Source organism: Oncorhynchus clarkii, chromosome 19 (genome assembly GCF_045791955.1).
Source record: "Oncorhynchus clarkii lewisi isolate Uvic-CL-2024 chromosome 19, UVic_Ocla_1.0, whole genome shotgun sequence".
NCBI classification, from domain to species: domain Eukaryota; kingdom Metazoa; phylum Chordata; class Actinopteri; order Salmoniformes; family Salmonidae; genus Oncorhynchus; species Oncorhynchus clarkii.
Window position 1 is genome coordinate 15,358,781 of NC_092165.1, and position 124,608 is coordinate 15,483,388.

The 124,608-nt window shown below is 42.0% G+C and overlaps 7 protein-coding genes and 1 long non-coding RNA gene across 11 annotated transcripts in view; 3 read left to right on the forward strand and 5 right to left on the reverse strand.

Moving 5' to 3' along the window:
* Positions 1-16,187, reverse strand: part of LOC139374761 (uncharacterized) — a 20,689-nt gene extending 4,502 nt beyond the window's left edge. Inside the window, exons 1-6 of one of the 2 annotated variants that reach the window (XM_071115891.1) lie at positions 15,551-16,187; positions 12,858-12,988; positions 10,386-10,577; positions 2,401-2,553; positions 1,906-2,017; positions 1,548-1,675 (exon numbers count right to left, since the gene is read on the reverse strand). In XM_071115891.1, coding sequence (XP_070971992.1) covers positions 1,548-1,675; positions 1,906-2,017; positions 2,401-2,553; positions 10,386-10,577; positions 12,858-12,988; positions 15,551-15,833 — 999 coding nt within the window. In that variant the 5' untranslated portion in view covers positions 15,834-16,187. Of the gene's footprint in view, positions 1-1,547; positions 1,676-1,905; positions 2,018-2,400; positions 2,554-6,916; positions 7,673-8,752; positions 10,578-12,857; positions 12,989-15,550 lie in introns of those variants that run through there. The other variant, XR_011627728.1, reaches the window with a different exon arrangement.
* A 7,421-nt stretch (positions 16,188-23,608) lies between these two features.
* On the reverse strand, positions 23,609-32,959 carry LOC139374788 (zinc finger protein 583-like). Its single transcript, XM_071115928.1, has 3 exons — positions 32,534-32,959; positions 31,313-31,437; positions 23,609-27,566 (listed from the first exon to the last, which is right to left on the reverse strand). The coding sequence occupies exons 1-3, from the start codon at positions 32,796-32,798 to the stop codon at positions 26,271-26,273; spliced, it is 1,686 nt and encodes a 561-aa protein (XP_070972029.1). The 5' UTR covers positions 32,799-32,959; the 3' UTR covers positions 23,609-26,270.
* Positions 32,960-33,060: 101 nt separating this feature from the next.
* LOC139374764 (uncharacterized) lies at positions 33,061-44,363 on the reverse strand. 2 transcript variants are annotated; one of them, XM_071115894.1, is made up of 7 exons: positions 43,834-44,334; positions 43,510-43,640; positions 43,134-43,307; positions 38,140-38,304; positions 37,634-37,745; positions 37,267-37,394; positions 33,061-35,816 (listed from the first exon to the last, which is right to left on the reverse strand). In XM_071115894.1, exons 1-7 carry the CDS (start codon positions 44,114-44,116, stop codon positions 34,875-34,877), a joined length of 1,935 nt encoding a protein of 644 aa, XP_070971995.1. In that variant the 5' UTR covers positions 44,117-44,334; the 3' UTR covers positions 33,061-34,874. The 2 variants fall into 2 exon arrangements, with proteins under 2 accessions (XP_070971995.1, XP_070971996.1); XM_071115895.1 differs by lacking the exon at positions 33,061-35,816 and having other exon boundaries at positions 36,088-37,394; positions 43,834-44,363.
* Positions 44,364-48,175: 3,812 nt separating this feature from the next.
* On the reverse strand, positions 48,176-62,349 carry LOC139374789 (uncharacterized). The gene is made up of 6 exons (XM_071115929.1): positions 61,844-62,349; positions 55,871-55,998; positions 55,490-55,663; positions 51,600-51,761; positions 51,228-51,339; positions 48,176-51,029 (listed from the first exon to the last, which is right to left on the reverse strand). The coding sequence occupies exons 1-6, from the start codon at positions 62,130-62,132 to the stop codon at positions 50,173-50,175; spliced, it is 1,722 nt and encodes a 573-aa protein (XP_070972030.1). The 5' UTR covers positions 62,133-62,349; the 3' UTR covers positions 48,176-50,172.
* A 1,145-nt stretch (positions 62,350-63,494) lies between these two features.
* LOC139374822 (uncharacterized) lies at positions 63,495-67,931 on the reverse strand. The gene is made up of 3 exons (XR_011627731.1): positions 67,643-67,931; positions 65,636-65,749; positions 63,495-65,264 (listed from the first exon to the last, which is right to left on the reverse strand). It is a non-coding gene; the product is annotated as an uncharacterized lncRNA (long non-coding RNA).
* LOC139374780 (uncharacterized) lies at positions 67,511-88,042 on the forward strand. 2 transcript variants are annotated; one of them, XM_071115917.1, is made up of 7 exons: positions 67,511-68,014; positions 68,410-68,540; positions 68,670-68,834; positions 71,570-71,734; positions 82,768-82,879; positions 83,587-83,714; positions 85,231-88,042. In XM_071115917.1, exons 1-7 carry the CDS (start codon positions 67,726-67,728, stop codon positions 85,903-85,905), a joined length of 1,665 nt encoding a protein of 554 aa, XP_070972018.1. In that variant the 5' UTR covers positions 67,511-67,725; the 3' UTR covers positions 85,906-88,042. The 2 variants fall into 2 exon arrangements, with proteins under 2 accessions (XP_070972018.1, XP_070972017.1); XM_071115916.1 differs by lacking the exon at positions 85,231-88,042 and having other exon boundaries at positions 83,587-84,900.
* An 8,464-nt stretch (positions 88,043-96,506) lies between these two features.
* Positions 96,507-118,063, forward strand: LOC139374765 (uncharacterized). Its single transcript, XM_071115897.1, has 7 exons — positions 96,507-96,981; positions 97,356-97,486; positions 97,652-97,825; positions 103,883-104,038; positions 110,614-110,725; positions 110,956-111,077; positions 114,347-118,063. Exons 1-7 carry the CDS (start codon positions 96,723-96,725, stop codon positions 115,280-115,282), a joined length of 1,890 nt encoding a protein of 629 aa, XP_070971998.1. The 5' UTR covers positions 96,507-96,722; the 3' UTR covers positions 115,283-118,063.
* Positions 117,324-120,515, forward strand: LOC139374793 (uncharacterized). The gene is made up of 3 exons (XM_071115934.1): positions 117,324-117,787; positions 118,212-118,339; positions 118,519-120,515. The coding sequence occupies exons 1-3, from the start codon at positions 117,532-117,534 to the stop codon at positions 119,791-119,793; spliced, it is 1,659 nt and encodes a 552-aa protein (XP_070972035.1). The 5' UTR covers positions 117,324-117,531; the 3' UTR covers positions 119,794-120,515.
* The last annotated feature ends 4,093 nt before the right edge of the window (positions 120,516-124,608 follow it).

The window sequence follows — 124,608 nt, forward strand, 5'->3', positions numbered from 1 at the left end:
GGACTTGCTACCATTCAACCACAAGAGCATTAGTGAGGTCAGGCACTGATGTTGGGCGATTAGGCCTGGCTCGCAGTCAGCGTTCCAATTCATCCCAAAGGTGTTCGCTGGGGTTGAGGTCATGGCTCTGTGCAGGCCAGTCAAGTTCTTCCATACCGATCGACAAAACATTTCTGTATGGACCTCGCTTTGTGCACGGGGGCACTGTCCTGCTGGGACAGGAAAGGGCCCCAAACTGTTGCCGCAAAGTCTAGAATGTCATCATTGTATGCTGTAGCGTTAAGATTTCCCTTCACTGGAACTAAGGGGCCTAGCCCGAACCATGAAAAACAGCTCCAGACCATTATTCCTCCTCCACCAAACTTTACAGTTGCCACTATGCATTGGTGCAGGAAGCTTTCTCCTGGCATCCACCAAACCCAGATTCGTCCATCGGACTGCCAGATGGTAAGTGTGATTCATCACTGCAGAGAACGCGTTTCCACTGCTCCAGAGTCCAATGGCGGCAAGCTTTACACGACTCCAGCAGACGTTTGGCATTGTGCATGGTGATCTTAGAATTGTGTGCGGCTGCTCGGAAATGGAAACCCATTTCATCAAGCCCTCGATGGAACAGTTCTTGTGCTGACGTTGCTTCCAGAGGCAGTTTGAAACTCGGTAGTGAGTGTTGCAACTGAGGACAGATGATTTTTATGCGCTTCAGCACTCGATGGCCTCGTTCTGTGAACTTGTGTGGCCTACTACTACTTCGCTGCTGAGCCTAGACGTTTACACTTCACAATAACAGGGCTTACAGTTTACTGGGGCAGCTCTAGCAGGGCAGACATTTGACGAATTGACATTTTGGAAAGGTGGCATCTTATGACAGTGCCACGTTGAAAGTCACTGAGCTCTTACGTAAGGCCATTCTACTGCCAATGTTTGTCTATGGAGGTTGAATGGCTGTGTGCTTGATTTTATACACCTGTCATAACGGATGTGGCTGAAATAGCCTAATCCACTAATTTGAATAGGTGTCCACATACTTTTGTATATATAGTGAGGCTCCTCTGAAAACGTGCAGTACCTACAAGCGAACGGCCTCTCTCTTGTGTGGACCTTCAGGTGCATTTTCAGCTGGTCGTGCTGATGGGAAAACCATTCCTCACACTGGGGCAGCCTAAGGGTTTCTCTTGTGTGGACTTCCAGGTGCCTCTTCAGGTTGGACGAGTGTGAAAAACTGGCCTGGCATAGTTGGCAGCCTAACCAGGGAGTGTCTGTGTTGTTGCAGGGTCCATGTTCCAGTTGATAGATCCTATAGAAGGCAGACTTAAGGCAGCACCTGTTAGGGGGTTAACCTGAGGCGCCATCAGTCTCTCAATCACAACTATAAGAGCAGGACGGAGAATCGCTAGCTGAGTCTGTGTCTGTTCTCTCCCGCCGCATACCAACACCTCCTTGTCCCCACAGGCCAAATCTATGCCTCACTCTGGTCTCAGCCAGTCTGTTGTCATGGAGACTAAATTGTTCCCCAGCCCAGAGTTGAGGATGCTGTCCCATCCACTGACCTCCACTATGTCACCTCTGGTTCTGCCCTGCTCAGTGATGTCATCCCCCGGGCCCTTGGCTGCACCCGTCTGGGTCTGGGAATTCAAGATGACTGCCCAGTCCCCTCTGTTAGCCTCTGGCCAACCATCTAGAGGAAGAGGTTAGAAAATAGACTAAAAACATGGAAAATAACTCTACATCAATTGTCTGTCAATTACCTGGTCAAGTTCATACATTATAATGTGTGTTTTTCTATGTACACATAAGTTGTATTGATTTCATTTTATGAATGAAGACAAGAATAATAGCCAGGTGCATCACTATTCCTAGATCACTAGATCTATTACTGTATGGAGGCTATATGTATTTCTCCCTTACCTTGCTCCCCCATCTTTAGTCCACTCAGCAGGTCAATGCTCTCTGGTTCGTCTTCTATTGTCTCCTCTTTGACCAGCAGCAGATCAGGCTTCCCATCCTCCATGTCTACTGACTGTAAGAGATACAGAGTGAGAGGATGTTGGATCCAGAATCTGATATGAGCACCCTGCTATGGAGCATCTTCTGATTGGGCAATGAGGGATTGCTATGAATACTATGCAAACTTGTTAGTTGATTTGATACTATGTGCTAATAACTTGATTATTTAACACAATGGTTTGGTCATTCAAAGGCATGGTCCCACACTTAAGACAAAATTAAGAGCCTTAAAGTAAGAGTACCTATCAAGGATCAGGTCCCCACCTGTCTATAGTCTTACTCATTATTATCTAAAGGGTTTAAACTGATCCTAGATCAGCACTCCTACTCTGAGAGGCTTTGTGGATACGGGACCTGACCTAATACCATTCAGACAGTAGTTCACAGTGGGCTCACCTCAGTGAGACTGTGTGTGGTCCTGTGCTGCTCAGCTGGTTCCTCTGTGGGTTCAGGAGGAGGTGTAGTCTGGTTGTCGTCCATGACCATGTTCCCCTCAGGGATCCCCAGACCCTCCTCCTTCACCAGCAGCACCTCTGGACCCTCCTCCTCCTGGAAGAGAGAGGTGATACAGATTACACAGACATACACTCCCTCAGGTACACACACACACAGATAATTAACACATTTTCAACATGGAGTGTTTACCCATCCCCACTATGTTTGAGTCTTATAATGTAGTTAGAGAATGACTTCATTGTTGTTAAACCCATCATGGTGGACATGAATATGTTGTGGGTAAAAACAAGTCAGCTATGATCAGCTAAGTCAAAAGTCATCAGACAAACCTGACTAAACTATTTTGACGTGTACAGTAGGTGTTTGTTAGTGTGTGGGTATATTTAGTAAGTGTATGATGGTTATAAAGCCCTGTCAGGTTTATGCAGAATAGGTCGAGATCAGAGGTGATGTATACTAAAGAGAGTCTCAATGAAAGTCAGAATGAACAGTCCCATTTTGTGTTTATTAAACAGAAACAAGTTCTAAATACACCATACACGTTTCTCTGCGTGCCTGGCAGACATCTTATCTTGGATGTCGGCCCACCCCCTCAAGTTCAACCTCGACAAGACGGAGCTGCTTATACTCCAGGGGAAGGCCTGCCAGCTCCAATACCTCTCCATCACGGTTGACAACTCCACGGTGTCCCTCTCTCAGAGTGCAAAGAATATCAAAGCAATGACTCGCTCCTGCAGGTTCATGCTCTACAACATCTGTAAAGTACGACCCAACACAAAGGAAGCTGCGCAGGTCCTAATCCAGGCTGTGGTCATCTCCTGTTTACACGACTGCAAATCTCTGTTGGATGGGCTCCCCTCCTGTGCCATCAAACCCCTGCAACTTATCTAGAACGCCGCAACTTCCCAAGTTCTCCCATGTCACCCCGCTCCTCCGCACACTCCACTGGCTTTCAGTCGAAGCTCGCATCCACTAAAATACCATGGTACTTGCCTACGGAGCAGCAAGGCAAATTGCCCCTCCCTACCTTCAGGCTATGCTCAAACCCTACACCCCGACCCGAGCACTCCACCACCTCTGGTCTCTTGGCCATCCCACCCCGATGGGGGGGGGGGGGGGGGTCAGCTGCCGTTCAGCCCAGTCAAAACTCTTCTCTGTCCTGGCACCCTATTGGTGGAATAAGCTTCCCCCTGAAGCTAGGACAGAAGAGGACATGCTCCTCTTTCGAAAACGTCTAAAACCCTTCCTCTTCAAAGAATGTTAAGTGAATCCCCTGGCACTGATCCACAATGTTTTAGCCCTCCACCGTTAAAATATAAATAAGAAATAAGTGAAAGAAAAAGGACAGAGCTCTCCACACGACCTCGCCAATCAGTCTTGAGAGAGAGAGCAAGCGCTTGGTGACTTCTTGGTGAGTAAGTTCTGTCTCGTATGACTGCTGGGTGTATGTCAAACAGATCAAGAGATACGGTGCTTTCAGAAAGTATTCATACCTCTTGACTTATTCCACATTTTGTTGTGTTACAACGGATTAAATAGATTCTCTCACACATCATACCCCATAATGAGTGCGAAAGAGAAAAGTGAAAACATGTATTTAGACATTTTTGCATATTTATTGAAAATTACATCTCATTTACATAGCTATTCACACCCCTGAGTCAATACATGTTAGAAGCACCTTTGGCAGAGATTACAGCTGAGTCTTTCTGGGTAAGTCTCTAAGAGCTTTCCACATCTGGATTTTGCAACATTTGCCCATTATTCTTTTCAAAATTCTTTAAGCTCCGTCAAATTGATTGTTGATCACTGCAAGACAACCATTTTCAGGTCATGCCCTATTATTAAGTCAAAACTACAGTAACTCGGCCACTGAGAAACATTCACAGTCTTCTTGGTAAGCAACCCCAGTGTAGATTTGGCCTTGTGTTTCAGGTTATTGTCCTGCTGAAAGGTGAATTCTTCTCCCAGGGGCTGGTGGAAAGCAGACTGAACCAGGTTTTACTCTAGGATTGTGCCTGTGGTTAGCTCCATTCCGTTTCTTTTTATTCCGAAACTCCCCAGTCCTTCACGATTACAAGCATCCCCATAACAGTGATACTCAGTAATGTGTTGATTTTCCTCAAACACAACACTTTGTATTCAGGACAAAAAGTTAATTGCTTTAGCAATTTTTTTTGCAGGGTTACTTTAGTGCCTTGTTGCAAACAAGATGCATGATTTGGAATATTTTTAGTCTGTACAGGCTTCCTTCTTTTCACTCTGTCAATTAGGTTAGTATTGTGGAGTAACTACAATGGTGTTGATCCATCCCCAGTTTTCCATTGATCGCAGCCATTAAACTCTGTAATTGGCCTGATGGTGAAATCCCTGAGTGTTTTCCTTCCTCTCCGGCAACTGAGTTCGGAAGGATGCCTGTATCTTTGTAGTAACTGGATGTACTGGGTGTACACCATCCAAAGTGTAATTAATAACATCATGCTCAAAGCGATATTCAATGTCTGCTTTTTATTTTTTACCCATCTACCAATAGGTGCCCTTCTTTGCGAGGTATTGGTAAACATCCCTGGTCTTTGTGGTTGAGTCGGTGTTTGAAATTCACTGCTCAACTGAGGGACCTTGATGATAATTCTATCTGTGGGGTACAGCGATGAGGTAGTCATGTTAAACACTGTCATTGTACACAGAGTGAGTCCATGCAATTTATTATGTGACTTTATTATGTACTCATGAACTTATTTAGGCTTGCCATAACAAAGGAATTAAATACTTATTTGCTCACGACATTCAGCACTGATCCAATTCAGATCGGAGTAGTTGTTTGATTCTTTGATTTGTGTGTGATTGTTTTGTTTACTTGTCCATTTGGACATCTTAAATCTATATTCTATTATATTCTGTTTCTTTTACTTTTCCCAGATGAGAACAAGCGTTAAAGAGCAACTGCCCCTAAAAAGCAACTAATCCCTTTGAAAACAGCCTGTGTGGTATTGATATGAGTCAGAAACATTTATTATTGTGTCAAAATTGACTACAGTGGAAGTAGGATCATTTTGATCATAAAGTCAGTCTCGTCTAAAACGGAGTTTGGAACCTCATCTTAAAAATTAATTTAAAATGTTAAATCTTTTCCCTGTTTGTTCTTAATTTAAGATTATGGTTAGGCAATAGTTTAGCATTGTGGTAAAGGTAAATTGTAGAAATAGGCTGGGTTTCTGACTGTGGCAACGACCTAGAATTAGCTTGACCCAAGTTAACTACCCTTGTGACACAGACAGCTTCATCAACAAGTGGTAATGTGTGTTATATAAAAAGTTGTAAACCAAAAATACCCGGTTTGATAAACTAGTAATTACCCAGCCAAGCAAATACAAGTAGTAGATCATTTTGGTTGTGAAGTGAATGATCAAAAGCATTCTCATTTCTTTATAAGAAAATGCAATTGTCTATCGTATCACCCTGTCACAGGCCCTCCCGGTCAACACCACCTCATAACATGAGGAAGTAAACTGTTTATAAAGATCGCCTGCTGCAGTTGTTTGAGAAATGTCCAGTTTGCAGCCGAACATCCAACACAGAGAAGACCAGCAAGGGGACCCTCAGCATCACGCAGACATTCCCTCGCTGTGAGCATTCCTATAAAAACGGAACAGGGAGGACACTTGAATCAGGTTGGTCAAATTTAACCTGGTCAAAAAGGTCAACAGTTTTGAGATCCCCCCAATTCACCATCACAACCTAGCATGGTGGAACCAGCCTGATCGCTGCGTTTACCTTTCTATCTCACTTCACATATCATGATATCTGAAGTGAAATAGAAAGGTGAACACAGCGATCGGGTTGGTTCCACCGTGCTAATCATAACCTCCATTGATAATGCAATCAGTGCTCTGCGTGTGTTTGTGTCAGTGGAGGCTGCTGAGTGGAGGACAACTCAAAATAATGGCTGGAACGGCGCAAATGGAATTGCATCAAACGCATGGATGTATTTGATACCATTCCACTGATTCCGCTCCAGCTGTTACCATGAACACGTCCTCTCCAATTAAGGTGCCACCAAACTCCTGTGGTTTGTATGTGACCGACCAGTATTTTGATGAGGGTCCAGGAGCTGATCTACGCTGGCAAAGACCACACCTCCAGCCTCACCTCGTTTGCTCAACAACGATTGTCGACGGGTAGACAAGAATTAGGTATTTTAGTCTGACCTGTTCAAACTTCGACGTAGTACCTGTGTGTGTCAGATATCACCTATCCTAACGGCCATTGGTAATAGAACAGTGACTGTGTATATGTTCACAGATGCATCTATGGAGCCAGCACTTGGAGACTTGCAAGATGATGTGCTGGAGTCCTGACCTACAGACAGGCTTGATACTGACATCTCTGAATGGAGAGAAACATGGCACTCGGCATAAAAATGTTACTAGACAACTTTTACTTGTATAGTCTTTTTTTAATTATTGAATTAAATGGTATGAGTCAATATGGGGAGGGAGAGAGCCTCTGTATTCTGCACAAGGATCAGGGAACTCCTGTTGTATACGGGACACCACACAGAAAGGTATGACCACTGATATGTTTGCCAAGGCAGCCCCATTACCACCAGACAAAATGCAGATAGGCAGAGTATCAGTATTGGCTGGGAATGACAATGAAAAAGGTCAAAGGTTCACACTGTTATATTAGCAGAACACTGCTTCTACGGTATTATGTAAAGGATTGGTTATTCAACATGGACCCGTTACTACATTTGAAAGTTATCAAGATACTTAGTTTAGAATATTTGCATAAGTTTAGCAATCACATTATTGTCGTGTTGTTATTTTTTATTTTTTACACTGTAGGCTACTGACCTATTCAAAGCTTCCGTCGGCATCCCACTATACACCTGCCATCTGCCTGTAGTTATTGAACTCAACAAGCAGGAGATTGGTTTGTTTGTTGTGACTGAGAGGGAGGGGACCTGCAGGCAAGGTTCTGACAGATTGATGTGTCGTGGTTGTAGCAAGGACACACCCAAGAAACACCCACATAAATATACACCCCAAGCCAACTTACATTCGGCTTCTGTCATGGCCGCCAGCATTTCTTGGGGAGCAAGCCAAAGAGCGAGGCGAAATCTGCGGGTGCAATTCCCCCTTAATGTCGAGCTCTGATTTACTACGACTTTGATATGTGGTTCTCACCCAGCCATCTTAAGATGAATTAACTAAATCAAATCAAATCAAATCAATCAAATTTTATTTGTCACATACACATGGTTAGCAGATGTTAATGCGAGTGTAGCGAAATGCTTGTGCTTCTAGTTCCGACAATGCAGTAATAACAAGTAATCTAACTAACAATTCCAAAACTACTGTCTTGTACACAGTGTAAGGGGATAAAGAATATGTACATAAGGATATATGAATGAGTGATGGTACAGAGCAGCATAGGCAAGATACAGTAGATGGTATCGGGTACAGTATGTACAAATGAGATGAGTATGTAAACAAAGTGGCATAGTATAGTATAAAGTGGCTAGTGATACATGTATTACATAAGGATACCGTCGATGATATAGAGTACAGTATATACGTATGCGTATGAGATGAATAATGTAGGGTAAGTAACATTTATATAAGGTAGCATTGTTTAAAGTGGCTAGTGATATATTTACATCATTTCCCATCAATTCCCATTATTAAAGTGGCTGGAGTTGAGTCAGTGTCAGTGTGTTGGCAGCAGCCACTCAGTGTTAGTGGTGGCTGTTTAACAGTCTGATGGCCTTGAGATAGAAGCTGTTTTTCAGTCTCTCGGTCCCAGCTTTGATGCACCTGTACTGACCTCGCCTTCTGGATGATAGCGGGGTGAACAGGCAGTGGCTCGGGTGGTTGATGTCCTTGATGATCTTTATGGCCTTCCTGTGACATCGGGTGGTGTAGGTGTCCTGGAGGGCAGGTAGTTTGCCCCCGGTGATGCGTTGTGCAGACCTCACTACCCTCTGGAGAGCCTTACGGTTGAGGGCGGTGCAGTTGCCATACCAGGCGGTGATACAGCCCGCCAGGATGCTCTCGATTGTGCATCTGTAGAAGTTTGTGAGTGCTTTTGGTGACAAGCCGAATTTCTTCAGCCTCCTGAGGTTGAAGAGGCGCTGCTGGGCCTTCTTCACGATGCTGTCTGTGTGAGTGGACCAATTCAGTTTGTCTGTGATGTGTATGCCGAGGAACTTAAAACTTGCTACCCTCTCCACTACTGTTCCATCGATGTGGATAGGGGGGTGTTCCCTCTGCTGTTTCCTGAAGTCCACAATCAATTCTAAGTCGCTCTGGATAAGAGCATCTGCTAAATTACGTAAATGTAATGTCTCAGCTAACTTGATACACTCCACTCATTTTGTCATTAAAAGTATCTGGGGGGGGGGATTAAGTAGTTGAACGGTAGTAATGAAAGAGGCATTTGTGAACATCATGTAGCAGAGTACAAACACAGAGTACAAATATGTAACAGTCTTTTTAAGCTTATATACTATGTACAAAACATTACGAATACTCATTCTTTCCTTGACCGACTGACCAGGTGAAAGATATGACTCCTTACTTGTTAAATACACATCAATCAGTGTTGATGAAGGGGAGGAGACAGGTCAAAGAAGGATTTTTAAGCCTTGAGACATGGATTGTGTATGTGTGCCATTGAGGGTCAATGGGAAAAGTGAATTGAGGCTGTTCCTAATGTTTCGTACACTCAGTGTATGCCTTATACATCACACAACGTCTGTATGCAATATTCTACCCAGGAATAGTAAACACTGAAATCTGTTACTCTCGTTATTCCAATTGCATCTGTGGATCTTTAAAAACAAATATCTTTGTCTTTATGCAGGGTTTGATCTAAATGTCAGAAGCTATCGAGTGGAATGGTTACTTTCTATGTTATAGAGTAGAATGTTTTTTCTGCTGGTGTAGCCTGAGGTAGCTCCTCTCTGAGAACCTCTTCCCGCAGTGTGTACAGGCAAACGGTCTCTCTCCCTTGTGGACCTTCAGGTGCATCTTCAGGTTGCCAGCCAGAGAGAACCTCTTCTCACACTGGGGGCAGCTGAAGGGTTTCTCCCCCGTGTGGACCCTCTGATGTCTCTTCAGGTCACCAGACTGGGAAAACCTCTTCTCACATTGGGGGCAGCTGAAGGGTTTCACCCCTGTGTGGACCCTCTGGTGGATCTCCACCTTCTGGGGGCAGCTGAAGCCTTTGTTACAGAACATGCAGAGGAACCGTTTATCTTTACTATTGACTGAAGTTGGTCCCCCTCCCCACGCCTTGGCCCTTTGGTCCTCTGAGTTCAATACCTGATCGAAAAGGACACAGCCATGTGAATCGGAAGGTGCCATTGATGTGGACACTGGGTCGTGATCCCTGAAAGCGTGTAAAGGGGAGTTGGTGGCGACAATTTGATTTGTCTCTAAGATTCCTCTGTAATCTAAGAAATCTCTGCCTTGTGAGTGTCCTTCTACATTCCATGTCAGAGGTGCGTCGTCCTCCACTTTCACAGTCACCTCATCTGCCACTGTAACCTCCCCTTTCTTATCTAGGCACCCTTCAGAGTATACACTACTATTGTACCCATTCCAGTACCCTCTAGACAGATCAGTCTGTGTCTCTAAACCCAAGGATATGTTGCCTGGGTCCATCTCTGTAGCGTAAGAACAAGACGGATCATCACCGCCAGAGTGTAACGCGTCACTATCACCACGGGAATGAACCATCCTCTGGCTCTGGTGAAATACCGGTAAATACTCTGAGCCAGGAGCAGGAGGACAGCCCAGTTTCCGCAGCCCCAGTCTGTCTGATCTGTGGTCAGATCTTGTGTATAATGGCCTGTGTGTTACAGTTAAAGTCTCGGTGTCTGTCTCTGACTTGAGGACGGCGTTCGGCGCTCCACTGACCTCCGTGATGCTGCTTCCGGTCCTGGGCTGGGGCGAGGCGGCAGTCGTGAGGTCCTCCGTGGCTACAGGAGGTGCCACTGTAACCACTACTCCAGTCTGGATGTCTCCGCTGTGCAGTGGGTCCTCTCCTTCAGTCCTCTCCTTCTTGACCAGAGACGATCCTTCAGGACCTGCAGCCTCTGCATCTGCAGACTGACACAAGAAAGGAGGTTATTATTGCTACATCAGTTGAATCGGATAACAATGTCGTGGAGAAGTCTCACAAGCTCCCCTATGGCTGATAAATTAGGATGTATATGTAAGCAAATTGGGATATTGGATATGTACATGTGGAATATGTTCCTGAGTTCATCTGATAGCCTTCAGGAGTCGTCTCCACAGTGGCCATACAAACGTATCCAAACCAAAAAAAACATGGATTACATACAATATCTGCGCTGGGATAAAGGCTTGCGCTACTGCTTACATGGATGGGATACGGACACATACAAGAAAGCCCGCTATGTGCGTGGATGAGACATTAAACATGCAAAAGGAAAATGTAGGAGGAAGGTGGAATCCTATTACACCGGTTCCGGTGCTCGTCGTATGTGGCAGGGGTCGCAGATGATTATGGATTACAAAGGGAAACCCAGCTGTGAGACACCCAGTGGTGCAGAACTTCCAAAAGAGCTAAATACCTTTCATGCTCGCGTCGAGGAATACAACACCTTCTCAGTCTGTAATCCCAACATGTTTCAAACAGACCACCATTGTCTCTTTTCCCAAGAACTCCAAGGTTACATGCCTAAATAACTACCGCCCTGTAGCGCTCACATCTGTAATTATGAAGTGCTTTAAAAGACTGGCCATGACACACATAAACACCATCATCCCAGACCACCTGGACCCACTATAATTCACATACCGCCCCAACAGATCCACAGATGAGAGAATCTCAATTGCACTTCACACTGACGTTTCCCACCTGAACAAGATGGGAAATAACTATGTGAGGATGTGGTTCATAGACTACAGCTCAGCGTTCAACAACATAGTCCCCTCCAAAATAATCCCCAAGCTGGGGTCCCTGGGACTAGAGACCTTCATGGGTCTAAAAAGTTGGACCCTTTCCGAATTGGACCTGGGGCTTTTCCATCCTGATATGCATAAAATTTGTTTTAATATAAATACCCGTTCCGAACTAATAGCTAGCATAGCTAGGTTATTTATCTTTCATTAGGATTTCATAGTGGCTACCTGCATCAAACCGGGAGAAGCTAGTTAGGCTAGCTAGCTAGGCTGCATGCGCTCTCTCATCCTACAGTTACAAACAAAACCAACTCCATTCAGAGTATAAATTACAGCCTACCCGTTGGCTCTTGGTCGTTGTAGCCTATCCTTGTCCTTCAATGTTTAATTCCAGCATTTTAATTCCATCTTCTATTGATTAGATAACTCCTAACTTGCCCCACACAGAGAGACTATTACTGTAACCTACTGCCGCTTTGATGACTTATGTTTGACCAACAAGTTACATGCGCCACCTTTGCGAAAAGCAAAGAGCAGATGCATACATTTCTCTCCCTCTCTCTCTCTACTGCAGCAGTCACGTTTAGATTCTTCTGGACAAGTCAGTCAATATTTTTTTCTTAAAAATGTAGGGGTTAAAATTAACACCCCTAAAGATTCATAGAAATAAAGTAGTCACAAGTTTAGTATTTAGTCCCATATTCCTAGCAAACAATTACTACATCAAGCTTGTGACCCTACATACTTGCTTGCTGGAGGCATTTTCTGTTTGTTTTGGTTGTTTCAGATTATTTTGTGCCCAATAGAAATTAATGGTAAATAATGTATTGTCATTATGGAGTCACATTCATTGTAAATAAGATTATAATATGTTTATAAACACTTCTACATTTATGTGGATGCTACCTGGATTCTCTGAGCAAATGTATTAGTATAAAATAATATAATTTCCCCCCCAAAAAATGTTGCAGACAATACAGCTCAGTATTTTTTTATTTTTATTTTTATAGAGCCATTGTTGCTCATCTTTATCAAGGGTGTCAATCATTTCAGACCCCACTGTAAATACACACACTCAAACTAAAACTGACACTCACACACACAAACACCAAGTTAACGACAACATTTTACACTTATCATATGCCGCTGCTACTCTGTTCTCTTATTATTATTATTATCATCTCTCCTGATGCTGTGTCACTTCACCCCACCTTCATGTACATACTACACCTCAAATATCTTGTACCTGCACACTGATCTGATACTGGTACTCCCTGTATATAACTCCATGCTAGCATATTGTACTCTCTTGTGTTAGTATTTTCATGGTAAAGCCTACACCCGTTGTATTCGGCGCATGTAAAATGTTATTTGATTTTAATAGCTGAGTGGACCCTTTCTGAAATAAACAGGTCACATTTGATGTACTGTAATTTCTAAATGTGGCACTATGACACTAACCTCTATCACGATAACATGCTGGGTTGAGGTTCCACTCCCCTCATCTACAGCTATGGGTTGGTCATCTCTCCATGTATTGTGTCCCGCCGGCTTTACAAAGCTCCTGTGGCCTCCGGTGAGATGTCCTTCACCTGAAAGAGTTATTGGGGGAAAAGAGGTGGTTAGGTACTGTCAATATTCAACAATATATTGTAGTCTATTGACACTGTCTTTCAATTGGCAAGGATGCAAGATAACACTTCTCATAACTTCTTGATATACTATTTATTGATTATATTCCATGCATCACATTCTTTTTATTTAGTATGACAATAGGAAAATCTGTAAATCAAGAATCTGGTTAGAATTTGATACTGGCCATCCCCAAATCTGGCTTGCCTACTTCTTACTTAAACTGCATACTGTATACTAAATCATACTATTTAGAAGAATGTACTGTTTAGTCTAAATGAATGCCCTAAACAACAAATACCAATTTACTAGGTTCATCCATTCTATCAATGCTTCATCTAATGCTCTGTTCTCCGCCATTCATTCATTTTGGTAGTACATCCCATATGTGATTATCAGCTATTTTTGCCTGCAAAAAATGCCTACTATTTATAGGATGTTATGTGACGAGACAAACAATGGACGCTATGTGAAAGGTCTATACTGAACAGAAATATAAAAACGCAAAATGCAACAATTTCAAAGATTTTACTGAATTACAGTTCATATAAGGAAAGCAGTACATTGAAATGAATTCATTAGGCCCTAATCTATGGATTTCACATGACTGTGAATACAGATATGCATCTGTTGGTCTCTGCTGTGCCGAGTCTGTATTGTGCAAGCCGGGAATTTTGTGATTGATGTTTATTTTTTAAATATTTTTTAAAAGTGTAAACTACCAGAATTCAGTGGCTACAGGCATACAATCGATAAAAGCTAAATACCTGTGAATTTAAAATGTGTCCCATCCATCTTGCTAGGCAGGTGGCTAGCAGGAAGCTCACTGTCTCAGCCTAGGCTAATTATTTGCTGGAAACGGTGCAGTTGAACCTCCCATCACTAGAGTAACTCATCAAGACCAAACATAACATTACAATGTAACCCAACTCAGGTGTAGCCCTACCTTAGAAGTAAGCTGTGTAGACTTGTAGGGCAACCTTCTGCGTTACAATTCAGACTTAGTGAGAAATGTGTGTCTGTGTGTGTGTGTTGGTGGGGAAGTTTGTGTCTGTGTGGGCTGTGTGTGTGGTGTGTGTGTGTAGGTGGCACGGCACAGGTTTGGGCATATTATTTGACACTCTAGGCCTAATCAGTTAGACCTAATCAGTTAGGCTACTGAATAGAACATAACTGTTCTATATAGACTAACTCTTACTAATTGGTAAATAGTTAACCTGATTTTTGTTCAGGATTATGTAATCCCAATTATGTGTACTCTTATTACCCCTGGTGTGCGTGGCATCTTACTCCGTAATGTAAACATTCTTAAATACTAATGCATTCAGCACTGTACACTACATATTCTATGTATATAACCTGTTACCAATGCTGCTACTGCTCATCATGTTTGCACTGTTACTGTACACTTATGACCATATAAGTCACCCTTGCTGCACTATGTACCATATTAATGCACCTATATACTGATATTTGATGAGAGAGCGAGATGTGTATATTATGTATAAACTGAAGGTAGAAGCCTAAGTGCTATTGTTTATTAGTTTACTCCAATTGGGGGAAAGGTGGTAGGGTTTGCAGGAACTAATAAAAGGTATATCCTAAAAAAGTGTGCATATGAATGTGTATGTATGCACATATATATATTTACCCAAAAAATATATGGGGGATTGGAAATTATGCAGACAATTACATTGATGGAAGCAACAATCTATCCTCAATATTAAGGCTGATCCATCCCTTAAAAATATATAATATACACCGTGTTTACAAAACATTAAGAACACCTTCATAATATTGAGTTGCACACACCCGATCTTGAGATAATAGACTAAATGTGTTGAAATTAAGAACCCAGACAAGTGATTTGGTGTCAGTATTGACTAGGGCACAGGTGTCAAACTCATTCCATGGAGTGCAGAGTGTCTGCGGTATTTTCGCTACTCCCTTGTAAATAATTGATTAATTAATTTCACTAATTAGCATGGAATTCCCCACACCTGGTTGTTTTGGTCTTAATTGAAACCCCTGGACTAGGGATTAACCTTGACCAGTCCGCAACCTTTGACCTTGGAAAATCACTTGGAAAATAAGATATTTTAGCAATAATAAGTCCTATCCTCATGAAATAAAGTGTTGTGTTCCTGAGAAGCATTTCGCTACACTCGCATTAACATCTGCTAACTATGTGTATGTGACAAATAACATTTGATTTGATTAGCTTCTCTATAACATGTAATACAAAGTATAACACCAGAAACTGTTTAATTTTGACCCTTAACACCCTACTATTTACAAGTATGGGTATTCAGGAAAAATGGCCAGCGTGTCTCTGTGCAAAAGTATATTTTTCTTTATTGACCTACTTGGTCAAATGAAGGTAAACATGAATAAAATATTGCAAGATAGCTTAATAATCAGGGTAAGTATTGTATATTATCCAAAAACTGACCAAGACCCAATTCTGCGTAACACATCAGAACACATGTCCAGAAGGTAACCGGGCGTTCAACAAAATGTACCTCTTGCCATTCCTCTGTATCGGTCGAGGATCTTGACACTACTGGGACGACTGGCGAGGACGCGATCTCGTATTGTCCTCTCTGCGCGCTCCCGTGACACCTTCAGTTCCAGTAGCTGTAGTTTCCTCCGCAATCCTCTGTTTTCTTTCTGGCTTTGAGTTATTTCCAAACGAAACACTGCATAGTCGTCGTCTACGAGTTTACAGATCTCTGCCACGGCTGCATTCGCTAGCACCTCCATAATCGAGGCTATTTGAGTGTGAAAAACCATACAGTTAGCCATTGTTAACTAACGTTAGCAGCTAGCTAGCGTTACCTAGATAACATCTATCAACCAAGTCCTGTCTTCAACGCGAATTAAAGACTACCCGAGTTAAATATATTATGTTTGCAGTTAAAATGAATCGCATTGAGTTCCAGAGTGTTAATTATTGTCTAAATAACAAAACAAAAACGCTAACGTGAAAATTGTTCTTGATCACTATTCACTTCCGTTTACTACTTATTTACATTTGTATTTTCGGATCGCAACTAACTGAAAGGTGCATACACCGCCACCTACTGTACTGGAGTGTGAGACCACCCTCCAATTATTATCTTCACTTAACCTTAGCTGAATACTCTGCTACTAACCGCACTATTTGTGACGGGATTTGAGTATATAGTATACTGGTCATAGTATGGATATAGTTAGTATGTCAAAAGTTCCCGAAACTCGTGCTAAATTCGCCAAAATACGAAGTACACATGCAGTGGACTCTTTCCGTGCTTTTAGGACCCATAATGCAGTTCTTCCGAAAATGGGCGTGGCTTCACCTTTTCAGATTTGAAGGGAATGGCGGAAAATTTGCAGCCGAAGTCGAAAACAAATGAATTGTTTTAACTAATTATGACAAATTGTAAAAAATGTTGAGCAATGTAATCACTTTTAAAATAACTTACGTTACACGCTATGTTGGCTGACAATTGATTAGCTACATCCTTACAAACCGCATAGCATTAGAGCAGTAGGTACTGATATGTTAGCTATCTACCCAACTTTAGTTGTTCACTAATACATCGAACTTGCCAGACAGTATTATTAACTACTACTCCGATTTCAGAGCATTCTCGCGCAGAATAACTGATGAATTTACGAATGCTAAACACTGGATGAATATGGTCGGTGTCACCAACGCTCGATATAAAATGAAAATGGCCTAACCAGCTCTACTAGGGCGAGTAAAATGGTCAGAGTGAGGTGTTCTCTAGCTAGCCCCCCCCAACTTCCGGTGGACAGGTGAAGCTCTAGTACGTTCAACTAGTTTAGTATACAGCATTTTAGTATGGGTATTCGAAAACATATCTGGATTTCTAATCAAATAAATCCCTACAAACCTCACTGCTCCAAAAACCCCCCACCCAATCCCACCCTAATCAAATAAACTCTCCCTTTCTACATCATACATTCCACAAAATATTAATACATGTTAAACCGTTTCGTCTACCATACACACATTCCAGTACCATCTTACCCTATCAATTTCAAAGAGGAATTAAATCCTGTATGCCCCAATCTCATCCTATACAACATAACTTCCTCCCTTCTGTTCCCATTACAACACTGTCTCCGTACAGCTTTCTTTGTATAAATGTCTCTCCTTAAGACTTTTCATCCCCTTGCCTCTGCCAGCAATATTTAAATTTATCCTCTAACTAACTGCACCTGTATATCCACAATATGTTGCTTTTTTTGCCATTATATCTACTATATCATTTAAGTAACTGGGCGGCAGGGTAGCCTAGTGGTTAGAGCATTGGACTAGTAACCGAAGCTGACAAGGTACAAATCTGTTGTTCTGCCCCTGGACAAGTCAGTTAACCCACTGTTCCTAGGTCATCATTGAAAATTAGAATTTGATCTTAACTGACTTGCCTAGGAAAATAAATTAAACTTCTGTATGGGTAGGAATCCAACAAAACTGAATTTCAATACCGTTTTTTCTCTCTCTTTGTAACCCCAACAACAGCGTCATTACTTCTACCCATGAATCCTCTCGTTCTGATTTTCCAGATCTTAAACTACACAAAACTGATGCAGAGTCCCAACGTATTACTAGTCTTCTTGGTTGCACCTCCTCTATCTATTGCAATCCAACAATTATCACAACCATTTCTGTTGAAAATACAGATAAATTACTTAATTTTCTTCAATCAGGCTAAGATCAACATATAGTCTTGTATAAAACCAAGGTGGCACATTTCCTATTGCCACAGATAGCCCTATAACAAAGGTCCCAGAGTCTATATTTATCAACCCTTTTCCCAATCTCTGGGGCTCCCTCTTTTGAAATTGTTCATATTCAAAGCAGTCTTCCAATACTGCCAGCATAGTATCTATCAGGCTATCTTAACTCATCTAAGGCATAGTGGCATTTCTCAAGAATGTACTTGTAAAGCCTCAACCAATGTAGTTTTAAAAGGCACCATTGCACCTCGCTTGCCCTCGCTTGCATCAAAGCGCAACAGCAATGTAATTGCCGCTGAATCATATACAAAGCACCCATAGTCAATGGACGATCTTATCAAAGTATGATAAATACTCACTAAAGATTAGCGTTAGCGCAATGACTGGAAGTCTATGGGTATCTACTAGCATTCTAGCAGATATAGATACCCATAGACTTCCAGTTATTGCGGTAATCCTAATTTGCATTGGCTCGCGAAACTACCTCCAACTTCCATCATACTGAACAGAGATATAGAAATGGTATCCAAAAGTTCATCTGATGCTGGGGAAGTAGATAAAGCGCCTCATAGCTAAAATCCCGAAGTATCCCTTTAACCTTTAAAGGAAAACTCCACCCAAAAATAATATTTTGCTTGTCAGCAATCAAATTATAAAATGTTGTAACTTTCAAAATACAGAAATCATCCTTGTATGATGCATTTTGCAAAGGTAAGAATCTTTGGATTAACTATCAATGTTAGCTAAATGTGGAAATTAATAAATTATCTACATTTCTTTAAATTGACAATTCTGTGACCTGTCATTTGCAAGTTTTGAATTGACACAATACCTGTTAGCAATGGTGTCAGCTAGAGATGACGTGCATGAGCTTGCGGGCATTTGTAGTTTTGTATGATGTCTACTTTGATGCTAATTAGCATTTTAGAATCAGTAAATAGAGCCGAAATATATTGATAAACGTTTTTTATTTATTTAACTAGGCAAGTCAGTTAAGTCAGTTAAGAACAAGTTCTTATTTATAATGACGGCCTAGGAACAGTGGGTTAACTGCCTTGTTCAGGGGCAGAACGACAGATTTTTACCTTGTCAACTCAGGGATTCGATCTAGCAACCTTTCGGTTACCGGCCCAACGCTCTAACCTATTACCACAAAAGTTACCTTGTCTGAGAGAGATTTACATGGTTATCAAATGTCATGCCAGGGTAAGCCTCCACGAAACATAGCCCTTAAAAAATCCCCTATGGGAAAAATGGTGGAAAAACAGCTGTTTGACTGCTAAGTTTTATGGGTATTATGACACTTCCACTGGGGCTCTATAGCCTCAAGGCTTAAAAATCCTTATTTAACCTGTCTACTCCCCATCATCTACACTGATTCAAGTGGATTTAACAAGTGACATCAATAAGCTTTCACTTGGTCAGTCTCGTGGAATGAGCAGGTGTTCCCAATGTTTTGTACACTGTGTGCATGGGCCGTGTGCTATTTCTGCTGGTGTATCCTAAGGTATCATAGTATCCTAAGGTATCTCCTAGCTTTCTCCCATGTGGACCTTCAGCTGGTGCTGGCGGGAGAACCTCTTCTCACTCTGGGGGCAGCTGTAGGAATTCGCCCATGTGGACCCTTTAATTACTTTTCAGGATGCCAGCCTCGCATCAAACTGTATTTGTCACATGCGCCAAATACAAAAGGTGTAGACCTTACCGTGAAATGCTTACTTACAAGCCCTTATTAACCAACAATGTAGTTAAGAAAAATAAGAGTTACGAAAAGATTTACTAAATAAACTGTTACATTACAGCCTTATTCTAAAAATTATTAAAAATATATTTTCCCCCCCTCAGTCTATATACAATAACCCACAATGAGAAATGTACATAAGTATTCAAAACCCTTTACTCAGTACTTTGTTTAAGCACCTTTGGCAGCGATTCCAGCCTTGGCTTTTCTTGGGTATGACGCCACAAGCTTGGCACACCTGTATTTGGGGAGTTTCTCCCATTCTTCTCTGCAGATCCTCTCAAGCTTTGTCAGGTTGTATGAGCAGCATCGCTGCACAGCTATTTTCAGGTCTCTCCAGAGATGTTTGATTGGGTTCAAGTCCGGGCTCTGGCTGGGCCACTCAAGGACATTTAGAGACTTGTCCCGAAGCAACTCCTGCATTGTCTTGGCTGTGCTTAGGGTTGTTCTGTTGGAAGGAAAACATTCAGAGTCTGAGGTCCTGAGCACTCTGGAGCAGGTTTTCATCAAGGATCTCTCTCTGTACTTTGCTCTGTTCATATTTGCCTTGATCCTGACTAGTCTCCCAGTCCCTGCAGCTGAAAAACATCCCCACAGCATGATGCTGCTACCAACCTTGATTCACCGTAAAGATGGTGACAGATTTCCTCCAGAGGTGACGCTTGGCATTCAGGCCAAAGAGTTCAATCTTGGTTTCATCAGGCCAGAGAGTCCTCTAGGTGCCTGTTGGAAAACTCCAAGCGGGCTGTCATGTGCCTTTTACAGAGGAGTGGCTTCCATCTGGCCGCTCTACCATAAAGTCCTGATTAGTGGAGTGCTGCAGAGATGGTTGTCCTTCTAGAAGTTTCTCCCATCTCCACAGAGGAACTCTAGAGCTCTGTTAGTGTGACCATCTGGTTCTTGGTCACCTCCCAGACCAAGGCCCTTCTCCCCGAGTGCTCAGTTTGGCTCGGCGGCCAGCTCTAGGAAGAGTCTTGGTGGTTCCAAACTTCTTCCATTTAAGAATGATGGAGACCACTGTGTTCTTGGGACATTCAATGCTGCAAAAATGTTTTGGTACCCTTCCTCAGATCTGTGCCGACACAATTCTGTCTCGGTGCTCTATGGACAATTCCTTCGAACCTCATGGCTTGGTTTTTGCTCTGACATGCACTGTCAACTGTGGGACCTTTTATAGACAGGTGTGTGTCTTTCCAAATCATGTCCAATCAATTGAATTTACCACAGGTGGACTCCAATCAAGTTGTAGAAACATCTCAAGCATGATCAATGGAAACAGGATGCGCTTGAGCTCAATTTTGAGTCTCATAGCAAAGGGTCTGAATACTTATATAAATAAGGTATGTTTTTATTTTTTATTAATTTGCAAAACATTCTACAAAACCTGTTTTCACTTTGTCATTATGGGGTATTGTTTGTAGATTTGACTTTATTTTTTTTATTTCATCCATTTTAGAATAATTCTGTAATGTAACAAAATGTGGAAAAAGGAAAGGGGGTCTGAATACTTTCCTAAGGCACTGTATACATGACTGGGAATACAGATATGCTGGTCGCAGATATTTTTTTAAATTTTATGTAAGGTCGTGGATGAGAACCAGTCAGTATCTTGTGTGACCACCGTTTGCCTCATGCAGCGCAACATCTCCTTCGCATAGAGTTGATCAGGCTGTTGATGGCCTGTATGGCCTGTGGAATGTTGTCCCACTCTTCTTCAATGGCTGTGTGAAGTTGCTGGATATTGGGGGGAAATGAATACTCATGCAAATAAGGTATATGTTTTTTTGATTTTTAATAAATTAGCAAACATTTCTAAACACTTTCTACACACTTTCTAAACACTTTCTAAACACTGGGTGTAGATCGATGAGAATATATATTTTTAATCAATTTTAGAATAAGGCTGTAACGTAACAAAATGTGGAAAAAGAGAAGGGGTCTGAATACTTTCCAAATGCACTGTATGTACGGTCACTGTGGAGACAAGGTCATCGATGCACTTATTGATGAAGCCGGTGACTGAGGTGGTATACTCCTCAATGCCATCGGATGAATCCCAGAACATTTTCCAGTCCTGTAGCCTAGCATCATCTGACCACTTCCGTATTGAGCGAGTCACTGGTACATCCTGCTTTAGTTTTTCTTGTAAGCCGGAACCAGGAGGATAGAATTATGGTCAAATTTTCTAAATGGAAGGCAAGAGAGAGCTTTGTACGTGTCTCTGTGTGTGGAGTAAAGGTGGTCTATAGTTTGTTTTCATCTTGTTGCACATGTGACATGCTGGTAGAAATGAGGTAAAACGGATTTCAGTTTGCCTGTATTCAAGTCCCCGGCCACTAGGAGCGTCTCCCCTGGATGAGCATTTTCTTGTTACCTTATGGCCTTATTCAGCTAGTTGAGTGCGATCTTAGTACCAGCATCAGTTTGTGGTGGTAAATGGACAGCTACGAAAAATATAGATAAACTCTTCGTAAGTAGTGTGGTTTACAGCTTATCATTAGGTACTTCACCTCTGGCGAGCAAAACCTCAAAACGTCTTTAATATTAATATTCGATTTCGCACACCAACTGTAATTGGGATCCTGAGTGGCGCAGTGGTCTAAGGCACTGCATCTCAGTGCAAGAGGCGTCATATGCAACTACATCTCAGACAGAGTTCAGTGTGTCAAATTGGAGGGTCTGTTGTCTGGACCTCTGGCAGTCTCTATGGGGGTGCCACAGGGTTCATTTCTCGGGCCGACTCTTTTCTCTGTATCAATGATGTTGCTCTTGTTGCTGGTGATTTTCTGATCCACCTCTACGCAGACAACACCATTCTGTATACTTCTGTCCCTTCTTTGGACACTGTGTTAACTAACCTCCAGACAAGCTTCAATGCCATACAACTCTCCTTCCGTGGCCTCCAACTGCTTTTAAATGCAAGTAAAACTAAATGCATGCTCTTCAACCGATCGCTGCCCACACCTGCCCGCCCATCTAGCATCACTACTCTGGACGGTTCTGACTTAAAATGTCTGGTTAGACTGTAAACTCTCCTTCCAGACTCACATTAAGCATCTCCAATCCAAAATTAAATCTAGAATCGGCTTCCTATTTCACAACAAAGCATCCTTCACTCATGTTGCCAAACATACCCTCGTAAAACTGACTATACTACCGATCCTTGACTTCGGCGATGTCATTTACAAAAAGCCTCCAACACTCTACTCAGCAAATTGAATGCAGTCTATCACAGTGCCGTCCGTTTTGTCACCAAAGCCCCATATACTACCCACCACTGCGACCTGTATGCTATCCTTGGCTGGCCCTCGCTTCCTATTCGTTGCCAAACCCACTGACTCCAGGTCATCTATAAGTCTTTGCTAGGTAAAGCCCTGCCTTATCTCAGCTCACTGGTCACCATAGCAACACCCACCCGTAGCACGCACTCCAGCAGGTATATTTCACCCCCAAAGCCAATTCCTCTTTTGGCCGCCTTTCCTTACAGTTCTCTGCTGCCAATGACTAGAACGAATTGCAAAAATCACTGAAGCTGGAGACTCTTATCTCCCTCACTAACTTTAAGCATCAGCTGTCAGAGCAGCTTACAGTTCATTGCACCTGTACATAGCCCATCATAGCCCATCTGTGTTTAATCATTCCACAGGCCACAATTCACAGCCTGATCAACTCTATGTGAAGGAGATGTGACTCACTGCATGAGGTAAATGGTGGTCACACCAAATACTGACTGGTTCTCATCCATTCCCCTACTTTAATTATTATTTTCTATAGCTATTTGCGACAAACAGATGCATCTCTGTATTCACAGTCGTGTGTGTGTGTGTGTATATATATATATATATATATATATATATATATATGAATTTGTTCTGAACTGACTTGTCTAGTTATTTATATTATATATATATATATATTTTTTTTTAAGGAACTTACTCTTGAAAGTTGCAATGGTAGATCTCACGAAGGTGCAATTTCGAGATTGGGTAGTGCCTCATCAGTTCCTCTTGTCATGTTAGTCATTGCACACCTTAGAGCTATTTAGAATTTGTCAGAAATGTCCAGATCAACTAGCCCATGTCAGCTAATGTTTTTTTTATGTCGTTTTTTTTAGCCCATTCAGCTCCCGTTTAGCCCAATCAAAGCTATTCTGTCCTGGTACCCCTGAAAGCTAGGACAGCAGTGTCTCTGCTCAACTTCCAAAAACATCTGCAACCGTGCCTCTTCAAAGAATATCTTAAATATCCACACAATATTTTTTTTACTTTGGCTACTAGCACCAGAAAAGTACAAACTACTTTGAGGGAAACTGTACTTGTCACGACTGTGATATGTGGTTCTAACTCAGTCATCTTAGGATGTAAGTTGCTCTGGATTGGAGCTTCTGCTAAGTAACTAAAATGTCTCAACAAAAAATCTGCATGAACTTCATAAACTGCATTCATTCTCTCAAAAGTGTCTTGGGGAAAAAAATGTCAATAGTTGAATGGAAGTAATGAAACCGGCATTTGTGAATATATAGCCTATACAGTACAAACACAATATGTAACAGACTTTAGGCTTATATATGCGTTATACAGTGCCTTCAGAAAGTATTCATGGCCCTTGACTTATTCCACATTTTCTAACAGCCAGAGTTCAAAATGGATTTAAAAAGAATTCCCCTCACCCATCTACACACAATACCTAATAATAACCAAAGTGAAAACATGTTTAGACATTTTAGCAAATTTATTGAAAGTGACATACATAAATATCTAATTTACATAAGCATTCACACCTGTGAGAGAAATTACAATTGTTATAAATGCTGTTTTTGCATCAAATGGTTGTTTCATGCAACAGAATATTGTTGCAACACTCATCTGTGTGTTCCACTGAGAATGGGCCTCTGGAGGCTTAATGTTGACAGATTTACAATGCCTTGGGCCACATTCCATTCATGTGAGGGAGATGTCTTCCAGTCAAACCGGAGCAACCAGGGAGAGATGGCTCAGGGCCAGACCTTGGTTTCTACACAATGAGAAGTCTTTACAGCAGATACTGTCTGATGTGAATTATTAGTGTCTTTCATACAAATCTTAAACATTGTGACCCATTCTATACATCTGTTTGTCATGAACATTCAGAAGGATGTACTTTGCTATAAAAAAAAAAAAGGTGTTGTATTCTGTCTCTGGGCTCTCAACGAATCATCTGAGGGTGATTTGTCGACCAGCCATCATTATCGTAGAGCACTCAATCAATTAACTTTGTATGTGTGTGTTGTATTGACCTGCTCCCTTATGTGAATAAAGATTTAGTTTAAGTATAACTCTGACTTGTGTGATAAGTTTACTATCAAATGAGGAGAGACAAAGAAATTAACCACCACACACTCCTGAGTCAATACTTTGTAGAAGCACCTTTGGCAGCGATTACAGCTGTGACTCCCAAAGAGCTTTCCACACCTGGATTGTGCAACATTTGCCCATTATTCTTTAAAACGATTCTTCAAGCTCTGTCAAATTGGTTGTTGATCATTGCAGGACAACCATTTAAGTAGATTTAAGTCAAAACTGTAACTCGGCCACTCAGGAACATTCAATGTCATTTTGGTAAGCATCTCCAGTATATTAGTTATTGTCCTGCTGAAAGGTGAATTTGTGTCTGTTAGAAAGCAGACTGAACCGGGTTCTTCCTCTAGGATTTTGCCTGTAGTTAGCTCTATTCTGTTTCTTTTTATCCTAAAAAAATATTTGCAGATGACAAGCTTACACCTAACATGATGCAGCCACCACCATGTTTGAAAATATAAAAAGTTGTAATCAGTAATGTGTTTGCCACAAACATAACACTTTGTAATCAAGACAAAGTTAATTTCTTGGCCACATGTTTTTCTGTTTTACTTTAGTGCCTTATTGCAAACAGGATGCATGTTTCGGAATATTTGTATTCTGTACAGGCTTCTTTCTCCATCACTCAGTCAATCAGGTTAGTATTGTGGAGTAACTACAAGGTTGATCCATCCTTAGTTCTTCCAGCACAGCCATTGAACTCTGTTTTAACGACACCACTGGCCTCATGGTGAAATCCCTGAACGGTTTCCTTCCTCTCCGGCAACAGAGTTAGGAAGGACATCGGTATCTTTGTAGTGACTGGGTGTATTCATACACCATCCAAAGTGTATGAACTTCACCATGCTCAAAGGGATATTCCATGTCTGTTTTTTTATGTTTACTGATCTACCATTGGAAAACCTCCTTCGTGTTTGAAATTCACTGCTTGACTGAGGAACTTTACAGATAGATAATTGTATGTGTGGGGAACAGAGATGAGCAGTCATTCAAAAATCATGTTAAACACTATTATTGCACAGAGTGAGTCTATGCAACTTGTGACTGACTTGTTAAACACATTATTTTGGCTTGCCATAACAAAGGGGTTGAATACTTCAGACATTCCAGCTTATCATTTTTTATTAATTTGTAAAAAGGCAATCTCAATTTCATCAATTTGAAATTGAGGCTGTAAGAATGAAATGTAAAGAAAGTCGAGGGATGTGAATACTTTCTGAAGGCACTGTATATCACACAATGTCTGGATGCAAAATTCTACCCAGGAATATCCAACACTGAAATCTGTTACTCTCGTTATTCCAAATGCATCTGTGGATCTTTTCAGCTGACAACAATAAAAATGTATCTTTGACTTTAATGCAGGGTTTGATCTAAACGTCAGAAGCAATCGAGCAAAATGGTTACTTTTCTATATTATACAGCGGGATGTGTTTTCTGCTGGTGTGTCCTGAGGTAGCTCCTCTCTGAGAACGTCTTCCCGCAAAGCATACTAGTGAATGGCCTCTCTCCCTTGTGGACCTTCAGGTGCATCTTCAGGTTGCCAGCCAGGGCAAAGCGCATGTGACACTGGGTACAGCTAAAGGGTTTCTCCCCAGTGTGGACCCTCTGGTGCCTCTTCAGGTCACCAGCCTGGGAGAACCTCTTCTCACACTGGGGGCAGCTAAATGGTTTCTCCCCTGTGTGGACCCTCTGGTGCCTCTTCAAGTGGTCCTGGCGGGAGAATCTCTTCTCACACTGGGTACAGCTGAAGGGATTCTCCCCTGTGTGGACCCTCTGGTGGATCTCCATCTTCTGGAGGCAGCTAAAGCCTTTGTTACAGAACATGCAGAGGAACCGTTTCTCTTTACTATTGCTTGACATTGCTCCCCCTCCCCGACACTCGTCTCTAGCCCTGTCGTCAGAGTTAAATACCTGATCGAAAATGATGCTGCCATGTGAATCATAAGGTGCCATCGACGGGGATACTGGGTCGCGATCTCTGACCGCGTGTAAAGGGGAGTGGGTCGCAACATTTAGATTTGTCTCTAACCTATCCCTGCAGTCTAAGTCACTGGTGTTGCTCTGCGAGTATCTTTCCCATAAATGAGTCTGGTCTGCATTACATGTCAGAGGAGCGTCACCTTCCATTTTCACAGTCACCTCATCTATCGCTATAACCTCCCTTTTCTTATCTATGCACCCTTCAGAGTATACACTACTACTGTACTGGTTCCAGTCCCCTCTAGACAGATCAGTCTGTGTCTCTAATACCAAGGGCATGATGCCAGGGTCCATCGCTGTAGTATAAGAACGAGACAGATCATTGCCAGTCTCTAACGCATCACCCGAGTCCTCATGGGAATGAACCGACCTTGGGCTTGGGCTTCCATAAAGTAAATACTTTGAGTCAGGAGCAGGAGAACAGCCAGGTCTCCCCAACAACAGTCTCTCTGGGTCTGATCCGTGGTCAGATCCTGTGTGTAAGAGCCTGTGTGTCTCGGCGTCTGTCTCTGACTTGAGGACGGCGTTCAGCGTTCCACTGACCTCCGTGATGCTGGGTCGGGTCCTGTGCTGGGGCGTGGTGGTGAGGTCCTCCACGGCCACAGGGGGCACCACTCCAGCCGCTGCTTCAGTCTGAATGTCTCTGCTGTGTGTTGGGTCCTCTCCTTCAGTCCTCTCCTGCTTGACCAGAGACGATCCTCCAGGACCTGCAGCCTCTGCATCTGCAGACTGACAAGAAGAGAGGAGTTGATTATCGGTAAAAGGGCCAGCCCCAAGTGGTGAGGGTAGGCAACAACTGCTCCGCCACGCTGACTCTCAAAACCGGGGCCCATCAGCAGGGCTCTACACTGACCTTTTTTACAAGGAGCACGTGTGAGCCTAAGATTTAAAAAATGTAGGAGCACAATGAAAAATATTTGCGGTAACAAGCAGTTTTCTTCGTAGTAATGGCGCAAGCATGACAGTCATGAATCTGCAAGCCTCGACATTAACACTTGTTGTCCGGGACAAGTAAAAAAATAAGTCGTCGGGCAAGAAAAATATAGAGGAGTTGTCATGATCGACAAGTAAAAATAAATCACACAAAAAAAATCACAATATCAAACAATTACTCCGATCAGAATTGGATCAGAGGCCAACATCAGAATAATATTAATATTTTCCATGTACATGCTGAAAAAGCCTACATTTCAAAAGTGTGGGTGACATGAATGCTGGCTACAGCCTCATGTCCAAACCGATGCCGACATGAGGCGCCAGAAAATGTAGCCGTTCTAACGGACAACAGTAATTTGGTCTATTCCAGGTGATGTCGATACTCCTGGGTCTATTCCAGGTGATGTCGATACTCCTGGGTCTATTCCAGGTGCTGTTGGCTGTGCCTTTGTACTACATGGATGTTGGCCTCCCCAAACTTCAACTCACGCTCCCTTTATTTATTGGCTTCCTGGTAAGATCCTAATTTGATAAAGCCATAAATAGTTTTGTTTCTGTCACAGGATGTGGCTGAGGGGAGGACGGCTCATAATAATGGCTGGAATGGAGCGAATGGAATGGCATCAAATACATAGAAATCCGGTGTTTGTTTTGTTTTTTTTTAAATTGTTTTTTCCCCACCCTACCTTACCATCCATACCATAATTAGAGTAAACTAATGGACAACAATACTTCTACTTACAGCTATTTCGCTCACATCTAAGTTACCTGTAGTTAAATAATTATACATATATATTCCTAATTTCCCCTTTCTTCAAGTGCTACATTTTCACCCACAGCAGCCAATCCACCATTCATTCTGATCTTAAACCCAACCCTCCGCTATCCACAGATGAACACATCTTTCCCAGCATCATGCATTTCTATTTTCCTTTTGCAATACATCCCTCCATTTTACTATGATGTCTTACGAGGGTCCTGAACCTTAACTATTTCTAACATTTCTACTGATAATTCCCGAAAAATAAATACCTTACCCAACGGTTTAATGATATTTCCACATTGACTGATTGTGTTTTTTCCAGATGCCGCAACAACATTCTGCAGGTTCAGCTGAACCCTGATATTATGACACAACGACCATTCCTGGACCTGACTCCAAAAGCGAATCACTGATGAACAGTACCATAAAATGTTGTAGTATTGGTTCCGTTCCCTCGTGGCAGAGTCTGCACAAGGCTGACTGTTCAATGCCCCATATTTAACATTCTTTTTGTAGCAGGTATTTTATATAATAGCTTAAATTGACGTGTCAATTGTTGTACTACATGTCACTTCATAGACCCGATGCCAAGGTGTTGGGACATCAAAAACCTGTTCCCAACTGACCTGAATTTGATACAAACCTTTTGACTTTAAGTGAAACAAACATTTTTCGACTTACACTAATCATTTGAAGTAATTTATGATTTTTAATAGGTGTCAGACAGACTAACTCTTTAAGTAACGGCATCTTCAAATTTGTGGCAGAGCGATGAGTTGGTTTTAATTTTGTATTGAGCATACACCTCCATACACCGTTAATTGCTTGAGTGACAATTTTACCGTTCTCGTTTACAATGTACTTCATAAATATTATACTCTTTGTAAAATTTTAACCAAGAAAATAGTTTATTATCTCTATCAATCCATTGGAGTTTAGCTATATTATTTGCTGCAATATTAGATCTGCCTTTTCTGGAGGGTACCATTTTAATTGTAGCCAACTCATTTAAAAAGGAGGATACTTTAAACAGGGATCTATTGTTAATTCATCGAAAATGTATGGTTTTAATCTACAAAAAGGCAAAGAGCCCACTCTTAAACATATGTTGGGCCTCTCTTAGTACCTTGCTAGAAAACCAGTTTGGATTTAGATAAAATGTTGGTACAATGGAGGCTTTAAGAGAGGATTAGTGCCTTCATATTTAATAGTTTTAACCCTCCAAACTCATGTTCGTTATATAAATATACTTGTTAATCTGGTTTGCCATTCCAAATAAAGTTAAATGTTTTTTTCCTCGCATTATTTGAAAAAGGATTCTCCTGGAGACGGTAAAGCCATGAATAAATAAATATGTAAACTACGATATCACTAGAGAATGAATCAGGGTAATCTTCCTGTAAAACGGTTTCAAGATTCAATCTATTTTGCTAAGTTTTCGATCAAAGTTAATAGTTGCAAGATAGCTCAACTTTTCTGGGACATGTACACCAAGCACATCGACTTCACCATTCGGCCATCTAATTAGGAGACCACATGGCAATTTAATGTTTGTATCTTTTAGAGACTCAATCCGTAACATAGTTGGGTTTTAGTCCAGAGAAACTGGAGAAATTAAAATAGCCACTGCTAAATAGTTAATTCATTGGTTACCCAAATTATCTGCACTAACCCTATATTGCACTGACTAGGCCACCATTTCCCAAACTAGGGGTCATGAATTGAAAATGGGGTTGCCCGAAACTATGAAATAAAATACGCATGGTTCATAGAACCCGGGTTACGTCAGTAACCTCGGGTAGCCGCTAGATGCGGTTGTAATAAACAGACGGTTCTGTTTTCGTCCTACAAATGAAATGTTGCTCTATCGTTTGAACGGTTTAAGCTACAAAATATTATGTTCCCCCCCATCCCCGAAAGATGAGACTCAGGAACACATGTGTCTCCCTCTACAATGCCCACAAGCCTCAATAGAACTGAGTGGACTAGACCAGTCACTAAGTCAGACTGGGGAAGAAAGAATATCATCAATGATGATGTTCTTTTCTACACAGAAGATCATACAAAATTGCCGTTTTTTTGTGAACATCCCAATACCTTTCTGATCCCTTATTGATGTCACTTGTTCAGGTATCATGGCTTTCACCTGGATTCACATGGTCAGTCTGTTATGGAAAGAGCAGGTGTTCTTAATGTTTTGTACACTCAGTGTAAACACACACACCAAAAACACAAAACATTTTACACTCAAAATATGCAGCTGTTACTCTGTTCTTTTATTTTACTCCTACTATTATCTATCCTGATGCCTAGTCAATTTACCCTGCCTTCACATACATATCTAATACCTCATACACTGATCTGGAACTGGTACTCCCTGTATATAGCTCCACTCTTGTATTTTATTCCTCGTGTTCTTATTTTTTTTTTATAATTATAATATATATATATATTTTTTTTTTACTCTTCATCGCTGGGAAGGGCTTGTAAGCCCAAATATAATTTGGATTTGACTTTGTGAATCGGGCACCAGTAGAAATCCGCTTTTTCAAGCTGAAAGATGACGGCCAGAGCTTACCCGTGATGTTGCACAACGGCGTAAGTCAATAAGTCATCATTTTAGTCAATGTATGATATATTTGGGCTTGAAGTGACAAATCCGAATGTGTGACTTTGGATGTTTCCGTCAGTCTTACGTGTCTTTTCCTATGAGATGAGGTGCCAATTCGGGCCACATTTGATGTACTATAATTTTTTATGTAACACTGATATTAACCTCTATCAAAATAACATGCTGGGTTGAGGTTCCATTCCCCTCATCAACAGTGATTGGTTGGTCATCTCTCCACGCATTGGGTCCCGTTGGCTTCACAAAGCTCCTGTGTTCTCCAGCAAGATGTCCTGAGAGAGTGATTGGGGGAAAAGTGGTGGTTAAGGCAGGTACTGTCAATGCTCAACGCAATATTGTCCACTATTGACAGTTTACAATTGGCAAGGTAACACTTCTCATAACTTCTTGATATGCTATTTATTGATTGATTATGTTCCATCATGCATCACATTATTTTAATTGAGTATGAAAATAAGAAATTAAGTAAATAAAGAATCTGGTTAGAACATGATACTTAATGGCAGTGTCCGAAATCTGGCTTGCCTAATACTTACTGCATACTGTGTAATAATCGTATTACATACTATTTAGAACCTACAGGTTAGTAAAAAATAATACAGTTAGCAACAAATGCCAACACACTAGGCTAATCCATTGTCTTACATTAGATAGTGGGTCGATTCTGCCTGCACCCCGTTAAGGGACGACGCCACGTGAAGTGAGACAGTGGGGCTCAATGTGCTTTCAAGACTGGGAACTCGGAAATAACAGAGGTCAAATAATGACATCAGTGATCTTCAGGTAGGGAAGTCCGAGCTCTAGAAAGATGCCCTATTTTCCGATTTGCAATTTCCAGTCAATTTTCCGAGTTCCCAGTTGTCTTGAATACAGAGAAGTCTGAGATGTACTTGTCCTGAATCGTTATGAACTCGGCATAATACTGATAATGCGTCATCTAATTTTCGACGTTTCCCGCCATTCGTTCATTTGGTAGCTCATCCCTGTTGTCAAACCCATCAGCTGTTGTCAAACAAGTGAGTCTTACTCGAAAGTGAGCATTGACTTCTACTAGATGAAAAGCCGACATGACTATAACATACTAGCATTCAAAGCATACTCAATTTTAGAAAATTCACATACCTAAAATACCTACAATTTAGAACGCAAATATAGGTATTTGGACAAGGCAATTACGTCTTCGTGCAATAATACTTTTCTTAATTGACCTGCCTGGTAAATAACAAAAATGGTGCAAGATGGCTGTCAGGGCAGTATTGCATACTATCCAAAAACTGACCAAGTTCAAAATCTGGTCAACACATCTGAACACGAGCAAAGGGGAACAGGGCGACAGGCCGCACAGCCTCGGCATTCAGCAAAATGTACCTCTTGCCATTCCTCTGTATCGGTCGAGGATCTTGACACTATTGGGACGACTCGCGAGGACGCGCTCCCGTGATACCTTCAGTTCCAGTAGCTGTAGTTTCCTCCGCAAAGCCCTGTTTTCTTTCTGGCTTTGAGTTATTTCCAAACGAAACACTGCATAGTCGTCGTCTACGAGTTTACAGATCTCTGCCACAGCTGCATTCGCTAGAACCTCCATAATGGAGGCTATTTGAGTGTGAAAAACCATACCGTCACAGTTAGCCATTGTTAGCTAACGCGAATTAAACCCAACCTGATGTAAGTATGTGATGCTATGCAGTTAAATTAAAAATGGTCCAGTGTGTTATTAAACGTCAAAAATGACAACCTTAACGTGGAAATTGTTATTGGTCACTTCCGTTTGTTCGGCGTCATAGCTCAAAGGGTGCGGTTAAATGAAAAAGTGATGCGCGCTGTTCTGTGAATTACGGTTTCGGCTTATCGTCAAATCTCCTATGATCAGTGTCTTTCAAGCCGAGATGAGAAAATTACAATGAATACATTTATTCCATCTACATTACCTCAATAAGTTAAATATTAAATTGTCCTTGTTCTAGCCTAGGTTTACTGTCTCTCTAAAAATAGGTATTTACACAACAAGCCTGTTTCAAATGGTAAATTGGTAAATCTGGTATGTGGTTAATTACCCTCTTAGCCCAAGACACTCAACATAACTACGGTGCATTAGGAAAGTATTCAGACCCCTTGACTTTTTCCACATTTTGTTACATTACAGCTTTATTCTTAAAATGATTCAATTGTTTTTCCCCCTCAATTTACACAACATAATCCATCATGTAAAAATGTTTGCACATTTATAACAAATAAAAACTCAAACATCACATTTACATAAGTATTCAGACCATTTACTCAGTACTTTGTTGACACACCTTTGGCAGTGATTACAGCCTCAAGTCTACAGCCTCAAGTATGACACTACAAGCTTGGCACACATGTATTTGGGAAGTTTTCCCCCATTTATTTTCTGCAGATCTGCTCAAGCTCTGTCAGGTCGCTGCACAGCTATTTTCTGGTCTCTCCAAAGATATTGAATCGGGTTCAAGTCCGGACTCTGGCTGGGCCACTCAAGGATATGCAGAGACTTGTCCCGAAGCCACTCTTGCGTTGTCTTGGCAGTGTGCTTAGGGTTGTTGTCCTGTTGGAAGGTGAACCTTTGCCCCAGTCGGAGGTCCTGAGCGATCTGGAGCAGGTTTTCATCAAGGAGCTCTCTGTACTTTGCTCCGTTCATCTTTCCCTCAATCCTGACTAGTCCCCCAGTCCCTGCTGCTGGAAAAACACCCCCACAGCATGATGCTGCCACCACCATGCTTCACCGTAGGGTTGGTGCCAGGTTTCCTGCAGACGTGACTCTTGGCATTCAGGCCAAATAGTTAAATCTTGGTTTCATCATACCAGAGAATTGTGGTCTGAGTCTTTTAGGTGCCGTTTGGAAAACTCCAAGAGGGCTGTCGTGCCTTTTACTGAGGAGTGGCTTCTGTCTGCCCACTACCATAAAGGCCTGATTAGTGGAATGTTATAGAGATGGTTGTCCTTCTGGAAGGTTCTCCCATCTCCACAGACAAACTCTGGAGCTCTGTCAGAGTGACCATTGAGTTTCTTGGTCACCTCCCTGACCGAGGCCCTTCTCCGCCGATTGTTCAGTTTGGCCAGGTGGCCAGCCCTAGGAAGAGTCTTGTCGATTCCAAACTTCTCCCATTCAAGAATGATGGAGGCCAATGTGTTTTCGGGGACCTTCAATGCTGCAGAATTTTTATGCTACCCTTCCCCAGATCTGTGCCTCGACACAATCCTGTCTCGGAGCTCTACAGACAATTCATTCAACCTCATGGCTTGGTTTTTTTCTCTGACATGCACTGCCAACTGTAGGACCTTATATAGACAGGTGTGTGACTTTCAAAATCATGTCCAATCAATAGAATTTACTACAGGTGGACTCCAATCAAGTTGTAGAAACATCTCAAGCATGATCAATGGAATCAGGATGCACCTGACCTGAATTTCGAGTCTCATAGCAAAGGGTCGGAATACTTACGTAAAATTGTACATTGTTTATTTTTATTTTTAATACATTAGCATAAATGTCTAAAACTGTTTTTGCTTTGCCATTATGGGGTATTGTGTGTAGATTGATGAGGGAAAAAATGTATTTAATCCATTTTAGAATGTTGTTACGTAACAAAATGTGGAAAAAGTCAAGGGGACTGCATACTTTACGAATGCCTTGTATGTCAGCTACAGAATGGTTCCGAGATGTCCTCTGTGTAAATCTCAAGCCACACTGCTACGATTTCTCCCCATTGTGGACACTCCTATGTCTGATAAGGCTACTCAGGAAGGAGAAGCTCCTGTAACATACTTTGCACTTGAAGGGCCTCTCCTTGGTGTGAACTGTCTGGTGCTTCTTCACATAGTTCGCCTCAGTAAAGCGCTTCCCACAAGTGGGGCAGGCGTATGGCTTGTCTGCGTCCGTCTTAACACTCGGCCTCCCACGTTGTGACCCAATGACACCACAGGTGGCAGAAGCAGGAGCCACCACCCTCAGGTGGTTAGTCTTTGAGCTCCTTCCTTGAAATCTAGCCATTGTTTGGGTGTTGTTGGCATTGTGTGCTGTGTTATAGGCTAGGTACGTCTTGTGAACGCCCATCCTGAACCTGTCTGTATTGATGGGGTAACCCTGAAGTAGCTGAGGAAGGCTAGACTCAGGTCCAGGCACAGGCCTTCCATGAACCCAGTCGCAAGGCATTTGACGAGACCCTAAAGAAGACAGACTTCCTGTTAGAATACCCCCAGGGGGTTCACCCACCACTGTCTGTGAAGACTGAAGCCCAGGGAGAGCTGCTCTGTTCATAATGGATACTGTGGTGTTTGTATCATAGGAACAGGATGGTCTCTCTCTATCAGCCCCAGGCCCTGCTCCATCCCTGCACTGATACTGTGAAGAGAAGAGTCTGGGCTGCAGACTGGATCCCTGATTGGAGCCTCTGTCTCTCTGATGACCACCAGGACTGAGGTTGTTCAGTCCACCTGTCCACTGGTTGTGTTCTGTGTGGTGGTGGAGTCTCTGTCCCTCATGGTTTGGTCCTGGTTGTGACTCAGGAAGAAAGAGCGACGGCTCCTGATCCAGGGTTCTGATCTGGGGCCAGGGTTTGTGACCAGCTGCTTCAGAGGTCCAGTCTCTCCCGCCATCAACACTGGATATCAGCAGGTCCTCATGGACTACAGACTGTAAACACAAATATACGTTTTTATAATCAACTCTGTTGTACACACCAAAATATGACATTATAAAATGTTCTCCACAGTCAAGCCCATCTCTTAACACTGATACAAATGCATTATAAAAAATGTCCATATGTGTTGACTCAAGAATGAAGTATATCGTTTTGGTTTGAATGGGAAGGGAAACTCAGCCCCTGCAATGATACAAAAATAACCAAGTCAGTCAGCACAGTCAGTTTTGTATTTAACTTCAACAAAGTGGTCATACACTCAACTTTGAAGTACAGTAATTTTATTGCACAAAACGATACATGACCAGTACAATAACTTTTCTCTGTACTTTTTCTGAAAAAATGGTTTCCTCATTTTGAAAAAATGTATTGTAGAATACTTTGGAAAGGTTAAACATCACACAAAGCTTCACTACTTTATGTCAAGTAAACATGTATCACCAGTATCATCCTATAGGGACAAAGTTTGTCACTCTTCATCAGTGAAGCATTTTTAAAGACACCATCACACCAACCATCACCATATCATCTACTCTGCCTCATCATACGATACATACAAACCCAATAGAATTAACTACAAACTAACTAGTACAACATTACATGTCACTATACACTGGTTGTGTGTATTTTCTGTTGGTGTATCCTGAGGTAGCTCTTCTCTGAAAACCTCTTCCCACAGTGAGTACAGGTGAACGGCCTCTCGCCCGTGTGGACCTTCAGGTGCCTCTTCAGCTGGTGCTGGTGGGAGAACCTCTGCTCACACTGGAGACAGCTGTAGGGTTTCTCCCCTGTATGGACCCTCTGGTGTCTCTTCAGGTGACCAGCCTGGGCAAAGCGCATATCACACTGAGTACAGCTGAATGGTTTCTCCCCTGTGTGCATCCTCTGGTGGATCTCCACCTGTTTGGGGAAACTGAAGGCTTTCCCACAGAACGAACACGGGAAGCGCTTCTCTTTGCCACCAGATCTGATGATAGAATTACTACGACTGTCATTTGTCAATGGGCATGTGTAGCCATTTAGTGTTGAGGCACTGGCATTGTCTGAGGTCTGGTTTAACATTAGGAGAGTGTGAGGAGGATGAAGGCCAGGGAGTGTCTGTGTTGTCGCAGGGTCCATGTTCCAGTTGATAGATCCTATAGAAGGCAGGCTGAAGGCAGCACCTGTTAGGGGGTTAACCTGAAGCGCCATCAGTCTCTCTGAATCACAGCTATAGGAGCAGGAAGGAGCATCGATAGCCAAGTCTGTGTCTGTTCTCTTCTGCCGCATTTGGAAATCTGTCCGTCCCCGCAGACCAAATCTACGCCTCGCTCTGGTCTCAGCAAGTCTGTTGTCATGAAGACTAAGTTCGGTTGTTGGTTTGTGTTCGAATGTCTGTTTCTGGTTGTGGTTAACAGTGTTGTTCCCCAGCCCAGAGTTGAAGACGCTGTCCCATCCACTGACCTCCACTATGTCGCCTTTGGTCCTGCCCTGCTCAATGACGTTGTCCCCTGGGCTCTTGGCTGCACCCGTCTGGGTCTGGGAATCTAAGATGGCTTCCCAGTCTCCTCTGTTAGCCTCCAGCCAACCACCTGCAGGAAGAGGTTAGAAAATTGACTTTATAAACATGGCAGAGAACTCTACATATGGATTTTTTTGAAGTCAATTACCTGGTGAAGTTCATACATAGTGTATTTCGTATGTAAACATAAATTGTATTGATTTAATTTTATGAACGAAGAAAATAAATAAATTAATAATAATAGCAAGGTGCATCACTATTCCCAGAAGATCTATTACTGTATGTAGGCTATATGTATTTCTCCCTTACCTTGCTCCCCCATCTTTAGTCCACTCAGCAGATCAATGCTCTCTGGTTCGTCTTCTATTGTCTCCTCTTTGACTACCAGCAGATCAATCTTCCCATCCTCCATGTCTACTGACTGTAAGAGATACAGAGTGAGAGGATGTTGGATCAAGAAATCTGATATAAACACCCTGCTATGGAACATCTTCTGATTGGGCAATGAGGGATTGCTATGAATACTATGCAAACATGTTAGTTGATTTGATTACTTGACACTCATTAAGGGTTTGATAATTCAAGGGCATGGTCCCACACTTTAGATAAAATGTATCAAGACCTGGGCCTGTATTTACAAAGAGTCTCAGAGTAAAAGTGCTGATTGAGGACCAGGTCCTCACCTGTCTACATCGTCTTTTTCACATGATCTAAAAGGAAAAACTGATCCTAAATCAGCACTCCTACTCTGAGAGGCTTTGTGGAAACAGGCACTGACCTAATACCATTCAGACAGAGGTTCACAGTGGGCTCACCTCAGTGAGATTGTGTGTGGTCCTGTGCTGCTCAGCTGGTTCCTCTGTGGGTTCAGGAGGAGGTGTAGTCTGGTTGTCCTCTGTGATCATGGTCCCCTCAGGGTTCCCCAAAACCTCCTCACACCCCTCCTCCTTCACCAGCAGCACCTCTGGACCCTCCTCCTCCTGGAATAGACAGGTGATACAGATTACACAGACATACAGGTACTTTCCACATGGAGTGTTTACCCATTCCCCCTACATTTGAGTCCTGTACTGTAGTTACAGAATGACTTCATTGTTGTTAAATCCATCATGGTGGACATAAATATGATGTTTTGGGTACATTTGAGTCAGCTATGATAAGTCAAAAGTCAGACAAACCTGACTAAACTATTTTGACATGTACAGTAGGTGTTTGTTAGTGTGTGAGTATGTGTTGGTATATGTAGTAAGTGTATATTTGTTCTAAAGCACTGTCGGGAGTATGCAGAATAGGGTGAGATCAGATGTGATGTATACTAAAGAGAGTCTCAATAAAAGTCTGAATTAAAAATCCCATTTTGTATTTATGAAACAAACAAGTTTTAAATACACCATCTAAAAACCACACATAGACGTCTCAACTAAAAATATGCATGAACTTGATGAACTGCATTCATTTTCTCATTAAAGGGTCTTGGGGAAAAAATTAAGTAGTTGAATGGAAGTAATGAAAGTAATGAAATAGGCATTTGTGAACATCATATAGCCTACACAGTACAAACATAATATGTAACAATTTTTTGGATATAAATCACACAATATCTGGATGCAATATTCTACTCAGGAATATTCAACATTGAAATCAGTTGCCCTTGTGGATCTTTTCTGCTAAAAAGATCTTTTGTCTTTAATGCAGGATTTAATCGATACGTCAGAAGCTATCGAGTAGAATGGTTACTTTCTATGTTATACAGTGCCTTGCAAAGTATTCATCCACCTTGGCATTTTTCCTATTTTGTTGCATTACAACCTGTAATTTAAATTGATTTTTATTTGGATTTCATGTAATGGACATACACAAAATAGTCCAAATTGGTGGAGTGAAAAAAATAACTTGCTTCAATTTTTTTTTTTAAACAACAGAAAAGTGGTGTGTGCGTGCATATGTATTCACCTTCTTTGCTATTAAGCCCCTAAATAAGATCTGGTGCAACCAATTACCAATTACATAATTAGTTAATTAAAGTCCACCTGTGTGCAATCTAAGTGTCACATGATCTCAGTATATCTGCACACCTGTTCTGAAAGGCCCCAGAGTCTGCAACACCACAAAGCAAGTGGCACCACCAAGACCTAGGAGCTCTCCAAACAGGTCAGGGACAAAGTTGTGGAGACATACAGATCAGGGATGGCTAAAAAAAAAATATCTAAAACTTTGAACATCCCACGGAGCGCCGTTAAATCAATTATTAAAAGATAGATGGAAAGAATATGAAACTACAACAAACCTGCTAAGAGAGGGCCGCCCAACAAAACTCACGGACCAGGCAATGAGGGCATTAATCAGAGAGGCAACAAAGAGACCAAATATAACCCTGAAGGAGCTGCAAAGCTCCACAGCGGAGATCGGAGTATCTGCCCATAGGACCACTTTAAGCCGTACATTCCACAGAGCAGAAAAAACCCATTGCTTAAAGAAAAAAATAAGCAAACACTTTGGTGTTTGCGAAAGGCATCTGGGAGACCCCCAAAACATATGAAACAAGGTACTCTGGTCAGATGAGACTAAGATTTTTGCTTTTTGGCCATCATGTCTGGCACAAACCCAACACCTCATCACCCTGAGAACCCAATCCCCACATTGAAGCATGGTGGTGGCAGCATCATGTTGTGGGGATGTTTTTCATCGGTAGGGACTGGGAAACTGGTCAGAACTGAAGGAATGATGGATTGCGCTAAATACAGGGAAATTCTTAAAGGAAACCTGTTTCAGTCTTCCAGAGATTTGAGACTAGGACGGAGGTTCACCTTCCAGCATGACAACGACCATAAGCATACTGCTAAAGCAACACTTGAGTGGTTTAAGGGAAAACATTTAAATGTCTTGGAATTGCCTCAATCCAATTGAGAATCTGTGGTATGACTTAAAGATTGCTGTACACCAGCAGGACCCATCCAACTTGAAGGAACAAAAGTCCCAGTGGCAAAATAATTGGCAAAAGTCCCATTGGCTAGATGTGCCAAGCTTATAGAGACATACACCAAGAGACTTGCAGCTGCAAAAGATTGCTCTACAAAGTTTTGACTTTGGGGGGTGAAAAGTTATGCACGATCAAGTTCATTTTTTTTGTCTCTTTTTTTCACAAAAATATATTTTTCATCTTTGAAGTGGTAGGCATGTTGTGTAAATCAAATGATACAACCCCCCCCCCCCCAAAAAAAAATCTAATTTAATTCCAGGTTGTAAGACAACAAAATAGGAAAAATGCCAAGGGGGGGTGAATACTTTCGCAAGCAAGGCTTTCTCCCATGTGAACCCTATGGTGCCTCTTCAGGCCACCAAACTGGACAAAGTGCATGTGACACTGGGTACAGCTGAAGGATTTCTCTCCTGTGTGGACCCTCTGGTGGATCTCCACCTTCTGGAGGCAGCTGAAGCCTTTGTTACAGAACATGCAGAGGAACCGCAACTCTTTACTGTTGCACCCCTTCCCCGCGCCTTGGCCCTTTGAGTTCCATAACTGATCGAATAGGACACGGTCGTGTGAATCGGAAGGTGCCATCGACGTGGAAACTGGGTCGCGATTCCTGAACGAGTGTAAAGGGGAGTGGGTCGGGATGTTTAGATTTGTCTCTAAGCTTCCCCTGTAATCTAAAATCTCTGTGAAAAAAAAAAAAAAAACCCTGTGAGTGTCGGTCTCCTAGGTGACTATCTGCATTCCATTTGGGAGGAGCCTCACCCTCCACTTTCACAGTCACCTCTACGATTACAACCTCCCCTTTCTTATCTATGCACCCTTCAGAGTACACACTACTACTGTACTGATTGCAGACCTCTCTAGACAGATCAGTCTGTCTCTAAACCCAAGGATATGTTGCCAGGGTCCATCTCTGTAGCGTAAGAACAAGACAGATCATCACTTTCAGCAGGGAATAAACATGTTGGTCCACCAGCCACTCAGATTGATTTACCCTTAAATATTTTTTGGGCCAGTAAAGTTACACCAACAAAACACAACAAAAAAAACAGATGCTTTGTAATGTTTCTAAAAATGTTGTATGTATTACTAGTAAGACGTACGTAATGTGGTACATTGAATAATAACATTTTATGTGACCTGAGTCACATAAATCAAAAATATCAGATGAGACAAACATTTTCACCTTCCCCTTTGAGGGCGGGAGGTTACCGTGGTAGCGCCTTTGAGATTGAGTCTGACTAGTAGAAGCGTTGTCTTCTCTTCTCTAGCGGTTGAAACTCAAACATAGAAAAACAACCTAGCTTGTGAACAAAATGTAAATAGCCAAGAAGCACAAGGACAAAGTCTCACTTCAATACTTTCGTTTCAAGTAAATTAAACCAACTTTTATGTCAGTGCACAGCTCTTCTAAAAAATTGTACATTTCACTCAGCTCTTCACGTGCGCACAGCCTCCAGCAAGGCAGTGTTGCAGCGCGAGTTGGAATAGGCTATATAGGATTCTGTAGTTCTTTGACTTTGTGCGATTAATTTACCAGCTATGAAACAAAACGTTGGAAATACTTCAACTACTGCAGCATTTATTTTACTATACTTGACTATTTATATTCACAAATGTGAGTGAAAAGCTCTGTGGAGCCCTGACCACCCGTCAACGTGGCTGGTGAAATAGACATCTTACCCACCAATGCCAAAATCTACCTGCATTTGGCAGGTGACGCCAGTATCTAATGCGTCACCATGAACTGTCCTCTGGCTCTGGTGAAAGACCAGTAAATACTCTTGAGCAGTAGGTAGAGGTCTTCACGTATCCACCTTTACCCGGGACCTAAGCAGGTTAGGATCCAGAATTCTAAATAATATCACGGGTCTTGGTTATATGTAATTTTAACTGACTTAACCGGAATGAGCCATACAGATCTGAACGCGACTGCTGCAATAGAGAGAGAAAAATGTGATTATTTATGACGCTGCTCTTGCTTTTCATGAGAGTGGAGCATGTAGCTGGTTGTTGTTGGCCAATCATAAGTCATCAAGGCGGATGTAGGCTACAGTCGTAGGGCCTCGCTACGTGACAAAAGTTAGGAGATATCTAATCAATGGAAGATGGAATTAAAATAACGGAACTAAATGTTGAAGGACAAGGATAGGCTACAACGACCAAGAGCCAACAGGTAGGCTGCTACTTAATATTCTGAATGGAGTTTTTGTTATTTGTACCTGTAGGATGAGAAAGCACGCACTGCCGCCTTAATTAGCCTAGCTTATTTAGCGAGCTTCTTCTAGTTTGATGCAGTCATAGATACTACATAATCATATTTAATGATAAATAACCTAGCTACGGCAGCTATTAGTCTACTATAGCGCGAGTCGGCTTGGTTGGTTGCCTACTCACCTCTTCCTCCCTCCTCCACTTGTCACTCGCTCACAGTACGGCCCCTCCCCCACCTGCTTGAGTGGCACCTCTCTCATCCTTCCTCCCCTGCTTTATCAGCTCCCGTTAATAAAGTAGTTTAAAACAAAAGGGGTCTGGATTTGACCAAGTCTATACGTAACGGGTCTAGTTGTCCTCAGGTCCGTTTAAAACAGGTCTCCATATTTTTTTCATGTATTTTTGCATATTGGGACAGGGTGTTAAAGCCCCAGTTCCATTTTGGAACAGGCCTAATTTTTGGGACCTGTGAAGACAGCAGTGGGGCAGCCCAGTGGCAACAGACCCAGTCTTTCTGGTTCTGATCTGTTGTCATATCCTGTGTGTAAGAGCCTGTGTGTTACAGTCATAGTCTCTGTGTCTCTCTGACTTGAGGATGGTATTCAGCGTTCCACTGACCTCCGTGATGCTGCGTCGGGGCCTGGCCGGTGGGGTGTTGGGGAGGTCCTCTGTGGCTACAGGGGGTGCAACTCCAGCCGCTGCTCCAGTCTGGATGTCTCTGTTGTGTCTTGGGTCCTTTCCTTCAGTCCCTTCCTGCTTGACCCCAGGACCTGCTGCCTCTGCATCTCCAGACTGACACAAGAAGAGAGGAGGTTATTACCGGTACATGAGATGAATTGGATAACAATGTCATAGGGAAGTCTCACAAGCTCCCCTGTGGCAGATAAATGAAGATGTACATGTAAGCAAATGAATAGCAGAGGGAATCCTTTCTAAAATAAAACGGGCCACATTTGATCTCCTGTCATTTTTACTGTTATGTTATGACACTAACCTCTATCACGATAACGTGCTGTGGTGAGGTTCCACTCCCCTCATCAACAGTGATTGGTTGGTCATCTCTCCATGTATTGTGTCCTGCTGGCTTCACAAAGCTCCTGTGGCCTCCAGTGAGATGTCCTTCACCTGAGAGTGATTGGGGGGAAAGTGGTGGTGAGTTACTGTCAATGTGCAAGGCTATATTGTCCACTATTGACACTGTCTGCAATTGGCAAGGATGGAAGGTAAGACTACTATCACTTCTTGATATATTATTTATTGATTATTTTCCATGCCTTTTCCATGCACAGGGGAGCCCCGCAGCCTCTGCAAAATGTACCTCTTGCCATGCCTCTGTATCGGTCGAGGATCTTGACACTACTGGGACGACTGGCGAGGACGCGCTCTCTCATTGTCCTATCTGCGCGGTCCCGTGCCACCTTCAGTTCCAATAGTTGTTGTTTTCTCCGCAATCCCCTGTTTTCTTTCTGGCTTTGCGAAATTTCCAGACGAAGCACTGCATAGTCGTCGTCTACGAGTTTACAGATCTCTGTCACTGCTGCATTCGCTAACACCTCCATGATGGAGGCTATTTGAGTGTGAAAAACCATACAGTTAGCCATTGTTAGCTAACAACTAGATAGCGTTACCTATTAGATAACTATCAACCAAGTCCTGTCTCCAACACGAATTAAATAATATCTGAGACAAGTATGTGATATTGTGCAGTTAAAGTATTAATATTTTGAGTTCCAGTGTGTTAATACGCGTCTATATAACAATAAAAACGATAACGTGGAAATGATTATTGGTCACTGTTCACTTCCGCTCACAGTGACGCGCAGTTCGCGTACGTTTCGTTCTTCTTCTATGGTATTATGGCTGTCCGCAAACAATCTTTAGAGGTGCATACCGCTTCTTACTGTACGGGTGGTAAACTATACAAGTATAAAATAAATCCATTGTAGGACTGGGGGGGAAAAAACGACATCATCCCAAAAAAAAACAGTCCAATTCAAGTCACATCGTCACACAGATATACAGAGAGCAGAGCTCACAGAGCTCACCGGAGCCAAAGAGGACGAGAGGCCCAACTCTGCGGAAAATCTGTCTTCCTCCAGCAGGTGGCGTTTTTTCGTTTCACCCACCAAGCAAGGAGTTTTTGTGTGGAGGTCAATGAGGGTGTCGAATTTGGTCAACAAAAAAATGTAAATTGGCGTATATGCTACATTAGGTTTATTTGATCAAATATAATTTTTGTAATGCTTACGTTAAGTGTACTGATATAAGTAGGACACGTGACATCCCGGCAACTTTATTTCAGAGTTGTCTCGAGATTTCTTTGCATATTCATGGAATGAGGCTAATAGCATAGCATCTCTCTCCATATAGTACAGGCGGTTGACGTCAACAACCCTCATCGAATATTCAAAAAAGTATTACAATAATGAATTATCCACAAATACAAAAAGGATAGATGGGAGCTTGACAACAAAGACTCCCATTGTTAGGGCGGAGAGACATGTAATCTTGTCAGTATATCCATATTCTTTCCGTAGCTGAGCACTGGCGGCTCAGTTTCTCTACTGCAAGAGCTCCTGTACCTCTTATATAATATTAGTTCATAAGTATTGTGGAGCTCATGCACCTAAATATAAACAATACCGGCACCCAAAATGAGTTTAGGCACATATTTCTGTCCAAGTCAAGCACTGTTTGACAGGATTTGTGCTGTGCAGTTTACGACCGTTGCAATAAATGCTTCAAAGTCCACCTTTTTAACATGCAATATATCTGGATACCTCGGTTGCCGGGGAACATTCACTGGTGTAGGCTCTACTACTATTGCTCCTTCAACTCTTCTCACCGCCTCCAGGTAGGACACACACTGGACAGACCTTACTCTTGCCACCTGTCTCCTTCACTCTAACAGGGCAATCCTGGAATTCAGGCCATGTTCGCCACCACAATTGCAGCATCTAACCTCCGCTGGCATATCGATACTCTTCCCTTTTGTATTCATGGCACTGACGGGGTTTGTGCATTTAGGCTTTTACGGGGTATCTCATATAGTTCAACTTTACATAAGGGAGAGACTCTTCATCAAAGAACAAAAGTGTGGATGAAATGTATTTATTCGCTCCATCGACCATACATACGGGTCAGTCAAAGTGCACCAACCACTTCTCCTACTTCCTCAGGTATTACATCTGCACGTACTTTATGCGCCACCCCAGAGATAAGGGGGTGGCTTTGAAGATACATACACAAAACATTCCACTCATATCTTCTTGAGGTTCAAATCGTGCTGCGTCTGCTCCGCGGACACACAAAACATCTAAATAAGTCCACTTCTTGTGACCCTCACTGATGCTACTTCACCCAACGCAAACATGACATTTATCGAGATTTCAAAAGGATCTCCCAGGTTCCATTGTTCCAAAACCCTCACCGACTAAACATGAGTCTGAGTTTCCAATTTTCCACCTCAACTTTACTTCTCGTTCCTTTCTTTTTCTCGACTGTAACTCACTCATTATCACTCTCCATGCTCTCTTCCCCCACAGTTTCAAACAATACATTGGTTTTCGACATCTTTCTTCCTCCATCTCTAATACTCACCATTGGTCGTTTCATTTTTTTTGTTTGTTTCATGGTTCATTTTTGATGACTAACCAGGTTTCCATCTAACATTTTTATGCCAGTAAAGTACATGTCAGATAAAAAAAAATGTCGTGACAGGCTTGATGGAAACAGAACACTTTTCAAATGTCAATGAAACAAACTGCGCTAGACAGCATTCATGCCCTGGTGGGGGCTGAAGAGAAGGGATTTTTACTCTTCCTATTTGGCATAATGGCGGTCTGCAAACAAAAGTTGTAGGTACATGCTGCCGCCTACTGTATTGGCTATTTATCCGCCTACTTTAGAATGAATTCATTACATTTTGTGAAAAAATTGCCCTACAAACTAACCCTACACCCATTAAAAACTCAATTATTCCACCACTTTGGCCCTATCTGATCCTACACCAGGCCTGTAGCCTGGGAAGACAAGACACTATTGTTGAAAACACCCTGTAACTCTTCTGCAGTAAAACCTTGTACACCCAAGTACTTCTCTGCAGCTGCCACCACATATATCCTCTGTGATTTCAGTTCCATTCCAGCGTTACAGTTGACAAACATGGGCATGAACACCAAAAAAACTAATCTAGGAATCTCTTTCCTTTACAATGCTGCCACATGACCTTAAGCTTGACACCTAAAACACTGCAATGGGTTCGGTACAAAAGCTCTCACGGGATAACTGATACATTGTCTTTATCTGGTCAAGACTCTACATCAAAACTCAGTAGTACAGACAGTGTCTTCTGTTTCACCATATCAGTTTACAGGTCCACAACAATTTGCAAGTTTTTCTCTTTCAGAAACTTTAAATACAGCAAATTTCACTGTAAATGTTTAAAATATTTTGCCAACACCTCCAGAGACATTTGATCAAGGTTGCCATTGCTATTTCCTTTATAAATGGCCTTGGCCTAATTCCAATACTTAAAGTATACACCATAAAAGGTCAATGATGGGCGTTTTTCAGGCAGAGTTTTAATGCTTGTTCACATGCGCTCAGTTTCAAGACAGGTCTGATTTATAATGGGAAACGTTGTTTATAAATATTTTTTGTATGTGCGCTCTCTTTTCAGACATGCGACACACAGATAGTATGAAATGTACCCAACAATTACAAATGAGGCCCTTGATGCGGGGCCAAGGTTTGTGACCAGCTGCTTCAGAGCTCCAGAAATAATTACGTCAGTCAGCACAGAGTTACTTTTGTATTTAATTTCAACAATATCGTCATACACTCACAACTTGAAGTTTAGTACTTTTATTGCACAAAACGATACAATCGTGGCCAAAAGTTGAGAGAATGACACAAATATTAATTGTCACAAAGTTTGCTGCTTCAGTGTCTTTAGATATTTTTTGTCAGATGTTACTATGGAATATTGAAGTATAATTACAAGCATTTTATAAGTGTCAAAGGCTTTTATTGACAATTACATGAAGTTGATGCAAAGAGTCAATATTTGCAGTGTTGACCCTTCTTTTTCAAGACCTCTGCAATCTGCCCTGGCATGCTGTCAATTAACTTCTGGGCCACATCCTGACTGATGGCAGCCTATTCTTGCATAATCAATGCTTGGAGTTTGTCAGAATTTGTGGGGTTTTGTTGGTCCACCAGCCTCTTGAGGATTGACCGCAAGTTCTCAATGGGATTGAGGTCTGGGGAGTTTCCTGGCCATGGACCCAAAATATCAATGTTTTGTTCCCTGAGCCACTTAGTTATAACTTTTGCCTTATGGCAAGGTGCTCCATCATGCTGAAAAAGGCATTGTTCGTCACCAAACTGTTCCTGGATGGTTGGGAGAAGTTGCTCTCGGAGGATGTGTTGGTACCATTCTTTATTCATGGCTGTGTTCTTAGGCAAAATTGTGAGTGAGCCCACTCCCTTGGCTGAGAAGCAACCCCGCACATGAATGGTCTCAGGATGCTTTACTGTTGGCATGACACAGGACTGATGGTAGCGCTTACCTTGTCTTCTCCGGACAAGCTTTTTTCCGGATGCCCCAAACAATCGGAAAGGAGATTCATCAGAGAAAATGACTTTACCCCAGTCCTCAGCAGTCCAATCCCTGTACCTTTTGCAGAATATCTGTCTGTTCCTGATGTTTTTCCTGGAGAGAATTTGCTTTTTTGCTGCCCTTCTTGACACCAGGCCATTCTCCAAAAGTTGACAGAGGAAGAACAATGATTCCAAGCACCACCCTCCTTTTGAAGCTTCCAGTCTGTTATTCAAACTCAATCAGCATGACAGAGTGATTTCCAGCCGTGTCCTCATCAACACTCACACCTGTGTTAACGAGAGAATCACTGACATGATGTTAGCTGGTCCTTTTGTGGCAGGGCTGAAATGCAGTGGAAATGTTTTTTTGTGATTCAGTTCATTTGCATGGCAAAGAGGGACTTTGCAATTAATTGCAATTCATCTGATCACTTCATAACATTCTGAAGCATATGCAAATTGCCATCATACAAACTGAGACAGAAGACTTTGTAAAAATTAATATTTGTGTCATTCTCAAAACTTTTGGCAACGACTGTTGAATAACTTTACTAACACTTTACCTTCAAGAAGAAAAAGAAACGCACACCTATATAGGCGAGGTGCTGGCTAATGGAGTAGAAAACTTGAAAATAAAGGAGAGCCGCACACTCTAGGAGCTCAGATGCAAAACATTTAATATCCAACGTTTCAACAGCCAAGCTGTCTTCATCAGGGTATAATCACAAACTCGTTTATAGAGTGTCAAAAGACACACCGGTGTCTGTAATCATGGCCAAGTGTGGCCTAATATCATTGGTTAATTCTCACATATTAAAATGTCAGACAAAGATCAGCATACAAAAAACAAATGGATAGCATACGATCATAGACAGATATGACTACACAAGCTTACAAACAATTACAATGGCACAAGTTACAATAATCACAAGAATGGCTTCAGATCAAAGTCTGCGTTGAGACCGAAGGGAGCAAGGGTCTTTAAATTAAAGATCTAGGCACCCTCTCGTTTTAACAATAAATTATCAAGATCACCCCCTCTCCTAAGGAGGGTGACATGTTCGATGCCAATATAACGCAGAGACGAAATCGAGTGGTTTGCTTCCAAAAAGTGGGCCGCAACTGGGTAAGTCGAGTTTTTGCACCTAATGGTGCTACGATGCTCTGAGATACGTACTTTTAATTTGCGCTTTGTTTTACCCACATAATTTTTTACCACAAGGACAAGTTATCAGATAAATAACTGCCTTAGTGGAGCACATAATAACAACTTTGATTGGGATCTATTTCCCTGTTTTTGGGTGTTTGAAGGATCAACATTTATAAGTGCCATTGCATTGAGCACAACCATTACACTTGTAATTTCCATCCAGTATGGGCACAAATAGACATCGTTCGGGAATATCTTGGGGTGGTAAATCAGTGTACCAATTGATCTCTGAGATTTCTGCCCCGCGAGAATACGACCAAGGGAAGGTCCGAAAACACATTACCGAGATTATTATCGGATTTTAGAATGTGCCAATGATTGACCAATTCCCTTAATTTGTTCAGAGCACTTTGAATAGCGGGTAGTTAGAACGCAAGAATGCGTCTTTTTGCGAGACTAACCTTGAAAAAGGTCATGTCTCGTTTTGTTTTGGATTTTCTCAATGGCAATATTAATCTGATCATTTTTGTACACCCTCTCCTTGAATTTTCTTTGCGTCTCAGCCATATTTCTGTCGAAATCTGATTGTTTTTTGCAAATTCTTTTGATTAGACCGAATTGGCTGTAGGGAAAACTATTTTTCAAGGGAAGTGGGTGACAACTGTCAGCCCTCAACAAACTGTTACGATCAGTAGGTTTCCTGTAAAGATCCGTGTATAAAACACTTTACCTTCAAACTAACTATTGTGCTAAATTACTAAAATGTAAATATAAATGTACAACATATCACTATGCGTATTCTGAGGTACCTCCTCGCTGAGAACCTCTTCCCCTTGTGGACCTCCAGGTGCATGTTCAGCTGGTGGGAGAACCTCTTCTCACATTGGGGCAGCTGAAGGATTTCTACCCTGTGTGGACTCTCTGGTGCCTCTTCAGGCTGGAGGAGTGGGAGAAACTAGCTTGGCACAGGTGGCAGCCGAAAGGTTTCTCCCCTGTGTGGACCCTCTGGTGCCTCTTCAGGTTGGACGAGTCTGAGAAACTGGCTTGGCACAGGTTGCAGCCGAATGGCTTCTCCCCTGTGTGCATCCTCTGGTGGATCTCCACCTGTTTGGGGAAACTGAAGGCTTTCCCACAGAACGAACACTGGAATCGCTTCTCTTTGCCACTGGATCTACTGATAGCGTTACTACTACTGTCATTTGTCAATGGGCTTGTGTAGCCATTTAGTGTTGAGGCACTGGCATTGTCTGAGGTCTGGTTTAACATTAGGAGAGTGTGAGGAGGATTAAGGCCAGGGACTGTCTGTGTTGTCACAGGGTCCATGTTCCAGTTGATGGATCCTATAGAAGGCAGGCTGAAGGCAGCACCTGTTAGCGGGTTAACCTGAGGCGCCATCAGTCTCTCTGAATCACAACTATAGGAGCAGGACGGAGCATCGGTAGCCAAATCTGTTCTTAGACAGACACCTCCTCGTGCCCGCAGACCAAATCTACACCTCGCCCTGGTCTCAGCTAGTCTGTTGTCATGGAGACTACGTTCGGTTGTTGTTTTGTGTTCGGTTGTCTGTTTCTGGTTGTGGTTAACAGTGTTGTTCCCCAGCCCAGAGTTGAGGACGCTGTCCCATCCACTGACTTCCACTATGTCGCCTCTGGTCCTGACCTGCTCAGTGGTGATGTCCCTTGGGCCCTTGGTTGCACCTGTTGGGGTCTGGGAATCCAAGCTGGCTGCCCAGTCTCCTCTGTTAGCCTCCGACCAACCACCTGCAGGAAGAGGTTAGAAAACAGACTTTACAATCATGGCTTTTTTGTTGTTGTCAATAACTTGGTCATGTTTGTACATTGCAATGTGTGTTCTACTGATTTCATTTTATGAATGAAGAGAAAAACAATTGCCAGGCGCATCACTATTCCCATTGATGATATATTACTGTATGTAGGCTATATGTATTTGTCCCTTACCTTGCTCCCCCATCTTTAGTCCACTCAGCAGGTCAATGCTCTCTGGTTCTTCCTCAATTGTCTCCTCTTTGACCAGCAGCAGATCAAGATTCCCATCCTCCATGTCTACTGACTGTAAGATATGTTAGTACTAGTACTATGCAAACTGCTAGTTGATTTGATTTATTGACCCTCTTTAATGGTTTAGTAATTCAAAAGACATGGTCCCACACTTACGACTAAATTTATCAAGACCTGGACCCATATCTACAAATAGTCTGAGTAAGAGTGCTGTTATTTATTATGATCTAAAAGGCTAAACTGATCTGAGAAGCTTTGTGGATACAGGCCCTGACCTAATACCATTCAGACAGTAGTTTACAGTGGGCTCACCTCAGTGAGACTGTGTGTGGTCCTGTGCTGCTCAGCTGGTTCCTCTGTGGGTTCAGGAGGAGGTGTAGTCTGGTTGTCCTCCATGACCATGGTCCCCTCAGGGTTCCCCAGACTCTCCTCACACCCCTCCTCCTTCACCAGCAGCACCTCTGGACCCTCCTCCTGGAAGAGACAGGATGATACAGATTACAGATTACACAGACAGAGTAGGTGTTTGTTAGTGTGTAGGTATACTTAGTAAGTGTATGATGGTTATAAAGTGCTGTCGGGTTTATGCAGAATAGATTGAGATCATATGTGATGTATATTAAAGAGAATCTCAATGAAAGTCTTAGAATGAAAGGTCCCATTTTGTGTTTATTAAACAGAAACAAGTTTTAAATACTCCATATGAAAACCACACATACAGTTGAAGTCGGATGTTTACGTACACTTAAGTTGGTGTCATTAAAACTCGTTGTTCAACCACTCCACAAATGTCTTGTTAACAAACTCTAGTTTTGGCAAGTCAGTTAGGACATCTACTTTGTGCATGACACAAGTAATTATTCCAACAATTGTTTACAGAAAGATTATTTCACTTAATTCACTGTATCACAATTCCAATGGGTCAGAAGTTTACATACACTAAGTTGCTGTGCCTTTAAACAGCTTGGAAAATTCCAGAAAATGATGTCATGGCTTTAGAAGCCTCTGATAGGCTAATTGACATAATTTGAGTCAATTGGAGGTGTACCTGTGGATATATTTCAAGGCCTACCTTTAAACTCAGTGCCTCTTTGCTTGACATCATGGGAAAATCAAAAGAAATCATCCAAGACCTCAGAAAAATAATTGTAGACCTCCACAAGTCTGGGTCATCCTTGGGAGCAGTTTCCAAACCCCTGAAGGTACCACGTTCATCGGTACAAACAATAGTACACAAGTATAAACAACATGGGACCACGCAGCCGTCATACCGCTCAGGAAGGAGACGCGTTCTGTCTCCTAGAGATGAACGTACTTTGGTGCGAAAAGTGCAAATTAATCCCAAAACAACAGCAACGGACCTTGTGAAGATGCTGGAGGAAACGGGTACAAAAGTATCTATATCCACATAATCTGAAAGGCCGCTCAGCAAGGAAGAAGCCACTGCTCCAAAACCACCATCAAAAAGCCAGACTATGGTTTGCAACTGCACATGGGGACAAAGATTGTACTTTTTGGAGAAATGTCCTCTGGTCTGATGAAACAAAAATAGAACTGTTTGGCCATAATGACCATCGTTATGTTTGGAAGAAAAAAGGGGAGGCTTGCAAGCCGAAGAACACCATCCCAACTGTGAAGCACGGGGGTGCCAGCATCATGTTATGGGGGTGCTTTGCTGCAGGAGGGCCTGGTGCACTAAACTGTTACTTGGATTAAATGTCAGGAATTGTGAAACACTGAGTTGAAATGTATTTGGCTAAGGTGTATGTAAATGTCCGACTTCAACTGTATATTAAAGATACAAATTGGCTGAAAAGAACTGGCAGTAAAAAAAAATATCTTAATGAACTTGATAAAATGCATTAATTTTCTCATTAAAAGTGTCGTTGGGGGAAAAAAAATAAGTACTTGAATGGAAGTTATGAAACATGCATTTGAGAACATCATACAGCAGCGGTTTCCAACCTTTTCTAGCATTAGAGCTACTTTTAAAAAATGAAACATGTTCCAAGCTACTATTTTTTTTTCTAGCTTTCAAATTGGCACGTTCTTCTCTGCCCTGCAACTCTTCCCTGGGTCCTTAGTGTATGAGAGAAAGTTGTGTTCTCTCTAAATGTACTGGTAAATTCATGGTTAACAAACAACTAAGGGGGCCCTATAAAATCTGAGATTCCCCCCCCCCCCAAAAATTATGTAATGTTATATTTTTCCTGGTTTTTCACTCTTAAAACTACAATTGCTCATAGAGAAACAACGAAATCAAATGCTTAAATCACATCAGAACACTTTTTTTGGTCGGTTTGGAAGAAAACAAAAAAACAAATTCCCCTTTAATTGTGTGTCTAGCGAGTGAGGAATGTGCTGTCTAGCGATGGTTCTGTAATGCTGCTGCTCATTTCATGGCAAAGTATGCAAATAATAGATACAAACACAACATTTAATTGAGAAGGTTTTGAGGAAACTCAAAAGACAGTTATCACATCAACTGGCTACACAGAGTGAGACAAATGCCTGCACCATACAGACAGATGGGCAATATTGCTGAAAATGAATTGGCAGATATTGTGTTAAGTTTGGCTTTTTTAAGCCAATAGTGACTAACCAGGGGTGGGATAATGTCAATGCAGCGTTGACTAGATAGTAGCTGGGAGCTTGCTGTGTCTGATACTTGTGAGATTTGTTGGAACACATTAAAAAATCTGACCTCATCATGAGAGCCCGCAGTGGTTCACAGGTCTGTGACCCCCCCCCCGCGAGCAAAACATTTTAGAGGCCCCCCTCTTGACAGCAGAGAGAAACTTTTGTTTCAAATTCCTGCAATTCTACACATTTTGCCATTGGGCGTAGAAATAATGTTGCAGTTTTAAAGCAAGTCTACTGCAATTCTACACAATTTGACATTAGGTGGAGAAATTTCTGCCAATTGCCCAGCCCTGGCCTACATAGTACAAACACAACATGTAACAGACTGTTTAGACTTATATATGTCTTTATATATCACACAATGTCTGGATGCATTATTCTATCCAGGAATATTCAACACTGAAATCTGTGAATCTCCTTATTCCAAATGCATCTGTGGGTCTTTTCTACTGACAAAAATAAAAATGCATCATTGTCTTTAGTGAAGGGTTTGATCTCAAGTCAGAAGCTATCAGGTAAAATGGTAATTTTCTATGTTTCTATTGAGTGGAATGTTTTTTCTGCTGGTGTATCCTGAGGTAGGTCCTCTCCGAGAAGCTCTTCTCACACAGGGGGCAGCTGTAGGGTTTCTCCCCTGTGTGGCCCCTCTGGTGCCTCTTCAGGTCACCAGCCTGGGCGAAACGCATGTGACACTGGGTACAGCTGTAGGGTTTTTCTCCTGTGTGGACCATCTGGTGTCTCTTCAGGTGGCCAGCCTGGGTGAAGCGCATATGACACTGGGTACAACTAAATGGTTTCTCCCCTGTGTGGATCCTCTGGTGGATCTCCACCTTCTGGAGGCAGCTGAAGCCTTTGTTACAGAACATGCAGAGGAACTGTTTCTCTTTACTATTGCCTGATGTGGCTCCCCCTCCCTGAGCCTGGGCTCTAACCCTGTCGTTTGAGTTCAATACCTGATCGAAAAGGACGCGGCTGTGTGAATTGGAAGGCCCCATCGACGTGGACACTGGGTCGCTATCCCTGAGCGCGTGTAAAGGGGAGTGAGTAACGACATTTGGATTTGTCTCTAAGCTTTTCCTATAATCTAAGAAATCTCTGCCCTGTGAGTGTCCGTTTCCTAGGTGACTATCTGCATTCCATGTGGGAGGAGCGTCGCCCTCCACTTTCACAGTCACCTCATCTACCACTATACACTCCCCTTTCTTATCTAGGGACCCTTCAGAGTATAAACTACTACTGTACTGGTTCCAATCCTCTCTAGACTGATCAGTCTGTGTTTCTAAACCCAAGGATATGTTGCCAGGGTCCATCTCTGTAGCATAAGAACAAGACAGATCATCACCTCCGGTGTCTAACGCGTCACCATCCCTACAGGAATGAACTGTCCTCTGGCGAAATATCGGTAAACACTCTGAGCTAGAAGCAGGAGGACAGCCCAGTGGCCCCAGCCTCTCTGGGTCTGATCTGTGGTCAGATCCTGTGTGTAACAGCCTGCGTGTTACAGTTAAAGTGTTGGTATCTGTCTCTGTCTTGAGGACGGTGTTCAGGAGTCCACTGACCTCCGTGATGCTGTGTTGGGTTCTGGGCCGCGCTGAGGCGGTTGTGGGGTCCTTCGTGGCTACAGGGGGCACTCCAGCCAGTCCAGTCTCAATGTCATCACTGTGCCGTGGGTACTCCTCTCCTTTAGACCTCTCCAGTTTGACCCCAGGAGCTGCAGCCTCTGTATCTGCAGACTGACACAAGAAGAGTGGAGGTTATTACCGGTAAATGAGTTGAATCGTTTAACAATGTCGTAGGGAAGTATCACAAGCTCCCCTATGGCAGATAAATAAGGATGTACATGTAAACAAGTGAATAGCTGAGGGGAGCCTTTCTGAAATAAATGGGCCACATTTGATTTACAAAGTAACACATTTTTAATGCAGCACTATTACACTAACCTCTACGATAACGTGCTGGGTTGAGGTTCCACTCCCCTCATCAACAGTGATTGGTTGGTCATCTCTCCATGTATTGTGTCCCACTGGCTTCACAAAGCTCTTGTGGCCTCCAGGTAGATGTCCTTCACCTGATAAAGTGATTGGGGGAAAAGAGATTGGTAGGTTAGCTATTGTCTGCTCAACGGTATAGACCCTTGTCTGTGTTTGCAAACATTGCCGCACGAGGGCGCAGGGTGTAATTTGGTTTCAGAACACAGGGAGTTCTCATAGAATGCCAGAAAGAAAGAAAACATTTCACATGTTGCTTTTGAGTGCATTTTACACTACCTTGGGATTTTAATTGGACCCCTGGAGGGCATAATTCTTCCTGATGTGTATTACCTGTAGGTGACACCGTCAGCCCAGCCGGTAGTGCTGAGTGATTAACCCAAATGTCAGTTGTTTTTCGGTTTCTAAACAACTAATTGACCAACATCTGCGGAGCAGGCATGGAGACTGAAAGACAATTTATGCTTGATCTGTAAATGTTGGAAGTTCTGACGCATTTGCGGCGGCTTCGGACGCATGCTAAGGCCAAAGCAAGCTCCATATTGCATTGCGGAGGGCTCCATATAACTCTGCATTGACATGTTTGGTTGACAGAAGGTGGGGGCGGTATGTCCTGTATGAACAATAGCTCTGCTCCGCTAAGCGCAAGAGGTATGAAAGCCCTGATTTCGGGCAGACAATGCATCGCAGTAAATGCTGTACTGCCACTTCAGGTGACGAATTGACCACAAAGAACCTTTTGCGAGAAGCGAGAACGCGCAATCGAGAGGGCTAAAAAGCAGTTGCTTCGCTATCCTGAAAATACATGATCTAAGTGATTGACAGTTGGTATTCAGCAGTCAAAGTATGACTTATTTACTTTGAAGAACTACTCAAATTGATTTTGTCATACAGCAGCTCTATAGAGGTTAGATGATGACTTGGAATGAAATAAAGTCATCAAATAAAACATGCTATTCAAGTAATGTGAATAAATGGTTAATAAGTGATAACCAGTAAAGGCAGTCAACTACCGTCGTGGGTATTTTATTAATTGTATTATTCTGTGTTATAGCGTTCAACCCACATGATGCATAGCGCTAATCGTTCAGCAATGCCAGCCTGTAATACACTCCTGTCCCCGGTGGACCGACTCGTATATAAAGCAGCCTCTATTCAGGCTGCAAGGCATCGGTATTTTATTTTATTTTATGTTTGTGTGTGACGAAGACGATTAGTGATTAAGGCAGTAGCCTAACATAGCCTGTTAACGTTAGCTGGCTACTACTAGTGAATATAATTTTAGCTAAAAGTAATCTATAGAGATTTGAAACAATTTGCACCATGTCTAAGAGACAAAAACTATCAGGAAGCGAATATTTAAAAACAAATAAAAAAATGAGATGAGAGTCATAATCTCTAAACCACAGAAATTAGCTGGTTAAATTGATAAACGTGCAGCAATGTCCATCAGCCGGTGTGAAGAATGACAAGCCTATGAGGACAGGCCATTCATTCGCCGAGAACGACGAGCCCGTTTGCTGATTCTTGCAGCGAAGACGGCAAACCCGAGGAGTCCGAGACATGCACTTCCACCAATGATGACAGCTCTCTGGCTGGACAAGAACAGGTGGTCGCACCAGGCCCAGCCACACCTCCAAACAATGCCGGCGGAGACCCTACTATCTTCGACCCGGATTCAGATTCGTCGCTACCCGTCCCCGATGAGAGTGGCGGTGCTGCTGATAAATCCGACTGCCAGACAAAATAAATAGAAAAGATCCCAGGGAGTGGCCAAAATATATGAATGGATCTTTACGGGATATGTTAGTGCAGGCTGGGCCACATCAGGAGGAGGAGGGGAATTTCCCAAGAAATGATGGGCAACGAAAGTTTTCGGTGGCCCACTACAATAGGAGGATGGCGAACAGGGAAGAGACCATGGCTTGTCTATTCCAAGCAGAATGATGCAGCCTTCTGTTTTTGCTGCAAACTTTATTCACACGAGTGCAAATCTGAGCTGGTCAGGGATGGAATCAGGGACTGGGAGAATCAGTGACACCTCCTCAGCTCGCATGATAACTCGCATGACCACCTAGATAGTTTCTAGAGGTGGAAGGAGCTGGAGGCTGGTGTCCAGGCAAACTCAGATGATTTGAGGCCCATGGACAGCTACCGAGAGAAAACATAGCGGACTGCAATGAAGCACCACAGCAGAGGAAAGAGGCCACTCTAAGCGGAGACTAAATAAATAAATGCTGAAACTGAGGTTGAACAATGAAATTCGATTTGGTCATTGACAAAGCTTATTTTACACTGCTCCAGCGAAACAAGGCCCGTCATGCATTTATGAAAGCACTTGTTTCCAAAGCTCAAATGCTCTTACTGTTTTACAGTTCTACAGGAATATTAAAATATATTTTAAATATGTTACACTTTTTTTATTGTAATTGTAACAATTATGGTGTGGTGCCATGTGTTATAACAGGTGGATTACTATTTGCCAGCAGCATACCACCCTGCATACTGCTGGCTTGCTTCTGAAGCTAAGCAGGGTTGGACCTGGTCAGTCCCTGGATGGAAGACCAGATGCTGCTGGAAGTAATGTTGGAGGGCCAGTAGGAGGCACTATTTCCTCTGGTCTAAAAAAAATATCCCAGTGCCCAACAGCAGTGATTGGGGACACTGCCCTGTGTAGGGTACCGTCTTTCGGCTGGGACGATAAACAGGTGTCCTGACTCTCTGCGGTCATTAAAGATCCCATGGCACTTATTGTAAGAGTAAGGGTGTTAACCCCGGTGACCTGGCTAAATTCCCAATCTGGCCATCAAACCATCACGGTCACCTAATAATCCCCAGTTTACAATTGGCTCATTCATCCCCCCTCCTCTCCCCTGTAACTATTCCCCAGGTCGTTGCTGCAATTGAGAATGTGTTCTCAGCCAACTTACCTGGTAAAATAACGGATAAATACAATTAATAAGAAACTCAGTTTCCTACTATAGGTAGTAGATTGCAACATTGCAACTCTCCGATGCAGGGTTTAAAGTCAAATTATCTTCTGCCTGGTGAGGGACCTCCAAAAAATGTTATGGGCATAAACATAGAATGACATATAATTGGAGCCTATTTCTTCATCTCCCAAAAAATAAGTGGTACGCCTACCTGTTTGACAGACACAATTATCCTATCCATAGATGTCGGTACAGCCAAATACTCCAATACTGTCGCATGCACTGATTAAATACCTCTGTCTGGGAAGGGCTTGGTGTGTTTGACTTAAACCAGGGCTCGAATTGAGTGAGGTTATCACATATCCCATTTGCCCTTTTCGTTAACAAAGGCTATCTATTGTTTGCTTTATATTTTGAAATAAATACAAAACGAATCCAGATTATATCAAGCGTTCAATAACAATGCTCAACTCTGATGCCTTATGGTAGAAACAAGCTAAAAAATGCCAGCGAAAGAGTTGACCGACGCATATGTGGATATATTGATTCCACTCTATGACAATCTGAAGCTAAACTGCAGCCTATAATAATCGAGGAGATTTAAAAATGTGACTTTGCTATTCTGTCCTTATTAATTGAGCTTTTCTCTTTCTGAAAAGAGAATATGTTTGTTAGGGAAGCACTTCTGTTGTTGGGTTATACCATAGACGAGTAGCCAGCAGTTGAAGCTTACAGTTTTCTGCATCAATAGAACCTCTGTCTGGGTGGAAAAGTAATTTTTGAAAGTGCCATGCTTAGATTCATACGGATGTCGAAGACGTAATTATTTTTGTCTCACCTAGGGCAGCAGAACGTACAGAGCATTGGTGATTTTATCAATGTAATCAGATTGAAAATATTACGCTGTTATTGACATTGAACTGATTATATACCCTACTAACAAGGCCCAAGGCCAAACCTATTGGGGGAGGGGAAGATTTGTCTCGCCTAGGGAGGCAGAACTGTCTGAATAATATATATATATATATATATATATATATATATATACACACTGCTCAAAAAAATAAAGGTTACACTTAAACAACACAATGTAACTCCAAGTCAATCACACTTCTGTGAAATCAAACTGTCCACTTAGGAAGCAACACTGATTGACAATAAATTTCACATGCTGTTGTGCAAATGGAATAGACAACAGGTGGAAATTATAGGCATTTAGCAAGACACCCCCAATAAAGGAGTGGTTCTGCAGGTGGGGACCACAGACCACTTCTCAGTTCTTATGCTTCCTGGCTGATGTTTTGGTCACTTTTGAATGCTGGTCATGCTTTCACTCTAGTGGTAGCATGAGACGGAGTCTACAACAAGTGGCTCAGGTAGTGCAGCTCATCCAGGATGGCACATCAATGCGAGCTGTGGCAAGAAGGTTTGCTGTGTCTGTCAGCGTAGTGTCCAGAGCATGGAGGCGCTACCAGGAGACAGGACAGTACATCAGGAGACGTGGAGGAGGCCGTAGGAGGGCAACAACCCAGCAGCAGGACCGCTACCTCTGCCTTTGTGCAAGGAGGAGCAGGAGGAGCACTGCCAGAGCCCTGCAAAATGACCTCCAGCAGGCCACAAATGTGCATGTGTCTGCTCAAACGGTCCGAAACAGACTTCATGAGGGTGGTATGAGGGCCCGACGTCCACAGGTGGGGGTTGTGCTTACAGCCCAACACCGTGCAGGACGTTTTTCATTTGCCAGAGAACACCAAGATTGACAAATTCGCCACTGGCGCCCTGTGCTCTTCACAGATGAAAGCAGGTTCACACTGAGCACGTGACAGACGTGACAGTCTGGAGACGCTGTGGAGAACGTATTGCTGCCTGCAACATCCTCCAGCATGACCGGTTTGGCGGTGGGTCAGTCATGGTGTGGGGTGGCATTTCTTTGGGGGGCTGCACAGCCCTCCATGTGCTCGCCGGAGGTAGCCTGACTGCCATTAGGTACCGAGATGAGATCCTCAGACCCCTTGTGAGACCATATGCTGGTGCGGTTGGCCATGGGTTCCTCCTAATGCAAGACAATGCTAGACCTCATGTGGCTGGAGTGTGTCAGCAGTTCCTGCAAGAGGAAGGCATTGATGCTATGGACTGGCCCGCCCGTTCCCCAGACCTGAATCCAATTGAGCACATCTGGGACATCATGTCTCGCTCCATCCACCAACGCCATGTTGCACCACAGACTGTCCAGGAGTTGGCGGATGCTTTAGTCCAGGTCTGGGAGGAGATCCCTCAGGGGACCATCCGCCACCTCATCAGGAGCATGCCCAGGCGTTGTAGGGAGGTCATAAAGGCACGTGGAGGCCACGCACACTACTGAGCCTCATTTTGACTTGTTTTAAGGACATTACATCAAAGTTGGATCAGCCTGTAGTGTGGTTTTCCACTTTAATTTTGAGTGTGACTCCAAATCCAGACCTCCATGGGTTGATAAATTTGATTTCCATTGATAATTTTTGTGTGATTTTGTTGTCAGCACATTCAGCTATGTAAAGAAAAAAGTATTTAATAAGAATATTTCATTCATTCAGATCTAGGATGTGTTATTTTAGTGTTCCCTTTATTTTTTTGAGCAGTGTATATATATCACTACCATTCTAGGGTGGCTAACGCTACTTCCTGATGTTGCCAGGAGTAGACAGACTCACTGTGTGCAACATCCAAAAGTTGTCCGAAAATGGTGGTGGATTTTTTATATGACCAGCACGCACATTTTGTCCGTGTTTTCCCCACTGACGAGCCATTAAATCAAGTTAAGGAAGAAACTGAAGCCTTTGCAGCCTGAATGGAGGATGTTTTATGTACCAGCCGGTCCATAGGGGGCAAGTTTATTGCTAACTGAATACATTAAAGTCGGACGTAAGATGACAAACAATGTAAAAGGCCGGTTGGGCTAGGCTATATATGAACGGCGACAGCCACCGCAGGCTCCGCCTTCTGCTAAATGTACCTCTTGTCATTCCTTTGTATCGGTCGAGGATCTTGACACTACTGGGACGACTGGCGAGGACGCGCTCTCGCATTATTCTCTCTGCGCGCTCCCGTGCCACCTTCAGTTCCAGTAGCTGTAGTTTCCTCCGCAATCCCCTGTTTTCTTTCTTGCTTTGAGTTATTTCCAAACGAAACACTGCATAGTCGTCGTCTACGACTTTACAGATCTCTGCCACGGCTGCATTCGCTAGCACCTCCATGATGGAGGCTATTTGAGTGTGAAAAACCATACAGTTAACGTTAGCCATTTTTAGCTAACCAGCAGCCAGCTAGCATCTATACAAAGCCCCGTGATCAACGCGAATTAAGAACTGCCTGGGGTAATTATGCGATTCTGTGCAGTTAAAAGTGTCACCGTTTTAGTTTCAGGGTGTTAATAAACGTCTAAATAACATCAATATAAACGCTTGTTTCTGGTCACTGTTCACTTCCGTTCTTCTTCTTTAAAGTTTTATGGCCGACTACACCCATTGGTGTATTGCAGCCACCTACTGTCTTCTTTGATATTATGGTGGTCCGAAAACAAACGCTATATGTCCATGCTGCCACCTACTGTTTTGGATGTATATCAGCCCAAGTAATTAACTAAATCAAATAAACGAGAACAAAACTCAATATACTCCTTAATTCGGGATCTGGGGCCTGAGAAGGAAGAGCATCTTAGGACAGTATGTTTTGCAATGTATCGGCAGTGAAGTCCTGGAAACTCTGAAACATTTCAGCTCCAGTTTCTTTGACTCTGTTTGTTTATGCAGTACAATTAATCATATATGAGATAAACACCCTAAAATTCACCTTCACAATCAGCATATCAGTTTCCCTCAACTGTTGAACAACACTCGGTCTCCACAGTCTCCGGAGCATCCACCGCCATGCCTTCAGCTCCACTCTCTCATTCAACTACTTCACGTGTCACTGTGTAGATGACCTGCTGTATAGCCCTGACCCTTGCCACTTCATACTCCTTTACCCTAACCGGGGAATTGGGAATGTGGTTGCCATCACAATTATAACATCATCCACCCTCAGATTCTTCAACATTCCTTCAGCACACACTTGATACATGTCCATACTTTTTGCAATTCCGGCAAAACAGCGGCTTGGATACAGAAGCTCTCACCGCAGACATAACATATCCCATCTTCACATGTGAAGGGAGATACTCTTCGTCAAACATCAATAATACCGACAGGCTTTCTTCTTTCCCCCATCCAGTACACGGCGTGCTCCAACTACTCCTCGTAAACCACAAAGCCTCCACATTTCGGGGCGGCAGGTAGCCTAGAGGTTAGTGTTGGGCCAGTTACCGAAAGGATGCAACAATTCAAGTTCTGTCAATGATGTTTGGCTTGTAATGTGATGTGATTGATCTGAAGCCAAATCGACACTGACTTCCCTTGAGACTTTTTTTGTTTGTTGGTGCCCTTCCCTTGCTTCGATGCTATGGTGGCAATAATGTCATGCGCTTTTTGACTAGACAGCATAGATGGGCTACACATACAGAAACAGAGGGGCACAATTTTGTTCCCTTGGATGCTTTATCCTGGTGAGATACATTCAGCCTCTTGAAAATTGTAGGAAATGTATGGAACACAGAGAGACAAAATAAATTGTTTTGTATGTATTTTTCTTTATTTCTTGGTAATTTTTTGGAGGAAGCCTAGCTTCCCTTGGCATCCATGAATACAAGCCACTCCATATTATTACTGTTCATGGTTGCACCTCTACTTACAATTACACTGTAGAGAACAGATGTTATTGATTGAAACTCAAACGGTGTGGTTAAATGAAAAATGTATGCACGCTGTTCTTTGAAATACAGTATTGCTTATTACAAAACACTTCCAATCTCCTATGATCAGTATCTTTTGAAATATTTACTTAATACTTAACTGATGTAGATGGAATAAAGTCATTCTATTATTTTATACTCTATTCTTTCTAACGAGCAGACTACTTTAGAAAGAACAGTGCGTTAGCAAGAATAGAGTAGAAAAGAATAGAATGACTTTATTCCATCTACATCACCTCAATAAGGTAAATATTCAATTGTCTTTTGTCAATTTGTCTAGCTGTACTTTTTGTTTATGGTTGATGCAGATTGTTGTCCATTAGCCAATGAGTGTTTATCAATGAGTTCAAAGCACGTGAATGTATCCAACTCGTATTAACGACTTCACAACTGGTAAGAGCGGCGGGTAGCCTTGCGATTTGAGCCTTGGGCAGTAATCGAAAGGTCGGCTCGAATACCAGAGACGACAAGGTGAAAAATCTGTTGATGTGCCCTTGAGCAAGGCACTTAACCCTAATTTGATCCGGGGGGCACCATACTACTATGGCTGACCCTATAAAACAAAATAATTTCACTGCACCTGCGGTGCGTGACAAAACACCACCTCAAAATTAGTTACGAACGCAGCATTAGTCTTTGAGCTCCCTCCTTGACCGCTAGACCTCTTGTTTGGGTGTTGTTGGGATTGTGAGCTGTGTTATAGGCTAGGTACACTGCATTCGGAAAGTATTCAGACCCCGTAACTTTTTCCACATTTTGTTACGTCATAGCCTTATTCGAAAATGGATACATACCTATGTAAATAAGGTACGTGTTTTTTTTTATAAATGTGTAAAAATGTCTAAAACCCTGTTTTCACTTTGACATTATGAGGTATTGTGTGTGGATTGATAAGTGCAATTTTAAAATTGTATCCATTTTAGAATAAGAGGGCAACATAAAATGTTGAAAATGGGAAGGGATCTGAATACTTTACGAATGCACTGTACCTTTTGTGGTGAAAGCCCATCCTGGCACTGTCTGTATTGGTGGGGTAACCATGAGGTACTGTAATTGAGGAAGGCTATATCTAGGTCCAGGCCCTTGTATGAACCCAGTCACGAGGCATTAGATGAGACCCTGAAGGAGAAGACAGACTTCCTGATACACTACCACCAGGGGAGTTTCCCACCACTCTCTGTGAAGGCTGAAGCCCAGGGTGACCTGCTATGTTAATCATGGAAACTGTGGTGTTTTTATCATAGGAAAAGGAGGGTCCATCTCTATCAGCCCCAGGCCCTGCATCATCACTGTACGGAGACCTTAAAGAGAAGGGTCTGGGCTGCAGACTGGATCCCTGACTGGAGCCTCCGTCTCTCTGATAACCACCAGGACTGAGGGTGTTCAGTCCCCCTGTCCACTGGTGGTGATCTGTGTGGTGGAGTCTCTGTCCCTAACGGCACAGTACCGGTTCCGACTCAGGTAGGAAGAGTGACAGCTCCTGATCCAGTGTCATTTTCCAGGGCCCGGGTTTGTGACCAGCCAATTCAGAGGTCCAGTCTCTCCCACCAGCAACATCGGATACCAGCAGGTCTTCATGGACTGCAGACTGTAAACACAAATTGTACAGAGATGTATAACGGTTTATATAAGAAACAACTTTCTGTACACACAGAAACATTATAATAATACAATGTTAACCACAGTCAAGCACATCTCTACAACAGGGATTCAAGTACCTAACAATATGGAGCCATTAGAGTTAAAAAATATATATAATAATTAAATATCCATGTGTTGATTCAAGAATGAAGTAGACAAAATCTACGCCTCAACCTAGCCTTAGCCAGTATGTTGTCATGGAGACTAAGTTTGGTTGTTGTTTTGTGTTCGGCTGTCAGTTTCTAGTTGTGGTGAAAAGTGTTGTCCCCAGCCCAGATTTGAAGACGCTGTCTTATCCAGTGACTTCCACTATGTCACCTCTGGTCCTGGCCTGCTCTGTGATGTTGTCCACTGGGCCCTTTGCTGCACCCGTCTGGGTCTGGGAATCCAAGATGGACGCCCAGTCTCCTCTGTTAGCCTCCAGCCAACAAGCTACAGAAAGAGGTTAGAAAATATGACCCGTTTCAGAAAGCTAGGGGTATGTCGCACGTCACAGGAGGGGCATTTGAACGTAATAAAATGTTTTTTTTTTAATCAGAAATGCAGTTTTGGGCAGAAATGCGTTCTGGAAAATGTCCAGAAGGTCACATGACCCACTACAGTGACAGTCAATCGTCAAATCATTGGAATGAGAAAAACAATCTATAAATAATGTTTATTTTGCATGTGCAGTTGGTGGTTGGTGGTGGTAATGCACCTTAAAGCTGGTTGCCAACCGCCATATAAAGTCTAAAGAAGAAGACACCTGAAGGAGGAGAGATTACTAGAAACAAAATCTGTTTACCCTTTTATCTGTGGATAATTGTCAGAGGACCTTGGTAATTTACCTAAAATGCACAACCCAATGTTTATATCCCAGGACAAATTAGCCAGCAACAGTAAGCTAGCTAGCTAAATTGCGATAAATGTTGAATGCTTTTCGACCTGTCCACAAATTATTACAGTGGGTTCAGAGTTCGTTTTGATATTTCAACCTGCGTGTCCTGATCGCGTCTGGTGTGGGTGGACAAAATCAACAAGGACGCATGCGCGCGACTGGTGTGGTCAGCATGTAAGGCACTGCATCGCAGTGCAAGAGGCGTCACTACAGGATAGCGGGGTCCGGGTTAGGGGAGGGTTTGGCCGGGGGGGCATTACTTGGCTCATTGTGCTCTAGCTACTCCTTGTGGCGGGCCGGGCGCCTGCAGGCTGACCTCAGTTGTCAGGTGAAGGGTGTTTCTTTCAACACATTGGTGCGGCTGGCTTCCGGGGTTAGCGAGCAGGTGTTAAGAAGCGCGTTTCAGAGGACGCATGACTAGACCTTCACCTCGCGAGCGCATTGGGGAGTTGCAGCGATGAGACAAGATCTAGAGAAGGGGATAAAAGACAACAAATGAACAACTTTTTTAAATATAAAAATAAGTTGTATTTAAATCCCTTTTATTTGAACCATTAATCATTACAGGCAATACTATAGCTACAATGTCAATTGCACAATTGGTTCTGTGTTAATTGGTTCTGTATCCTGATTGTCTATGGCGTCAGATGAGTGCCAAATCGAGATGGAGCACACGAGCAAGAATATACGTCACAGAGCGAGCAGACTTCTATCAAGAACCAGACGCGCGAGCGCATAAACGACTTTGAGCGTGCATAAGCAGGGTTGGGCTGGAAAGTAAACTTGAGCTTGAAACATTGATATTGAACAAGTTGAAAATCATTGTCAAATGCAATAAATTAGTCCGAGAAATGTTTTCCCCCCTGAAGAAGTATTCATCAAATGGGAAAACTCAAGAGGTTTCTGCACTCTCACGAATTACACCCGGCCTATGCATGAAAGTCTCTTCACACACACACACACACACACACACACACACAATGTCCATTTTGCTCTCATTGTACATCTCACGGAGTTAATGTTTTACAGTTCTACGTTGTGGGGCTCTGCTCCTAGTGGTTACCCAAGGTGCCAGGGTTCCGGTCTAGAAGTTCGGTTATTGATTGAACGGATCGAAGAGCTTACTCTTTCACATTCAGAAAACCTTAAGGTGATATTGTATTTAATAATGTATTCCGTTTCCTTATGGGGAATGGTTTAATTGGGTAGGGATGTGAACGAGGCTTTAGACCTTCTCTGTCTCTGGTCCACACTCCAGTTCATTTGGTTGCGGTATTGCATCACTAAAGTTGGTTGCCAACCGCCATTTAAAAACCACTGAAGAAGTGTAAACGGAAGTCAACAGTAACCAAGAACAATATCCGCGGCAGCGTTTTTATTGTTATTTAGACATTTATCACCTTGGAACTTAAAATATTACTTCTAACTGCACAGCATCACATACTTACCTCGGGCAGTGTTTAATTCGCGTTGGAGACAGGACTTGGCTGATAGATGTTATCAAGGGAACGTTAGCTAGCTGCTAACAACAATGGCTAACAGTAGGCCTATGGTTTTTCACACTCAAATAGCCTCCATCATGGAGGTGCTAGCGAATGCAGCCGTGGCAGACATCTGTAAACTCGTAGACGACGACTATGCAGTGTTTCGTTTGGAAATCACTCAAAGCCAGAATGAAAGCAGGGCATTGCGGAGGAAACTACAGCTACTTGAAATGAAGGTGACACGGGAGCGCGCAGAGAGAACAACGCGAGAGCGCGTCCTCGCCAGTCGTCCCAGTAGTGTCAAGATTCTCGACCGATACAAAGGAATGGCAAGAGGTACATTTTGCAGAAGGCCGAGGCTGCGGGGCCTGTCGTCCGGATCACATCTGCGCATGTGTGACGTTAAATGTGCTAACCACATGGTTAACCAGAATTGAGTCTTGGTCAGTTTTGGAATTGTATGCAATAATTCCCCAGGTTACTTAGCAAACTTGCAGAAAGACACTATCATATTCTATCCAGATTCTTGATATACTGGCATTTCCTATTATTTACTAATTGAAAACAACATGAGGCATGGAACTTAATACAATGATCAATACATAGTAAATCAAGAAGTGTTACCTCACATCCTTTCCAATTGTAGACAGTGTCAAAAATGTCAATAGTGTATAATATAGCATTCAGCATTAACAGTAGCTAACCATCCCTTTTCCCCCAATCCCTCTCAGGTGAAACAAATCTCACTGGAGGCTACAGGAGTTCTGTGAAACCAGCGGGACACAATACATGGAGAGATGACCAACCAATCACCGTTGATGAGGAGAGTGGAACCTCAACCCAGCATGTTATTGTGATAGAGGTAAGTGTCATAGTATTACATAAAAATTACAGTACATCAAATGTGGCCTGTTTATTTCAGAAATGCTTCCCTCAGCTATTCATTTGCTCACATCCCAACAACATTAATAACCACTCCTTTTCTTGTCAGTCTGCAGATGAAAATGCAGCAGGTCCTGGGGTCAAGCTGGAGAGGACTGAACGAGAGAAGGACCCACGGCACCAGACTGGAGCAGCGGTTGGAGTGTCGCCCTCTGTAGCCAGTGAGGAACTCGCCGCTGCGCCAAAGGCCAGGACCCGACGCAGAATCACGGAGGTCAGTGGAACGCTGAACGCCGTCCTCAAGTCAGAGTCAGACACCGAGACTTTAACTGTAACACAAAGGCCCTTACAACCAGGATCTGACTACAGATCAGACCCAGAGAGACTGGGCTGTCCACCTGTTCCCGGCTCAGAATATTTTCTGGTATTTCACCAGAGCCAGGGGACAGTTAATTCCCGTGGAGATGGTGACACGTTAGACACTGGCGGTGATCCATCTTGTTCTTACGCTACAGAGATGGACCCTGGCAACATGCTCATGGGTTTAGAGACACAGACTGATCTGTCTAGAGGGGACTTGAACCGGGACAGTAGAAGTGTATACTCTGAAGGGTGCCTAGATAAGAAAGGGGAGGTTATAGTGGTAGATGAGGTGACTGTGAAAGTGGAGGGCGACGCTCCTCCCACATGGAATGCAGATAGTCACTTAGAAGATGGACACTCACAGAACAGAGATTTATTTGATTACAGGGGAAGCTTAGATACAAATCTAAATGTCGCGACCCACTCTCCTTTACACTCGTTCAGGGATCCCGATGCCGTATTCACGTCGAAGGCACTTTCCAATTCACATGGCAGCGTTCTTTTCAATCAGGCATCAAACTCAAATGACAGGGTTATAGCCCAGGCTCAGGGAGGGGGGGCCACATCTGGCAATAATAAAGAGAAACGGTTCCTCTGCATGTTCTGTAACAAAGGCTTCAGCTGCCCCCAGAAGGTGGAGATCCACCAGAGGGTCCACACAGGAGAGAAACCCTTCAGCTGTACCCAGTGTCATATGTGCTTTGCCGAGGCTGGCAACCTGAAGAGGCACCAGAGGGTCCACACAGGGGTGAAACCCTTCAGCTGTACCCAGTGTCAAATGCGCTTCGCTCAGGCTGGTGACCTGAAGAGGCACCAGAGGGTCCACACAGGGGAGAAACCATTCAGTTGCCCCCACTGTGAGAAGAGGTTTTCCCGCCAGCACCAGCTGAAGATGCACCTGAAGGTTCACACGGAAGAGAGGCCATTCGCCTGTACTCACTGCAGGAAGAGGTTCTCAGAGAGGAGCTACCTCAGGATACACCAGCAGAAAAACCATTCCACTCAATAGCATACTAAGTAACCCTTCCACTCGATAGCTTCTGACGTTTAGATCAAACTATTCATTAAAGACAGATTCAATTTCATTGTTGTCAGCATAAAGATAACATGAGTAATAGATTTCAGTGTTGAATATTTCTGGGTTGAATATTGTTATATATGGCATATTTCAGCCTAAAAAGTCTGTTAGATGTTGTGTTTGTACGGTGTAGCCTATATAATGTTCACAAATGCCTGTTTCATTACTTCTATTCCACTACTTAATGTTTTTCTTAAGACACTTGTAATGAGAAATTGAATGCAATTCATCTAGTTCATGCAGATTTTTTGTTGTGTCTATGTATGGTTTTCATGTGATGTATTTAAAACTTGTTTATGTTTAATAAACACAAAATGGGACATTTCATTCTAAGACTTTAATTGAGACTCCCCTCATCACATCTTCTCACCCTATTGTGCATACACACTACAGCGCTTCATAGCCAAGTTAGTCACTAGTTAACAAAGTCATTATTATGACTAAACCCTGCCTATTTAAAAAATGTATCTTCTTAAAATTAGATTTTAAAACTAAACTTAAATACACTGATATACCTTATGCCTAACCCTAATCTTGAAATAAAACCAAAAATCACATTTTTGTTTTCATTAATGTTTACTATATAGCCAATTCTTATTTTGTGGCTGAGTTAATTAGGGACAACCAATACCTAACAAACACCTATACACATCAAAAGAGTTGTCAGGTTTGTCTGATGATGCCTTTTGACTAATCATAGCTTATCATATTTACCCTCAACATATTTCAAATTTAATCAAACTTTATTTGTCACATGTGTCAAATACAGCAGTTGTAGACTTTACTGTGAAACGCTTACTTACAAGCCCTTAATACATAAACAAAGTTTATGGCTGGGGGCAGTATAAGTAGCTTGGATAAAAAGGTGCCCAGAGTAAACTGCCTGCTACTCAGGCCCAAAAGCAAGAATATGCATATAATTAGTAGATTTGGATAGAAAACATTCTGAAGTTGGAACTACTGAACATAATGCGCCAATGTAAACTGAGATTTTTGGATATAAATATTAACTTTTTCAAACAAAACATACATGTATTGTGTAACATGAAGTCCTATGAGTGTCATCTGATGAAGATCATCAAAGGTTAGTGATTCATTTTTATCTCTATTTCTGCTTTTTGTGACTCCTCTCTTTGGCTGGAAAAATGACTGTGTTTTTCTGTGACGAAGTGGTGACCTAACATAATCGTTTGGTGTGCTTTCGCTGTAAAGCACTTTTGAAATCGGACACTGTGGTGGTATTAACAACAAGTTTATCTTTAAAATGGTGTAAAATACTTGGATGTTTGAGGAATTTTAATTATGAGATTTATGTTGTTTGAATTTGGCGACGTGCACTTACACTGGCTGTCATATCGATCCCGGTAGCGGGATTTCAGCCATAAGAAGTTTTTAACCAACAGTGCAGTTCAAAAAGATGGGTTTAAAAACAATGAAGTCATTCTACAGTATAGGACTCAAACAACGTTGGGATGGGTAAACACCATGTTGAAAGTGTGTTTATTATCTTTGTGTATGTACCTGAGGGAGTGTATGTCTGTGTAATCTGTATCACCTGTCTCTTCCAGGAGGAGGAGAGTCCAGAGGTGCTGCTGGTGAAGGAGGAGGGGTATGAGGAGGGTCTGGGGAACCCTGAGGGGACCATGGTCATGGAAGACAACCAGACTACACCACCTCCTGAACCCACAGAGGAACCAGCTGAGCAACATATGACCACACACAGTCACACTGAGGTGAGTCCACTGTGAATTACTGCCTGAATGCTATTAGGTAAGGGCCCCTATCGACATAACCTCTTAGAGTACGAGTCCTGATCTAAGATCAGTTGTGCCTTTTAGATCATAATGAATATTAATTTATAGACAGGTGGGGACCTGGGCCCACATTCAAAAAACACTTACCAAAAACTTAAGAACTATCTTATTAACAAAAAATATTTAAAGTTCATAAGATAGTAGGTGCAATTCCTCAACAATATCTTAAGAAATCACGATGTTCTGACGAGCTTCTCAAATATTTTCTTAGGAATCCTCTTAAGATGTTTGTTGCTAGGCAACCGTTTTAGTGGCAATCATGTTAGCATATTTTGTACTGAGATCACCAAAACATGTTCTTTGGTTTAAATATTCAATACTGAAACTTTCCGATGAAGTTTGTGAGTGAATTAAACATGTTCAATTGCTTTCATTTGTTTTTTGTCTCACTGCCCTGAGTTTAAGACAAGGGTTTAGCTATCTTGGAATTAACTTCTCTGGGATATGTGGGTCCCACCTCGCCAACAGCCAGTGAAATTGCAGGGTGCCAAATTCAAAACAACAGAAATCCCATAATTAAAATTCCTCAAACATACAAGTATTTTACACCATTTTAAAGATTAACTTATAGTAAATCCAGCCACAGTTTCCGATTTCAAATAGGCTTTATGGCGAAAGCACACCAAACGATTATGTTAGGTCAGCGCGAGTTACAGAAAAACATCCAGCCATTTCCAAAGAAGGAGAGGTGTCAGAAATAGCGTTATAAATATTCACTTACCTTTGATGATCTTGATCGGAATGCACTCCCAGGAATCCCAGTTCCACAATAAATGTTTGTTTTGTTTGATAATGTCCATAATTTATGTCCAAATACCTCCTTTTTGTTCGCGCGTTTAGCCCAGTAATCCAAATGCATAATGCGCGATCACTTGTTCAGACGAAATGTCAAAAAAGTTATATTACAGTTCGTGGAAACATGTCAAACGATGTATAGAATCAATCTTTAGGATGTTTTTAACATAAATCTTCAATAATGTTCCAACCGGAGAATTCCTTTGTCTTTAGAAATGCAATGGAACGCAGCTACCTCTCACGGGCGCATTTGTGATCAGCTCATGGCACTCTGCCAGACACCTGTTTGAATCAGCTCTCTTTCTCTCCCCATTCACAGTAGAAGCCTCAAACAAGGTTCTAAAGACTGATGACATCTAGTGGAAGCCTTAGGAAGTGCAATATGACCCCATAGACACTGTATATTCGATAGGCAATGACTTGAAAAACTACAAACCTCAGATTTCCGACTTCCTGGTTGGATGATTTCTTTCTCAGGTTTTAGCCTGCCATATGAGTTCTGTTATACACAGACATCATTCAAAAAGTTTTAGGAACTTCAGAGTGTTTTCTGTCCAAATCTACTAATTATATGCATATTCTTGCTTTTGGGCCTGAGTAGCAGGCAGTTTACTCTGGGCACCATTTTATCCAATCTACTTAATACTGCCCCCCAGTCCCAAAGAAGTTAATAACGTTTCCAATAAGTTTATTTTCAAAAATCAAATTTCTTCTTAGGAGAAACATAAGAAATAGCACAAAAACATTTCCAATAACCTTTTTGAGGAATAGAAACTTTGCTTAACTTTCTTCCTAAGTTTATAGTTAAGGAAAAAAATGGCAGTTAACTTAAGGATCCTCCCCTTTTTTGAAATGTTTGCCTAAAATGACATACCCAAATCTAACTGCCTATAGCTCAGGACCTGAAGCCAGGATATGCATATTCTTGATACCATTTGAAAGGAAACACTTTGAAGTTTGTGTAAATGTTAAATTAATGTAGGATAATATAATACATTAGATCTGGTAAAAGATAATACAAAGAGAAAAACATGCTTTCTTTGAAATGCAAGAGAAAGGCCATAATGTATTATTCCAGCCCTGGCACAATTTAGATTTTGGCCTCTAGATAGAAGCAGTGTATGTGCAAAGTATTAGTGTGATCAAATTAACCATTGCATATCTGTTCAAAATGTTGTATCAAGACTGCCACATGTGCATAATTGGTTTATAAATACATTTTCAAGTTCATAACTGTGCACTCTCCTCAAACAATAGCATTGTATTTTTTCACTGTAATTGCTACTGTAAATTGGACAGTGCAGTTACATTAAAAATAATTTAAGCTTTCTGCCAATATCAGATATGTCTATGTCCTGGGAAATGTTCTTGTTACTGACAACCTCATGCTAATCACATTAGCCTACGTTAGCTCAAACGTCCCACGTGGAACCCACCGATCCTGTAGAGGTTTTAAGAATAAATTTCTTCTTAAGAAGGTTTTGTGAATCTGGGCCCTGATCCTCGATCAGCATTTCTACTCAGAGAAAAACACACCACATTTTAACACATTACATTGTTCTCTCTCATCCTGGTCTAAATCAGTTTTTGAATACTATTAAACACAAGATAATCGGGAATGTTGAGCTCAACAGTTGGTTTATTTTCCAACATGTTATATTGGGCAATGCAGAAGTGCTTATTGTGAATATTTATGGGCTCCTGAGTGGCGCAGCGGTCTAAGACATTGCATCTCAGTGCTAGAGGCATCACTACAGACCCTGGTTCGATCCTGGACTGTATCACAACGGGCCGTGATTGGGAGTCCCATAGGGCGGCACACAATTGACCCAGTGTCGTCCAGGTTAGGATTTGGCCGGGGTAGGCCGTCATTGTAAATAAGAATTTGTTTTTAACTGACTTGCCTAGTTAAATAAAGGTAAATAAAATAAAATAATGAGGATATGTCTTTGCTTTTTTTCCTGATATTCAGTGTCGACTACACAATTTCTCAGAAATACCATGTATTATAGGAGGGGATTTTAATCAAATATTGAATGTGGAGGACAGATCAAGTAAGAAAGCCTTTCCAGCTACAAAATCTATAACATTACTATTAGATATGATCAATAACAATGGGCTTGTAGACATCTGGTGAATACTCCATCCAGTAGACAGTATACATTTTACTCTCCAGTCCACAAGGTCTACTCCAGACTAGACTAGTTTTTTCGGTCCAACTTACAATCAGTGACAATAGATAACATTTTATCTGATCACAGTCAGGTAAAGTTGGTTGTAGAAATAGAGGTCAGCCTAGAACTGTTGCGGTATTACCGTCACACCGGCAGTCAAATTCCATGTGACCTTTTAGTCACAGTAATCCAAGCTCTGACGCTGCTGATGGTCATTAGTAGAATACCAAACTTGCTAACTGCCTGGTACTCAGCACTCTATTGTCCTTCTAATCACACTGAAAACAATGCAAATGTTTTTCGAAAATCTAATCAAACACTTCATGAGAGCCCATGAGCTCATGTTGTGCAACATTTCAAAAGGCTTTGCAATTGCATGAGAAAACAGAGTGAGGGCCTCTATTGAAAAGAGGAGGATCAGTTTTATATAGACTAGGCCTACTATATCTATTTCTCAACTTTCCTAATATTAAGCACATTGCTTATATTTACAACAGGAGTATAGCCTACCTGGCTGACATGAAAATAAACCACGGGGAAAAGCGTCCTCCATTCGCTATTTAAGTCCATAGATGACGTATTTTTCCCCGCTGACCCTGTTTTGATACAGGTGCATGATAATGGTCCATTCTAAATCAAAACAAATTTCACACATATATTATTTAGTATATTTAAAGGCAAGATTCAATTAAGAATAGTCTGATGGGTGACAATATTAGCCTATCACTTGTGAATGCGCCTTAGCATAAGAAACAATGCATTTTTTAACAACTTTTTCGATTCATAGTCACACACCTCATGTAGCCAAGCCCATAGGCCTATATGTTTTAATAAGGTTTGTATCACAACTAAAAAGTGGCACCATAACTTGTTAAAATTAAGCACATTAATCTGCTGTGGGTGTAGAGCCTAACTGGCATATATAAGCAGCGTGTGAGTGTCAAGTTTGGGAAAGGTCATTTTCACCATAAAAATGCACCTTTATAATAACAGTATTCCATGCATAATTGCTTTTGATAATGGTGTTTTCCCACTAATGGAACATTTGCGCTTATAGCCTCCTACCATGTGCGCATTGCAGCGCTTATAATGTGAAGAAATAGCCTCCGATACACAACCCAACCAAGCCGCACTTAACACAGCGCGCATCCAACCCGGAAGCCAGCCGCACCAATGTGTCGGAGGAAACACCGTGCACCTGGCAACCTTGGTTGGCGCGCACTGTGCCCGGCCCGCCACAGGAGTCGCTGGTGCGCGATGAGACAAGGATTTCCCTACCGGCCAAATCCTCCTTAACCCGGAAGACTCTATTGTGCATCACCCCACGGACCTCCCGGTCGCGGCTGGTTACGACAGAGTCTCTGGTGACACAGCTGGCGTTGTAGTACAGCGCCCTTAACCACTGCGCCACCCTGAAGGTTGTTTTGAGGGGTAACATTTTAGAGCTACTGAAATAAATGGCACCAGGTGATGGTTATACCTCAGAATTTTAGAAGCAGTATGTAACTATACTTTCACCAATAATGCTTAGACTGTATAATACTTTTTTGGGATCATGGTACAGTGAATAGAACTACTGCAGCTATCACGCTCATTCCTAAAGGGGGGAAAAGACCTGTGTCAATGCTCTAACTATAGACCAACCGCTTTACTGAATGTTGATTCCAAGATACTTTCTAAACTATTAGCAAACAGACTTTGGAAAGTTATTCACTCTTTGATTTCAACTGACCAAGTTGGTTTCATTTGAAAAAGAAATAGCTCAATATTTTTTCTAGACAATGGAAACATTTGGGTTTGATTCTTTGTTTATAAGATTTTTTTATATTTTTTTATTTCACCAGGTAGGCTAGTTGAGAAGAAGTTCTCATTTGCAACTGCGACCTGGCCAAGATAGTGTGACACAGACAACAACACAGAGTTACAAATGGAGTAAACAATTAACAATGTCAATGACACAGTAGAGAAAAGAAAGTCTATATTTTTTATACCTTTTTATACCTTTAGTTAAGAGTTAAGAACAAATTCTTATTTTCAATGATGGCCTAGTGGGTTAAGTGCCTGTTCAGGGGCAGAACGACAACCTTGTCAGCTCGGGGGTTTGAACTTGCAACCTTCCGGTTACTAGTCGAACGCTCTAACCACTAGGCTACCCTGCCGCCCCATATACATTGTGTGCAAAAAGCATGAGGAGGTAGGCAATAAATAGGCCATAGGAGCGAATAATTACAATTTAGCAGATTAACACTGGAGTGATAAATGAGCAGATGATGATGTGCAAGTAGAGATACTGGTGTGCAAAAGAGCAGAAAAGTAAATAAATTAAAAACAGTATGGGGATGAGGTAGGTAGATTGGGTGGGCTATTTACAGATGGACTATGTACAGCTGCAGTGATCGGTTAGCTGCTCAGATAGTTGATGTTTAAAGTTGGTGAGGGAAATAAAAGTCTCCTACTTCAGCGATTTTTGCAATTCGTTCCAGTCACTGGCAGCAGAGAACTGGAAGGAAAGGTGGCCAAATGAGGTGTTAGCTTTGGGGATGATCAGTGAGATATACCTGCTGGAACGTGTGCTACGGGTGTGTGTTGTTATTGTGACCAGTGAACTGAGATAAGGCAGAGCTTTACCTAGCATAGATTTATAGATTACCTGGAGCCAGTGGGTCTGGCGACGAATATATAACGAGGGCCAGCCGACTAGAGCATACAGGTCGCAGTGGTGGGTGGTATAAGGTGATTTGGTAGTGGTATAAGATGGGTCTGCAGTATATAAAATAGCCCTAGAGCAGAAGTTATAACAAATTGTATATCTCCTTTATGTTGGAGAGGGGCACAAGGTAGGGATGTCCGATGTCTCCCTTGCTCTTTGTTTTAACGTTAGAAACATTAGCAGAATCCATAAGACGACAAAGTGATATTGAAGGTATTGTGGTAGAAAATCATGAGCATCAACTGGCAATGTACACAGATGACATGTTTGTTAGGAATCCTGAAATGTCAATTATGGGCTACTCAATTTGGTCAATGAATATACAGAGATTGCTGGCTTCAGAAAAAGTCAGAGGTACTCCGATAAACTATCGATGCACTGAAGACCAAATTTCAGTTTTCAATTTAGCTTGGGCACCAAGGTCTGAATTATCTGGCTATTTTCCTATCATCAAATAATAAGTTCATGCTTGAAAAGAACTTGGAAGCTATTTTGAAATCCTTGAAAGCCGACTTTGTGAGATGGTCCTCCCTTTTTTTAATGTTCTAAGCAAGAATTTAAATAATACACATTACAGTGGCTCCAACAATCAATTACAAACTAAGCATGCTGCTTCTCAATCTACCACAATCCATCTTTAAGAAGATCAATTAAATTATCAGTCATAAGTTTGGACACACCAACTCATTACAGAGTTTTTCATTAATTTTGTACTGTTTTCTACATTGTAGAATAATAGTGAAGACATCAGAACTATGAAATAAACATATTGAATCATGTAGTAACCAAAAAAGTGTTAAACAAATCCAAATATATTTTATATTTGAGATTCTTCAAAGTAGCCACCCTTTGCCTTGATGACAGCTTTGCACACTCTTGCCATTATCTCAACCAGCTTCCTTCATTCCAGTCACCTGGAATGCATTTAAATTAACATGTGTGCCTTGTTAAAAGTTAATTTGTGGAATTTCTTTCCTTGCATTTGAGCCAATCAGTTGTGTTGTGGCAAGGTAGGGGTGGTATACAGAAGATAGCCCTATTTGGTTAAAGACCAAGTCCATATTATGGCAAGAACAGCTCAAATAAGCAACGCGAATTGACAGTCCATCATTCATTTAAGACATGAAGGTCAGTCAATTGCGGAAAATGTCAAGAACTTTGAAAGTTTCTCCAAGTGCAGTCGCAAAAACCATCCAGCGCTATGATGAAACTGGCTCTCATGAGGACCACCACAGGAAAGGAAGACCCAGAGTTATCTTCAAAGTAGCAACCCTTTGCCTTGACACTCTTGGCATTCTCTCAACCAGCTTCATGAGGAATGCTTTTCCAACAGTCTTGAAGGAGTTCCCACATACAGTGGGGCAAAAAAAGTATTTAGTCAGCCACCAATTGTGCAAGTTCTCCCACTTAAAAAGATGAGAGAGGCCTGTAATTTTCATCATAGGTCATTTTTTTCATTTTCATCATAGGTACACAACTATGACAGACAAAATGAGAAAAAAAATCCAGAAAATCACATTGTAGGATTTTTAATGAATTTATTTTCAAATTATGGTGGAAAATAAGTATTTGGTCAATAACAAAAGTTTATCTCAATACTTTGTTATATACCCTTTGTTGGCAATGACAGAGGTCAAACGTTTTCTGTAAGTCTTCACAAGGTTTTCACACACTGTTGCTGGTATTTTGGCCCATTCCTCCATGCAAATCTCCTCTAGAGCAGTGATGTTTTGGGGCTGTTGCTGGGCAACACGGACTTTCAACTCCCTCCAAAGATTTTCTATGGGGTTGAGATCTGGAGACTGGCTAGGCCACTCCAGGACCTTGAAATGTTTCTTACGAAGCCACTCCTTCGTTGCCCGGGCAGTGTGTTTGGGATCATTGTCATGCTGAGAGACCCAGCCACATTTCATCTTCAATGCCCTTGCTGATGGAAGGATGTTTTCACTCAAAATCTCACGATACATGGCCCCATTCATTCTTTAGTTTACACAGATCAGTCGTCCTGGTCCCTTTGCAGAAAAACAGCCCCAAAGCATGATGTTTCCACCCCCATGCTTCACAGTAGGTATGGTGTTCTTTGGATGCAACTCAGCATTCTTTGTCCTCCAAACACGACAAGTTGAGTTTTTACCAAAATGTTATATTTTGGTTTCATCTGACCATATGACATTCTCCCAATCTTATTCTGGATCATCCAAATGCTCTCTAGCAAACTTCAGACAGGCCTGGACATGTACTGGCTTAAGCAGGGGGACACGTCTGGCACTGCAGGATTTGAGTCCCTGGCGGCGTAGTGTGTTACTGAAGGTAGGCTTTGTTACTTTGGTCCCAGCTCTCTGCAGGTCATTCACTAGGTCCCCCCGTGTGGTTCTGGGATTTTTGCTCACCGTTCTTGTGATCATTTTGACCCCACAGGGTGAGATCTTGCGTGGAGCCCCAGAACGAGGGAGATTATCAGTGGTCTTGTATGTCTTCCATTTCCTAATAATTGCTCCCACAGTTGATTTCTTCAAACCAAGCTGCTTACCTATTGCAGATTCAGTCTTCCCAGCCTGGTGCAGGTCTACAATTTTGTGTCTGGTGTCCTGTGACAGCTCTTTGGTCTTGGCCATAGTGGAGTTTGGAGTGTGACTGTTTGAGGTTGTGGACAGGTGTCTTTTATACTAATAACAAGTTCAAACAGGTGCCATTAATACAGGTAACGAGTGGAGGACAGAGGAGCCTCTTAAAGAAGAAGTTACAGGTCTGTGAGAGCCAGAAATCTTGCTTGTTTGTAGGTGACCAAATACTTATTTTCCACCATAATTTGCAAATAAATTCATAAAAAATCCTACAATGTGATTTTCTGGAGAAAAAAAATCTAATTTTGTCTATCATAGTTGAAGTGTACCTATGATGAAAATTACAGGCCTCTCTCATCCTTTTAAGTGGGAGAACTTGCACAATTGGTGGCTGACTAAATACTTTTTTGCCCCACTGTATGTTGAGCACAGGCAAGCCGGCAGATAAAACAATTACATTTGAACATAATTTGAACGAATTGGAACATTTCATAAAGGATGTCCATTCCAAAAAACACCTGGCATCCAGGGTGTACTAATTATTAAATGAAAAAACAAGGCGACTACACCTTCCCTTAAGGGAAAATAGGGTGAAGATTATACATTTTAAAAATGTAATGGAAAAAGGTGTCAACACTGTTTTAGAATGTAAAGACATTCTAAAACACATAGTTTAGCATAATATAATCAACAGAACTTACTGAACTCCGTGTAAAATTAACAAGTGAAAAATGACAACTGTCAGCAAATGTTGGAGATGTAAATCAGATGATGCTGGGCTTTGAAGCTACTGTCTTAGAGTGAACGAAAATAGGGGGAAATGTATGTCATTTACACTGTAATTAATACCAAATGTGTATTGATACCAAATCATTATACCAATCAATAAAATATAATTCATACAAATCATGTAAACAATGAGAAACTGAACTGCTGGCATTTCTTCCTCTGTGACTGCAAATGTATCATTATTCATACGATCAATTACCTATTTATTTGTTTCTTGTTTTTGAAAAATGTTTGCAGCCCTCCCATGTATGCAACATTATTGTTTATTTATTTTTCATGGATGAATTCATGTCATATGCAAAGAAAATAAAGGATTGAGATGTGGAGATAATTTTGCAGGTTTAAAGCTTATTTCCTGCAATTCTGCACATTTTGTCATGGGGAGCGAAGAAAATGTTGCAATTTTAAAATACATTTTGTTGCAATTCTATACAATTCTCTCCACCAACAAGAGGGGTGTGAACAGTTTGTCATGAACAGTGCTTGTGCCCATAGAAATAGACGTGATGCATATGCGGTATGTTCCCCAATGCTGGAATGTGGGTCCCCGAGTGAAACAATTTGGGAACCCCTGGTCTACCCCTGGTCTAGCCTCCCTCTGTGCATGCTCAGCGTCCAACTGCTATGTTCTTCCTCAGTAAATTCTGGCTCGAATAAAGATGTCTCTGAATAAAAATGGTCTTCTTCTTCTACCTCCAAGTCCGACATGATTTGTCTAATGTTATGATGACTTGCCAATAAGCAAGTTAACTCCGAGAGTACACAACAGCTGGCTGCCTCCCGGGAGTTTTGTTTTCAAAACGACACCAAGTCTCATAGGAAGAAAGCGCTGGCAGAACCCAAAGTAGTCCGTAAAAATCAGGAAGTTGATAGAATCTCATTGCTTATGATTATCAGTAATTTGAACAAATTTATAAATATTGATTACTATGTAAGACTATAAATTACCAACCACCCAGCTTTGGAGAAGTCAGAAGGTCTATTTCCCTGCGTTTGAGAGGAGCTGGCTAGTAGATACGCATAGATTTCCAGCAATTGCTCTAAGCTAACGATATGCTACCTTCAACTTCCTTCAAATTGCACGCAGAGACATATAAATGGTATCCATGAGTTCGTCTTACTCTGGTTAAGTAGGAAATTCCCAAATACCAAAGTATCCCTTTAGTAGACCAATAAGAAATAGCGTTCCAAACCTCTCCACCAATAACAGCTCGTTTTCATTTTCCCCTCCCCAATCAGACCACGCCCAAAAATTGCTCTTTGCTGAGAAGCTATTTAATTGAAATCAATCGCAGTAGGGTACTTCATTGTTACCCAGAAATTATTTTATATTGAGATAAAAATGGCTGCATTGGACCTTTAAGTCTCGGACCATGACTTTGAATTATTAAACCATTAAAGATTTTGTTTGAGATTTTGGCAATTAAGCTCTTTATCTACTTCCCCAGAGACAGATGATGTTGTGGAAACCATTTTACATCTCTGAATGTAGGAAGTTCGAGGTAACTTTGCAAGCCAGTGCTAACTAGCTCAGCGTAAACACTGGAAGTATTTGGGTACAGCTAGCATTCTAGGTGTACCCGAAGACTTTGATTCTTTGCGCTAAGCTAGCCAGCATGGGCTCTCCAAATTACCTCTTAACTGCCTGCATACTGGATGCAGAGACATAATAATGGTATACAGCAGTTAATCTGACTCTGGGGGAGTAGATAAGGGCTTCCTTCCCAAAATCCCGAACTATCCTTTTAAAGAGTGTCAAGTAAGCAAATCACCTAACATGTTTGCATCATTTTAAATCACCTAACATGTTTGCATGGTACTCATAGCAATTCCTCATTGCCCAATCAGAAGATGATCCATAGCAGGGTGCTCATATCAGATTTCTTGATCCAACATCATCTCACTCTGTATCTCTTACAGTCAGTAGACATGGAGGATGGGAAGCCTGACCTGCTGCTGGTCAAAGAGGAGACAATAGAAGACGGACCAGAGAGCATTGACCTGCTGAGTGGACTAAAGATGGGGGAGCAAGGTAAGAGAGACATACATATACAGAACATAATACATATACTTCAATAGGAATAGTGATGCATCTACATAAAATTAAATCAATAAAACTGAGTATACCAAACATTAGGAACACCTTCCTAATATTGAGTTGCACCCCCCCACACACTTTTGCCCTCAGAACTGCCTCAATTTGTCAGGGTATGGACTCCACAAGGTGTCGAAATCGTTCCACAGGGATGCTGGCCCATGACTCCAATGCTTCCCATACTTGTGTTAAGTTGGCTGGATGTCCTTTGGGTGGTGGACCTTTGTTGATATTGACGGGAAACTGTTGAGAGTTGAAAAAAAACAATAGCATTGCAGTTCTTGACACAAACCGGTGCGCCTGGCACCTACTACCATACCTCCTTAAATGTTTTGGTCTTGTCCATTCACCCTCTGACAAGTCATGTCTCAAGGTTTAAAAATCCTTATTTAACCTGTCTCCTCCCCTTCAGTTACAATGATTGAAGTGGATTTAACAAGTGACATCAATAAGGAATCATAGCTTTCACCTGGATTCTCCTGGCCAATCTGTCATGAAAAGAGCAGGTGTTCTTAATGTTTTGTATACTCAGTGTACATTTACAACAAACAATGTATACTTGATGATTCAATTGACTCAAAAAACTCCATATGTAGAGTTCTCTGCCATGTTTGTAAAGTCTATTTTGGAACCTTTTCCTGAAGGTGATTGGCTGGAGGATAACAGAGGAGACTGGGCAGCCATCTTGGATTCCCAGACCCAGACTGCTGCAACCAAGGGCCCAGGGGACAACATCACTGAGCAGGCCAGGACCAGAGCTGAGATAGTGGAGGTCAGTGGATGGGACAGCGACCTCAACTCTGGGCTGGGGAACAACACTGTTAACCGCAACCAGAAACAGACAGTCGAACACAAAACCACAACCGAACTTAGTGTTCATGACAACAGAATGGACGAAACCAGGATGAGGCGTAGATTTGGTCTGCAGGGACAGGGAGGTGTCCGTATGAGAACAGACACAGACTCGGCTAGCGATGCTCCTTCCTGCTCCTATAGTTGTGATTCAGAGAGACTGATGGCGCCTCAGATTAACCCCCTAACAGATGCTTCCTTCAGCCTGCCTTCTATGGGATCTATCAATTGGAACATGGACCCTGTGACAACACAGACACTCCCTGGCCTTCATCTTCCTCACACTCTCCTAATGCTAAACCAGACCTCAGACAATGCCAGTGCCTCAACACTAAATGGCTACACAAGCCCATTGACAAATGACAGTAGTAGAGATGGAATGAGTAAAGGTGGCAGCGCCAAAGAGAAGCGCTTCCTGTGTTCGTTCTGTGGGAAAGCCTTCAGTTTCCCCAAACAGGTGGAGATCCACCAGAGGATGCACACAGGGGAGAAACCATTCGGCTGCCATCTGTGCCGGGCCAGTTTTTCTCAATCGTCCAGCCTGAATAGGCACCAGAGAGTCCATACAGGGGAGAAACCCTACAGCTGTACCCAGTGTGAGAAGAGGTTCTCCCGCCAGCACCAGCTGAAGATGCACCTGAAGGTCCACACAGGAGAGAGGCCATTTGCCTGTATGCACTGCGGGAAGAGGTTCTCAGAAAGGAGCTACCTCAGGATACATCAGCAGAAAATGCACACGGCCCGAGTATAGTGACATGTCATGAAGTTAATTATGTTGTTTTTATATGTAGTTTGGAACTGGATGAGGTGAACTGAGGAAAGAATGAGTATGATGAGGCAGAGTAGACGATGTGGTGATGTTTGGTGTGATGGTGTCTGTAAAAATGCTTCACTGATGAAGAGTGACAACCTTATCAGGTTGTTTGATCTGGTGTTTTATAATGAGGAAATTATAGTGCCTTAATTCATGTTTACTTGACAGGAAGTAGTGAAGATGTGTGTAATGTTAGGTTGAACCTTTCCCAAAGTATTCTAGTTACCATATTGAGAAAAGTTCTTCTTCTCGTCACATATCGTTTTGTGCAATAAAAGTACTGTGTTTCACATTATCTGAGTGTATGACCATTTTGTTCAAATTAAATACAAAATTGACTCTGTGCTGATTGACTTGGTTATTTTTGTATCATTGCAGGAACTGAGTTTCCCTTCTCTCAAGTTGAACCAAAACATTATACTACATGAATCAACACATATGGACATTTTTATTATTTGTTTATAATAAACTCCAATGGCTCCATATTTTTTGGTACTTGAATCACAATGTTAGAGATGAGCTTGACTGTGGCTAACATTTTATAATGTCATGTTTCTGTTTGTACAGCAAAGAGTTTCTTACATAAACCTTTACATTATCTTCTGTACAATGTGTTTTACAGTCTGCAGTCCATGAGGACCTGCTGATAATTGGTGTTACTGGCGGAAGAGACCAGACCCTTGAGGCAGATGGTCACAAACCCTGGCCCCGGATCAGAACCCTGGATCAGGAGCCATCGCTCTTCCTTCCCGAGTCGCAACTAGGACCGAACCCCGAGGGACAGAGACTCCACCACAACACAGAACACAACCAGTGGACAGGTGGACTGAACAACCTCAGTCCTGGTGGTCATCAGAGAGACAGAGGCTCCAGTCTGCAGTCCAGACCCTTCTCTTCACAGTCTCAGTGCGGGGATAAAGCAGGGCCTGGGGCTGATAGACCCTCCTGTTCCTATGATACACACACCACAATATCCATGATGAACAGAGCAGGTCAGCCTGCGCTTCAGCCTTCACAGAGAGTGGTGGGAGGACCTGGGTCTAGCCTTCCTCAGCTGCTTCATGGTTACCACACAAATACAGACAGGGTCAGGATGGGCAGTCACCACAAGAGGTACCTAGCCTATAACACAGCACACAATCCCAACAACACCCAAACAATGGCGCCATGTCATGGAGGGCTCTCTGGTGTCATTGGGTCAAAACATGGGAGCGCGAGCATTGGGACGGACGCCGACAAGCCGTACGCCTGCACTACGTGTGGGAAGCGCTTCGCTAAAGCGAAATATGTGAAGTAGCACCAGACCGTTCACACCAAGGACAACTTCAAGTGCAAACTATGTTACAAGAGCTTCTCCTTCCTGAGTAGCCTTATCAGACATAGGAATGTCCACAACAGGGAGAAATCGTAGCTTGAAATGTTCACGAGGGATGTCTGGGAACTAGTTTTTTATTTTGATGAAGTCCCTCAGTTGAGTATCTGGATATGCGCACATTCTCACATGATACAGACAGGGCTCCCGAGTGCCGCAGCGATCTAAGGCACTGCATCTCAGTGCAAGAGGCATCACTATAGTCCCTGGTTCGAATCCAGGCTGTATCACATCCGGCCGTGATTGGGAGTCCCATAGGGCGACGCACAATTGGTCCAGTGTCGCCCAGGTTTGGCCAGGGTAGGCCATCAATGTAAATAAGAATTTGTTCTTAACTGCATTGCCTAATTAAATAAAGGTAGCATATTTTTTTGTGTGTGCTAGCATAGCCAAAACATTGTCACGTTATTGAAGAGTAACACAATATTTCTCCTCGGATTTTGTTTTTTCTTATAACAAATCAGGTCTGCTGAGATTATATGACCCTGAGGTCATGCTTTCATTGGGGAAGAGGTCTTAAAACAACCCCTACTGTGTCCCTTTCCCCTATAGCCCTCCCATGGCACTGGGTAGTAGTTGGGGGTTGTCTTTAATCAGCTATTTTGTCATCCTCCCCTCTATCAACTGTCATCTCCCATATCTGTTATGTGTATTATTGTTATGAATCCCCCATGGCTGTAGCAAACATTGCCACTCAATCATTTACTTACTCAGTCACACAAGTCAGTCACTGTTGGCTATATTTATACTGATGTACATCAAATCAAATGTACTTGTCACATACACATGGTTAGCAGATGTTAATGCGAGTGTAGCAAAATGCTTGTGCTTCTAGTTCCGACCATGCAGTAATTTCTAACAAGTAATGTAACCTAACAATTTCACAACAACTACCTTATACACACAAGTGTAAAGGAATGAATACGAATATGTACATAAAAATACATGAATGAGTGATGCCCGAACGGCATAGGCAAGATGCAGTAGATGGTATAGAGTACAGTATATACATATGAGATGAGTAATGTAGGGTATGTAAGCATTATATAAAGTGGCTAGTGATAAATTGATTACATCCATTTTTCCATTATTAAAGTGGCTAGAGTTGAGTCAGTATGTTGGCAGCAGCCACTCAATGTTAGTGATGGCTGTTTAACAGTCTGATGGCCTTGAGATAGAAGCTGTTTTTCAGTCTCTCGGTCCACGCTTTGATGCATCTGTACTGACCTCGCCTTCTGGATGATAGCGGGGTGAACAGGCAGTGGCTCGGTGGTTGTTGTCCTTGATTATCTTTTTGGCCTTCCTGTGACATCTGGTGGTGTAAGTGTCCTGGAGGGCAGGTAGTTTGCACCCAGTGATGCGTTGTGCAGACCTCACTACCCTCTGGAGAATCTTACGGTTATGGGCGGAGCAGTGGCCGTACCAGGCGGTGATACAGCCCGACAGTCCACCTGGCCGTGCTGCTGCTCCAGTTTCAACTGTTCTGCCTGTGATAATTATTATTTGACCATGCTGGTCATTTATGAACATTTGAACATCTTGGCCATGTTCTGTTATAATCTCCACCCGGCACAGCCAGAAGAGGACTGGCCACCCCACAAAGCCTGGTTCCTCTCTAGGTTTCTTCCTAGGTTTTGGCCTTTCTAGGGAGTTTTTCCTAGCCACCGTGCTTCTACACCTGCATTGCTTGCTGTTTGGGGTTTTAGGCTGGGTTTCTGTACAGCACTTTGAGATATCAGCTATATAAATTAATTTGACTTGATTTGTTTTTGGTGGCAAGCCGAATTTCTTCAGCCTCCTGAGGTTGAAGAGGCGCTGCTTCATGTCATCATGTCACTGTGTTCATCAATGCAACAACAACCAAAACATTCTCAAGTCAAGTCCCTCTTACTGTAACTGTTTCTGTTATGAAAACCCCCAGAGCTCACAAGCCTATCTATCATCTGTGGTATGGGATCTATACAAACAGTCCTTGACCTCAAGCTGTTTGCTGTAAATGGCCTGAATTCTCCAGGTCTTGTGATGACGGGTGAAATATTAAACATGAACGAATGTAACCCTGTACTTGATATTACAGACTGACTGTTCTCTACAACCTGGAGTGTACATCCTTTTAACCCTTTGTTAACTTGTCATTTGAAACAGGCTTGTGTAAATGCCTGTTTTAAGAGAGACAGTAAACCTAGGCTAGAACAAGTATAGTTGAATATTTACCTTACTGACGCTGATGGAATAAAGTCATTCCATGATTTTCTACTCTATTCTTGCTTAAACACGGTTCTTTCTAAAGATAGAGTAACAACAACAAAAAAGTAACAAAAAAAAAGTAACAAAATAACAATAAGGCTATATACAGGGGGTGCCAGTACAGACTATGCATAGATAATACACAGCGAGTAGCAGCAGCGTAGAAAAAGGGGCCAATGCAAATAGTCTGGGTTGCCATTTGATTAACTGTTCAGCACTCTTATGGCTTGGGGGTAGAAGCTGTTAGGGTGCCTTTTGTACCTAGACTTGGCACTCCGGTACCACTTGCCGTGCGGTAGCAGGAAGAACTTGGCTGGCTGGAGTCTGACAATTTTTAGGGCCTTCCTCTGACACTGCCTGGTTTCGAGATCCTGGATGGCAGGAAGCTTGGCCCCAGTGAAATAAGCCTAAACATGCTTCCTGTTTGCAACAACACAATAAAGTAATATTACAAAAAAATGTGGCAAAGCAATTCACTTTTTGTCCTGAATAAAGTATTGTGTTGTATTGGATTTTTCTCAAACATATTACTAAGTACCACTCTCCATATTTTCAAGCATAGTGGTGGCTGCATCATGTTATGTGTATGCTTGTAATCGTTAAGGACTCGGTGGGTTTTCAGGATAAAAAAAGAAACTGAATGGAGCTAAACACAGGCAAAATCTTAAGCGGAGATACAGCCTGACAGAATGCTCTCGACGGTGCATCTGTAGAAGTTCGTAAGGGTCTAAGGGGCCAAGATACATTTCTTCAGCCTCCAGAGGTTGAGGAGGCACTGTTGTGCCTCCACCACGCTGTCAGTGTGGAGGGACCATTTCAGCTCCTCCGTGATGTGCACTCCAAGGAACATGGTGCTTTTGAGCCTCTCCATTGCAGCCCATTCTGTTTGGAGGCAGTGAGAAAAGTGGAGGGAGCAAGTGGAGATTCTGGGCAATCAAGGGATCCTGATATACAGTGCCTTTAGATAGTATTCAGGCCCCTTGACTTTTTCCACATTTTGTTATGTTACAGCCTTATTCTAAAGTTGATTAAATACACATTTTTTCTCTGCAATCTACACACAATACCCCATCATGACAAAGCAAAAACAGGTTTTTAGAAATGTTAGCAAATGTATAAATAAAAAAATAACAGAATGACTTTCTTTACATCAGTATTCAGACCCTTGCTATGAGATTTGAAATTGAACTCAGGTGCATCCTGTTTCCATTGATAATTCCCTTGATGTTTCTACAACTTGATTGGAGTCCACCTGTGGTAAATTCAATTGATTGGACATGATTTGGAAAAGCATACAGCTGTTTATTTAACCCTTGTGTTGTCTTAAGGGTAAAAATTGACACTGTTTAACAGTAGAGAAATTATATTTTTTCAACTTGACATTTTATGACTTTTCCAAGAGTGACCCCAACATTAGAAAAAGTGAAACATCGCCTTTGTTCATATTTCCATGAAAGCTGTACACCACCAGGGTACAAAGATTGTCTTAGGGTAATTTTTGACCCGGCAGTTATAAAATAATTTACACACCACAAAAACCACAAAGACACAGACACACACACGAGAAATTGAGATTGTGTGTTACTGTTGAACTCAGCCAGCAGCTCCTGAAGAGGAAGATTACCATGGTTGGCACAGCTAGAAAGAACAAGAACAAGCTCTCCCCTGCAATCCTCACAACAAGGGGGAAGAGAGGCCTTCTCATCAAAGTTTGCCTTCACCCCCACTACCACTCTAGTTTCCTACCTCCCAAAGAGGAACAAGAATGTGGTCCTCCTGAGCACACTGCACAAAACGGCTGTGATCAGTGATTGTGAGGACAGGAAGCCAGCCGTCATCCTGGACTACAACCACATCAAAGGAGGCATGGACAACCTGGAAAAAAGTGATTGGAACTTACAGCTGCATGAGGATGACTGCCTGCTGCTCCCAGTCATCTCGTATAACATCATTGATGTGTCCACATACAATGCCTTCGTGATATGGAGCAAGATCAACCCTACCTGGATGCCTGATAAGTGGAACAAGAGGAGGGTGTTCCTGGAGCAGCTGGGCAAGGCACTTGTAACCCCACACATTCAAAGAAGGGAGCGCCTCCCCCCACACCAGGCTCTGCAGCGCTTGTGAAAGCTGTTCAGGGGGCTGAATGAGGCTGAGCCTGAGGCTGCAGCTGGGGCAGGCAAGAGGAGGAGATGCCAATTCTGCCCCAAAGGAGGATTGTAAAACAAATACTATGTGCTGCACATGTGAGAAATACATCTGCAAAGTCCATGCACACACACTTGCATACTGTCCTACATGTGATAATTAGAGTTGATTGATTTATGTTCTTCACGTTTTTGTTTTGTATCTATTCTCTTATTTTATTCGTATTTATTGTTGTTGTTTATACACCTTGTGGGTGGGGGCAATGGTTCAAACAATATTAGTCTTCTCCCATTTTGTAGTTGAATTCCTCATTGTACAGTATTTAAGAATATATCACTATGTTGCCAAAAAAGTTAAAGACTGTTATTGTTCCCTTCAATAAAATGCATTCAAAACTACTTTCTGCACCTTTCTTAGGCTATACAAGTGCTATCTCTTGCTAGAAAATGCAGTAACTTTAGCAATAATAATAATAATAAACCTTTACTTTAGTAAAGAAAACAATTATGACATGTGGGTTGTAATAGAAATGAGTGGTGTCCACTGATTAAATGCAGTCTTTCTGCATTGTGAAGAAGGAAACCCCAGATATTCACAAAGTTTGATGAATGACACATTGTTTATTCATGTAAAATAGATTTGGGGTTTAAAATTCAATTAAGCAGCTTTATTTTAGGGGTTTAGTGAAGGCGGGTCATTTTTTACCCTTAGGACAAGGGGAGTATACAGAATGTTAAGACTACACAAGGGTTAAAGTCTCACAGAAAAAAACAAGCCCTGAGGTCGAAGGAATTGTCCTTAGAGCTCCGAGACAGGATTGCGTTGAGGTTCAGATCTGGGGAAGGGTACCCAAAAATGTATGCTGCATTGAAGGTCCCCAAGAACACAGTGGCCTCCATCATTCTTAAATGGAAGAAGTTAGGAACCACCAAGACTCTTCCTAGAGCTGGCCACCCAGTGGCAAAGGGCCTTGGTCAGGGAGATGACCAAGAACCAGCTGGTCAATCTGACAGAGTTCCTCTGTGGAGATGGGAGAAACTCTCAGAAGGACAACCATCTCTGCAGCACTTCACCAATCAGGCCTTTATGGTAGAGTGGCCAGACAGAAGCCACTCCTCAATAAAAGGCACATGACAGCCCAATTGGAGTTTGCCAAAAGGCACCTAAAGACTCTAAGACCATGAGAAACAAGATTCGCTCATCTCATGAAACCAAGATGGAAATCTTTGGCCTGAATGCCAAGCGCCACATCCGGAGGAAACCTGGCACCATCTCTATGGTGAGTCATGGTGTTGGCAGCATCATGCTGTGGGGATGTTTCTCAGCGGCAGGGACTGGAAGACTAGTCAGGATCGAGGGAAAGATGAACGGAGCAAAGTACAGAGAGATCTACTTCAGAGTGCTCAGGACCTCAGACTGGGGCGAAGGTTCACCTTCCAACAGGACAACAACCCTAAGCACACATCCAAGACAATGTAGGAGTGGCTTCGGGACAAGTCTCTGAATGTCCTTGAGTGGCCCAGCCAGACCCCGGACTTGAACCCAATCGAACATCTCTGGAGAGATCTGAAAATAGCTGTGCAGCAACACTCTCCATCCAACCTGACAGAGCTTAAGAGGATCAGAGAGGAATGGGGGAAACTCCCCAAATACAGGTGTGCCAAGCTTGTAGCGTCATACCCAAGAAGATTCAAGGCTGTAATCGCTGCCAAAGATGCTACAACAAAGTCCTGTGTAAAGGTTCTGAATACTTATGTAAATTTGGTATTTCATAAATTTGCAAAAATGTCTAAAAACCTGTTTTTGCTTTGTCATTATGGGGTATTGTGTGTAGATTGATGAGGGAAGACAACAATTTAATAGATTAGGGCTGTAATGTAACAAAATGTGGAAAAAGTCAAGGGGCCTGAATACTTTCCGAATGCACTGTATTATGTGAAACGGGTGGACTTTGCAGAATTTTTTGTAATGGTCATAAACTGCACAGCACAAACGAAGAAATCAGAGTGCAGCAGAACGCTTTTTTGGGACTCGTGGAGTTTACAGCTGAGGCATTGTAAGAAATCCCGTCAAACAACCTCATAGTAGAATAGGTTACCTATTTACCTGGTCGGCTTGTTGTGTGTTCTATGCAGATACAAATATTCCTCTCGAAGCGTACTCAAGTTGCGAGAGGGAAACATGTATTGTGACAGTCAATGCACAGTTCACAGCAGTTCTTAATGCAATCACGGGAAAACAATTTTGAAAGTAGTTTTGGCAAATGTATTTTGAAAGCAGTTTTGGTCTTTGTTTAAAAAAAATAGGGGGCTTTCACATTATCACGTTTGCTTATCTGGCATCGTTTTACAAATGTAGTTTGGGCCGAAGCCAAAAATAGGAGCGATTTTTTTTGTAGTTGTCATTAAAACATTCTTATGATGCTAATAAAATTCGTTGGCCATTTTTACACGTTCTCATAAAAAGTATATTTCAACACCGTTTGCTCAAACTAATTTGCAGAACTGCTAAACTTGGAACAAATCATAACTCCCGTACATACCACTCGTGATGAAGGCAGCCAATTGCCTGCTTCTATCTACGACGTGAACACGGCCTCTTGTGAAAACTCGAGCCACTGTCTGATGAAGAGGAACAGATTTTCGCTAACTTCCGAAGCCTGAAATAAGATACATATCTGTTTTCAAGTGCACTGGAAATATGCCGCATGCAACGTGAATTGTTTTGACCGTATGAAGAGTTCAATTCCGTTGACCATTTAGCCAATTTATTGAAAGCTAGCCAATGTTTGACTAGCTTAGCCAGCTACTGTAAATGTAAATTTGTGTTTCATTATAGTAGCTAGTGATCTCTGTCAGTGAATTCAATTTTTGAATTATGTTTTGGCATGATAATGTTTCATTTCAAGTAACTAGCTGCAGGCTTAAATGAACAGTAAATCATATAATTTGCATAGATTCCCAAATAAATGTAGATAGAAAGGTGTGTGTGTCATGTATGCTAGAATGGAGGGTTTAAAAACGACAGCAGCATATGCATATTAGCCCATACATATGGCATAGCCAACACATATAGCATACCTTGCAATACAATCTTCTCTAAAAACAGTTGGACAATGTGCTCTTCAATAAGAAAACCAGAGTTTGATTTCTAAACCAGATGAGTTCTCAAATAGCAGGTGCCCAATACCATGGTGGGCCTGCACAATGTTGGATGCATTGGAATATAAGGCATGGGAAATGATAAAGAGCATTTAGGATTATACAAAAAGCAGTTGGGAAATGAATGTTTCTTTGTTTTGTTTGAGTTTCAAATACAAAATGTTCAGTGAATGTGAGTATAATTAGGTAGTTCACATTATTAACTTTCCTACTAACCTTCTAAAAGTTGACAGTGCCAAAATCTTGCCAATCCATTCATTATTCTACTAACTATGACTGAGTGTGAAACATGTTTTTCATAATGTACGCTTCATGCGTATACATTTGAACAAACAACACCATCATAAAGTGTTTCACCATTTATTTGTATTAATCTTGAAGAACAATCTGGCCTTAATGGCCATGTACTTTTATCTCCACCCGGGCACAGCCAGAAGAGGACTGGCCACCCCTCAGAGCCTGGTTCCTCTCTAGGTTTCTTCCTAGGTTCCTGCCTTTCTAGGGAGTTTTTCCTAGCCACTGTGCTTCTACATCTGCATTGCTTGCTGTTTGGAGTTTTAGGCTGGGTTTCTGTATAAGCACTTTGTGACATCTGCTGATGTAAAAAGGGCTTTATAAATAAATGTGATTCTTTGATTATTGAGTACGGAGACAAATAGCAAGGGTATCTCAGGCAGTATTTGGAGTATGTAAATATAATGCAACCTACCAATCAATGTATATCAAGTGCCTTGGAGGGCACAATCTTACAATGTTGCAGTCCAGAAATGAGAGCTTTACCATCTATGCCAAAAGCCTGGGCCTCTGATGGAGACTGTAGAACTGTCAGACGCATTATTCAGTATTACCCCTTCTCTCTAGGCGCATGTGTGTGTCCAGTCCCTATAGGCATATTGAAAGGATCCCACCCTGGTCACCAATGTAGCTGACCGATGTAGAGAGAGACAAGGACCTTAGCAGAATGTATTCTAAAGCTTGTGTGGTCCAGAGATGAGAACTCTACCGTCTTTTGCAAAAGCCTGGGCTCCTGACAGAGACAATAGAATTGTCCACACTCCATGTTAAAATAGTAATATAAAACAAGTTTGTCACCTGTCAGACGTGAGCTGCTGTCTGAAGAAGAACATCTATAGCTTGCTCCCAAAGACTGAAATAAGATAAATATCTGTTTTTGAGTGCACTTGAAATATGCAGCATGAATTGTTTTGATCGTATTAAGAGGTAACTCCCATTTACCATTTAGCCAATTTATTGAATGCTAGCCTGTTTGATTAGTCAAGCCAGCTACTGTAAATGTCAATTTGTGTTTCATTAGCTAGCGATCTCTGTCAGTGAATAGCAGTGTTGGAAAAAGTACCCAATTTTCATACTTCAGTAATAGTAAAGATACCTTTATAGAAAATTACTCAAGTAGAAGTGAAAGTCACCCAGTAAAGTACTACTTGAGTAAGTCTAAAAGTATTTGGTTTGAAATATACTTAAGTATCAAAAGTAAATGTAATTGCCAAAATATACTTAAGTATCAAAAGTAAATGTATAAATGATTTCAAATTCCTTATATTAAGCAAACCAGACTGCATTATTTTAATTTACAGATAGCCAGGGGCACCACTCAGACATTATCTACAAACAAAGCATGTGTTTAGTGAGTGATCAGATCAGAGGCAGTAGGAATGATCAGGGATGTTGATAAGTGTGTGAATGTTATAATTTTCATGTCCTGCTAAGCATTCTAAATGTAAAGAGTACATTTTGGGTGTCAGGGAAAATGTAAGGAGTAAAAGGTATATAATTTTCTTTATGAATGTAGTAAAGTAAAAGTTGTAAAAAATATAAATAGTAAAGTACAGATAGCCCAATACTTTCAAGTATTTTTACTTAAGTACTACACCACTGGTGAATAGCACTTGGTTGATCTCTTGGAGCAGGACACAGGAGAGCTGAATAAATCATGTGAGACAAAAGTGAGAGACAAGAATGAATTAGTAGTTTGTTTGTGAACTAGAAAAGGAACATCCTGACAGTCTGAGGCAGGGTGCTCTGCAGTCATCCTGCTATTGACAGGGATAATGTGTCAGTTCTTATTTGTCAGTAGGAATTAAATGAGTGGGTCCTGCCTTGATTACTGTATTAGATTTACAGTACTTGTCCTATAGATTTCGTCGTCTTAAACTGTTACCTAGAATAAACTGACAGCTGTATCGCTAGCATGTCATTCCAGGAAAGGGGCGTTTTAGCAATCTGCTCCTGCTAGCTAGCAACAGATCGACTTGTTGTAACTATCAAGCTACATCTAACGGTCTAGAAGGACAGAACACTACCACTCAACACCACCTGCAACTGTTCTGCAGTAAAACCTCGCAATCCCAAGTATTTCTCTGCCGCTGCCACCACAACCTCTATTTTCGGCAACTTTCGATCCATTTCTGCAGTACAATTGACAACCATAGCTATGAATGCCAAGAAACCTACCTTACTGAAGCACATTCTTTCCATCACTCTCTATTAGCTTCTGCCTACTCACAGAAATCCTCTCAGGATCCCTCACCCTGTACCGACCTTTCTCTACCACCCTCTTCACTGCTTCAACATGTTTTTTGGGACTCAGGAATTTGACAGCAGAGGCATTACAAGGAATCCTGTCGATGTAATGCTCCATCCTCACAGGCACCTGAGCCTGTTTAGGAATGGGATTTAAACTGTGACTGAAGGAGTGGAATGATATTTTTATGTATTTTGTATGATCTCGGTTTAACCCCCCTTCCCGCAATGGAATATTTTGTTTCAATACCAATAGGTGTAGTTTGCCATAAAACTTTAAAGAAGGAGATTTGATGTGTAACCATACAGTTAGCCATTGTTAGCAGATAATAATAAACAGTACCGTAATTCAAACAACAGCGCGCATATCCTTCTCATTTAGCCACACCCTTTGAGCTATGACGCCACCCAATAACATCGTTTCTCTTCAGTGTAAACGGAAGTGATCAGTGACCAAGAAGAATTTCCACATTAGCGTTTTTATTGTTGATATTAAGACGTGTATTGACAACATGGAACTCAACATATGACTTATTTAACTGCACAGCATCACATACTTATACCCCATGTAGTCTTTAATTCGCGTTGGAGGCCGGACTTGGTTCATAGACGTTTTTTTTAGGTAACGCTAGTTAGCTGCTAACAATGGCTAACTGTATGGTTTTTCACACTCAAATAGCCTCCATCATGGAGGTGCTAGCAAATGCAGCCGTAGCAGATATCTGTAAACTCGTAGATGACGACTATGCAGTGTTTCGTTTGGAAATAACTCAAAGCCAGAAAGAAAACAGGGCATTGAGGAGGAAACTACAGCTACTGGAACTAAAGGTAGCACGGGAGCGCGTCGTCGCCAGTCGTCCCAGTAGTGTCAAGATCCTCGACCGGTACAGAGGAATAGCAAGAGGTACATTTTGCTGAGGCTGTGCGGCCTAACGCCATCCATATATAACTCGGTGCCTGTCGCCCCGTTCCCCTCTGCACATGTGTTAACTGGAATTGGGTCTTGGTCAGTTTTTGGATAGTATGCAATAATTCCCCAGATTACTTAGCTATCTTGAACAAAGAAACAAATAATATTCTAGCCAGATTAATTTACTGCATTAGCTATTATTTAATCAACGAACGCAATGTGTTGCATGGAACATAATACATTGATCAATAAAAAGTATATCAACTAGTTATGCTAAGTGTTACCTTACATCCTTACCAATTCTAGACAGTGTCAAAACTGTCAACAGTAGCTAACCCCCCCCCCCCCCCCCCCCCATTCACTCTCAGGTGAAGCACATCTCACTGGAGGCAACAGGAGCTTTGAGAAGCCAGCGAGACACAATACATGGGGAGATGGCCAACCAATCACTGTTGATGAGGGGAGTGGAACTTCAACCCGGCATGTTATCGTGATAGAGGTGAGTGTAATAGTGTTATATAAAAAATATGTCAGAAAGGTTCCCCTCAGCTATTCACTTGCTTACATGTACATCTGCCATAGGGGAGCTTGTAAGACTTTTCTAAGATGCTGTTATACAATTAAATTCATGTACCAGTAATAACCTCCTCTTTTCTTTTGTCAGTCTGCAGATGCAGAGGCTGCAGGTCCTGGGGTCAAGCAGGAGAGTTCTGAAGGAGAGGAAATCCAACAGCACAGCAGAGACATCCAGACTGGAGCGTCTGGAGCACCCCCTGTAGCCACGGAGGACCCTACCACCGCCCCAGCGCAGCCCAGGAACCGACGCAACATCATGGAGGTCAGTGGAACGCTGAACGCCGTTCTCAAGACAGAAACAGACACAGAGACTTTAACTGAAACACAAAGGCTAGACACAGGATCTGACCACAGATCAGACCAAGGGAGACTGGTCTGTCACACAGCATCTGATCCTGCTCCCGGCTCAGTGTATTTACTTTACGGTAATCAGAGCCCGAGGACGGTTCAGTCCCAACGGGACTCAGATGACGCGTTACATGATCCATCTTGTTCTTACACTACAGAGATGGACCCTGGCAACATGACCTTGGGTTTAGAGACACAGACTGATCTGTCTAGAGGGGACTGGAACCGGTACAGTAGTCGTGTATACTCTGATGAAGGGTGCCTAGATAAGAAAGGGGAGAGTTTGGTTGTAGATGAAGTGAAAGTGGAGTGTGAGGTTCCTCCCACATGGAATGCAGATAGTCACCTAGGATACGGACTCTCACAGAGCAGAGGTTTCTTAGATTATAGGGAAAGCTCAGAGACAAATCCGAATGTTGCAACCCACTCCCCTTTACACTCGCGCAGGGATCTTGACCCAGTGTCAACGTCGATTGGGCCTTACGATTCTCACGGCCACATCCTTTTCGATCAGGTATCGAACTCAAACGACAGGGCTAGAGGCCAGGGAGTGGGAGGCGCATCAGGCAATAGTAAAGAGAAACGGTTCCTCTGCATGTTTTGTAACAAAGGCTTCAGCTGCCCCCAGAAGGTGGAGATCCACCAGAGGGTCCACACAGGAGAGAAACCCTTCAGCTGTACACAGTGTCACAAACGCTTTGCCCAGGCTTGTGACCTGAAGAGGCACCAAAGGGTCCACACAGGGGAGAAACCATACAGCTGCCCCCAGTGTGATAAGAGGTTCTCCCACCAGCACCATCTGAAGAGGCACATGAAGGTCCACACAAGATAGAGACTAGGTGGAGGGCCGAAAAACATTAAGTTGATTGATCCCTGTCGAGGGAGGAGCTGATGACAGTAAAACATTCTTATGATCACTATTACATGTGTTGGTACTTTCCATTCTTACTCATTTTCTCATAAAAAGTATATTCCAAAATTCTGTTGGGCAAATTTTCTAAACTGCTTAACTTTGAACCAATCAGAACTCCAGCACAAACACCTTGTGATGAAGGCAGCCAATGGACTGCTTCTATCTACGACGTAAACACTGCCTCTTGTGAAAACGCATGTTGCTGTCTGATGAAGGGGAACAGATATAGCTAACTCCCAAAGACTGAAATAAGATAAATATCTGTTTAAGTGCACTGGAAATATGCAGCATGCAACATGAATTGTCTTGATTTTATGAAGAGATAACGCCGTTTACAATTTAGCCAACTTATTGAAAGCTAGCAAATGTTATTTTGACTAGCCTAGTCAGCTACTGTAAATGTCAATGTGTTTCATTAGCTTTGTCAGTGAATTCAATTTTTTAAATCATGTTTTGTCTCATTTCAAGTAACTAGCTGCAAGCTTAAATAAACATTTGATCATATAATTTGCATAGAAACCCAATAAAAGCATGTAGATAGAAAGATGTGTGTGTCATGAATGGAGGTCTAAAAATGATGGCTGCATATTAGCCAAATCATATAGCATACCTTGCAGTACAATCTTCTCTAAAAACAGTTGTAACATGTTGTAACATGTGCTTTGCAATCAGAAAACCAGAGTTTGATTTCTAAACCAGATGAGACCTCAAATAGCAGGTGCCCAATTCCATTGTGGACCTGCACAATGTTGAATGCATTACAATATAAAGTATGGAAAATGATAAAGAGCCTTTAGGATTATAGAAAAAAACAGTTGGGAAATGAATGTTTGTGTTTTAAACACTAAATGTTCAGTGAATGTGAATATATTTAGGTGGTTTAAATTATACATTTTCCTACTAACCTTCTAAAAGTTGACAGTGCCAAGATTTTGCAAATCCATTCATTATTCTACTAACTATGACTGAATGTGAGACGAGTTTCCCATAATGTACGTTTGTTGCATATACAGTGCCTTCGGAAAGTATTCAGACCCCTTGACTTTTTCCACATTTAGTTACGCTAGCCTTATTTTAAAGTGGATAAAATAGTTTTTCTTCAATCAATCTACACACAATACTCCATAATGAAAAAGCAAAACACAGGCTTTTATATTTTTTTTATACATTTTTGCTAATACTGAAATACCTTATTTACATAAGTATTCAGACCCTTTGCTATGCGACTCGAAATTGAGATCAGGTGCCTCCTGTTTCAATTGATTATCCTTGAGCCATTTCTACAACTTGATTGGTGTCCACCTGTGGTAAATTCAATTGATTGGACATGATTTGGAAAGGCACACACGTCTATATAAGGACCCACAGTTGACAGTGCAAGTCAAAGAAAAAACAAAGCCGTGAGGTCGAAGGAATTGTCCGTAGACCAAGAACACAGTGGCCCTGATCATTCTTAAATGGAAGAAGTTTGGAACCATCAAGACTCTTCCAAGAGCTGGCCGCCCGGCCGAACTGAGCAATCGGCAGAGAGGTGACCAAGAACCCAATGGTCACTTTGACAGAGCTCCAGAGTTCCTCTGTCGAGATGGGATAAACTTCCAGAAGGACAACCATCTCTGCAGCACTCCACCAATCAGGACTTTATGGTGGTGGTCAGACGGAAGCCACTCCTCATGTGTAAAAGGCACATGACAGCCCGCTTGGAGTTTGCCAAAAGGCACCTAAAGGACACTCAAGCCATGAGAAACAAGATTCTCTCGTCTGATGAAACCAAGATTGAACTCTTTGGCCTGAATGCCGAGCGTCACATCTGGAGGAAACCTGGCATCATCCCTATGGTGAAGCATGGTGGTGGCAGCATCATGCTGTGGGTATGTTTTTCAGCGGCAGGGACTGGGAGACTAGTCAGGATCAAGGGAGCAAAGTACAGAAAGATCCTTGGTGAAAACCTGTTCCAGAGTGCTCAGCACCTCAGACTGGGGCGAAGGTTCACCTTCCAACAGGACAACAACCCTAAGCACACAGCCAAGACAACGCAGGAGTGGCTTTGGGACAAGTCTCTGAATGTCCTTGAGTGGCCCAGCCAGAGCCCGGACTTGAACCCGATCGAACATCTCTGGAGAGACCTGAAAATAGCTGTGCAGCAACGCTCCCCATCCAACCTGACAGAGCTTGAGAGGATCTCCAGAGAAGAATGGGAGAAACTTCCCAAATACAGGTGTGCCAAGCCTGTAGTGTTGTACTCAAGAAGACTCGAAGCTGTAATCAATGCCAAGGGTGCTTCAACAAAGTACTGAGTAAAGGGTCTGAATACTTATTTAAAATTGATATTTCATTATATATTTTATTTTATATATGTGAGAAAAAAATGTGCTTTGTCATTTTGGGTTATTGTGTGTAGATTGAGGGGAAAAAATCATTTTATCAATTTTAGAATAAGGCTGTAATGTAAGAAAATGTTTTTAAAAAGTCAAGAGGTCTGAATACTTTCCGAAGGTGTGGACTGACAGTGAAATGCGAACTTATGGCCCTTCCCAACAATGCAGAGAAAGAAAAGAGAGATAATAGAAAAGGAACAAATGTATTCAGAATTAATAAATATACACTCTGAAAACCCAATTCCTCCCTCGACAGAAGATAATGTAGCTTGCTAAAGCCCATCACCTGTACGCACTGCAGGAAGCGTTTCTGGGAGAGGCGCTACCTCAGGATACACCAGCAGAAAAAAACATTCCACTCTATAACATAGAAAGTAAGGCTGGAATTTGCCAGGGACCTCATGATAAAATATTATCACAATAGTTAGGTTCCGATACAATATTTATTACACTTCTCACAATTGTGTATGTATTCCGATTCGATGTTGCAATTTGATGTTCCAAACATATTGCTCATTATATGTCTGCTGCAGAGAGATGAGAGAGCGTGAGAACTAGTTTTTATAAATCTGGGAAATAAAAGTGCTGAAAACATGTTGGCTCACTATTTAAAAAGAAGATGGAGAACAAGCTATAGGATGAAAAATACCAGAATTTTTTTCCGCAGGTACAGCCGACTAGCGCCAGCTACCGCTACCTACAGTAGCAAAAAAGTAATAATAATGAAACTTTTTTTAAATGTATTTTTTATAAATCGGTAATTGGAGTCAAATATCGATATAATGTAATCTAAAAATTATATTGCAATATGTAGCTGACATGTTAAGCAATATGTAACACGATTTGTAACCATTCCAATCATTAAGTACATATTAATTTTCATTGTTGTCAAGAGAAGAACCACCGATGCATTTGGATTAATGAGAGTAACAGATTTCAGTGTTGAATATTCCTGAGCAGAATATTGCATCCAGACATTGTGTGATATATAAGGCAGTGGTCTAAGACACATCGGTCTAAGGCACTGCATCTCAGTGCTAGAGGCGTCACTACAGACCCTGGTTCAATTCCAGGCTGTATCACAAACGGACGTGATTGGGAGTCTCATAGTGTGGCGCACAATTGGCCCAGCATCGTCTGGGTTAGGCCGTCATTGTAAATAAGAATTTGTTCTTAACTGACTTGCCTAGTTAAATAAAGGTTAAATACAAATATATTAACACTAAAAAGTACGTTGCATCAAATAAAAATCTAATGTATTTATAAAGCTCTTTTTACATCAGCAAATGTCATAAAGTGCTATACAGAAACCCAGCCTAAAACCACAAACAGTAAACAATGCAGATGTAGAAGCACGGTGGCTAGGAAAAACTCCCTAGAAAGGCAGGAACCTAGGAAGAAACCTAGAGAGGAACCAGGCTCTGAGGGGTGGCCAGTCCTCTTCTGGCTGTGCCAGGTTGAGATAAGAGTACATGGCTATTAAGGTCAGATTGTTCTTCAAGATGTTCATAATGTGTTTGTACTGTGTAGGCTATATGATGTTCACAAATGCCTGTATCATTACTTCTATTCAACTACCTTATTTTTTATGGGTAAATGAATGCAGTTTATCAAGTTCATGCAGTTTTTAGTTGAGACGTATGTGTGGTTTATATATTGTGTATTTAAAACTCAGACTTTTCATTCCAAGACTTTCATTGAGACTCTCTTTAGTATACATCACATCTGATCTCACTCTATTCTGCATACACCCAACAGAGCTTTATAACCAATATACACGTACTAAATATACCCACACTAACAAACACCTACTGTACATGTCAAAATAGTTTAGTCAGGTTTGTCTGATGATGACTTTTGACTTATCGTAGCTGACATCTTTTTTTTTTACCCACAACGTCATATTTATGTCCACCATGATGGGTTTAACAATGAAGTCATTCTGTATTATGAGAATTTTGTTATCAATGTTCATAAACTTCAATTAATCTACTCAGTCTGCAACCCAGAGTTTGCAAGGTTCTGGTTTAAATGAAACAGACAGAGTTCACAGCTTACAATAGTCAAAATGTTTATTCACGAGAGCACTCTGAAGTCCATTATTCAAAGACATCCATTTTATACCTTGCTCCTTACTTATGCACATACTTCCACACAAACAGTAGATATCCTACGCACATACATACACACGAACAGTAGATGAGTTGTATCCTTCTCCAGAGTTCTCACCACTGTGTATCACTACCCAGCCGACAGTTCCATTCCCCCGAGATTAGGGAAACCTTGAGAAGTACTCCCTGTCCTATCATATGTTTCTCAGAGTTCTAGCCAGGTCGGGTCAAACACAGTTTAATTGTTCTCGGTATTTTCTTAGACACACATATAAACACACATTTCTCTCCCTCCCAGTTCTCTTCTGAACCTAGTTGGACATACATTTAATACTTTAATTATTCCTTATACATGCTACATAAACTATAATCCCTAATAGTTAGGTTTCAGGGTGGAATTATTTAATCATTATCTTTTAACATGTAAATTCCCTTATCATTCTGTAACTACAGTACAGGACTCATGTAGTGGGGAAGGGTAAACACTCCATGTTGAAAGTGTGTATCTGTGTGTGTACGTACCTGAGGGAGTGTATGTCTCTGTAATCTGTATCACCTGTCTCTTCCAGGAGGAGGAGGGTCCAGAGGTGCTGCTGGTGAAGGAGGAGGAGAGTCTGAGGAACCCTGAGGGGACCATCGTCATGGAGGACAACCAGACTACACCACCTCCTGAACTCACAGAGGAACCAGCTGAACAGCACAGGACCAAACACAGTCTCACTGAGGTGAGCCCACTGTAGACTACTGTCTGAATGGTATTAGGTCAGGGCTCGGATCTACAAAGCCTCTCTGAGTAGGAGTACTGAACTAGGATCAGTTTTGCCTTTTAGATCATGATGAATAAGACAATATAGACAGATGGGGACCTGATCCTCGATCAGCACTTCTACTCTGAGACTACCCTGGGGCCGTATCCACAAAGTGTCTCAGAAAAAGTCACAGGAATTTGGTTATAACCTGTTTTAAGACATCTGAGCTCAGAGTAGGTTTTAGGATGATATTAAGACACTGCTCAGACAAACTCTGAGCCAGGAGTAAAATCAACTCTTAAAAGTTTCTCAGCTGGTAATCAGGACATTTTGAGGTACCGTAAAGGAAAGATAGTGATGACGCTCATTGACAATGTTACGGGCCCTTCCCAACAATGCAGTGAGAAAGAAAAGTAACAACAGAATAACAGTAAATACACAATGAGTAACGATACATGGGGTACCAGTACTAGGATAATTGAGGTAGATATGTACATATAACTAGGAATAAAGTGACTAGTCAACAGGACAGATAGTAAACAGCAGCATATGTGATGAGTCAAAAAAAAGTTAGTGCAAAAAGGTCAATGAAGATAGTTAACCAAATAGCCTCCCGGACTATTTAACTCACTATTTAGCAGACTTATGGCTTGAGAATAGAAGCTGTTCAGGGTCCTGTTGGTTCCAGACTAGGGCTGTGGCGGTCACGAAATTTCGTCAGCCGGTGATTGTCAAGCAAATAACTGTCGGTCTCACGGTAATTGACCTTTAATTAACATAGACACATTTAGCATCTCCTGGCTTCCATACTCCTGCATAAAAGCCACTGATGCAGACCTTTGGAACATCTACATTTAAAAAGTCTAATACATCCATTTAATATAGCCTACACCTTCACAATACATCCATGTAATATAGCCTACACCTTCACAATACATCCATGTAATATAGCCTACACCTTCACAATACATCCATGTAATATAGCCTACACCTTCACAATACATCCATGTAATATAGCCTACACCTTCACAATACATCCATGTAATATAGCCTACACCTTCACAATACATCCATGTAATATAGCCTACACCTTCACAATACATCCATGTAATATAGCCTACACCTTCACAATACATCCATGTAATATAGCCTACACCTTCACAATACATCCATGTAATATAGCCTACACCTTCACAATACATCCATGTAATATAGCCTACACCTTCACAATACATCCATGTAATATAGCCTACACCTTCACAATACATCCATGTAATATAGCCTACACCTTCACAATACATCCATGTAATATAGCCTACACCTTCACAATACATCCATGTAATATAGCCTACACCTTCACAACAAATCCATTATTTATTTTAGACAGGTCTAAAGAAACATGATATGAAGGAAATGTAGTCTATTTCAGAAGAACAGAATAGCATACTCTGAGTTGTTAGGTCCTGATCTGGCTATGCCAAATGGCTGTGGGCTACACTAGTTCAGTTAGCAGACAAGATTTGCTTATTCCGTGGCATTATTTTATAGTATGAAGAATACAATTGAACAAAGCTGAATAAATAGAAAGGATATTTTCTCCAAACCATTTGAGGGAGTGCGCACATGCGGCTATTCTGTGTTGAGCGGTTACCAAAAATAGGTACTCCTACATGTTTAATTTAGAGTTATTAATGTATCTTTAGTTGTTCTACAAACGTTGGGCTTCATGTTTTGATTTGTAATACATTGTAAGGCTGCATGATGCGACTCTAAATGATTTTCTTTTGTCGCTTGAAAGGCATGAACTCTGCTTTCTTTTTTTTGCGCAGGCTGTACACACTTCGTCAGTCTCTCATTCACAATTTGAGAAGCACTTGATAATGCCTTGAATTTCCCGGCGGCATCCCCTTGTGTGGCCATAGTGCACCCTAAAAAAAATCCATGCCTTTTGCAGCCCTTCACCCTGATTGCTGCATGCTCCGTAGCATTTCTCACTCACATTGCCCTCTATCACGTGATCTGGTCTTTCTCACAGGCTACAAGTGAAGACAGACACATCGGGACGCAACTGAGCACGTTCTTATCCAATTCCGAGGTGCATATTGAAGATATTGGAAGAACTGTCCACATTTACTTTTCGTCAGCCAACAAGATGATCAGACCTAACGTACAGCAAAAGCACTAGCCTTTGGCAATCTATTATCCCTCATAGTACAAAAGTTGGCCTATTATATTCTGTACGAGAAATAAATATTCCAAACATAGTCTGGGGACAGTTGTGGGATTCGATATATCTCAAATTAATACAACCACTAGCATCAAAAAAAACGTTGTTACGCAATGTGGCTGACGCAACAGATCAGAACATTTAGCTTAAAATGTTGAAAAAATATTAGGCTATTTCTTCACATTATAAGCGCAGCAATACGCACACGGCAGTAGGCTATAAGCGTGAAGGTTCCATTGGCGGGAAAACCCCATTATCAAAAGTGACCACACAATTATGCATGAAACTCAGGCGCTGCTTATATATGCCATTTAGGCTCTACACCCCTTGTAAAGTGGATTAATGTGCTTAATTTTAAGAAGATATTTGACCACTTTTTAGTTGTGATTACAAACCTTCAAACAGGCCTATGGACTATGAGGTGTGCGATTATGATTTTTTTTTTATTAAGTATCTTTTTCTTGCCTTATGCTGGGCATCATTCACAAGTTATAATATATAATTAACAAGTGATAAGCTAATAGTCACCCATCAGACTATTCTTGATTTAATTTTATCTTTACATATACTAAATAATATATGTGTGAAATCCGTTTTGATTTAGAAATGGACCATTATTTTGCACCTGTCTCGAAATGGGCAGGGGAAAAAAAGACATGTCATCTATGCACTTAAATAGAGAATGGAGGACGCAATATCCGTGGTTCATTTTCATGCCAGCCAGGTTGGCTATACTCCTGTTGTAAAGAGAAGCAATATGCTTAATAATAGGAAAGTTGAGAAATAAATATAGTAGGCCTAGCCTATAGAAATCTGATGGGATCCTCCTTTTTTTAAGAGGCCATCACTCTGTTTTTTTACACAATTTCATAGCCATAGAAATGTTACGCAACATGAGCTTATGGACTCTCATGAAGTGTTTGATTAGATTTTCGATTACATTTGCATTGATGCCAGAGTGATTAGAGGGACAATAGAGTGCTGAGTACCAGGCAGTTAGCAAGTTTGGTATTCTACTAATGACCATCAGCAGCATCAGAGCTTGGAGAAGCCTAATTATCGTGACAAAAAGGTCACACGGAATTTGACTGCCTTCATGACTCGTGACCACCGGTGTGGCGGTAAGGTCACTGCAACAGCCCTATTCCAGACTTGGTGTATCAGTACTGATTGCCGTGCGGAAGCAGAGAGAACAGTCTATGACTTGGGTGGTTGGGGTCTTTGACAATTTTTAGGGCCTTCCTCTGACACCGCCTGGTATATAGGTTCTGGATGGCAGGGAGCTTGACTCCTGTGAGGTACTATGCTGTATACACTACCCTCTATAGCGCTTTGTGGTTGGATGCCAAGCAGTTGCCATACCAAGCGGTGACGCAGCCAGTCAAGATGCTCTCAATGGTGCAGCTGTAGAACTTTTTGAGGATCTGAGGGCCCATGCCAAATCTTTTCAGCCTCCTGAGGGGAAAGAGGCATTGTCATGCCCTCTTCATGACTGTGTTAGTGTGTGTGTGGACCATGATAGGTCCTTAGTGATGTGGACACTGAGGAGCTTGTAACACTCAATCCACTCCACTACAGTCTGGTCGATGTGAATGGGGGCATGCTCAGCCCTCCTTTTCCTGTAGTCCATGATCAGCTCCTTTGCCTTGCTGACGTTGAGGGAGAGGTTGTTGTCCTAGCACCACACTGCCACTTCTCTGACCTTCTCCCTGTAGGCTGTCTCATCGTCGTCGATGAGCAGGCCTACCACCGTCGTGTTGTCAGCAAACTTAATGGTGTTGGAGTCGTGTGCGTCCACACAGTTGTGGTGAACAGGGAGTACAGGAGGGGACTAATCTTAGTGATGAGCTTTGAGGACACTATTGGGTTGAACGCTAAGCTGTAGTCAATGAACAGCATTGTCACCTCTTTTCCAGGTGGGAGAGGGCAGTGTGGAGTTCAATAGAGATGGTGTCATCTGTGGCCCTGTTGGGTCGGTATGCGAATTGGAGTGGGTCCAGGGTGTCTGGTGTGATGGTGTTGATGTGAGCAATGACCAGCCTTTAAAAGCGTTTCATGGCTACAGATGTGAGTGCTACGAGGCGATAGTCATTTAGACAGGTTACCGAGGCGTTCTTGTGCACAATGACTACAGTGGTCTGCTTTAAACATGGGGCGGCAGGGTAGCCTAGTGGTTAGAGCGTTGGACTAGTTGCAAGTTCAAATCCCCGAGCTGACAAGGTACAAATCTGTCGTTCTGCCTGCCCCTGAACAGGCAGTTAACCCACTGTTCCTAGGCCGTCATTGAAAATAAGAATTTGTTCTTAACTGACTTGCCTGGTCAAATAAAAAAATAAAAACATGTAGGTATTACAGACTGGGTCAGGAAGAGGTTGAAAATGTCAGTGAAGACACTTGCCAGCTGGTCAGCGGATGCTCTGATTACGCGTCTGGTAATCCGTCTGGCCTTGCGGCCTTGTGAATGTTAGAACTTTAAACAGGTTCTCTCACATGAGCTTTTTGGCAAAACGGATTCAGTTTTCCTGCATTAAAATCACTGTACCTCCTCTGGATGACCATTTTCTTGTTTGCTTATGGCCCTATACTGCTTTTTGAGTGTGGTCTTAGTCCCATTATCTTGTTGGGGTTGTAAATAGACAGCTATGAAAAATATAGATAAACTCTCTTTGTAAATAGTATGGTCTAGAGCTTATCATGAGGTATTCGAACTCATGAGAGCTGAACCTCGAGACTTCCTTAATATTAGAGATCGCACACCAGCTGTTGTTAACAAAGAGACATACACCTCCCCTTTGAGCTTACTGGATGCTGCCATTCTGTCCTACTGCTGCCAGATGTATATTATCCATGTTCATGTTCAGCCAAGACTCCGAGAACCATAGGTTATTACAGTTCTTCAGGTGCCGTTGATAGGATAGTCTCGAATGGAGCTCGCCCAGTTTGTTTTCCAGTGATTGTACATTTGCAAATAGAAGGGGGGTTAGAGGTGGTTTATGTATTCGCCTATGTAGTTTGTCAGGGCGCCTGCAAGTTGGCCTCTGTTGCGCAGTCTTTTTATTTTCCGAGTCTTCGTTCTTAGGGCCTGGTCCGGGGTGAGCAGTAGGTCCTGCTCCTCTGACTCGTTGAAGTAGAAATATTAATCCAAATCGAGGTTAGTGATCGCTGTTCTGATGTCCAGAAGCTCTTTTCGGTCATAGGACTTAGAATTATGGGGAATAACTCATCACGATGAGGTATTGCCTGCTTTGGACTATAGAATGCTTCAGACAAGTATCAAATGTTGCAATGGTAAAATGTTTAATATAATTTTCACCTAATACAATTACTTTGCCTACTCTTAATTCTTGCCTAATATTTTTTTGCATGCATAACCTTTTTTGTAACCAATTCTGATGGTGGTTAAAAACTGAATTTTGTCAATGGGCTATTACAGTTATATCAACACATTCGTCACTACTGTTTAACAACTCTAAATCGCTTTGGCACAGTAGGCATCAACCAACTTGCCGATAATGTTGCATAAAACGTTTGAACAGTCTATCATTTTCATTGAACATAATCAAAGTTAACATAGGCCATACCATGTGAAAATGATAGACTTTCAAACATTTTATGCAACATTATCTAATGCTTTCAATTTCCAAACCTACAGGCATGCCCAATTTAAGTATATATTTTTTAAAGATAGACTGTCAACGTCTATCAAGGTGATATTGCGCTCCAAAGGGATAACATAAAATAACATAATGTAGGTTATTGAAATAATCTTTAGCCTAGTGGTTAAAACAATTTAGGCATATAATGTGAAATCATTGTCAAAAGCGCAAGAGATACTGTTGCAGGTAGGTCTACATCATTTATGAGTTGATCATATTCAAATATAAACACTTTCTTTCAAGAACTCCAAAGTCATTGCCTATGGTGCAAGGAACCACTGACTCGCTGACCTTTTCTATTATCAAGACACTTGCTCAACTAGTTAGGACAGCTCATGAGGTCTCCTAAATATCTGTAGACTAGATGGGACTCTTATGACTAAAGATGCTTCAAGCATAGCTTTTATTTTTACCCGTTAGAATAGGAGAACTACTACTCTGAGACACATTGTGGATGCGGGTCCTGGTCTTGATTCATTTTGTCTTAAGTGTGGGACCATGTCTTTGAATTATCAAACCATTAAAGAGTATCAAGTAATAAAATCAACTAACATGTTTGTATAGTATTCATAGCAATCTCTCCATTGCCCAATCAGAAGCTGCTTCATAGCAGGGTGCTCGTATCAGATTTCTTGATCCAACAACCTCTCACTCTGTATCTCTTACAGTCAGTAGACATGGAGGATGGGAAGCCTGATCTGCTGCTGGTCAAAGAGGAGACAATAGAAGATGGACCAGAGAGCATTGACCTGCTGAGTGGACTAAAGATGGGGGAGCAAGGTAAGGGAGAAATGCACATACAGTAGCCTACATACAGTAATAGATCTTCAATGGAAATAGTAATGTGCCTGGCTATTATTTTTTCAGAAAATGAAATCAATACAACTTATGTTTACATACAAAAACACACAATGCATGAACTTGACCAGGTAATTGATTTAAAAAAAACTCCATATGTAGAGTTCTCTGCCATGTTTTTTAAAAGTCTATTTTCTAATCTCTTCCTTCAGGTGATTGGCTGGAGGTTAAAAAAGGAGACTGGGCGGCCATCTTGGATTCCCAGACCGGAGCAGCCAAGGGTCGAGGAGACGACATCACCGAGCTGGCCAGGGCCAGAGGCGACATAGTGGAGGTCAGTGGATGGGACAGCATCCTTAATGCCGGGCTGGGGAACAACACTGTTAACCACAACCCAAAACAGACAGTCGAACACAAAACAACAGCCAAACTTAGTTTCCATGACAACAGACTGGCTGAGACCAGGGCAAGGCGTAGATTTGGTCTGCAGGGACGGGGTGGTGTGGTTGTGAGTCGGGAGAGAACAGACACAGACTCGGCTAGCGATGCTCCGTCCTGCTCCTATAGTTGTGATTCAGAGAGACTGATGGGGCCTCAGGTTAACCCTGTAACAGATGCTGCCTTCAGCCTGCCTTCTATAGGATCTATCAACTGGAACATGGACCCTGCAACAACACAGACACTCCCTGGCCTTCATCCTCCTCATACTATTCTAATGTTAAACCAGACCTCCGACAATGACAGTGCCTCAACACTAAATAGCTACACAAGCCCATTGACAAATGACAGTAGTGGAGATGGAATCAGAAAAGGTGGTGGCGCCAAAGAGAAGCGATTCCCGTGTTCGTTCTGTGGGAAAGCCTTCAGTTTCCCCCAACAGGTGGAGATCCACCAGAGGATGCACACAGGGGAGAAACCTTTCTGCTGCAACCTGTGCCGGGCCAGTTTCTCCCACTTATCCAGCCTGAAGAGGCACCAGAGGGTCCACACAGGGGAGAAACCTTTCGGTTGCCACCTGTGCCGGGTCAGTTTCTCCCACACGTCCAGCCTGAAGAGGCACCTGAATGTCCACACGGGAGAGAGGCCATTCGCCTGTACGCACTGCGAGAAGAGGTTCTCAGAGAGAAGCTACCTCAGGTTACACCAGCAGAAAATGCACACGGCCCATGTATAGTGTAGAGTAGTATTAGTTAGTTTGTAGTTAATTATGTTTTTTTTATGTAGTAGGGAACTGGATCAGATGAACTGAGGAAAGAATTAGTATGATGAAGCAGAGTAGATGATATGGTGATGGTTGGTGTGATGGGGTCTTTTAAAATGCTTCACTGATAAGAAATGACAACATTGTCCTGATGTTTGATGCGCTTGTTTTATAATGAGGAACTGATAGTGCCTTAATTCATGTTTTCTTGACAAAGTAATGAAGCTGTGTGTAATGTTAAACCTTTTCCAAAGTATTCTCATTCATTTTATCAAAGCGAGGGTACCAGATTTACAGAAAAGGTCAAGTGTTACCATAAGGAGAAAAAAATATATACTTGTTACTAGGGCTTTTGCGGTAATCCAGCATTCATGAGTCATGACCTCAATAAAATTCTATGTGACCAGTCATGGTAATCTCCTTTTAAGCACTCTGGACATATGTTAGTAGTACCCAACTCGGTAATGATCATCAGGTCGCTAATGGCCTGGTTCTCAGGGCTCTATTGTCCTTCTAGCCCCTCTGACATCAACGCAAATGTCATCGAAAATCACAAACACTTATCATCAAAACATTATGTGCTTTTAAAACTTACCTCCCTGTGATTGGTTGATTAGTTGATTAGTTGTAGTTCTGCTCTTGAACAAGGCAGTTAACCCACGGTTTCTTAACTGACTTGCCTAGTTATCATAAAGTCAAAATAAAAAAATAAAAACTGATGGAAAAAAAGTTGATAAAAAACAGATATAAGATATCTTTGGTACAAAATTGGCCAAGCCTAAATCAAACGAATTCAGTCTACATTATAGTGAATGTTGATTTTATTTTGAATAGCCTAGTAATAGGGCACGTTTTATATTTTTCATAATTATTAGGCTGACACATTACCTTTAGCTACAGAATATCTCACCACCATGTGCTTCCATCTCCTCCCCGCTCTCCTTCATGACATTCTTCAGCGCGCAGAGAGAGGCGCTGTCAACAGTTTAATGAAATACCGTATACAGTTTCGGTGTGAAAACATGTTACTATCGATTTTCTCTTACAGAATTTCACTTAGTTTCCCAAATGAAGCACTGGGTAGCTGCAGGAACAGGTTTGGAGTGCCCATGGCATACAAAGTTTGGGCGGAATATCTATCACATGTTGCGCCGCGACATAACCGTAGTTTACCGGATATGGGACGAAGCGGCGGGAAAGTGGCCTCCATTCGCTATTCGATACAGATGATATGTTTTATTTTTTTCTTGCCCATGTTTCTGCAAATGTGATAATGGGCCATTATAGATCTAAACTAATTTGACATATTAGTTCAGATTAAATTGAGAATAGTCTGGTGAAAGAATGGTCACTTGATGAAAGCTGGAGGGAACAGCATGTGCAGCCAGCCTGAGGCAAGGAACCGAGCACAAGCTTTTTTTGCGATATTCTCAAAATCGTCAATACCCAAGAGTCGCATCATGCAGCCCATATATCTTTTGATTTCTAAGGCATCCTAAGGTTTGTATCATTCACAACTAAAGTTGCCAAATTACTGAAAATCTAGCATATAGGACCTGTTCAAAATGATGAATTTTACGTTCAACATAGACACTTAATATGCGCACTCCTCTGGAAAGGGAAAAATATCATTTCTATTTTAGGTTCAATTATAATCTTCTTACTATAAAATCATATAATATAACACAATGGCATGGGACTTAAGGATATCTTGTCTGCTAAATGAACAAGCCTACAGCATGGCGCACAGCCATCAAATTATGTATTTTTGACAGTGTACAGTAGGGCAACTCATATTCTATTCTTCTGAAATACATTTTCTTCATATCATGTATCTTTAGACTGGCCTAAAATAAATCTTGGCTTTATTGTGATGGTGTATATTCAATTGATTTGATAATGTTAAATGTAGATGTTCCAAAGTTCATCAGCAGCTTGTATGCATGGAGGCCTGGAGATGCTCAACGTGTTTATGTTAATTACTGGTCAATTACGTGAGACTGACAGTTTTGCATGACAATAACCAGCTGACAATTTGTCATGACCACCACAGCCCAACGTATTGTTTTCTTTAATAAAAAAGTACTGTACTTTACATTATGTAAGTGTATTTCCATTTTAGTTGAAATTAAATACAAATTTGACTCTGCTGACTGGCTTGTTTGTTTTTTTTTGTATCATTTCAGTCGAACCAAAACATTATACTTAATTATTGAATCAACACATGGCTTTAAAAAATTAAATAAAACTCCAATGGTCCATATTGTTGGGTACTTGAATCACAGTGTTAGAGATGGGCTTGACTGTGGGTGAACATTTTATAATATGTCATGTTACTGTGTGTACAGCAAGAGTTTCTTATATGAACCTTTTATATGCTCTTTTGTAAAATGTGTGTTTAGTCTGCAGTCCATGAAGACCTGCTGATATCCGGTGTTGCTGGCGGGAGAGAGTGGACCTCTGAAGAGGCTGGTCACAAACCCTGGCCCCGGATCAGAACCCTGGATCAGGAGCCATTGTTATTCCGTCCCGATTCGGAACTAGGTCCAACCGACGAGGGACAGAGATTCCACCACTACACAGAACACAACCAGTGGACAGGTGGACTGAACAACCTCAGTCCTGGTGGTCATCAGAGAGACAGAGGCTTCAGTCAGGGATCCAGTCTGAAGCCCAGACCCTTCTCTTCACAGTCTCAGTGCAGGGATGAAGCAGGACCTGGGGCTGATAGAGATAGACCCTCCTGTTCCTATGATACAAACACCACCATGATGAACAGAGCAGGTCACCTTAGGCGTCAGCCTTCACAGAGAATGGTGGGAGATCCCCTGGGTGGTAGTCTATCAGGAAGTCTTTCTTTTCCTTCAGGATCTCATCTAATATCTGGTGACTGGGTTCATAGTAAGCCTGGACCTGGGTCTAGCCTTCCTCAGCTGCCTCATGGTAACCCCACGAATGCAGACAGGGTCAGGGTGGGCGTTCACCACGAGAGGCACCTAACCTATAACACAGCACACAATCCCATCAACACCAAAACAATGGCTAGAGGTCAAGGAGGGAGCTCAAAGACTAACCACCTGGCGGTGGTGTCTCCTGCTTCTACCTCCTCTGGTGTCATAGGGTCACAACGTAAGAGGCCAAGCAATAGGACAGATTCTGAAAAGCCGTATGCCTGCCCCACGTGTGGGAAGAGCTTTGCGGAGGCAAGGTATGTGAAGCAGCACCAGACCATTCACACCAAGGAGAGGCCCTTCAAGTGCAAACTATGTTCCAAGAGCTTCTCCTTCCTGAGTTACCTCATCAGGCATAGGAGTGCCCACAATGGGGATAAATCGTAGCAATTCTTTAGCTGAACTATTATAGTTATCATGTGAAGTATCCTGGGCTAATATTTTTTATTACTATATCCCTCAGTTGAGCATCTGGGTACTCGGACGTTCTCCCATTATACAGATTGGTTGTTTGGTGTGCTGGCATAGCCAACACACTGTCATTGAAGTCTAACACTATATAAATACAGTGAATTCGGAAAGTATTCAGACCCTTCACTCAGTACTTTGTGAAATCACCTTTGGCAGTGATTACAGCCTCGCATCTTCTTGGTTATGACGTTACAAGCTTGGCACACCTGTATTTGGGTAGTTTTTCCCATTCTTCTCTGCAGACCCGCAAGCTCTGTCAGGTTGGATGGTTGGCGTCGCTGCACAGCTATTTTCTGGTCTCTACAGAGATGTATGATCGATCGGGTTCAATTTTGGGCTCTAGCTGGGCCACCCAAGGACATTCAAAGACTTGTCCTGAAGCCACTCCTTCATTGTCTTGGCTGTGTGCTTAGGGTTGTTGTCCTGTTGGATGGTTAACCTTTACCCCAGTCTGAGGTGCTGAGCACTCTGGAGCAGGATTTCATCAAGGATCTCTCTGTACTTTTCTCCTTTCATCTTTCCCTCATCCTGACTAGTATCCCAGTCCTTGCCTCTGAAAAACATCCCCGCAGCATAATGCTGCCACCACCATAGGGTTGGTGCCAGATTTCCTCCAGATGTGATGCTTGGCATTCAGGCCAAAGAGTTTTCTCATGGTCTGAGAATCTTTATGTGCCTTTTGGCAAACTCAAAGCGGGCTGTCATGTGCCTTTCACTGAGGAGTTGCTTCCGTTTGGAGGAGTTGCTTCCATTTGGCGGAGTGCTGCAGAGATGGTTGTTCTCCCATCTCCAGAAGAACTCTGGAGCTCTGTCAGAGTGACCATCGGGTTCTTGGTCCCCTCCCTGACCAAGGCCCTTCTCCCCCTATTGCTTAGTTTGGCCGAGTGGCCAGCTCTAGTAAGAGTCTTGGTGGTTCCAAACTTCTTCCATTTAAAAATAATGGAGGCCACTGTGTTATTGGGGATCTTCAATGTTGCAGAAATATTTTGGTACCCTTCCCCAGATCTATGCCTCGATACATTCCTTTCTCGGAGCTCTTCGGACAATTAATTCGACCTCATGGCTTGGTTTTTGGTCTGACATGCATTGTCAACTGTGGGACCTTATATAGACAGGTGTATGTGTGCCTTTCCAAATCATGTCCAATCAATTTAATTTACCGAAGGTGGAGTCCAATCAAGTTGTAGAAACATATCAAGGATGATCAATGTAAATGGATGCACCTGAGCTCAATTTCGAGTCTCATAGCAAAGGGGCTGAATACTTATGTACATAAGGTATCAGTTTTTTATTTGTAATAAATTAGCTAAAATGTCTAAAAACCTGTTTTCACGTTGTCATTATGGGATATTGTGTGTCGATTGAGGAAAATAATTCATTTAATCAATTTTAGAATAAGGCTCAAATTTCCAAATGCACTGTACATTCCCCCTTTGGAATTTGGTTTTACCTTTGTTCTAGTCATAACAAATATAATGTCCCTCCCAACAACATTTTGCATAATCAGGTGGTACCTGTTCCTTTAAATCCTATAATTAGGTGGTCAAATCTGTTAATTAATGAGAAATCATGTTGTCCTTTTGATATGTTGACTTTTTATGAACTTGTTTATCATTTAGAATTAAAATGGGCGTAATTTTCATTCGTCCTATGAAAGGGTTTCCACTAGATTCTACCGCCAAAGTCATTTAGGCTATACGTAAAAATGAATTAAATAAAAAAAAGTGCTTTTTGGTCTTTAATTAAAGTTATGGTTAAGGTTGGTTTTAAAATCAAATGTTAAGAAGAGACATTGTGGAAATAGGCAGGGTTTAGACAATAATGATTTTGGCTGTGGATGTTAGTGACGACTGCTTGAAAGATAAGCAGTACCGTAATTCACATTACAGCGCGCATACCCTTTATTTAGCCACACCCTTCTATGACGCCTACCAATAACATAATTTCTCTTCGGTGTAAACGGAAGTAAATTACGAGTAACAACTTTCACGTTGGCGTGTTTATCGTTGCTATTTAGACGTTTATTAAAACCATGGCACTTAAAATGACCAATTTAACGGCACAGAATCACATACTTACCATATGTAGTCTTTAATACTTGTTAGAGACAGGACTTTGTGATAGATATATAGTTAACGCTAGCTAGCTGCTAACGTTAGCTAACAATGACTAACGGTATGGTTTTCCACACGCAAATTGCCTCCATAATGGAGGTGTTAGCGAATGCCGCCGTGGCAGAGATCTGTAAACTCGTAGACGACGACTATGCAGTGTTTCGTTTGGAAATAACTCAAAGCCAGAAAGAAAACAGGTCATTGCGGAGGAAACTACAGCTACTTGAACTGAAGATGGCACGGGACCGCGTCCTAGCCAGTCGTCCCAGTATCAAGATCCTCGACCGGTACAGAGGAATGGCAAGAGGTATGCTCTGCAGAAGGCGGAGGCTACGCGGCCTGTCACCGTTCATATATAGATAGTTCAGTGCCTGTCCCCTCTCTTCTGCACGTGTTCAGATGTGTTACCCAGAATTTGGTCTTGGTCAGTTTTTGGATAGTATACAATAATTCCCCTGATTACTTAGCTATCTTGCACAAAGACACAATATTATATTCTAACCATATTCTATTTACTGCATTTCCTATTATTTACTCAGTAAAAAAACAGTACATGGAACATAATACAATACAGAGAAATAAATAGAGAAATAGCATATCAAGAAGTGTTACCTTAAATCGTTAACAATTAAATTGTTTACAATTCTAGACAGTGTCAACAGGGTACAATATACAGTTGAGCATGGACAGTACCGGACTTAACCCCATCTTTCCCTCAATCACTCTCTCAGGTGAAGGACATCTCACTGGAGGCCACAGGAGCTTTGTGAAGCCAGCGGGACACAATACATGGGGAGATGACCAACCAATCACTGATGAGGGGAGTGGAACCTCAACCCAGCACGTTATCATGATAGAGGTTAGTGTAATAGTGTTGCATAAAAAATGCTACTTTGTAAATCAATGGCCTGTTTATTTCAGCAAGGCTTTCTTCAGCTATTGACTTGCGTACATGCACATTTACCATAGCGGAGCTTGTTTGACTTCCCTACGACATTGTTATCCAATTTAGGTTATAACCTCCTCTTCTTGTGTTAGTCTACAGATGCAGAGACTGCAGGTCCTGGGGTCAAGCAGGAGAGGTCTGAAGGAGAGGAGGACCCACGGCACAGTAGAAACATCCAGACTGGAACGGCTGGAGTGCACACTGTAGACACAGAGAACCCCATTGCCACAGTGCAGCCCAGGACCCAACGCAGCATCACGGAGGTCAGAGACAGACACAAGTCAGAGACAGACACAGAGACTTTAACTGTAACACAAAGCCTTATACTCACAGGATCTGACCACAGATCAGACCCAGAGAGACTGGGGCTGGGGCCACTGGGATGTCCTCCTGCTCCTGGCTCAGAGTACTTACTTTACGGTAACCCGAACATGAGGGCTGTTAATTCCCATCTGGACTCAGGTGATGTGTTAGAGACTGGCAATGATCCGTCTTGTTCTTACGCTACAGAGATGGACCCTGGCAACATGCGATTGGGTTTAGAGACACACACTGATCTGTCTAGAGGGGACTGGAACCGGTACAGTAGTAGTGTATACTCCGAAGGGTGCCTAGATAAGAAAGGGGAGGGTCTGCTCATAGATGAAGTGACTGTGAAAGTGGAGGGTGACCCTCCTCCCATATGGAATGCAGATAGTCAGCTAGGAGACAGACACTCACAGGGCAGAGATTTCTTAGATTACAGGGAAAGCTTAGAGACCAATCAAAATGTTGCGACCCATTCCCCTTTGCACGCACTCAGGGATCACGACCCAGTGTCAACGTCGATGGGGCATTCCGATTCACACAGCCGCGTCCTTTTCGATCAGGTATTGAACTCAAAAGACAGGCCTAGAGCCCAGGTTCAGGGAGGGGGAGAAACATCAGGCGGTATTAAAGAGAAACCGTTTCTCTGCATGTTCTGTAACAAAGGCTTCAGCTGCCCCCAGAAGGTGGAGATCCACCAGAGGGTCCACACAGGGGTGAAACCCTACAGCTGTAACCAATGTCACATGCGCTTCGCCCAGGCTGGCAACCTGAAGAGGCACCAGATGGTTCACACAGGAGTGAAACCCTTCAGCTGTCCCCAGTGTCCCATGTGCTTTGCTCAGGCCGGTGACCTGAAGAGGCACCAGAGGGTCCACACAGGGGAAAAACCCTACAGCTGTACCCAGTGTCCCATGCGCTTCGCCCAGGCTGGTCACTTGAAGATGCACCTGAAGGTCCACACTGGAGAGAGGCCGTTCGCCTGTACACACTGCGGGAAGAGGTTCTCAGAGAGAAGCTACCTCAGGATACACCAGCAGAAAAAACATTCCACTCTATAACAGAAAGTAACCATTCCAATCGATAGCTTCTGATGTTTAGATCAAATCCTGCATTAAAGACTAAGATTAATTTTCATTGATGTCAATCAAAAATAGCCACAGATACATTTGGAATAATGAGAGTAACGGATTTCAGTGTTTAATAATCCTGAGTAGAATATTGCATCCAGACATTGTGATACACTACACTGTATAACCCTAAACAAGTCTGATAGATAGTGTTTGTACTGTGTCGGATATAAGATGTTCACAAATGCCTGTTTCATTACTTCCATTCAACAATTTTTTTCCCAAGACACTTTTAATGAGAAAATGAATGCAGTTTATTGAATTCATGCAGATTTTTTGTTGAGAAGTATGTGGTTTTCATATGGTGTATTTCAAGACTTCCTCCCGTGATTAAACTTTTCCTGTTGTAAAGTGATATCGCAAGTATAAATACAATGTTGAACAATACAATGTTTTGAACAAAAGTTTTTTGACACAACTGCAAACTTCATGGAGTAAGGCATTCAATGAGTTGGTTTGATGGGAAGTTGTGATGCCATTGGCCTAGTGAACAAAAGAAGAAAGGCCTAACCCACCCACTTGTGCTATGTCCTGGACCACCTATTAAGATGTGCCTTTTTGCTAAGTAAATCAGGTGTTAAGAGGTGAAAAGGAGACTGGAGTGGCACCTTAACACTTGTTCATGTTTAATAAACACAAAATGGGACTTTTCATTCTAAGACTCATTGAGACTCTCTTTAGTATACATCCCATCTCACCCTATTCTGCATACATCCAACAGTGCTTTATAACCATTATACACTTACTAAATATACCTACACATACCCACACACTAACAAACACCTACTGTACACCTCAAAATAGTTTAGTCAGGTTTGTCTGATTATGACTTTTGACTTATCATAGCTGACTTATTTTTACCCACAACAACATATTCATGTCCACCATGATGGGTTTAACAACAATGAAGTCATTCTGTAACTACAGTATAGGACTCAAGCGTAGTGGGGATGGGTAAACACTCCATGTTGAAAGTGTGTTTATCTGTGTGTGTGTACCTGAGGGAGTGTATGTCTGTGTAATCTGTATCACCTGTCTCTTCCAGGAGGAGGAGGGTCCAGAGGTGCTGATGATGAATGAGGAGGGGTGTGAGGAGGGTCTAGACGACACCTTCTCCTGAACCCACAGAGGAACCAGCTGATTAGCACAGGACCACACACAGTCTCACTGAGGTGAGCCACTGTAAAAAATTGTCTGCATGGTATTAAGTCAGGTCCAATATCCACAAAGCAACTCAGAGTAGAAGTGATGATCTAGGATCATATTTGCCTTTTAGATAATAATGAATAACACTATGTAGACAGGTCCTTGATCATCACTTCTACTCTGAGATTGCAGATAAGGGACCATGCTTTTGAATGACCAAACCATTAAAGAGTGTCAAGTAATCAAATCATCTATCACTTTTCCAGTTTACTACTATAAGAATAGTGTTCAAATTTATTCAAATTAAATACAAAATTGACTCAGTGCTCACTGACTTGGTTATTTTTGTATAATTGCAGGAACTGAGGAACCCTTCTCCGTCAAACCAAAACATGATACTTAATTCTTGAATCAACACATATGGCCATTTAATAAACTCCACTTTCTCCACACATTTTATAATATTATGTTTCTGTGTGTACAGTAAAGAGTTTCTTAGAGTGCTTTCAGAAAGTATTCACAACCCTTGACCTTTTCCACATTTTGTTGTGTTCCAGCCTGAATTTAAAATGGATTACATTTTGATGTTTTTGTCACTGACCTAAACACAATACACCACAATGTCAAAGTGGAATTATGTTTTTACACATTTTTATAAATGAATTAAAAATGAAAATATTAAATGTCTTGAGTCAAGTATCCAACCCCTTTTGTTATGGCAAGCTAAATAAGTTCAGGAGTAAAAATGTGCTTAACAAATCACATAATAGGTTGCATGGACTCACTCTGTGTGCAATAACAGTGTTAAACATGATTTTTGACTGACAGCCTCATCTCTGTACCCCCCCACACAATTATTTGTAAGGTTCCTCAATTGAACAATGAATATCAAACACAGATTCAACCACAAGACCAGACCGGGGAGGTTTTCCAATACCTCGCAAATGAAGGCAACTATTGATAGATGGATAAATATTTTAAAAAGCAGTATTCCTTTGAGCATGGTGAAGTTATTAATTACACTTTGGATGGTGAATCAATACACCCACTCACTTTGAAGATACAGGCGTCCTTCCTAACTCAGTTTCCGGAGAGGAAGGAACCCGCTAAGGGATTTCACCATGATTCCAATGGTGACTTTAAAACAGTTAGAGTTTAATGGCTGTGATAGGAGAAAACTGAGGATGGTTCAACAACATTGTAGTTACTCCACAATACTAATTTAATTGACAGATTGAAAAGAAGGATGCGTGTGCAGAATAAAAATATTCCAAAACATGCATCCTGTTTGCAATAAGTAAGATAAGTAAAACTACTAGAAATGTGGCAAAGAAATTAACTTTATGTCCTGAATACAAAGCGTTATGTTTGGGGAAAATCCAACAACACATCACTGAGTACCACTCGTCAAGCATGGTGGTAGTTGCATCATGTTATGGGTATGCTTGTCATCGGCAAGGACTAGTGAGTTTTTTTATAAAAATAAACGGAAGCACAGGAAAAATCCTAGAGGAACACCTGGTTCAGTCTGCAACAGACACTGGGAGACAAATGTACCTTTCAGCAGGACAATAACCTACAACACAAGGACAAATATACACTGCTTGGTTACCCAAACAACATTGAATGTTCCTGAGTGGCCTAGTTACAGTTTTGACTTAAATCTATAGCAAGATTTGAAAATGGCTGTCTAGCAATGATCAACAACAACTTGACAGAGATTGAAGAATTTGTTAACTTCTTATGGCTGCAGGGGCAGTATTGAGTAGCTTGGATGAAAAGGTGCCCAGAGTAAACTGTCTGTTCCTCAGTCCCAGTTGATAATATATGCATACACTCTGAAGTTTCTAAAACTGTTTGAATGATGTCTGTGAGTATAACAGAACTCATATGGCAGGCAAAAACCTGAGAAGAAATCCAAACAGGAAGTGGGAAATCTGAGGTTGGTCGATTTTCAACTCAGCCCCTATTGAATACACAGTGGGATATTGGTTATGTTGCACTTCCTAAGGCTTCCACTAGATGTCAACCGTCTTTAGAAACTTGTTTGAGGATTCTACTGTGAAGGGGGAGAGAATGAGAGAAGATTGAGTCAGAGGTCTGCCAGCAGTCACGCGCTGGTCACGCGCATTTCCCATGAGAGGTAACTCACGCTCCTTTGCTTTTCTGAAGACAAAGGAATTCTCCGGTTGGAATATTATTGAAGTTTTATGTTAAACATCCTAAAGATTAATTCAATACATCGTTTGACATGTTTCTACGGACAGTAATGGAACTTTTTGACATTTCGTCTGCAACTAGGGAACGCGCTTCGTGACTTTGGATTTGTTTACCAAATGTGCTAACGAAAGTAGCTATTTGGACATAAATGGACATTATCGAACAAATCAAACATTTAATGTGGAACCTGGATTCCTGTGAGTGCATTCTGATGAAGATCATCAAAGGTAAGTGAATATTTATAATGTTATTTCTGATATCTGTTGACTCCAACATGGCGGATATATATATTTGTTTTCTGGGCGCCGTTCTCAGATTATTGCATGGTTTGCTTTTTCCGTAAAGTTTTTTTGAAATCTGACACAGCGGTTGCATTAAGGAGAAGTTTATCTATATTTCCATGTCTAACACTTGTATTTTCATCAACATTTATAATGAGTATTTCTGTAAATTGATGTGGCTCTCTGCAATATCACCGGATGTTTTTGGAACTAGTGAACATAACGCGTCAATGTATACTGAGTTTTTAAAAATATAAATATGCACTTAATCGAACAAAACATACATGTATTGTGTAACATGAAGTCCTAATGAGTGTCATCTGATGAAGATCACCAAAGGTTAGTGATTCATTTTATCTCTATTTGTGCTTTTTGTTACTCCTCTCTTTGGCTGGAAAAATGGCTGAATTTTTCTGTGACTTGGCGGTGACCTAACATAATTGTTTGTGGTGCTTTCGCTGTAAAGCCTATTTGAAATTGGACACTTTGGTGCGATTAACAACAAGATTACATTTAAAATGGTATAAGATGTATGTTTGAGGAATTTTCATTATGAGATTTCTGTTGTTTGAATTTGGCACTTTCACTGGCTGTTGTCATATCAATCCATGTTAATGGGATTGCAGCCCTAAGAAGTTAAAGAATAATGTGCAAAGCAGGCCTTAACGCTCAAATCAGTTTTGTTTTTCAAATCCGTTTTGGACTACGGACTGTCCAGATGATCCAACTTTCAAAACAATAACTCTTTTGGTGAGTCACAGCCATCAACTAGCTAGTTGCCATAGCTGTTTAGTTTTCTAGCACATTCACTTATTTGTATGTAAGCAATTAACAAGCTAGTTAGCTACCGTGCCACATGTTTTTGTCAAATTGTCAGAGTAGCCAGCAAGCAACAAGATATGCCGAATAACAGTCTAAAAAAACACTTGTGGGAAAATAATCGGATATGACTTGTCTGAACGGTCAAATGGCCAGGAATCAGATTTGTATCTGACTTCAAACCACCTATGAAAATGTGGCTTGAAATATTCGATTCCATGTGCTTTTTTGACTGTTCAGAATACAGGACGTATAACAGATTCTAATCGGATATGGAAAT

Bases quoted from the DNA above. Each gene is read 5' to 3' on its own strand.
- LOC139374788 (XM_071115928.1), bottom strand. From the start codon at position 32,798: ATGGCTAACTGTGACGGTATGGTTTTTCACACTCAAATAGCCTCCATT. The intron at 31,438-32,533 runs GTACATTTTGCT...TCACTCTCTCAG, and splicing joins ATACAGAGGAATGGCAAGAG to GACATCTTGCTGGAGAACAC. The intron at 27,567-31,312 runs GTTAATATCAGT...TCTTCTTGTCAG, and splicing joins AGCATGTTATTTTGATAGAG to TCTGCAGATGCAGAGGCTGC.
- LOC139374764 (XM_071115894.1), bottom strand. From the start codon at position 44,116: ATGGCTAACTGTATGGTTTTTCACACTCAAATAGCCTCCATCATGGAG. The intron at 43,641-43,833 runs GTACATTTTGCA...AATCACTCTCAG, and splicing joins ATACAGAGGCATGGCAAGAG to GTGAAGGACATCTCACTGGA. The intron at 37,395-37,633 runs GTAAGGGAGAAA...CTCTTCCTGCAG, and splicing joins ACTAAAGATGGGGGAGCAAG to GTGGTTGGCTGGAGGCTAAC.
- LOC139374789 (XM_071115929.1), bottom strand. From the start codon at position 62,132: ATGGCTAACGTTAACTGTATGGTTTTTCACACTCAAATAGCCTCCATC. The intron at 51,762-55,489 runs GTCAGTGGACTC...TGTCTCTTCCAG, and splicing joins CCCAACACAGCATCACGGAG to GAGGAGGGTCCAGAGGTGCT. The intron at 51,340-51,599 runs GTGAGCCCACTG...CATATCTTACAG, and splicing joins CCACACACAGTCTCACTGAG to TCAGTAGACATGGAGGATGG.
- LOC139374780 (XM_071115916.1), top strand. From the start codon at position 67,726: ATGGCTAACAGTAGGCCTATGGTTTTTCACACTCAAATAGCCTCCATC. The intron at 68,015-68,409 runs GTACATTTTGCA...AATCCCTCTCAG, and splicing joins ATACAAAGGAATGGCAAGAG to GTGAAACAAATCTCACTGGA. The intron at 68,835-71,569 runs GTCAGTGGAACG...TGTCTCTTCCAG, and splicing joins CCCGACGCAGAATCACGGAG to GAGGAGGAGAGTCCAGAGGT.
- LOC139374765 (XM_071115897.1), top strand. From the start codon at position 96,723: ATGGCTAACTGTATGGTTTTTCACACTCAAATAGCCTCCATCATGGAG. The intron at 96,982-97,355 runs GTACATTTTGCT...ATTCACTCTCAG, and splicing joins GTACAGAGGAATAGCAAGAG to GTGAAGCACATCTCACTGGA. The intron at 111,078-114,346 runs GTCAGTGGATGG...ATGTGTGTTTAG, and splicing joins CCAGAGGCGACATAGTGGAG to TCTGCAGTCCATGAAGACCT.
- LOC139374793 (XM_071115934.1), top strand. From the start codon at position 117,532: ATGACTAACGGTATGGTTTTCCACACGCAAATTGCCTCCATAATGGAG. The intron at 117,788-118,211 runs GTATGCTCTGCA...TCACTCTCTCAG, and splicing joins GTACAGAGGAATGGCAAGAG to GTGAAGGACATCTCACTGGA. The intron at 118,340-118,518 runs GTTAGTGTAATA...TTCTTGTGTTAG, and splicing joins AGCACGTTATCATGATAGAG to TCTACAGATGCAGAGACTGC.